Source organism: Cervus canadensis, chromosome 11 (genome assembly GCF_019320065.1).
Source record: "Cervus canadensis isolate Bull #8, Minnesota chromosome 11, ASM1932006v1, whole genome shotgun sequence".
NCBI classification, from domain to species: domain Eukaryota; kingdom Metazoa; phylum Chordata; class Mammalia; order Artiodactyla; family Cervidae; genus Cervus; species Cervus canadensis.
Window position 1 is genome coordinate 42,500,708 of NC_057396.1, and position 124,596 is coordinate 42,625,303.

General features: G+C 39.0%; 2 protein-coding genes across 2 annotated transcripts in view; both read left to right on the forward strand.

Annotated features, from left to right (window-relative positions):
- LOC122449250 (interferon-induced very large GTPase 1-like) overlaps positions 1-18,847 on the forward strand; it is a 393,510-nt gene extending 374,663 nt beyond the window's left edge. The window contains exons 3-5 of the mRNA XM_043480799.1: positions 12,239-12,539; positions 15,887-15,987; positions 16,958-18,847. Coding sequence (XP_043336734.1) covers positions 12,254-12,539; positions 15,887-15,987; positions 16,958-18,847 — 2,277 coding nt within the window. The 5' untranslated portion in view covers positions 12,239-12,253. The remainder of the gene's footprint in view (positions 1-12,238; positions 12,540-15,886; positions 15,988-16,957) is intronic.
- Positions 18,848-52,639: 33,792 nt separating this feature from the next.
- On the forward strand, positions 52,640-99,290 carry LOC122449829 (interferon-induced very large GTPase 1-like). The gene is made up of 4 exons (XM_043481872.1): positions 52,640-52,699; positions 54,334-54,461; positions 66,397-66,466; positions 91,747-99,290. Exon 4 carries the CDS (start codon positions 92,092-92,094, stop codon positions 99,031-99,033), a length of 6,942 nt encoding a protein of 2,313 aa, XP_043337807.1. The 5' UTR covers positions 52,640-52,699; positions 54,334-54,461; positions 66,397-66,466; positions 91,747-92,091; the 3' UTR covers positions 99,034-99,290.
- The last annotated feature ends 25,306 nt before the right edge of the window (positions 99,291-124,596 follow it).

Genomic DNA, 124,596 nt, shown 5'->3' on the forward strand with positions numbered 1-124,596 from the left:
TTAGTAAATGAGGCTCCTTCTCTTTTGTTCTAAATGTTTTTCCAACTGGTGTTTTTGTGTATGTGTTGAGTTATAGAATAAGTGAATCCAAGTCTTTTAAGAGAGAGCTCTTCACCTCCTGCAGTTCCAGGGCTTTCCTGGACATAGTCCCCATTAGTTTTCAGGGCCAGACATTCAGGGGGCTTGTCTCTTCTGTGTGGGATCTAAGGGCTAGGGACGCCTTGGCAGGACAGCTGGAGCCACAGTGAGCATAGGCCTGGGGCATGATGTGCCATTGTTGTAGCTATGTGTTCCGGCAAACAAACTCACTCAGAAGGAAAATGCAGAGAGTGGAGTGCAGTTTTTTACACCTGAGGGCCCAAGGCAGAGTCTCCTCTTAGCCAAGGACCCCAACCAGTTTTTGTGAAAACCTTATACACCTTAAGTGTACGTGCTCAAACCCACCTCCCCAAATTCCTTGAAACTAGTCTGGACAAGGTAAAAGAGAGATACAATCAAAGTTAACCCATGATTCATGAGTCATAAGCCTAGATAGTTAAATAGTAGACATTTATCAATAGGCCTGTGGTCATACCCCCATAAGCATAATGGGATTTATGACTCTGTTCTGTTACAGAGATAATTAGCATATTCTTTTAGGCGCTGGAGAGTCTAGGTACAAGTCCTGAGGCTCCTTCATCCAGGGGGTCTGGGTTTCCACTGGTATGTCGTTTCCATAGACACTGGGCACATAGCTCAAAATCCACAGTCCGGCCCAAGATGGAGTCCTACTTTCAACATGGAGTCTATTCTGTTTCCCCCTTCACCATGGTTGTTCTGGTGGGCATGGGTTTAGTGGTCCCAGGGCACAGTTTCTCAGGGTCTCTTTGGGGGGACAGCTGGTATGGGCCAGGAGCCTGGAGTGTCCTGGGGAAGCCTTAGAGGGTTGGTTAGAATGCCTGTGCCATTCTCGCATCCACACTATCAAGGTGGAGGAGGAACGCAAAAATGGTGATTTTTAGCGCCTCTGAGAGAGAGGCACTCTCCGAGAGAATTTCAGCAATTTTACAGATGTTTGCACATGCACATGGGTTAATATATGAATTTCTTTCACATGTAGTTTAGATGTCCTTTAAACTGCTGGGGTTTTTCTTTCCTGTGCCCCAGGGAAGTCTGTTCACAGTTCCTTCATTGATATCCCTCCCTATTACAGGTCAGCATGCCAGGGGTGGGATTCCCATCAGTACTGTGTCTCTATCTCTCCTATCTATCTCTATGTAGTCTTTCTATCATTTGACGTGCAGAGGCTGTTCAATCAGCTCTCAGTTCTTCTTCAGGAGAAACCGTTCTATAGGTAGGTGTAGGTTCAGTGTACACATGGGGGGCGGTAAGGTCAAGGTCTTCCTATGTCACCATCTTGGAGCAGAATGCTCGAATCAATTTTATTTCAGTTCAGTTCAGTTCAGTTCAGTCACCCAGTCGTGTCCGACTCTTTGAGACCCCATGAACTGCAGCACACCAGGTTTCCCTGTCCATCACCAACTCCCGGAATTTACTCAAATTCGTGTCCATTGAGTCAGTGATGCCATCCAACCATCTCATCCTCTGTTGTCCCCTTCTCCTCCCTTCCTCAATCTTTCCCAGCATCAGGGTCTTTTCAAATGAGTCAACTCTTTGCATGAGGTGACCAAAGTATTGGAGTTTCAGCTTTAGCATCAGTCCTTTCAATGAATATTCAGGACTGATTTCCTTTAGGAGGGACTGGTTGGATCTCCTTACAGTCCAAGGGACTCTCAAGAGTTTTCTCCAACATCACAGTTCAAAAGCATCAATTCTTCAGCGCTCAGCTTTCTTTATGGTCCAACTCTCACATCCATACATGACTACTGGAATTTTTAATTAATTTTCATTGGAGTATAGTTGCTTTACAATGTTGTGTTAGTTTCTACTGCACAGCAAGGTGAATCAGCTACACGTATCTACATACATATGTCCCTGCTTCTTTGGATTCCCTCCCCATTTAGGTCACCACAGAGCACTGAGAAGGATTCCCTGAGCTATACAGTAGGTTCTCATTAGTTATCTACAATATACATAGTATCAATAGTGTGTATGTGTCAATCCCAATTTCTCAATTCATCCCACCCCCGCATGAATCAATTTTAAACTTACTCTGATGATTGATGTTTCAAAAAACTCCTGGTGATTATTTCCTTATTTTATTTTGGAACAAATTAAGTTAGCGCTTCCTAGTCATGCACCAATATTTTCCACTCTCGACAGCATAAAAGGCCATCCCTGCAAAGCTCCTCCTATTCCTTTTCAGGAATCTCTGCTGCCCTAATCTTCTCAGCCCCAGTTTTAATGCCTTTAATGTCCCCTGTTATCTAATGCTACCAAAACATTTCACTTACCTGAAAAGGAACTGACATTAATGGTCACACATATCCGCACCCACTCCAATGACGTAAGGAACTGGTCCCTGAGAAATCCATCAGGCCAAACAGTGTTACTGTTAGCACTAACCACAGAAACTGATCGGTATATAGGTGTATTACTTCATTTTCCTGGACACTCGACCAGCAGTATTGAAGTTTAAGATCAAATGAAGCTGGGATGGAGAAGTTGGGTAATGGTATGAGGGCAATCATTTTGAGAAATATGTGTGTGTGTGTGTGTGTGTGTGTGTGTATATATATGTATATATATATATATATATATATATATATATATATATATGGAGTAAATCAATACATTGTACATTTGAAACTTACAGAATATTATATGTCAATTATACCTCAATAAAGCCGGAAGAAGTCAAATGAGTCCTACTCAACAGGACCATCTGACTTTTGCTCATATGGAGCTAGTTTTGGACTGAAATTTTAGGGTATTTAAAAATTATTATTATTATTAATTAATATTAAGTCAGGTCTTTTAATATACTGCAATATATTTCAGTAAAGATTTATTCAAGAAAGCAGTTAAGAACAGGGTCCATTTTACCCTGAAGCTCAGGCTGAGAACTTGCAGTATTTTGACTGTTATTTCTCTTGGGGCATGATGCAAAGAAAATAACTGGAGGTGATTGTAAATGAGAAATAGCAAGCCCTCTCTGAATTTTTAAAGTGCCAGAAGTTCTGAGTTTTAATTATCAAAAAGTGAGCATATCTCCAAGCCTTGATTCCCTAGCAAGTTTTGACAAGCTTAAAGAAGCTTTCCCTGGAAATTCCCCAGGCCAAGGACAGCTGCAACTTGCATGAATATGGGCTAAGCTGAGACAACTCAAACACACACACACACACACACACACACACACACACACACACACACACACAACACACAACACACAGCTGCTGGGAAAGGAGTAAAAGAAGTAGAATTGGGGTTGAAAGAAGTGCATAGAAGCCTGTAGGTGCACAACTCATTCATTCAGAACTACATCTTCCTTTTTTTAGCTTATTTATAAAAATCCCTACTTTTCCTGCCTCAGAGAAAGAAGCATAATGCAGAAGGAGAAGCTATAGAAATAAGAGAGACTCTCCTTTGTGACTTTTCAAAATTAGCAATAGTTGAGGAAGCAGAGGGGCAAAATATTAAATCTGATCATAATAGTAAATGCTTCCAAGATCATTAATCTGGTCAGACAGAGATCTGTACTAAACCAATGGGGACAGAATGAATTAAATTGTTAATCCCACTAGGGGATTGTAAGTAGAAAGATATGGGTGGTGGTGGCGGTTTAGTCGCTAAGTTGTGTCTGACTCTGGCGGCCCCATGGACAGTAGCCTTCCAGGCTCCTCTATCCATGGGATTCTCCAGGCAAGAATACTGGAGTGAAAGATATGGGAGACCCCCTAAGTTAATGATTACTCAAGAAAGCAGGTTTGCTTAGCCACAAAACCAAGCAGGCTTTGCTTAGCAACAAAACCATACAACAGAAGCATGGAACATGCCCCCAAACAATAAAACAATGGTGGCATGAGACCCACACTCTGCCCAGTGAGCTCATGAAGTTAATGATCCTTAAGACCTACCCGCCACACACATAAAAAACAATTTGTGGATCTAGCTTGACAATGTACGGACAAGAAAACTTCCCTGCTCAACCTGAAGGAGGAACTAACAAAGGAAACATGACATCTACTCAAGAAAGACAAAGAAGGTCTTCTCCCCCTCCCTACTTTTCCTTTGATTATAAAACTGTAGCCCACTAAGTTCTCCGGGTGTGGCATTTCTCACCCACCAGCTTGTAAGCCTCACAAGCGTCCTATTCTAATAAATCACTTCTTATCTACCACTTCACTCTTGCTGAATTCTACTCTGTACTGAGACATAAAGGAATATGGTATCATAACTCTTTGGAGTGCCCCCCCCCCCAAATGATACCAATCATGTCAAACAAGATAGGTGTTATATCCCAGGGGCTAAATCTCAAGTTTACAGCCTTTTAGACTTATCAAATGTTCTGGTCAAAGAAACAATGCTCTTGGAAGCCTTGTATAAAGGAAACACTCCATCTACTCTTCCCAATACTATGAAACAAATCAGCTAACGATTCATACTCAATGCAAGACAGCACCTCAAAGCTCACCCCTGCATCAGCCATGAGACTGTCATTATTTGCTACACAATTAACAAACTGGTCCTAGTCCTACAATAGTCATGATTCTCCTGAGTGGTTTTAAAATTTTCAAAGACAATAAGCTGTAGAACTGTAGGTCCTTCTCACTTTTTTTTACTAGAAAAATTAGTAATCAAGAACGTGAGCTCAGAAGCCAAACTGCCTGAGTGTGAGTTCCAGTTCTGTCATGCCCTGGCCTTTGGAATTTAGGTAAATTAATCCAATTTCCTATGCCTTAGTTTCCTAGGGGAGCAAAATTCGCCACCCCAAAGAGTGATTCTTTGGCATGACAATTAATTTATGCTATTTAATTTTAAGAAACCAAAGACACAGGAAGTCTTTCTTTTTACCTAACATTTAGCTGTCTAAAATGTTTAGATAAAGGACCTGCTACCAGAATAGAGCTACTACCAGAGACAGCTGCAAAGAGTATGAGAGCTAGGTATGATGGGTGAAACCCAGCAGAGCTTAAGGATCAAGAGTCTGCTGTCTGCCCCATTGTCTCTGCATGACCCAGTAAGCATGTGTTTACCAAACATTTGCTTTTCCTCTCCATTTCAACTGCCTTCTTCCTCTTTTTGAAGTTCCAAGCCAGTACCCCTAATACATTATTTTGCCTTTAGCTGAAGATGGTATTTAAGATGAGGGGTTGGTTTCTGCCATTTTAGCAAGTTCGTTTTCTTGGGTCCCTTTCACAAGTATAAAAGTTATAAAATTTTTGCTTGGTTTTCTTTGGTTTATCTGTCTCAGGGTCCCCCACTAGAAGAAAAATAGTAGTTGACTTTTATTGAATATTAAGTAAGGGCCAAACACTATGCTACAAGATTTACATGATTATTTACTTTTCAAAGCAACTCTTGGATATAAGTGCTGTTTTTATTCCCATTTCATAATTAGAAGATAGAGAGACTGTGGAAAGCTAAGTAGTGTCAGCCACGAACTGGTGCTGACCGTCTGCTTCTGCAGGGATTAAACCATGTGCTGCTGCAGGTGCTGCTTTTCAACACCTCTGAAAGGAGTTCAGAGCGGAGATAGAAATGAGGCACTCTCTGCTGGCCGCACAGGTCTTCAGACAGTTAAGACATTTTCAAGAACTGATTTTATGAGCCTAATTCTTGTATCTCCTCATACCTATAAAAGAACTAAAGTCCTTCATGGTGATGACTGTTCCTTGTGACTAGCAGAAATCTTCTGGAAAAAATATGTACTTGATTGCATGTATTCCCCCTTCACCAAAATGACACATATACTGACCTTCCGCCTGCCTCTTCGGAGCAGTTTCTCAGAGCTATCTGAGGAGCTGTCTCCTGGGCTGCAGTCTTCATTTTTACCTCAAATAAAATTTAACTCACAGCTCTCACATTGTGTACTTTTTGGAGTCAACAGTAACTTGCCCTAATTCAACTAGCAAGTAATCACACAGGGACTTAAGGGCAGATCAGTCTGAATACAATTCAATCCATTCTCTTATTTACTAGCTAGATGGATCTTAAATCCCTAAATTGAACTTTATTCAACAGATAATGAGATGCAATTGACAAAGTTTTAAATCAGGGGTAAGATAACACTTCTAGTTTTGCCCTGGTCCTCCCACCCTGTCCTCTCAGCAGCAGGTGAGTAGGTGTTGGCTGGCAGTGATTTACATTACTACACCCCACATTATTCAGACACAGGTGAAAAAAAAAATCAAGCTAGCTGCTTGGCTCACAAAAGACAGCCACATTTCTAACCTGCCAGAGCAGTCTCCCATCCCAAGGTCTGACTGAACTGGAAGGAGACCTAGGATTCACACTGGTGAGTCTCCTCTTGCCCAGGGGCCCGTGATGGGGTTAGCTTTCCCTTTACCCATGGGGAGGACGGGAGCACAGCTGACTAAGAAAGGTCTGCAGTGTGTGTGAAAGTCTTCTTGTTCCTGGTCTTTGCTTTCCTTCTTGATCTGACTCTGTCTCTGTCTATCTCTCTGTCTTTCTCTTGTATATATGTGTGTGTGGGTCGCTTTCCTCATCATTCTCTATTGCTCTATTATGATCGCTCTCTGACTTGCTCGTGTCACTCTCTCTGTCTTTGTCTTCTTTGACTTACAGTTTGTTAAGGTCCTGCTTTAAACACATTTCAGAGTTCTTTGCTCAAATCTAGGAACCCTGGGAAAGAGTCCTCATTGAGGACTCCAGGTCTGAGCTGTCTCTGAAAATGTGAACAGTCTACAGAGGACACACAAAGACCAAAGTACATGTACAAAGACTGTGTAAGAACTCTTCTACCTTTAAATTCACAGAAGCCTGGGTCCATTTTTTGGCTATCATTGTCAATGGAACTGAGCAATATGGGCTTCTGCTCCCATTATGTTCTACTATGTCCTCTACCGTATCTATTTTTGTCTTAAAACACACAGGTAAATCAGATCTGTGTCCATGTCTTCCACCAGACACTGAGCACTTGAGGAATGGGATTTTATCTTATTAGTGAAAGAAAGTGAAGTCACTTAGCCATGTCCAGCTCTTTGCGACCCCATGGACTATAACCTATCAGGCTCCTCTGACCATGGGATTCTCCAGGCAATAATACTGGAGTGGGTTGCCATTTCCTTCTCCAGGGGATCTTTCCAACCCAGAGATCGAACTCAGGTCTCCTACATTGCAGGCAGATGCTTTACCATCTGAGCCACCAGGGAAGCCCCTTTATCTTATTAGTCTTGCTTAAAAATAGCTTTTTATCTAAGTAAAATGAATGAATTGAATAAATAAATGACAATAATTGCTGTATTCTCTGGGCTCCTATACCACACTATAAAATAATTGCATTCAAGCTTAATCACATTCATGCCATGGTTATATGTGTCATTTTTCATAAATCTCTTGAGGACAGGAAAGATATCCCACTTCTCCTTTATTCCCCATTATCTGCCACAGCTCCACAGAATGTATTGAATAAATACTTATTTTTAAATGAAATAGTGACTATTTCTCCTGGCAGGGCCCACCCAGTGCTCCTTAGATCCTGGGAAACCAGGGTGGTGGTGGGGTATATAGGCTAGAGAAGAATCTAGTAGTCACCCATATGTATGTAAATATTTAATCGTTGATAAGGTTACCCCACAGCCTAACAGTTGTATATCAGCCCTGTATAAATAGGGCCTGCTAATCCTTTCTCTGAGGATATTTTCCCTGACTGATTGCATCTATTTTTTATTAATTTGACTGTTATCTATGCTGATGATTCCTTAATCTAAATCTTCAGCCCAGACAGGTTTCTGGTATGCAGGACCGTGTTACCAGCCTAATAGCAGGCATCTTCACTTAGATGTTGATGTGGTAGCTAAGGGCATTTATTCTAGAGCCAGGCTTTCATAGAGCCTTGAACAACTTACATCTCTGAATAATCACCCATAAAATAAAGATATAATAATCCTTACCTTAAGACGTAAGTTTGTTGTCAGTATTAAATTAAACAATATAGGGACTTTCCTTGTGGTCCAGTGGTTAAGACTCTGTGTTTCCACTGCAGGGGGCATGGGTTCAATCCCTGGTCAGAAACTAAGATCCCACATGCTGTGTGTCATGGCAAAAAAAAATTAAAATAAAAACAAAATAACAAAAAACAATACATGTAAAGTATGTAGAAGAATGTTTGGAAAATATAAAGAGTATATGTTAACCATTATGTTAATCTCAAACTCAATCTGTTAAAATTAAATGAGTCATCTTCCTTCAGCCTCAGATCTGCTCCATACCTTGTAGTCTCCTACAAGGCATGGGGCATTTCAATAAAATGCCCAATTAAGGATAAACCTAGGAATCACCTGCAAGACATTCATTTGCACAAACAATAAAAAAAGTTCTGCTATTCATTTAAAACTCTTAAATATGTTTTGATTCTATATCTTTTTCTCTGTCCTTCCTAACACAGTTCTACTTGTTGTTCTAATCATTCTCTCTCAGGTGCACATTTTTCTTACATATCTGATAGGCTAAATAGCAGTCCTCCCCCCTCCCAAAATATCCATGTTCTAATTCCTGGAACCTGTAAACTTTGTATGGCAAAAGGGACTTGCAGAGGTGGTTAAATTAAGAATATTGGGACAATATCCTGAATTATCCAAGAAAGCCCTAAATGCAGTCACCTAAGAGAAAAGGCAGATGGAATTTTTACTACAGAAAGGGAGAAAGCAATGTAACCACAGAAGCAGAAACTGGAATAATGAGGTCACAAGTCAAGGAGTGTCAGTGGAAGCCAGAAAAGGTAAGGAATGGATTCTCCCCTGGAGCTGGTTTCCGAAAAATCTATATGTCCTACCATACCTTGATTTTAGTCCCATAAGACAGACTCAATATAGAATTCTGGACCCAGAGCTATGAGACAAAAAATTTTTTTGCTGTTTTAAGCCACTAATTTTAGGGTAATTTTTTAATAGCAATAATGCGAAATTAATACAATCTCCTTCATCAAAAATTTCTCCCTCCCTATAGGATCATTCCTACCAAGTGCTTTGCTAAATCCGACACCTAAAATAAATTTTCTTAACCACATGACCCATTCCTGTAATAGCCCTTTACTCTGCTTATACTGAGAGCAAAAAATATTGGAAGACTTAGCTGATCATCTCATCTCTAATTTTCTCTTCATGCACTTCCATTAAGCTTTTCCCCCCACCAATAGAAATGGCTTTTATCAAGGTCATCAATAAATTTCTTCTTAAAGGACACAATGACTAATTCACTATCTTTATCCTCCTGATGCCTCAGAAGCAGTTAATAAGGTTGACCACATCTTTCTTTTAGAAACACTTCCTTCTCCAGGATTCAGTGAGTTCATATATGCCTCATTCCCCGCCTCCTCTGCTTCCTTCTAGTCTCCTCTTACCTCTCATCTAAGTGCTGGAATGCTGCTCACCTTCAGGGCCCTTCTTTCTTCTCTATCTATACTTTTTTCCTAACCAAGCTTACTAGTCCCATGCCTTTAAATACGAAATATGGGCAACTCTCTGGTCTGTATCTCCAAATTGGACCCACTCCTTTAAAGGTATGCCCACTTTAGTCTACTTACCACCTCCACCAGTCTATCTAATTGATTCTCTAAATAAAATATGATGTCCAATCTGTTTATATAATAAACTGACCATCTCAGGGCATGACACCAGAATCAATCTATTATACTCAGGTCAGAATCTTAGAAATCATCTGTGTTGGTTTTTAATCTCTGCACAACAAATTAGCAAAAAATCAGTAGCTTAAAACAACACCAATTTATTATTTTACAGTTTCCATGGGTTAGGGATCCATGTAAGAGTTAGATAAGTCTTTTGGGCAAGATTGGAAAAGGCAGCAATTAAAGTGTTTTCCATGCTCCTTATCTCATCAGGGTCTTCTTCAAACTTCATTTAGGTTATTAGAAAAATTGAGCTTCCTTCAGATTATGACTTAAGTTCTCATTTTCTTGCTGGCTATCAGCCCAGAATCACTCTCAGACCCTAGGAATATTACCCAAACAGGCAGTTCAATACACGCTCTCTCCCAGATCAGCAGGAGCATACCTACTGCTGCTTCTTGCCGCTTTCAAGCGCTTACCTGGGAAATTCCATGGACAAAGGAGCCTGGTGGGCTACAGTCCATGGGGTAACAAAAGAGTCAGACACAATTTAGGGACTGAACAGCAACAACGTTGCATCTTCAGAGTAGTCTTTCCTAAGCATCCCCTATCCCCTGGCCCCTAGTAGTGTTTCACCACACCATATTCAATCATCTTTATAGCAGAAAAATCACATTAAGATTTTTATGTTCTTGATATTGTCTTTCTCATGCATATCCCAATATCCTACCTTGCCCTGGAAGGAAATTTCTTTGTGGAAAGGTATTCTGTCTTGCTCATAACTGAATATCCAGCACATGGATCATTGTATGGTGTATGGTGAGTGCTACACAGTTATTTGATGTACTTTTTGGCACTGAAAGTAAGAAAGAAATAAGTAAATTTATAGGGGACATTTTTCAGAAATATGGGGCAAAAGAAGCAAAAGTTAGGGGGGGTTTGACAGTTATTACTATTTTAAAAATCATTCTGATGTGTCTTGAAGTATACACAATAAGTAACACATTATCCATTGGAAATACTGGAAGAATCATGGTTTTGGGATTTGAAAGACTTGTGTTTGACTTTTCATTCTTCCCTCAAAAAAAAAAAAAAAAAAAACATGTAAACTTGGGAATCTTACTCTGTCTCATTCTTGACTTTCTTACCTATAAAATGAGATAATATCTAATTTTTTATTAAAAATAAATGCAATACAGGCTTCCCTGGTGGTGCAGTGGCTAAGACTACATGCTCCCAATGCAGAAGGCAAGGTTCAATCCCTGGTCAGGGAACTAGATTCCACATGCCACAACTAAGACCCAGCACATTCAAATAAATAAATAAATAATAAATATTTTAAAAAATAAATAAATGCAATAAATTTTGCAAAGGATTCGCTAAAGTTTTCAGAATGTAAATGATGCTCAATACATAACAGTTTAATTAATAGTGTTTAATTAATAGCCTATTTAATTTTAGTGTTCTCTATTTAATAGAGGAAAATAATTGAAGTACATAGATAGCTATAGTAACAAGGCAAAACAGAAGGATAATAAGGATTGTGAAAGTTGAGAGCTAGGTAGTGTCTCAGAGAGGGAGGTTTCCTCCTCTATTCCTCTTAAATTCTTGTGGATGGAATAATAATAAAATTGACACAAAACAGATTAACAGGAGAAAAAGAAACAAGTTCAAAAAAAAAAAAAGAAACAAGTTCATTTGTGTATATGAAGGTTTCGTGGAAATGGGATCTAAGAAGTGGCCAAAGCAGGTAGCTTTTACACTTTTTAAACAAAGAAAGTTTAAATTTGTGAGAAATTGACAAAAAAAAGAAAATTAGGTTTTGGGTGTTCAGTTAGCAAAGAACCTAAACAGATTTGGGGCAGTAAATTAAAAAAGTAACATGGTTTGTTTACACAAACTTTTCAGCCCAAATTCCCCATCTCTGGCAATATCTTGAGATGCAGGGAATGTACCTTTCACATGAGAGATTTATTTCCTGCTTTCAGGGGGATGGGGAAAGGAGGGTCTCACTTGCACTGGTAGTTTCGTAAGTAACTTTAATTCAAAACAATCCATATGCCATTGTTAAATATTTTGGGGTAGTCTGCCCTGAGCTCCAACAGTAGCATCACACCTTCTGAGGAAAATCAAAAGAGCTATATTCTTTGGGACCCCAGGGGTTGTAGCCCACCAGGCTCCTCTGTTCATGGGATTTTCCTGGCAGGAATACCAAAGTGTGTTGCCATGCGCTCCTCCAGGGCATCTTCCTGATACGAGGGATCAAATCCAGGTCTCCTGTGTCTCCTGCACTGAAGGCAGATTCTTTACCGCTGAGCCACCAGGGAAGCCTGGAATGCAGGTTAAGTAGCCCCACAGCTCTGAGAAACATCCTTTATGTAAGGACTATGTATCACAGGCACACAGTTGGGGGCCCAAGCATTTTGTCTTTGTTTTTAAGCATGGCAGTCTCTGATCTCCACTTCTTTCACTCACTTCTCTCAAACCATCTGCCTCATATGTGTTTTTCCATCATTCCTGTGATCATCCATAATTCTCTGTCCATTTCAGGTCATCATTTCCCAGATGCACAGAATGGAAAGCACACTGAAGGCATGCCTTCTTCACATCCTTGAGGACCTTTTAGAGGAGGAGTTGGTTAAATTCAAATTTCAACTCACAAACATAACTCTAGCTGAGGGTTACAACCATATACCTCGGGGCACTATCCAGCAAGCAATCCCAGTGAGACTTGCTGAACTACTGATCCAGTATTATGGGGAAGAATACTCCAAGACTGTGACTCAGGAGGTCCTGAAAGCCATAAACCAGCGCAACCTAGCAGAGTCGCTCTGCCAGGCAACGGAAAAATGTGAGTCTAGACCAAACCTACTCCTGTCTGCAGACATGGCTCAAGACTTTTCCTGAAATCTCTACATCTTAATTAGTTCAACACACACATTGAGAGCATAAAATATAAAAAGAGTTGTATGTCGTGATGCTTTTAAAAATTATTTTTGAGATAAAGTTCACATCTTTCCAACATCTTAGCCATACCTGAGTTTGATTCTGACGCCTATTCTGTCTTTTCAAACTGTGGGGGTTTTGGTTTGTTTGTTTTTTAGCATGCCTTGTAACTTTTTGTTGAAACTCAAAAGAAACTGAGGTAGATAAGCCTTTAGAGTAAAGTTCTTTATTTATCTGGCTAAGAGTTAGGCTGTGCTATTTACTCTAGTATCAAAGACTAAAACTTCCTCTAATGTCCTTGTTTTTTATCCTTGTTGTATTTGAGTTTTCACAGAAACTTCTTAAATTAAGTTGGAGATATCCAGTCTTCTGAAGTATATTCCCCTATTATTATAGGAATATTATTATTATTCAGGAAATTTACTAATGATGGTAAGGTAGGGAGGAAGAAGATGTATTCTATGGTCCAATGATTAGCTCTCAGTCTTTTAGTGAGCCCATGCCACTTGGCTATGATCATCATAGTGATTAAGACTATGATCATCATAGTCTTAATTCCTACCATTATTCAAGCTCCAACTGAAATGCTACCTCTGTAACCATTCCTGTTTCTACCTCAACTGAAAGTACTAGCCTTTTCACCTAAATTCACTGTGTGTTTTCTCCTCAGTTCTTATTGATCATATTGTTGTTTCCTTTTTTAACTATAATGATAATTTGTGCTCAATAAACACTGAGAATTTGAAGAAAGAAAAAACATCAGTAATATCCCCACCCAAAGACTAACGCAACAAACAATGTGTCGTATGCTATCTTCACTGAGATTAATTTTTTTCACCTAGATTATATTCTATACACAGTTCTATAACATTAGAAATTTTGGGGGTCTTAAAACATATAACAAGCTTTTCCCAAAGCAATAAACATCAACTCTTAAGTACTATTTTAAGCTATTTTATTATCCCATCCTGTTGGTGCTCTGTAAATAATTTTGCCAAAATGCCATTTAAGATATTGTTTCCAAAATATGAACATTATGAATAATGTGAAAATCATCTTAGTGATAGATTTTGGTGTTCATTTTATTTCAGTCCCTTAAATTCCTAAAATTGAAATAATGAGTCAAAGAATATGAATATAAATATGCATTTATATTCATACAATTATTTCCAAATAATTTTCTAGAACTACTATATTGACTTGGTCACTTAGAGTGTATAAGCATACCCCTCTTACTGCATTCTCAACAGCATGAGGTAATTTTTAAATTTTAATTTGTAAGGGAGAGTGTTAACACTTTAAAAATATTTAAATATATATTAAATAAAATTTCAATTTATTGAAATAAATTTTCAACTTATTTAATAAAATAATTCATGAATACAGTAAAAATTAAAGCATACAGAACATTACCTTGACCCTTCTCTCACAAAATAACCCCTTGGAATTCAATGTTTCTTTTGGTGGCTACTGACATGTCTCTGAATATCATGCTTTTACCACTCTTCCATAAGTTTATCAATATTAGGTCTACTAGTTCAATCATTTTATCATTATCAACATCACTATCAATATTATTCATTGTTATCCTACCATTAGGAGGTAAGCTTTTTGCTCAGTTATGCCACCTCTTGCTTCCCCACCTACTCTCTCCCCAATAGCACTATTTTTTAGTTTATATACAGGCTACATTTAAATTTTATTTTTTAAACTTTTCATTTTGTTCCATTATGAGAGGCACTACCTTGAAATTCCCTAAAATACTTTTACATGGTCAAAGCTGAAAATTTTTTATTTCTTGTTTGAATCATAATAAAAAAATCTTGCAGTTTTTATTTATAGCTTGTTTCCAAAAGTTGAATGTCAACAATTTATACTATCATACATATGTAAATTTTATTCATAAAAGAATCAAATGAGTTCAGTTTTTGTTGTTTTGTTTTTTGCTTCATGGAAACTTCTCTTAGTCATATTTTTTTGCATGTGCATCTTGATCACATCCTTATATTCTTCCAACATCTCCAATGTCCTACCAAGTGAAGGAAGTCCTCTATTCTTCCATTTATTTCTTAGATAATTTCCCCTGGAGCCCACCTAATAAAGGGTATGTGGACAGCAAACTTTCTAGGTTGTTAGTTTTTCGAAAATAACTTTATTCACAGACTTGAAGAGTAATTGGAATGGAGTTAAGGTTGTAAGTTAAAAATCCTTTAGTGTCATTGTTTGGAAAGGATGATTTAATTGTCTTTGTTACTTACTGATGGTGAGTCTGAAGCCAACCTGATTATCATTCTTTTGTCGGTGGTCTGTTCAGCACCCCATCCCTGTCCCAGATGATTTTAAGGTTGGTGTTCTAAAATTTATCATGAAGTAGAAATTTCTTTCCCCATTTCTTGTGCTAGAAACTGTAAAGGCTTTTTAGATATGAATACCAGTGTCCTTTAGTTCCACAATGGTGAAGGTGAAGTTTCACAGTCTTGGCTACAGGCTGATTTCCTACTTAGCTATAAGTAAGTCATTAGCTAGATATTAACCTTATTCTCAACCAAACCTTAATTTGAATCAGCCTGAATCTCATTTTTTTCCAAGGACTGATTATCACATGGACCATCATTAGAGGTGAGCTAGGAGAATCAGGAATAATCAGTGAGAAGCCTAGAAATATGAGGTGCTAATAAATCGCATGTTCTATATTTTGGCAATAATATAGGAGAAACATTTGCTTAAAAGCATCATTTCTAACAAAAAAGAAAAAAAATGATATCCTTAGGGTAGTCTCTTTAACAACTTTACTTCGATTTCCTTTCTCAGTAAACTTAAAAGTATGGGAGGAAGAGATATAATTATTAAGAGCCATCACAAGACTCTCCGACACTCAGCATACCCCCAAATCAATGTGCTATGGCTGAGATTTCCATATAAATAACACTCTATTTGTCAGCAATAGCCGTTACTTTGACACATCCTCCTTGTTTGACCACTATTTTTTCTGTGTCATTTTTATACCCAAGTCCTCTCAGTCTATGAGATGGTTATTCTTATTTCCTAATCATTCCCATCACATAAAATACCTATATCTTTTCTTGGGTCATTCCTGGGAAACAGATGCTAATGTTGAACTTATTGATATTAAGCTGCTGGCACCAAACTAGTGATTGTAAGTGGGGAAGGCGCTAAGTTTCAGCAACACTGCAATTCTGACTCCATGTTTTACGAATGGTGAGAATAATGAACACTATTTTCCCTCCAAAGGTGGATCTTCCACAGAAAAAGTTGCAAAAAAGACAAATAAGAGGAAGCAGGAGGATAAAGCAGGACTGAATGAAGATAAATGGCAGCTAACGATGTCAAAGGTTGGTAATTTGTCCTGGGGAAGAGATTTTTGCCCTGAAATTGAGTGGAGTGTCTGGACCAAAGGCTGCTCAGAATCTCAGAGGTTTGCTGGTTTCCAGATCCTACAGCATGGCATAGTTGTTCCGTGTCAGCACCAAATGTCTCCAAGGTGTTTTGCAGAAAAGAAAGATCCCGGAGAAATCTGGCTGTGACTCCTGTCTCTGTTGCTCATTCTCAAGCACGTTGCTTAATTTTTATGAGTTACTCTTCTCCAAAATGGGAATAATGATAATAGGGGCATTATTAAAATTGATGGTCACTAAACAAAAACCAATTCATTTTCTTTTCAGTTTCTCTCACTGATCTCATTTTCTGCTTCTGTCCATATATACTAGATTACTTTCTATTTCCTAAGCATATCCAACTTTTACAATATTTGCTTTGGCTTTTCTGTTCTCTTTTTTAGAATGCCCCCACCCACTTACTCCTTTGTGTGATAAAATCACATTCAATCAGTAATACATTAATAGCTTGCAAAACAGTCAACACAATACCTACCTTGTGGTAGGTTCCCTTCTATTTATTTTTAAATTTTACTTTCCACCTACATTCTTTTCATGATTATATGTTACATCAGTTTGGTAAAGCTTTTCCTCATTTTGCATCTCAAGAAAATTTAATCACTTCTTCAAACATGTTGCCAGTATACTTTGAACTTTATACCATTTACAGCCTCAGACTTGTATTGTGGGGCCATACAATTAACTACTTACTTATTCATCTCTCTCAAACTTTATTGGTAAGTTTTAAGCCCTCCAAGGCATGACCCTGTTTTATACTTCATTCCTTGATCATCCTATTGCCTCACACATAAATTGACTCAATTTATTTTTGGAAAGAATATATGCATGTATTCATAAATGATAAGCAATGTAACCCCTTTGATATAGAAAAATAACAGCCATTATCATTGTCTTTTTTTCTTTCTAGAGATTTAAAAATATCTTTCAAACAAAGTCAAAGAAAACACCCAATGAAACTGCTTCTCACAGAGACACTCAACCAGTCAATAATAAGGAAGAATCAATCCAAAATGAACACTTTCCTGATTTGATCAAGCGGCTTAATCTGGAAAGTTATTATCCCAAAAAGATGACCAAAGTAAATTCTCTTTTGATAAATAAGACCTTCCTCCATGGCACTCAACCAAGCACTGAGGAGGAGCTGCCTTTTTGTTTTCTAGAGAAACTTTTGGTATTAGATTGTCATTTGCGATATCAAGTTTACAGAGGTAATAGAGACAGAACCCCTACTGTGTCCCAGACACTGAGAACCACAGAACTAGAAAAATCATTTGAGGACTTTTTTATTGTCAAGGAAACACAATCAACTACAGTACCAACTTGCATCCACCCAATGGACATACAGATGGCAATTTTTCACTGTGCAGATGACTTTACAAGACAGTATATTTTGACCAAGCTTTCCATTTGTCAATTTGCTCTCCCACTTTTGGTGCCAAATCCTTGCAATTTCCAAATTGAATTCCCTCTTTGGTCTCTGAGGCAAATCAGGAGAAGCTGGAGAGAGGTAGAAAAAATAGGATGGGAAAAAAAAATTAGGAGTTATAACAACCAGCTGATCAGTTGGCAACCTATACACACTGTATCTTTTATAAGAATTGGAAATTATGCCTCTACTTCCAAATCACAGATTTTGAATTCAGTCCTGAGTAAAAGCAAACATGACCATTTTTTCCTCCATCATTCTAGGGAAGACAATAATAGATGTCTATTGGTAGATGGTATGGTGGAAATCTGCTGGTTCTGTCCAGGTGGGAGAGCTAAGGACAGATTTGAAAATTGTATTGCCTTCACCAATCTCCATGGAAATGCTGAAATACATGAGAGGCAGGTAAGGTTCCTGCAGGAAGTCTCCTGGGTCACTGTTATCCTCCTGGCAACTTCTGATTTTGACATAATGAATAGCTCCCTTCTACTTGAATTTTGGAATTCACCCAAACCTCTCATCTGTTTGTTTGAAAATGCAGAAAATATTATGGATAAGAATTATGTTCACAAAGTGAGAATTGGAATTAAGAATCTAAATAAGATAGAATTAGCTGATAAAATTACAGTCACATTAGCACAGATGCTGAAGAAATCTGGATCTCCTTATAGTCTGAGTAACTGGGCCAACATGGCAAGAAAGTATGAGTTTATTATTGATGAGGACCAAAGAGATTGCCAAGAAGCAGGGAAAAAAGCAGACATCCTTATGGACATCTTGAGAAAAGTAAAATTATCTGAGATAAAGGGGAAGTTACTACCTCTTCAAGGAGGTCTATGGCATGACTGGTGTAAGAAGGATAAAGAACTCCATCAGCTGCAAGAAAAAGGAAACAAGAGCATTGAACAATATAAGAATGGAATTGAGAAGGAAAAGCTGAAGATACGCTGTGAACAGTATCACAAAGTCATTAACCTTAACGACCTGATGAAGGCCCTGCTGGAAAGCCTTCAGTCCCACCTGGAGACCCACACAGAGCTCTACTTTCTGCAGGCGCTGAGTATGTCAATGGACCAACTGACCACAACAGAGTTAGAGAAGCTCCACCAGAGGCACAGTTCTTTGTTGGCTCAAGTACGAACAGAAAAGCAGAAGCAGTCAAAGAGAGATTCCCTCAGATGCTGGGAGGCTGAGCTAGAAGCTGTTTCCAAAGAAATCAGTGATTCCACCCTGGGAATTGAGCACCTCTTGAGAGAGCTGGGTCAGATCTATGAAGCTTTGGAAGAAGCTTCCTCCCAAACAAATACACTGTTTCTTTCTCTTCCCCAAATGGCTGCTGACCTGATGATATCCAGGCTCCCATTGAACTGATGGATGGGGATGCTTCATACGTGCCCCTGAGGTGGGTGGCAGCTGTTTTTGACAAGGTCTCTGAAAAACTTGGAGACAAACATGTGTTTGTTCTCTCTGTCCTTGGCTTGCAGAACTCAGGAAAGTCTACTTTGCTGAATGCAATGTTTGGGCTGCAGTTGAACCTTAGTGCTGGAAGACATACTCGAGGTGCCTACATGCAGCTTTTGAAAGTGGACGAGATGCTCAGAGAACAGCTGGGCTTTGATTTTATGCTTGTTGTGGACACAGAAGGACTGCAAGTCTCAGAGCTCAGGAGCAAAGCACAAAATGAGGAAAATGAGTTGGCAACCTTTGTTATTGGACTTGGAAACTTAACTCTAATCAATATTTTGGGAAAGGATCTTTCAGAAATACAAGATATTCTGCAAATAGCTGTCCATGCCTTTCTCAGGATGAAACAACTGACTATCTCACCAAGATGCCTATTTGTTCATCAGAACGTAGAAGAAATTATAGATAGAGATCAAAGTATGGAAAAGCAGGGGTGGCTGCAAGAGACATTGGATGAAATGACATTCGCGGCAGCCAAACATGAACAGTGCTCCGAGATGCGTCACTTCAGTGATGTCATTAAGTTTGATGTCAAGAACCACGTCTATTACTTTGCTCACCTCTGGGAAGGGTCTCCCCCAATGGCCCCTCCTAATCCCTGCTGTAGCCACAATGTTCAGGAGCTGAGAAGCAGGATTCTTAAGCATGCCAAAGAAGAATCCAGAGGAAGTATTTTGAAGATATCAGAACTTAAAGTCAGGGTACGGGATTTATGGGAGGCCTTAGTGAAAGAGAACTTCATTTTCAGGTTCAAGAACACTCGGGAGGTCATGGCTATGAATAAACTGGAGACTGTGTACAGGAGCTGGACCTGGGAGCTGAGAAGTCATATGCTGGACTTGCAGAATCAGCTGACGAGCCAGATTCAGAACGGAGAAGTTAAAGAGATCAAGAGAAGCTCTATTGAGAATCAAGTTGTGGAAAAACATGAAGCCATTAAGCAAGAACTTGAAAGATATTTTCGAGAAGATAGAGATAGAGATATCTTGTCTCAGAGGAAAGGAATATTTAAAGATGATTTGAAGAATCTTAAAGAGGATCTTATAGTAGAAACTATGAGAAAATGTGAGGATCTAATTAATGGAAAGAAAATACAAGACCTTTTCAAGGAGCAAAGAGTAAAACTGGAACATAAGTTATTAGAAAAAATCAGAGGGATGGCTAAGTCCCCCTGTAGGAAAGAATTACATGATAAGGAACTGAGAGAGATATTCAACAAGATCTGGTCAGAGAACATCTCCATTCTGTTGCCTCCCACACTTGCATCTGCCGAGGGGCCTGATATTGAGTTAGAGAATGTTCTCCTGGAGCATTTTAAACAGCACCCCAATATTGTGAACAAAATTCAGTATCGCGGTACAAAGAAAACATTTTCTATCAATTATTCTAAACATGTTATCACCCCTCAAGAGTTCCCAGTATATGGACCCTCTGAAGAAGAGTTTGAAAAAGATATCACAAAGAAGACAACAGCTCAAATTGTGAAACTGGTTCAAGACATCATACACAACAGAGAATAACAGAATGAGGGTTACAGTTCTAGTTACTTCCATGAACTTCTGCAAGTGATCCATACTGAAGCTGAGGCTGCATCTCAAGGAGTCAGATTTATGCTGACAAACAGATTTAAACTAGAACTTGCTCTAGAGCTACTGAAAGAGGCAGCAAACAATTTTAAAAAGATGTGCATTGCATTCAAGACAGCCAACAACCCTGTTCTATATTTAGAAAGTAAAAAAGAAGAATTTTTTACTAATTTTAAGTTGGCCTACAAAAACTTCCAAAGCACTGACTGATGTCCTTTGGGGTAAAGAATTTCTGCTACTTTATGAACTGGGATAAACACCTGAGGAGCTTATCTATTCTTCACCTAGCTTTTTTACTCCAATACGAAATGAAAATATATATATATATATATATATAAAATATGTTATGCTACAAAAATAAAATAAAAATACACACAAGCTGTGAAAAAATCATGCTATTAGTGTTATCAAAAAACCCAAAAAGTCCTTAGAGTCAGTCCACTAAAGAAAATTATGAAACTTTACTGACACACATAAACATCAAAATAATAGGAACCAACCACATTTGTGGAAGAGAAGTTGCAGTAACAGAAAATGGTCATTTTCCCCAAAATAAATTTCTAAACTCAATGAAAATATAGCCAAAAACCTGACAAAGTTTCCATGAAACTTTAAAAGAGTACAGGAGATGGGAGGGAGGTTCAAAAAGGAGGGGACATTTGGGACATAGAACTGCCATATGACCCAGCAATACCACTCCTGGGCATACACACTGAGGAAACCAGATCTGAAAGAGACACGTGCACCCCAATGTTCATTGCAGCACTGTTTATAATAGCCAGGACATGGAAGCAACCTAGATGCCCATCAGCAGACGAATGGATAAGGAAGCTGTGGTACATATACACCATGGAATATTACTCAGCCGTCAAAAAGAATTCATTTGAATCAGTCCTAATGAGATGGATGAAACTGGAGCCCATTATACAGAGTGAAGTAAGCCAGAAAGATAAAGAACATTACAGCATACTAACACATATATATGGAATTTAGAAAGATGGTAACGATAACCCTATATGCAAAACAAAAAAAGAGACACAGAAATACAGAACAGACTTTTGAACTCTGTGGGAGAAGGCGAGGGTGGGATGTTTCAAAAGAACAGCATGTATACTATCTATGGTGAAACAGATCACCAGCCCAGGTGGGATGCATGAGACAAGTGCTCGGGCCTGGTGCACTGGGAAGACCCAGAGGAATTGGGTGGAGAGGGAGGTGGGAGAGGGGATCGGGATGGGAAATAAGTGTAAATCTATGGCTGATTCATATCAATGTATGACAAAACCCACTGAAATGTTGTGAAGTGATTGGCCTCCAACTAATAAAAAAAATTTAAAAAAATAAATAAATAAAGGAGGGGACATTTGGGACATATGGGTGAGAGGGAGGTTCAAGAGGGAGGGGAATGCCTATGACTGATTCATGTTCATATATGGCAGAAATAAACACAACATTCTAATTGTCCTCCAATTAAAATGTAAATTTTAAAAGATTACATTAAAATAATTATACATTTCTAACGAAAGAACCTAATATAATCAACACTGCAGGAAAAAGAAAAAAGATACCCAACCACATAACCAAGTCTCTTAAAAATCCATACTATTTGGAATAATCTAACAAAGACAGAAAGAAGACAAATATAGCAAAGCCACAGAACAGTAGTTTAGGAGAAAAAATCTTGCATGTATACAAATTTGCATACACAGAGGTTGTATTACAAATCAGAAGAGGAACATGATTATTAAATATATTAGGATGGAAAAAAATCAACAATGTGGAAAAATTAACTTAGGTGTCTACTCATATTAATGAATTTAATGACTTCTTATGACAAAGCAATTACATCCCTATGCATACATCTTTTAGAAATATACAAATATTTCAAATATTCAAATAGAAATATGCAAAATCATTGCACAATCACTGAAATAGCAAAAAGAGAATTAAGAATCTATCTAATCAACTCCCAATGGGACGGAACACTGGATAAATATGGTATGATATGTTCATATAATGAAATTTAGACACTGTGTTTTCATACAGAGAAAATGCGTAAATTAGATCTGTGTATATAAACACAGAAAAATCTCAATAATGTAATGTTCCAAAGGCAAGCTGCAGAAGTATGGATATCGTGTGTCAATTTTAAAACATAAAAGTGATGCAACTAAGTATGTAGGAAAATTATATAAACTTGGACAGAAAAGACACATATAAAATTCATAACAAAGGGTATTAAGGAAAGATGAAGGGATCGCTGATGTTATACAAAAGGATTATTATAGTATCTGTAATGTTTAGTTCTATAAAAATCCATAAAGGAAACATAGCAAATTGTTAAATTTCTTAAATATATGTAGTGCACATTTTATTATAGTATTTTTAAAAATATGTGAAATATTTCACCATTTCTAAATTATCTTACAATATGCTAAGAAATGGTATGGGTTCTGGGTAGTCCATCCCACCCCACCACCCATCGCTGTATCTCTAGCACAAAGAATAATTTAACACATATTATTGATACTGAAAAATATTTGCTGAATGGATTAATAAATGGGAGATTATATAGGCTGCCAGAGTAGATAAAGGAGCAACTAACCAACTAACTCTGCTTGGGGCAAATCTTCAAGACTACATTTGGTGAGGCTCTTCTTAGTCACCATCCAAATGTCCTTCTTCCCTTCCTCCTCCCCCATAACTTTCTTCCTCTCCTCTTCCTCCTCCCCCCTCCTTCATCTTTTCCTCCTCTTCCTTTTTTTCTCCCATCCTCCCTCTCTGTCCCACTCTCCCTCCTTCCATCTCCTCATCTCTGATCTTCCTTACACCTTCAATTTTCCTGTCTTAACTGCTATGTTCTACAGGGTTCTGTGTCAGCATCTCATTGCACTTTGAGACTTTAAACTCCTAGAGCATGGAATCTAACTATTTTATTTGGTCCTGGTTCTTAGAACACCACTGGGCATGGTGAAAAAAGGTGAAGAAATAAGAGTGCAAAATAATGGGTTGAACCCATGCTAGGCTTTAACATCTCTGGCGGTTCTACTCTGCTGTCTCCAGAGGAGACCATTTTGTCAAACCTCTACCACCTGTTCCAGTCCCAGGTAAGAGCACTGGAAATAACATAGCTCAAAAGGTACCTCATGTCATCACTCAGTTAAGGTTTCCAGAGAGAAGTTGAAGTCATGGAATGACTGACAGAGACAGATTAACAAAGAAGTAATTATCATTTAAGGTAATCAGAGCCCTACTGGGGAGAAGTTCAGAGGCCTATCAGCACACAAATTAGGACCAGCTAATTGACATTTTAGAGAATCAGGAGTCTTTTTGGAAAAGATGTCATCTAAACTTGCAAATAAATAGTAGTGAAAAGTTAGAAGAAGAATTAAAACAGAGAATCAGACAGAATGAACAGGTAAAACTTTCAAAGGTAAAAGAACATGGCAAACATAAAGGTCATTATGTATGGCTGCTGTTTAGAGGAGAAAGTGGGAAGCCAAAAAGAGGTAAGCCTGTAGAAACAGAGATAATGATAATGCAGGGTGTCAGGAACAGAAGGAGGAATAGGCTTGGACTGGAGTCTGGTTTTGGATGTGTTGCATTTCAGGTATTTGAGAGACATCCAAGTGTAGCTGTTTAGTAGCTATGGGTATGGAGGTCTAGTAGGTAGCTCAGTGAATATCACCTAGTCTGGTGGAGTCCTGACTCCTTCCCCTTTTTCATCCCATCCCAACATCCAAACATTATCAAGTCTGATTATTTTCCCTCCTAAATATCCTTTAATATATCCATTGTTCTCATTTCCATTTCTCATGCCCTAGTCCAAAGACCATTTAGCCCCAAAACCATGTAAATGATTCCTCTATTTTGACTCATGCATTCCACCCAATATATTACCAACTGCTTTTTTAAAATTTATCTTTTTATTGAAGTATAATTGATTTACAATGTTGTATTGGTTTCAGGTGTGTAGCAAAGTGATTTAGATATATATATATACACATATATGTATATTCTTTTTATATTGTTTTCCTTTTTGCATTTTTAAAATTTATATTTTATATTGGAGCATAGTTGATTAGCAATTTTGTGTTCATTTCAGGTACACAGCAAAGTGATTCATTTATACATACACATGTACCTATTCTTTTCAAATTATTTTTCCATTTAGGTTATTATAGAATATTCAGCAGAGTTCCCTGTGGTATACAGTAGGTCCTTGTCCGCTAACTATTTTGAAAATAGTAGTGTGTACATGTCAGTATCAAACTCCCAATCTATCCCTTCCCTCCACCATTTTCTTTAAATCTGTGAGGCTGTTTCTGTTTTGTAAATAAGTTAATTAGTATCATTTTTTTTAGGTTTCACATATAAATGGTATCATATGATATTTGTTTTTTTCTGTCTAACTTACTACACTTCACATGATAATCTCAGGTGCATCTATGATGCTAGAAATGATGTTATTTCATTCTTTTTAATGGCTGAGTAATATTCCATTGTGTATATGGCTCATTATAAGATAATGAATATGGTTCCCTGTGCTATGCAGTAAAGTCTCTTTGTTTATCTATTCTATATATTAATAGCTTGCACCTGCTAATCCCAAACTCCCAACCATTCCCCTCACTTTGTCAACCACAAATCTCTTCCCTGTCTGTGAGTCTGTTTCTGTGTTGTAGGTAGGTTCTTTTGTGTCATATTTTAGACTGCACATATAAGTGATATATGGTATTCATCTTTCTCTTTTTTACTAACTTCACTTATGATAATCTCTAGGTCCATCCATGTTGCTGTAAATGGCATTATTTCACTCTATTTTATGGTTAAGAATTATTCCATTGTGTATACATACACGTCTTCTTTATCCACTCATCTGCTGATGGACATTTACGTGGCTTCCAAGATTTGGCTATTGTAAATAGTGCTGCTATGAACAATGAGATACATGTATCTCCTCAAATTAGCATTTTCTCTAGATATATGTCAGTGAGTAGAATTGCTGGATCATATGGTAACTCTATTTATACTTTTTTAAAGGAACCTTCATACTGTTTTCCATAGTGGCTGCACCAATTTACATTTGCACCAACAGTGTAGGAGAGTTCCTTTTCCCCCACATCCTTTCCTGCATTTACTAATTGTATTTCTCTAATAATTAGTAATGTTGAACATTTTTGCCTGTGCCTTTTGGTATCATTTTTGGAGAAATGTCTATTTAGGTTTCTGCCCATATTTTGATTGGATTATTTGTTCTTTAGATATTATGTTGTCTGAGCTATTTCTATAACTTGGAAATTAATCCCTTACCAGTTGCATTGTTCACAAATATTTTATTCCATGCTGTAGGTTGTCTTTTTGTTTTGTTTATGGTTTCCTTTTCTGTACAAAAGCTTTTAAATTTAATTAGGTCCCACTTGTTTCTTCTTATTTCCATAACACTAGGAGATGGAGCCAAAAAATACTGCTGCAATTTATGTTAGAGAGTGTTCTGCCTATCTTTTACTCTAGGAGTTTTCAGTATACATTCTTACATTTAGTTCTTTAACTCACTGTGAGTTTATTTTTTAGTATGGTGTTAGAGAATGTTCTAATGTCATTCTTTTACATGTAGTCGTCCAGTTTTCCCAGCACTGCTTATTGAAAAGACTGTCTTTTCTCCATTGTCTTCCCTCCTTTGTAATAGACTAATTGACCATAAGTGTATGGGTTTATTTCTGGGCTTTCCATTCTGTATCATTGATCTGTGTCTGTTTTTGTGCCAATATCATACTGTTTTGATTACTATCAGATTTATAGTATAGTCTGAAATCAAAGAGTCCAATTCTTCCAGCTCCATTTCTTTCTCAAGATTATTTTGGCTATTCAGAATCTTTTGTGTTTCCATACCAAATTTTTTTTTAAAATTTTGTTCTAATTCTATTTTTTAAAAAATGCCATTGGTAATTTGATAGGTATTGCATTGAATCTGTAGACTGTCTTGGGTAGTATAGTCATTTAGACAATATTTATTCTTCCAATCTAAGAACACAGTATATCCTTCCATCTGTTCATGTCAACCTTGATTTCTTTCATCAGAACCTTATAGTTTTTGGAGTACAGGTCTTTTTCCTTCTTAGGTAGGTTTGTGTGTGTGTTAGTTGCTCACTCATGTCTGACTCTTTGTGACCCCATGGACTATAGCCGGCCAGGCTCCTCTGTATATTAATTTTGTATCCTGCAAATTTACAGAAATCATTGATGAGCTCTAGTAGCTTTCTACTAGCATCTTTAGGATTTTCTATGTACAGTATCATGTCATTTGCAAACAGGGAATTCTTTTTTTCCAATTTGGATTCCTTTTCTTTTTCTTCTCTGTCATGACTAGGTCTTAACAAAAAAAATGTTGAGTAAAAATGGTGAGAGTTGGCATCCTTATTTTGTTTCAGATCTTAGAGGAAATGCTTTCAGCTTTTCACCATTGAATATGATGCTAGCGTTTGTCATAGATGGCCTTTTTTATGTCAAAATATGTGCCCTCTATGCCCACTTTCTGGAGAGTTTCTATATAAATGGATCTTGAATTTTATCAAAAGCTTTTTCTGCATCTACTGAGATGATCATATGATTTGTACTCTTCAATTTGTTAATGTGGTATATCACACTGATTGATTTGTGGATATTGAAAGCCCTAGGATAAATCCCACTTGATCATGGTGTGTCATCCTTTTAATGGATTGCTAGAATTGGTTTGCTAGCATTTTGCTGAGGATTTTTGCACCTATGGTCAGCAGTGATATTGGTCTGTAATTTTATTCTTTTGTAGTACTTTTGTCTAGTTTCGGTATAGGGTGATGGTAGCCTCATAGAATGGGTTCAAAAGTATTCATTCCTCTGCAATTTTTTGGAGTAGTTTCAAAAAGATAGGTATTAACTAGTCTCTAAATGTTTAATAGAATTCGCCTGTGAAGTCACATGGACCTGGACTTTTGTGTGTTGGGAGGTATTAGATTACTGATTCAACTTTAATACTGATAATCAGTGAGTTCCTATTTTTTAAATTTCTTTCTGACTCAGTCTTGGGAGATTGTATCTTTCAAAGAATATGCCCATTGCTTCTAGGTTGTACTTTTTATTGGCATACAGTTGCTCGTAGTAGTCCCCTCTAGTCCTTTGTATTTCTGTGGTGTTGGTTGTAATGTCTACTTTTCTTTTGTGATTTGATTCATTTGGGGTCTCTTACTTTTTTTTCTTGATGAATCTGGCTAAAGGTATATCAAGTTTTCTTTAGCAGCATATTGGAGCCTCCGTGTGTGTGTGTGTGTGTGTGTGTGTGTGTGTGTTTTGCAGTTTTTTCCATTAGAGTAATCTTCATAAAAGCAGAAAGAAGTCTGTTTTGTTCATAAATTTATCTTTGTATCTGATACACAATAAGAGTTCAATAATTCTTTTTAAAAAATACATAGTCTTTTCACTCCTATGTTTCTGATAAACATACACTTAAAACCCATTTGGAATCTTTCTTTCTCCTCCCCAAATATGTGTCTAATGACTAAGCAACTGCACTTTACCCACCTTTATTGCTCTGCCAGCAGTACTGTCAATTGCTGAAATTCACTATTTCTATAGCCTCTAGGCATTTCATTCTCTTCTAAAACAAAACTCCCTCAGCCTCACCACTTTGGGATGTAGTGTCTCCATTTTTCAGCATTGGCACTTGGTAGAGTAGATGATATCAGGTTTTTAAAAGAAGTAAGAATAAAAATCACCAATGCCCTCAAACTCCACAAGTAATATTGAGAGCTTCTCTAAATCTGGCTCTCTCACAACAAATCCTGATCACCAGCACCTAATCTGAAACGCTTTCCTACAATGGGACTTACTCTTTGTTGATTAATTTCTTAGTCATTTTTTATCATCCTTTCTATGTTCTTTTACCTATAAAATACATTCTGAAGCCTTTCTCTCTCCCCATATTTAGTATTAAGGACCAATGTCCATTTTATAGTTCTTATAAATCTCTAGACATTGACAAATAGATGCTACCATACTATATAAGCTGATTTTATGATGTATAATTGAGATTTTAATAACCTATGACTAAATTTATAATTTTGACCTTCACTCATCATTACAGTAAAAGAAACTTCTACTTTAGGTTTTACTTTGTGATCCTAGTCTTTCGCTATCTATCCTAGACTTATGACATCTACCAAATATATTAATATCCTATTTTATTATATTTACATATAAGTAGAAACAGTATGGTGGAGAAGGAAATGGCAATCCACTCCAGTATTCTTGCCTAGAGAATCCCGTGGACAGAGGAGCCTGGTGGGCTGCTGTCCATAGGGCTGCACAGAGTTGGACACGACTGAAGTGACTTAGCAGCAGCAGCGGAAACAGTATGGAGGGTGATATCAAGGACAAAACAATATGGTAAGTAATAAAATATCTGCATCCAAATCAACATCTGTCCATCAGGCAATAATAATTGCTTTCATCTACCAGCTACCTTCTAGCCAACCATCATGAATACCACATTTCTACCACCTCCCACTAAACATAACAGAAGAGAGTCAATTTTTTGATTAAAACAAGTTATTTGTCTCTACATATCCATTTTCACTTATCTGATCTAAATATATCAGGAAAACAAAAGGTATGAAATCATTTTGTAAGCACTATTTTCTAGAAAATTCTTTCTAATACCAGAAATCATTATTTATCTAAAAAAATAATAAATAGAAACCTCAATTAAATAGACCAGAAGGGGACACTCTTATGACTTAAGATGATAACAGAGTTCAACAAGGTAACAATTCTCATTTTTGTCAAAGACTTGGACAATGAAAAGTCATGGGCTCCGTTTACTGTAGCACTCCCAGCTTCTTTCTTCCCTCTGTGAAAGCATTCTCCTTCCGTTGCTGTGTGGGGACATGCACATGGCTTGCCATGGTTGCAGATCTCAAATTGCAATTCTCAACTTACCGTGAATAAGCCCACCCTTGCTGGAGAAACATCTGGCAGTCAATTTATTTTAGATCAACATTTTGGTGACCCGTATAAGAACTAGAGAAGACTGCCTGAAGGCTGTGGGGATAGTGAGTAAACAGGTGCCATAACCACACTTGAGCCCATATGCTCACTGCTTTTCTCACTAATCCTGGAGTTTAAAGGTATTTCTTTCTCCTGTGTATTAGCTCATGCCCTCTTTGCACTTGAAGCTCTCTTTGCATTTGGGATTTATGTTAAGGTTTAACCTTTCTGGTTAAAGCTTCATTCACTATACAAGTACTCATTTGATACTGTGTTCTGATTTGAGATTAGACAGTTTCAACTGAAGCTGACCGAAAAGCCACGGGCCCATTTCTTCAGAAACAGGGGCTGCTTCACTAAAGCTGTGCCTGTTTGTCAGACATTGCCCTGGATTAGGGGCTGTTCTCTGGAAACTGGCTGAAAAGTCTTTGGCTCCACCCCTCCAGGACCAAACTGCTTCCTTAAAACTGGCTGGAATTATCTTGCAGGCTGTATTGCAAGCTGTTTGATTAAGCTCTTTGAACTATAAGCCCTTTGAATTGTTTGAAAATTGCTTTTTTTTCTAGAGAAAAACCTCTGAGGAATAGGATCCATTTATCTAAATATTTTCTATGTGTTCCCCTATAGGGACTCCAACTGATTTTATGTTAAAAGTCCTACTTCATGTGTATTTCTAGCTAAATGGACCAAGCTGACCAAAGACAATTTAGAATATCTATGCCATCATAGCGAACTTTTGAAATCTCAAATTTTTTTCTTAAAGCTTAACTAGATTACAATAGCTTTAAAATTTCCAGAACTGAAAGGAATGCCTATTTTGATTTTCCCAAATGAGGTTTCCAAATGTTATCAGGTTTTAAGGTTAACTGAGGCCAACAAGTGAATAAAGGAACATAAAATAGTTCTTGAATCCTCAGGCTCTTTCTCTTTGGCTTCTTTGTCTCAGGCTCTGCCTCCAGCACCATTTGTATCTCTTCCGTGGCTCCTCCTGGTCAGACTCTGCCTCTTGTGCCATCTTCCTCTGTCCCTTCTATTCTGCCTACGTATCCTCTATACCCTGTCTTCCCCCATTCTAATTCTCCTAGCAACTTCCTTTTTTCTCTGAAATTCTTCCACTTCCTTTTCCTCTGAACTTGTCTGATCCTTTAAAATTAAACATTCTGGGTATCCAGAGGCTAAACCGTTAACGTCTTGTATTCTTGGACTAAAGCTGAACTACATGCCATAGTTCAGTTTAGTCGCTCAGTCATGTCCGACTCTTTGAGACCCCACGGACTGTAGCCTACCAGGCTCCTCTGTCCATGGGATTTTCCAGGCAAGAGTACTGGAGTGGGTTGCCATCTCCTTCTCCAGAGGATCATCCTGTTCCAGGGATCAAACCCAGGTCTTCCACACTTTAGGCAGGCGCTTTACCGTCTGAGCCACCAGTGAAGTCCAGATAGTCAAAGATTTTCTCAAAGTAACCAAAGATTCTCACTTATTTGCATTGACCAAATGAGTTTTATATAGTCATTCAAATATATCAACTTATACCAGCAGGCTCATATGCTTGTCAGTAAGACCAGACCCAGTATTGGGTGAAAACCACTAACTGGGAAAATCCTGAAATATCTCTAGAATTACAACCTGGAAACCAGTCCTCCAACTGATTATATGATCAGGCTTGGGTAATCACTAGGTAACTTCATCAAGCAATTCCTAGGGCTTTTCCAAAACCTATAAATTGGAACAAAACTCAGGCTTACAAACAAATCTGATTAACCTGTTCATGACTACTTTAATCGACTTCAGGCTACTTTTAAAGAAAATTCTGATTTTTCTTCAGATGTTAAATCCACCTGGGTAACTTTTATTAATAACTCTGTGCTTTTAATGGGCTAAACCAAGACCTTTCACTTCTAATGAAAACAAACAAAACAAACAGAATGGAATGGAGTTGAAAACTATGTATAGTCCAGATTTAGCTAATCTGGCAAACAAGCCTCCTGCACTGTGGCTGAATCACCTAAAAAGATCACCAAAATTCTTAATCTTCAACTCTAGCAAATGAATCCTCCTAAAGGAAACCAGAAACTTTCTGGTTTCTACTATTGCAAAGAGCCAAGACACTGGAAAAGAGTTACAAATTTAAGCACTTTAGGCACCTTTAGCCCTCTAACTAGTATTTCCAGTTCAGTTCAGTTCAGTCACTCAGTTGTGTCTGACTCTTTGCGACCCCTTGAGCTGCAGCACGTTGGGCCTTCCTGTCCAACACCAACTCCCGGAGCCTACCCAAACTCATATCCATTGAGTCGGTGATGCCATCCAACCATCTTATCCTCTGTCAACCCCTTCTCCTCCTGCCCTAAATCTTTCCCAGCATCAAGCTCTTTTCAAATGAGTCAGTTCTTCGCATCAGGTGGCCAAAGTATTGGAGTTTCAGCTTCAACATCAGACCTGCCAATGAACACTCAGGACTGATCTCCTCTAGGATGGACTGGTTGGATCTCCTTGCAGTCCAAGGGACTCTCAAGAGTCTTCTCCAACACCACAGTTCAAAAGCATCAATTCTTTGGTGCTCAGCTTTCTTTATAGTCCAACTCTCACATCCATACATGACTACTCGAAAAACCATAGCCTTGACTAGATGGACCTTTGCTGGCAAAGTAATGTATCTGCTTTCTAACATGCTGTCTAGGTTGGTCACAACTTTCCTTCCAAGGGGTAAGTGTCTTTTAATTTCTTGGCTGCAATCACCCTCTGCTTTAATTTTGGACCCCCCAAAAATAAAGTCTCTCACTGTTTCCACTGTTTCCCCATCTATTTCCCTTGAAGTGATGGGGCCAGATGCCATGATCTTAGTTTTCTGAATGTTGAGCTTTAAGCCAACTTTTTAACTCTCCTCTTCACTTTCATCAAGCGGCTCCTTAGTTCTTCTTCACTTTCAGCCATAAGGGTGGTGTCATATGCGTATCTGAGGTTATTGATATTTCCCCAAGCAATCTTGATTCCAGGTTGTGCTTCATCCAGCCCAGCATTTCTCATGATGTACTCTGCATATAAGTTAAATAAGCAGGGTGACAATATACAGCCTTGACATATTCCTTTTCCTATTTGGAACCAGTCTGTTGCTCCATGTTCAGTTCTAACTGTTGTTTCCTGACCGGCATATAGGTTTCTCAAGAGGCAGGTCAGGTGGTCTGGTATTCCCATTTCTTGAAGAATTTTCCACAGTTTATTGTGATCCACACAGTCATAGTCAATAAAGAAGAAATAGATGTTTTTCCAACATCCACCCAATTCTCAATGACAGGGAATCAAGGACTCCTCCCAATACTCTCTCTTAATCGGCTTGGAGAAACATTTCTCCAAACTGGGGATGAATGTTTTCCAGTTCTAACTGATACTGGAGCAATATCTCCATGCTCAGTCCCGCTACTGTAAAGCACTCCCTGCCTTGGAGTACTAACAGTTCAAATAATGAGATCTCTAATTAACTTCAAGAGGTTCCTTCCTATCCCTAAGCCTGTTTTCTTGTGTTTAGGCCCTTCAAGAAATACACCACACCCTTTTCCTCTTAGTTCCTCTTGTTGCAGAAAATAAAATGGGGCACAAGAGGATAGTCACGTCCCAGGACTCAGACAATTTCCTGGCACAGCTGCTAAGTATTTGTTCCTGGCTTTACACTGGAAGGAATTCAAGAGTGAGCCGTGGTAAAGTGAAAGAAGGCTTATTCAGGGAGATAAACATACTGCATAAACAGATACTGGGCCAACTCAAGAAGGCAAGAGGCCATGGGAAAAACACACTCCATAGGTAGAGTGGGGCCATCCCAGAAGATGAGAGGCCCCAAAACATAGGTTTGGTAATTTAATAAGCTAATGAGTGGGATGATTATTCCAACTATTTTGGGGAAAAGCCTGGGATTTTCAGGAGTTGGACCACTGCCTACTTTTTGACCTTTTCCAGTTGGCCTCAGAATGGTCATAGCTCTGGCACGTGTGTCATTTAGCACACTGATAAACTACAATGAATGCATAACAAGGTTCAAGGTCTAGTGGAAGTCGATTCATCCTAGCTGGTTCTAACTAGTAAATGTTGTGTCTTGAAGGGCTATATCGTTCTTTTAAAGGTTGTACCTCTGTCTCCTGCCTGTCTCATTCTACTCTTCATGCATCACTAACATCCATCCCCACCAGAAGCATATTCTTCACTGTAACTGATTTATATAGTGCATTCTTTAATAATACAGTTGATTAAGCTAGCCAATACCTTTGGGCCTTCACTCGGAAAAAATAGAATTCAGCTTGACAGTACTGCCTCAATGTTATATACTTGGAGTATGTATATAAGTCCTTCTTATTTCTCACAAATTCTGAAGACTGATTTAGATGATATAAAGTTCCTTAAAGGTTCCATTTTGTTGCAATAAGTGGATGATTTGCTACTTCTCTGCCCTCCTTCTGATGCCTCCTCACAAAAAGACAGCTTTTACCTGCTACAGCTTTTAGCTTAGAAGGGACATAAGGTCACCAATGAAAAATTATAGTTCTCCCAAACACAAGTTCTACATCTAGGGCCTCCCATATCAGAACAAGGGCCATACCTAGATAAACTTCATAATATCCTAAAGTTTCCCCAGACCCCACAGTAAACACTGTCTGTGAGGTTTTCTCAGGCTAGTTGGCTATTGACAAAATAGTATTTCAAATTTCTTTCTTCTGGCCAAATCTTTGTATGTTTTACTCAACAGTAACAATTCTGACCCAACTTTATGGGAAAAATCAGATGACACATATTTTAAGACCTTGCAGGAGAGTTTGATAAACCCACCTGTCCATGAGCATTCTAATTATCAGATTCCTTTTTCTCTTTTTGTGCATGAAAAGGATGGAATGCTCTTGAGATACTCACCCAAAACATGGGGATCACCACTGACCCATAGAATATAGTCAACAGTTGGACCCTGTGGCATGGGAATAACCCTTTTGCCTTAGAGTCATTACTATTTCTACTTGTTTGGTTGAGGCCACCAAGAAAATTATTGTGGAAATCTCTTCAATTACTGTACCTCATGCAGTGGAAACTCTCCTGAATTCTCACTGAACTCAGCATTTCTGCTAGCAGTCTCACTTCTTGCAAAGTCCTTTTGTTAACTGCTCCTCACATAACATTTTTTACTTTTTAATAACCTTAATCCTGCTGTTCTTCTCCCCTATATCACCAAAAACAACAACAACAACAACAACAAAAAACCCCTCACAATGGCTTAAGGCTAATGGATCATCTCTTAACTCCTTGTGATGATCTACTGGAAATTCCTCTGGGTAACCATGACAACTTATTGTTCACTGATGGTTGTTAATTATGCTGGATATGCTGTTGCATACGTTTTGATATTGCTGAGGTAGAATTTTTATCTGTGCTCTTTCAGCCCAAAAGGCTAAATTATATGCTTTTACATGGGCTTATCCTTTAGCCAAGGAGAAGTCTGCCAACATTTATACTTATAGTAGACATATCTTTGGAATATTGTGGAAGCAAAGTGGTATCCTTACTCCTGGCAGAAATGAGATTTAAAGTGGTCACAATGGTCTGGAATTCTTGGGTGTAATACCTTTACTGGCTATTTTACATTTTATTAATATTGAGTCATTCTAAACTTAACTCTCTGGAAGCTAAGAGAAATCATCTTGCTAATATTTCCACAAAGAATGCTGTCTTTAAAGGGAAAAATAACAGCTAAATCTATGTCATGGTCCAAAGGGATATTTCTCTAAATGATAATTTAGAGAAACTGGCTAAAGAAGCCCAGCAATTGGTCTCAGAAAAGGAAAAAGAAGATTGGAAATTCAACAACTGTTGACTAGATAACTAGAGGAAGTTCCACTTAGGACTAAATGGTAAATTAGTGTAACTGAGCAGGAGCCTGCCATGACCTCTGCCTCTTGTTTATAGAAAAATTTTAGCCTCCTAGGCCTCGCCCAAGTTCAAAAGAGCAAATTTAATCAAAGAAGTGAGAAAATACAGAAACAAAGGGAAACAGTTAAGTAAGACAAAATAATAATAGTTTAGTCATACAACAAATTCAAGGACTTCAGTTCCTCTCAAAGGCTATGTCTAATATTCTGAGCCATATCCTTGAGCTATCTTGCAGATATTGAAAGCCCCATCAGATAGAAGAAGTTAACTGCATGCTGACTGCAAGCACACAGACCCCAGAACTATTGGCACTAAGGTTGATAATACTGACTCTCAATTATATACCTCACCACCACCTAATCAGAATGCCCACAAATTGATCAGGCACCCTACAACCCTCTCACTCATATGAGAAACTGTCTTTAAAAACACTTCCGTCAAATCCACCAGGGAGTTCTGTTCTTTTCAGCATTAGTTGCTTGACCTTGCAATAAATGCTGCGCTTCTCTTCACCACTGTTATAGGTCAGCATATTGACTTTACTGTGAATGAAGAAGCAGACCCAAGTTTATCTCAGTATCACCAGTCCTGGAGACTCTAAATTCCCATGCCTCAACACTGTTAGAGACACTGTTGGTCCGCTGACACAAAGATAGCCTTAATGAATTAATATTGGTGGGAAAGCATTAACAAGGTTGCAAAGAGCACTTACCTCACTTGTTCCACTTGTCCAAAGCAAAACAGAAACAAGCCTATTTGTACTGTTTCTTAACAATTTAAACTGGTCATTGGAATCTGGCCAATATATTTCATAAAATTTCATCTGTCTAATAAATATAAATATATTTTAATCATGATCTGTATGTTTTCACACTGAACTGAAGCCTCCCCTTGCAAAAGTCCTGTTCTACGGCCAAAGTCCTTCTGGAAAAGATAATCTATGTCTAGAAAACTCCTCTCAACCTCAATAATGATCAAGAAATCCATTTTACCGGCCAGATACTTCAACAACTATGCTGGTTTTATAATACACTCACTGTGTTTACCACCCTCAATCCTCTGATTTAGTTAGACATACTAACGGGATACTTAAGATTTAATTTGAAAACTTGTACAGGCTCTCCAAACACATTGGCAAATATCATTGCCATTAGTCCTTCTGTATCTTGGATCCACCTTTTTTGGAACTTATAAACTCTCACCTTTTGAGATAGTGACAGGATGCCCAATGCACTTGGGTCCTGCTTCTTGTGAGTCAAAACTGATAAAAGGAGAGATATTGTAATACTGCAAAGACCTACTTATTTCTGTTAAAAGTAACCATGTTTTTGGTAGATCAATCATTTCACGGTGCACTTTCAAGAGATGAAGACCTTAAGCATGACAGCTTGCAACCTGGAGATTTCATCTACTGGAAAAGATACCTCCAGAAGAGGTCTCCTCAACCTAGGTGGAAAGGCCTGTTTCAGGCACTGCTAACCAACACTTACGCCACCAAACTCCAAGGAATAGACAGACTCTGGATTCACATAACATACCTAAAGAAAGCACCAAATCCTGACTGGACTGCACATCATCTGGTGACCTGAATGTAAAGATTTCTCAGAACTGAAGCAGGAGACATTGGATGAGACAGTTTTCCCAAAATATGCAGATTAAGTTTGTTGGGAGTTTGTCACATAAAGTTTTGTTACATAAAGCTTTGATGATGATATAAAGCTTCAGATGACCCCCAATGTCCATGATCTTGATAATATATGGACTTCAGATAAAAAGTGCCTGAATATTCTCTGTCCTGCCCCTCATTACTCAAATGTGACTCCAACAGGTTTCCAATCTGCACCTTGCCTCCAAAGTGAGATACTATGTTCACGCTACACTTACAGGAGGAAAGGTCCTTCTTGGCACTGATGGACAAAAAAGCCACTGAAATCAGAAATCCTAACTCTTGATCAGCAATGTTTTCAAAGAAAAATCCTGATAATAAGGTGGGGGGAATGTAAAAAACATAATAAATAGAAACTTTAATTAAATAGAGTCAGCAGACCAGAGAGAAAGCTCACACACACTCTGGGAGAAGAACAGAGTCCAACAGGAAGAAGAAATACTCCTCCTGTTCCTGTCAAGGATTCAGATATGAAAAGCCATGGGTTCCTTTTTTCACTATGACCTTTGCAATTTCCTTCCTCTTTCTATAAAAGCATTCTCCTTCCCTTGCTGTGTGGGTGGGGACTTGCATGTGGCTTGCCAAGATGGCAGCCCCCAGGTTGTAGTCCTCTGCTGATCATGAGTAAACCCATGCTTGCTAGAGAAATGTCTTGCTGTCTATTTGTTTCAGCACCATTTAATAACCCATTTCAGTTATTATTAGGTGTTCATATCAATTTTATACCTTATTGAATTTTCCTTCCAAGCAGAATAAATAAATTATATTTCATAGTGAAATCATATTTTATGGTGAAAAGTATAAGGCAAAAAACACATCAGGGATGAAAAGGTAAGGGATTAAGAAATACAAACTACTATGATAAAATAAATAAACAAAATGGATATACCATACAGCAGAGGGGGAAATGGCTATTATTTTATAATAAGTTTAAATAACCTATAAAGATATTGAATCACTACATTGCACACCTGAAACTAATATGATATTGTAAATCAGCTATACTTAAAAAAACATATCAGGGAAGGGTAGTAGAAAAGGGAATAGCAAACATAGGATGTCAACTTCACATAAAGTGCTTAGAAAGGCCTTTCCATGGCTTCCCTGGTGGCTTAGTGATAGATAAAGAATGCCAATGCAGGACACATGGGAAGATTCCTCATGCCTAGAGCAGCTAAGCCCATGCACCACAACTACTGAGTCAGTGCTGTAGAGCCCAGGAGCCACAACTACTGAAGCGCAAGTGCCCCAGAGCCAGTGCTCTGCAACAAGAGAAGCCTGTGCACTGCAGCTAGGGAGTAGCCCTTGCTCACTGCAGCTAGAAAAAACACTCACACAGCAACAAAGACCCAGCAGAGCCAAAAACAAATAAATAAACAAAACTATTTTTAAAAAAAATAAAAGCCTTTCTAAGAAAGTTATTGTGAATTAAAGGCCTAAAGGAATTGAAAGAGGGAATAATTTAGTTATCTGAGGAACGAGCATTCTGGACAAAGCTAACAGCAAGTTTAAAATTCCTTAGAAGGAAATGCAGCAGATGTGTTTGTGATGTTAGTACAGGAAGCTTTGACTTTTCAGGAAAGCCTGGTTTCATTTTGCTGTCTGACCCCATGTTCCACTGGACACAAGAAAAGAATTTGAAGGGCATAAGATATAGTTAAATGAAGGCTGTTTAAACTGCATGAAAATTACCATGCAGAGGTATGTGCTGCACTGTATGTCACGGGTTTTTTGTAACAAGAACAAATAAAGATAAAGGGTGTAAGGATATACTGTGTACATTAGTTGCCTAGGGTTTCATTAAGAAAGTACCACAGACCGGTTGGCTTAAAATAACAGAAATTCATTGCCTCATGTTCCTGGAGGCTAGAAGTTCAAAATTAATGTGTTAGCAGAGCCATCCTTCATCAGAAACCTGTAGGGAAGAATCTTCATTTGTCTCTTCAATTTTTTTTTAGTGATCTGCTGACAAATTTTGGCATTCCTGAACTTGCAGTTACGGCAACTCAATCTCTGCCTCCGTCATCACGTGGTATTCCCCCTGTGGGTCTCTTTCTCCTCTTCTTACAAGGATACTGGTTATATTCGATTAAGGGCCACCCTGCTCAAATATGACCACATCTCACCTAATTACATCTGGAATCACCCTATTTCCAAATAAGGTCACATTCTGAGCAACAGGGAGTGAAAATTTATTAACATATCTTTTAGGGGACACAATTCAACCCATTAAACTGGGTCTAACCATTAAGGCTCAAGGCAGATAGTGACAGCAAAGTTGTGAGTTTGGGGATATACTGGGAAGTAAAGGGATCTTGCCAAGATAAACAGAGTTCTGGGGCTCCTTCTCCACCTACACAGGTAAAAGCATTGAAGGCAGGAGGATGAAAGTTTTTCTTGATGTATTTGGTAAGCCTGATCTCCCAGATCACCTGACCACTCCTAGTCTTCATGATCTAGTTTGCAGGAACACTGTTTCTAATAAATATTTATCATATTTATCATTTCGATAATGTATACTTCCCAAGGTAGCTAGAAATTATATTTATAACAATTTAAAGTGGCTATTTCTCAACACCATTCAAAGACATGACTTCCTCTTATTTTAAACATGTCTCTGAATCATACTGTTGAATAGGTTGCTATTTGGATATTTTCCTGATTGTGTTGATTCCATGCATAGGATACAGATTCAACTGTTTTCTACTTCAGACCACGGCTCAACTTACATTAGTCTGTTCCTGTCCTGGCTTCCTGTTCTTCTTATTTTTTTTTCTCCAAGTCTCTGTGTATACATATTTCTTAAATAATCAGTATAAACATAAAGCAATCATTTGAGATAAACTTTTTAGCATTCAGCTATGAATCTTTGCTTTCCTATGTGACTTTTAATTCCAGTTTAAATTTCTTTTATTTGCCTGAGAATGATGAAATATCATCAAAGAGAACTTCTTGAAGAGAGAAGACAACCTTGTTTAATGAAGGAAAGATCCACTGAACTCAGGAATTTCTAATCATCCCTCTCTGTTATGAATAGTCATTTAGAGTTGGATGCTCCCCTGAGATCAACAATTAAAAACTTTCAAATGTGAATTTTAAAAAAGTTAGGCTTTTAGTAACCAAATGAATTGATGTAGTTTGGGAGAAATATCAACAACCTCAGATATACAATGATATCACCCTAATGGCAGAAAGTGAAGAAGAACTAAAAAGTCTCTTGATGAAGTTTAAAAAGGAGAGTGAAAAAGCTGGCCTAAAATTCAACATTCAAAAAACTAGGATCATAGCATTCAGTCCCATCACTTCATGGCAAATAGATGGGGAAAAAATGGAAACAGCGACAGACTTTATTTTGTTGGGCTCCAAAATCACTGCAGATGGTGACTGCAGCCATCAAATTAAAAGATGCTTGCTCCTTGGAAGAAAAGCTATGGCAAACCTAGACAGTATATTCAAAAGCAGTGACATACTTGCCAACAAATGTCCATATAATAAAAGCTATGGTTTTTCCAGTAGTCATGTATGGATGTGAGAGTTGGACCATAAAGAAGGCTGAGCACCAAAGAACTAATGCTTTCACATCATGGTGTGGGAGAAGACCCTTGAGAGTCCCTTGGACTGCAAGGAGATCAAACCAGTCAATCCTAAAGGAAATCAATTCTGAATATTCATTGGAAGGACTGATGTTGAAACTGAAGCTCCAATACTTTGGCAACCTGATGCAAAGAGCCGACTCATTGGAAAAGACCCTGATGCTGGAAAAGACTGAAGGTAGGAGGAGAAGGGCATGACAGAGAATGAGATGATTAGATAGCATCACTGACTCAGTGGACATGAGTTTGAGCAAGCTCTGGGAGATGATGAAGGACAGGGAAGCCTGGCATGCTGTAGCCCATGGGGTTGCAAGGAGTCAGACATGACTTAGTGACTGAACAACAACAAGATAAACTCCAGAAATTATGGTAGATTAGTATAGTAGATAGCTCCCAATTAAGTAGATACACTAAGGCCATTAGTAGATACACTAAGCCCATATACTGATTTAAAGAAAAAGAAGCCAGCTTTTTGTTTTGTTTTGTTGTTTTTAATTTTTGGCTGTGCTGGGTCTTAAATACTATGTAAGGGCTTTCTCTAGCTTTCTCTAGTTGTGGCGAGTGGGAGCTACTCTTCCTTTTGATGCCTGGGCTTCTCATTGCAGTGGTTTCTCTTGTTGCAGAGCATAACCTCTAGACACATGATCTTTAGTAGCTGCAGCATGTGGGCTCAGTTGTAGCTTATGGGTGTAGTTGTCCTGAGGCAAGTGGCATCTTTCCAGATCAGGGATAGAATCCATGTCCCCTGCACCAGCATGCAGATTCTTAACCACTGGACCACCAGGGAAATCCTGAAGCCAAAGTTTAAAACTCACTTAAACTGAGAAGATTCCATGGAAGAAAAAAGTAAAGGGAAAATAGGAAAACAATATATTTAGAGCTCATTATTATAGAGACCTGGAGGAGGGCATGGCAACCCACTCTAGTATTCTTGCCTGGAGGATCCCCATGGTTAGAGGAGCCTGGCAAGTTACCATCCACAGGGTCACAAAGAATCGGACATGAATGAATGACTAAGAACATGCACACATTATAGAGACCACCGTGGCAGAAGACTGTAAAGGCCAGGGAAGAAATTTTGGTTGCCACAGGAATGTGTATCTTTAATACAATTTAGCATGATGCTAAGAATAAACTTGACTAGCATCAGAAACTGAACTTGGAGGAAATACTATAAGAGATCCAGTCTAAAGTAGACAATTTGCAGATTTAGAGTATATGTTCTAAATAGATGGCCTGGATTGCTTGCTGTGAGGATTTTAGCATTTGCCCCGTCATCTTTCACTCTTTAAAGTGCCCCATTTTAAAAGCAAAGTATGTGATCACCATAGTTTTATGGGGCTGAAAATCAAGACTGTAGTGGAGCTATCCTGTGTCTACTTAGTTAAATTGAAGCTGCATTCTCTAGAACTTCCTTCCTTGTGTTATTAATAGTTCAGTTCAGTTCAGTTCAGTCACTCAGTCATGTCCAATTCTCTGAGACCCCATGGACTGCTGCATGCCAGGCTGTCCATCACCAACTCCTGGAGTTTACTCAAACTCATGTCCATTGAGTTGGTGATGCCATCCAGCCATCTCATCCTCTGTCATCCCCTTCTCCTTCTGCCTTCAATCTTTCCCAGCATCAAGGTCTTTTCAAATGAGTCAGTTCTTTGCATCAGGTGGCCAAAGTATTGGAGTTTCAGCTTCATCATCAGTCCTTCCAATGAATATTCAGGACTGATTTCCTTTAGAATGGACTGGTTGGATCTCCTTGCAGTCCAAGGGACTGTTAAGAGTTTTCTCCAACACCACAGTTCAAAAGCATCTATTCTTTGGCAATCAGCTTTCTTTATAGTCCAACTCTCACATCCATACATGACTACTGGAAAAACCATAGCTTTGACTAGATGGACCTTTGTTGGCATAGTAATGTCTCTGCTTTTTAATAAGCTGTCTAGGTTGGTCATAGCTTTTCTTCCAATGAGCAAGCACCTTTTAATTTCATGGCTGCAGTCAACATCTTCATTAATAGTTAAAGGTTAGTGTAAACCACAGAGATATTTTGTGTGAGATTTAGAAGGCAGAACTGAAGCAGTAGGTATATTCTTTGTATCCTTCTTCCATGTAGGAAGTTAGTTAGGGACACTATCTCAACTCACAGATGTTGTCACTGACTCACCTTGTAGATGTGGAGCAGTGGTTCAGTTGACAACTCCATCAGTTCCCATTCAGCTCCCCTGCTTCATCTTCACTGACTCATGAGCCAGGTAGAAGTTTAATATTGTGACCAAGGGCACCAGCTTCTTTTGTAGATTACCTGAATTATCAAAGTCAGGTAACTGGATGATTGGAGGCTGTAAAAGACCAAAACAGTCTGCAGCTCATCCTCATGGATTCCAGTTTATCATTATCCTCCCCCATGTCATATTTATCTTTCCTCCCCAACTGCCTGTCCCCATGACTTAAGCCCACCACTAATCACAGAGGCAATAGTCATACTGCTTCATGAAATCACACCCCTATAATAAATCCCATATTCCAAATTATTCAAAGTAATAGTTTACTTTTACATAGAACTCTGATACAGTGCTTGATAGACAAAACAATAATTTACATATAAATTGACCACTGAAGCCAAGGGGTCATTTAGAGTGAGAGAACAAAGTAGATGAGGAAGGTTGTACAACAATGCCATAATGAGTTACAGTATGCATGTCTGTATAAGGTTTGATGAGCTTGCAAAGCCAACAGAGAAGTGCATCCAGGTATGCAAGGGAGGGAAACTAGAAAAGTGCTCTGTCATGAATGTCAAGAAGCAGGAACATTGTCACAGGCTCTATTAAAAACAAGACAATAGGGCCCAAATTGAGTCATTCATGCTAATCCTACACAGCAAACTGAGACAACTATAGTTTTGGCTTTCCCAAAAGTTAGTCTAATACCAGTCAATCAGGAATTGCCTGATTAGCATGGGTCAGGCAAGCTGCCTTATAAATTCTACCCATTCCTTATAAGGAAACTAACCTTTTATTAACTGATCTGCTTTTTCACCTGGTTCAGCTTTCTTGTTCCTTTCCCCCTGTGTCTATGAAATGGCTTCACTGTATAGCTCTTCAAAGACCTTTCTGTCTACTAGATTGGACTCTGACTGGTATATGATTCATTGAATAAAGCCGAAGAGTTTTTTAAAATTTACTCAGTTGAATTTTGTTTTTAACACTCCTAAGGCTAGTGTATTCCCATCTCTTTCAGAATTTTCCACAGTTTATTGTGATCCACACAGTCAAAGGCTTTGGCATAGTCAATACAGCAGAAATAGATGTTTTTCTGGAACTCTCTTGCTTTTTCAATGATCCAGCGGATGTTGGCAATTTGATCTCTGGTTCCTCTGCCTTTTCTAAAACCAGCTTGAACATCTGGAAGTTCACGGTTCATGTATTGCTGAAGCCTGGCTTGGAGAAAGTGAAGAGGAACGAAAAAGCCTTTTGATGAAAGTGAAAGAGGAGAGTGAAAAAGTTGACTTAAAGCTCAACATTCAGAAAACTAACATCATGGCATCTGGTCCCATCACTTCATGGGAAATAGACAGGGAAACAGTGGAAACAGTGTCAGACTTTATAAAATCACTGCAGGTGGCGATTGCAGCCATGAAATTAAATGACGCTTACTCCTTGGAAGGAAAGTTATGACCAACCTAGATAGCATATTAAAAAGCAGAGACATTACTTTGCCAACAAAGGTCCATCTAGTCAAGGCTATGGTTTTTCCAGTGGTCATGTATGGATGTGAGAGTTGGACTATGAAGAAAGCTGAGCACCGAAGAATTGATGCTTTAGAACTGTGGTGTTGGAGAAGACTCTTGAGAGTCCCTTGGACTGCAAGGAGATCCAATCAGTCCATCCTAAAGGAGATCAGTCCTGGGTGTTCATTGGAAGGACTGATGCTGAAGCTGAAACTTCAATACTTTGGCCACATCATGTGAAGAGTTGACTCATTGGAAAAGACCCTGATGCTGGGAGGGATCGGGGGCAGGAGAAGGGGACGACAGAGGATGAGATGGCTGGATGGCATCACCGACTCGATGGACATGAGTTTGAGTAAACTCCAGGAGTTGGTGATGGACAGAAAGGCCTGGTGTGCTGCGATTCATGGGGTCGCAAAGAGTCAGACACGACTGAGCGACTTAACTGAACTGAAGCAGAAAAACAGTCTATCTCTTCAATAGGATTTAATAAGAAATTAAGAAAAATGAGAAAATTCCTTGTACATCTATATAGAAAAATTTGAACACACATTAAACAGACAAAGCAAGGTATAAATAACTGTCTTTAATATGATCCAATTTGGGTAAACTAAAGAAACTATTACTATTACATATGTTCAATAATCATTGAGGTACATTCTGTGTTCTAGCTACTATTATAAAAGTTGGTGACTCAAGTGTTAAAGAAAGAGATAAAGTCCTTATTTTTATAAACTTTCTAGTGGAAAGAGACAATAAATAAACAGGGTTATAAATAGTATGTTCAATTCAGTTCAGCTGTCCAGTCATGTTCGACTCTTTGTAATCCCATGGACTGCAGCATGCCAGGCTTCCCAGTCCATCCATCACCAATTCCCAGAACTTGCTCAAACTCATGTCCATCAAGTTGGTGATGACATCCAATTGTCTCATCCTCTGTCGTCCCCTTCTCCTCGCATCTTCAGTCTTTCCCTGCATCAGAGTCTTTTCCAATGAATCAGTTCTTTGCATCAGGTAGCCAAAGTACTGGAGCTTCAGCTTCAGCATCAGTCCTTCCAATGAATATTCAGGACTGATGTCCTTTAGGATTGACTGGTTTGATCTCCCTGAAGTTCAAGGGACTCTCACGAGTCTTCTCCAACACCACAGTTCAAAAGCATCAATTCTTTGGTGCTCAGCTTTCTTGAGCTGAGCTTGAGTCCAACTCTCACATCCATACATGACTACTGGAAAAACCATAGCTTTGACTAGATGGACCTTTGTTGGCAAAGTAATGTCTCTTCATTTTAATGTGCTGTATGGGTTGGTCATAGGTTTTCTTTCAAGGAGCAAGTGTCTTTTAATTTCATGGCTGCAGTCACCACCTGCAGTGATTTTGGAGCCCAAGAAAATACAGTCTGTCACTGTTTCCATTTTTACCCATCTTTGTCCATGAAGTGATGGGACCAGATGCTATGATCTTAGTTTTTTGAATGTTGAGTTTTAAACCAGCTTTTTCACTCACCTCTTTCATTTTCATCAAGAGGCTCTTTAGTTCCTCTTTGCTTTCTGCCATAAGGGTGGTGTCATCTGAATATCTGAGGCTATTGATATTTCTCCCGACAATCTTGATTCCAGCTTGTGCTTCATTCAGCCCGGCATTTCGAATGACGTACTCTGCACATAAGTTAAATAAGCAGGGTTACAATATACAGCCTTGACATACTCCTTTCCCAATTTGGAACCAGTTTGTTGTTCCATGTCTGGTTCTAGCTGTTGCTTTTGACCTGCATACAGATTTCACAGGAGGCAGGTAAGGTAGTCTGGTATTCCTATCTTTTAAAGAATTTTCCACAGTATGTAGTGATCTACATAGTCAAAGGTTTTGGCGTAATCAATAAAGCAGAAGTAGATGTTTTTTTGGAATTCACTTGCTTTTTCTTTGATTCAGTGGATGTTGGCAATTTGATCTCTGGCTCCTCTGCCTTTTCTAAATCCAGGTGAACATCTGGAAGGTCTCGGTTCATATACTGTTGTAGCCTAGCTTGGAGAATTTTGAGCATTACTTTGCTAGCGTGTGAGATGAGTGCAATTGTAGTTTGTACATTCTTTGGAATTGCCTTTCTTTGGGATTGGAATGAAAACTGACCTTTTCCAGTCCTGTGGCCACTGGTGAGTTTTCCAAATTTGCTGGCACATTGAGTGCAGCACTTTAATATCATCGTCTTTTAGGATTTGAAATAGTTTACTTGGAATTTCATCACCTCCACTAGTTGTGTTCATAGTGATGCTTCCTAAGGCCTACTTGACCACACTCCAAGATGTCTGGCTCTAGGTGAGTGATCACAACATCATGGTTATCTGGGTCATGAAGATCTTTTTTGTATAGTTCTTCTGTGTATTCTTGTCACCTGTTCTCAATATCTTCAGCTTCTGTTAGGTCCATTCCGTTTCTTTCCTTTATTGTGCCTATCTTTGCATGAAATGTTCCCTTGGTATCACTAATTTTCTTGAAGAGATCTCTAGTCTTTCCCATTCTATTGTTTTCCTCTATTTGTTTTCCCTGATCACTTAGGAAGGATTTCTGATCTCTCCTTGTTGTTCTTTGGAAATCTGAATTCAAATGGGTCTATCTTTCCTTTTCTCCTTTGCCTTTGGCTTCTCTTCTTTTCTCAGCTATTTCTAAGGCCTCCTCAGACAACCGTTTTGCCTTTTTGCATTTTTTTTCCCTTGGGGATGGTCTTCATCACTGCCTTCTGTACAGTGTCACAAATCTCTGTCCATAGTTCTCAGGCACTCTATCAGATATAATCCTTTGAATTTATTTGTCACTTCCACTGTATAATTGTAAGGGATTTGATTTAGGTCATAAATGGTGTGTTAGATGACGGCAAATGTTAAGAAGAAAAAATATAGGAAAATAAAGAAGGTAATGAGCGCTGGGCATACAGGACTGCTATTTAATATAGTGTCATCACGAAATACATTCCCAAGTAAAGTGAAATATGAGCAGAATTCTGAAGAAAGGGATGGAAACAAAAATTTTTTTTTCAGACAGAGCAAGAGCAAAGACTGCAAGTTGGAAGCAGGTGAGGTCTAACAAAGAAGCCGGTATAGTTGTAACACAAAACAACGGGCATTTTTTTGTGCTCGTCAGAGAGGAAACTGATATAAGGGATTGTGGCACGTTGTAGGACTTGTTACTTTTGCTAAGAGAGAGATGGGAAGCTCTTGGGGATTTCTAAGCAAAGGAATGCCATCTTACTTTAGATTTAAAAGGGTCATTCTCATTAAAATGTTCATACTGTGTGAATAGACAGAGAAAATGAGGTACAGCACAATGACAATGACAATTCAGGGGAATAAGTTAGAAGACTGTTGCAACAATTCAGGAAAGAGATGATAGCAGCTTGTATTAGGATAGCGCTTAGTGCTACACATGGTCTGTGGCCTAATCCAGGATATATTTTAACAGTAGAACCAATAAGATTTGCTTAAATTGAATTAAAGTCCCAGAGATCCCAACATGTCTGGGATAATTAGTTTGAGGGTTCAAAAATAGTCCCCTAATGGTATCCCAAATTACATCAACTCCGAGTCTTTATTTGACCAAATTAGCAAAAATCCTGGATCTGCTTCCCCCTCATATCTGACCTCAAGCCCGAGGGATACCTTTAGTAGTTAGTAATTTCTTCTAAAGTTTTCAATATTCATGAGTAGTACAAGAATGCAACTGAATCCCTTTCAGAGCCAGCAAAATCCATTACTGCTTCCATATTACTGGGAGCTCTTCCCGAAGTCCATTCTTACCACATCCATGGTGGCCACTCTGAATTAAGCTTCTGACTTAATTTCCCTTTGCATTCTTTCCGGTTATTCTGAAAATCCCTCAGATTCTTTTGAAATGGGGGCCACCCTATATCCCCAAACACTATAAATTTTCTACATATGCTCTTCTAGATTCATATTGACGAAATTTACCCAAGATTCTAAAGTATTCAATACCATCAATTATAAAGACTATCATAATGTCTAGAAAGGCATAGTAAGTTCTCCCCTTGGCTTGGTGATGAAAGATTCCTTGAATTCCATCTTCTGCTTTGCACAGTGTGAAAGTAAAAGTTAGTCGTTCAGTCATGTCCAACTCTTTGCGACCCACGGACGATAGCCTGCCAGGCTCCTCTGTCCATGGAATTCTCCAGGCAAAAATACTGGAGTAGGTAGGCATTCCCTTCTCCAGGGAGCTTCCTGACCCAGGGATAGAACCCAGGACTCCTGCACTGCAAGTGGATTCTTTACTGTCTGAGACACCTTCAGTTTTACATAATCAGTCTCAGTATCTCCGTCTGAGACTGAGATGGAGTTTATACTGGAGATTCCTTTAAGCAGAACTTGAAAGGGAAGAAGAGATGTAAAAAATTAATATTTTGAGCCCCTACCTCAGGATAAAGCCCTGGAATTCTCATTTCATCAACACAATGAAAAGTAGCAAGAAGAAATGTTACTGAACATTTATAAACTTGAGTCCATTAGCACACGTAAAGCCAAACTACAGACACCAAGTTTTGGTGAAGGAAAGTGAAAGTGAAAGTCATTTAGTCCTATCCTACTCTTTGTGGAATATACCCATACAGTCCATGGAATTCTCTAGGCTAGAATACTGGAGTGGGTAGGTGTTCACTTCTCCAGGGGATCTTCCCAACCCAGGGATTGAACCCAGGTCTCCCTCATTGCAGGCTGAATCTTTACTCGCTGAGCCACCAAGGAAGCCCAAGAATACTGGAGTGGGTAGACTATCCCTTCTCCAGGAGATCTTCCTGACCCAGGAATCGAACCGGGGTCTCCTACATCACAGGCAGATTCTTCACCAGCTGAACTACAGAACATGCTGCATTTATTACAGGGCCATACAAAGAGTCATATGGGCTCAAAAAGTCCAGATTCCCAAGTAGATTTCAGAAAAGACTTTCTTTCTTTTTTTTTTTAAGGCAAAGTGAGAGAGAGAGTCACAGGTGTGTGAACTGCTTGTGTATAATTCTCTGATTGGTTGATGGTGATATAACAAGTTGGTGTCATGGGGTTAATACCATCAATTCTCAGACTCCAATCAGTTTGGGGACCATGTTCTCACAGTTCATGCAGTTAACTTCTTACATCTGATGGAGGTTTTCTAGTATTTGCAAAACAACTCAGGAAGTTGTATCAGACACCATTATCCATGTACTTCAGGGAGGAACTAAAGATCCTGTAACTTTGCTATATAGCTGATCAATTGTTTAAATTGTTACCAGTTCTCCTGGCCCAGCTGCTATTTTTTGTTACTACAAATTCAGTCTTTAAATTAAGCCTTGAGCCAGCTGTGACTCAGGGGAGACCTGGGAGACTAAAGCTTTTCTACAGAGGCAGATGGAGCACATGGGAGGGTGGGCCATTTGGTTTTGGGAAAGCCCTACAGGGTCCACCTCAGTTACTGAAAAAGGGAGAAAGATTAAAAGAGTGCCCGAAGTCTGCATGGTTAGAAAGCAACAACAATGGAGTGTGGGTCCACTCTCCATGTAAATACATACCTTTAAGTACTGATAGCCATTCCTAAACTTGACAAATCAGCCCAAATTTTTATATCCTTGTCATCTGCAAGGATAATGCCACCTAAATATTTGCTTAGAAATTCATGTTTTCTAAAGGGAGTAGACTGGAAGTAGGATCAGACAGCAGAAACAGGAAACTCTCAGGGTTCACAGAAGAGGACACTCTTCCTTTCTACCTCTACCTAGGGCTAGCAAAGCCCTGCTGGCTGCAGCTGGGCACTGCCCTGAGAGGTAGGCGGAGAAGCCCACTGAAGGCAGGATCCAATGCCTCTGTGCCTTTCCCTGTGTTATTTTGTTATTTATAATAAGAAATATATAGTTGATATTTGTCCCAGTTCATAAAACAGGGTTCTTGAAATGCTTATAAATTCCAAAGTAGTAAAAATGGTAGAAGTACTTTTGTTCTAATGAGGCAAGTCTGGGTGGGCCCCTGGATGGGAAATGGCCACCAGAAAGAAAAAAAACATGATTAGAAGTTTCATATTTTCAGGTCTCCACTTCCCATTCTCCAGAGAGGGGCTGGAAATTAACTTAATAGTAGATAAATCCTATGTGAGAAAGCCTACATTAAATCCCAATAGCATGGGGTTTGGAGAGCTTTCCGTTTGGTGAACACATCCACATATACCAAGAGAGGGATAGACCCCTACGGGGACAGAACCGACCAGACCTCAATCTATGTATCTCTTCATCTGTCTGTTCATCTTTATCCTTTATCACATTCTTTACTCAACTAGTAAACATAAGTCTTCCCCGAGTTTTAGAAGTTGCTCTAGCAAGTACATCAAACCTGAAGAGGCAGCTTTTGGGAACTTCTGATTTATAGCCAAGGCATACAGAAGTTGAGGGTAATCTGGGGATCTACTGCCTGAAATTGACAGGTGAAGCCAGTGGCAGTCTCCTGGGACTGAGCCCTTAAACTGTGGGACCTGACAGTACATTCAGAAAGATACATAGTGTCAGAATCAAGTTAAATTGTAAGACACCAGGCTAGTGCTGCAGAATTGCTTGTTGTGGGGAAAGCCCCACACACACCTGGTGTTGAAACAAAGGAAAACTGTTTTTTTTTGTTTTTTTTAAACACCTAGGTTGTCTGATTTTTTCTTCTTCTTCTTCCTTTCTTTGATGGGACACAGTGCAGGTGACCCAACATGTGCCACTTCGGGGTGTAGATTATTTCAACCTGAAGGTAAGGAAGTTCCAAAAGACTCAGAAAGAAACTTTGAATCTCTACCTAACTGCCTAAGAGAACAGAATATAGAGCCTGTTCCAGGAGGGAGATACCACTATAGATAACCATACAACACTGTATACAACTATAGCATACTATGAACTAGGTGTGCTAAACAGGGAGAAACTTAGCAAGGCCAGTTTGATGGAAGTCCTCTCTATTCTCTCTAGATTGACCAGTGAACATTTCTTTAACAAACATAAAATCTCTACGTTTACCTGTGAATTACTTTACTTCCCTTTGAAGTCACAGACTCCGACCTCTTTCTCCTTAGTCTAGTATGATATAGAAGTGTACCTCACCTTGCCTTAGTATCTTTCAAATTTCTCATGCCTCCATTAATTCTCCAGACATATGTATTAAACTTATTTTCTACTGTGAATGTCTTATGTCATTTTAATTATTTGACTAGCCAAAAGAAATAAAAGGGGAAAAGAAAAATACCACACCCCTTTTTTGTTGGCAAGTATCACCCACCTGATTTCAGAAGAAGTCAACAGAGTCCCTTAACAGAGATAGTCTCTTAGTCAAAGAAGAGCCAATTAGAAGGAAAGAATCAGGAGGAAATATCAGACAACAGAGACCCAGTGATCTCAGCTGCCCTGTTCTCTGCAATCAATGGGTTAGAGATGGATTGGTTGATGCCAGAATTTTTAGCTGAAGCTAAAAGAAGGGCTGAAATTCAGGTGAAGCAAGTGAGGCACCCAGACTACGAAATTCAAATCTCTCTCACTCGCAAGTTCCCTTGTACCCTAAACTCTTCTCTTGCCTCACCCTAGTTCCAGCCCTGGATGCTGGGCTCTCTCTGTTATCACTGTGGAGGACTGGGTGATTTCCTTTTTTCTCAGTTTATTCAGAATAAGGCTATAATTTTTCAAAGAGAACTTAAGTTAAAAACTGGCAATAAAAAAAACAAACAAAAAAGCCCGGAGAAAACATCTTTCAAAAAACAGTCACTAGTCATTTAACCGAAGTTCATGTTAAAAACAAACATTTCCTGGAATTGAGAGAAAAGTGAAAAAGAAAGCAAAAGACTGTTTCCTGTATTGGGCATTGACATAGAGCAATGGGAGGTAAATGTGTGGTGAAATAAACTTGTTTTCAAATCTGATTTTATTCTAAGGGATTGCTTTTACTCCTTTGTTAATTTATACATTTACTGAAATCTTACCATATACAGAAAAGTTACTCACTCCGTGAGAGAATCTAAGGTACATCAGACAGACTCTGATCTCTAGACCGAAAGCATAGCAATAGAGGACACGGGCATTGACGCAAAGCCCAGCACAAGAACGCAAAAACATGCAGGTAACAGAAATACTCAGAGGTGCAGGTTGAACAGTGGAGGGAACTCCGCCACTAAAGTTACGTCCCTTGATACTTCTTGTTCTGACAGATTTGATCATCAAACCAATTGTGTGCTGAGGAAAAGAATTCATACGTGAATGTCCACCTCAGGCCAAGCACTGGGTGAGATTAACCTCCCTCATTTTATCCTCATTAATATTCTGCGAGTGGATGGTGCTACTGACGCAAATTCATTCCACTGCTCGACGGCTCCTCATTACTTAGGTCACCCTCTCCACACTCATAAGCAAATATAGCTAGGAACTGCTGGATCCTGGACTCCAACTAATGGCTGACATTGAAACTCCGGCCTACTAGAAAACACTTTCATTCCTATTCTAAAAGTAGGAAAAGGGAAGTCTTATTGGAAGGATACCATTCCAGCCCTTCTTATCCCTTCCTTGTGTCTCATGTCACTCACTGAAATAGCTGTTAATATTCTCACATATAACTGGAGACACAGGCTCAAACAGACCAATCATTTTCTTGTTCAATCATGACATTTTGTTCATCTATATGGTTCACGCACTACGTGTGGGATACAAAGATGAATAAGACAGATCCCCCACACCTGGGAGGAACACAGGGAGGGGGCAGGTCTGCGGTTGGGGAGACATGAGTGGACAAGCACAGTGAGAGAGCAGCGCACTGACAGGAGCGTCGGCAGTGGGGTCAGCGCTCTGGGCGCACACCCGGCCAGCTCAGTGAGGTCCCGGCAGGGGAGACGCACAGGTGCCCTGGGGGTGGAAGGGGAAACATGAGATGACGTGGGGAGACTTTCTAGAGGTCCTGGGAAAATGAGTATGAGATTCCCCTCCAAGAAGACATGTGCAGACATATACAGCTTGAAACAGAGGAATAATGAAGCAAGCAGTACTGTTTACAAGCAAAATCATGATGAATTAAATCATGGGGTAAGATAATAATGAAACAAAATGCTTCACATGAGATGTGTAAGGGAAAACAGATTTTTAGCATTACTCAAAATCTCTGCTTCCCTTGTAGCTCAGTCAACAAATCCGTCTGCAATGCAGGAGACCTGAGTTCAATTCCTTGGTTGGAAAGATCTCCTGGAGAAGGAAATGGCAACCCCCTCCAGTATTCTTGCCTGGAGAACCCCATGGACAGAGGAGCCTGGCAGGCTACAGTCCATGGGGTTGCAAAAGTCGAACACGACTTAGCAACTAAACTACTACAAAAGCTCTAATATAAAATTAGAGAACAGTAAAATTCTCTGTCTCACTATAAACACACAGTATGCTTTTAAGAATTTAGCTCATGGTAGTGTTGAATCATCCACATCAGCTAATACAATTTTGAAACTTTGTTAATTTTCAAATCAATCACACAGCGAGAACAGTAAAGCAGTTAAAGCAAGTTCCTGGAGGAAGACATTCTAATGCGCCCTTGTCTCTTTTCTGAAATTCTTTCCCTATCCTGTTTCTCCCATGTTGTTTATCTGGTGCTCACCCCAGGCCAGCATAAATACATACACACACACTGCTCCCCTCCAACATTAGTCTTCCATTTGCAATAACCTTATCACCCAGTAATCACAATGTAAACACAATTATAAATCACAATTATCTAATCATAATTACATAAATATAAATCACAATTATAAATGAATGAATGAATGAACAAATAAATAAATAAATGAGTAGGATTCCTTAAAATCAGCTGATCTTTTAAAAGAGGGGAAAAAAAAACCTAAAGTGAAACCAGTTTTTCACTTCCTGCTTGCCCTTTTACCACAGAAGGAGCTGAAGTCTAGGCTGCAGATTTCAATAAGCAAACTGCCAGACTTGGGGAAGGAACCTGCTCTGCTTTCTCCCTCATCTCTCTGGAGCAAACTGAAGACAGGAGCTTGGCCTCAAGGAGACAGGTAAGTGAAGGAAAAGGAGAGAAATGGGTAGACAGAGAGATACAACAACATACTCAGAGACTAAAATAAAAATACAAATGGATGGAGATGGGAATAGGAACACTCAGAGATCAAGGCAGATTAAGGCATGATGAGAACACAAATATGAATCTAACATTCTCATTGTTCCAATAAACAGCTCCAAATCTGAGGGAAAGGGAAGACATTATCAAAAGAGACAAACAGTTTGGTAACTTCTATCATCAAATAAAAATAAATCTACACTTACATAAAAAGAGACTTCATTTGAAAGGGAAAGAGACTACTGTAATAGAGAAAACAATTTAAACAGAACTGCAAGCATCTCAAAGGACAGGCAGAAAGGAATTTTCTTTTGTAGGGAAGGGTCAACAGGCTAGAAAGAACACAGAATAGAGGGTGTGCATAAAAGGAAATATTTTTATTCTTAGGAGAGTTCATTAAGGAGGGGTTGTATGCTGGATCAGAACGAGGATAGGTCAACCTTAAGGGGGCTAAAAAGGAGAGAAGTTTAATTAATGTTTAATTTCAAACACTCCAATTGATCAGGGGGACAAACAGCTCAGTGAAAATTTCATGAGGCAAAGAATGGAATTTAAATGGTCTTTGTCTGATGGTATATTTCAAATACCAAGAAAGATCGACTATATAGCAATAAAGAAAGAGAGAAAGAAAAGCAGTTAATTTTTGAAAAGGGGGTCTGTATCTTGCCTCCTTATAAGTAATAGGGGAACACAAAAATGAGTCGTACCTAAGTCATATGCAAAAAGGTGGCTCTTTGCAGTAAGTTAATTCTCAGAACACAAAAGGTTGCATGGATTTCTTTTAACCATCACTGCTTTCCAAGAGCAAAGGACTCATGAAAAGTTGAACTTTATTATGACTCATGTAAGTAAGAGGTGCTATGGTAAATACAGAGAAGAAGGGAACTAACTGGACCTGGAAGAATAAAGGAAGGCTTCACAAATAAGGAGAATTAGGTTAGGAGTATAGTGTCCTGGGAAGTGCTCATCTAATATATTATTTTGGTGATCTAATATTTGAATTGATATAAAACAGATTAGCAGGACAAAGTTAAGTTTAATTACATACTTACAGAATCCCCACCAAGACTCAAAGACGGTCTGGTAATTGAGGCATATATACCATCCCAAGCTAAGGAGAAGGCAGTAGGGGTCTGGGGCTTCAAAGAGGAGGGAGACAATTAAGAAGACGGGAAGAGCAAAAGATTGGTAAGCAAATGTTTGAGATGCCGTGCAAATATGTCTTTCTGATAAAAAAAAGCTGTCTCTGGTAATAGCTCTGTCTGGTACAGTGTTAATCACTCAGTCCCTCCAACTCTTTGCTACCCCACGGACTGTAGCCCACCAGGCTCCTCTGTCCATGCAGTTCTCCAGGCAAGAATGGGTTGCCATTTCCTTCTCTGAGACTTCCTGCTACAGGCCCTCTATATACTTCTGTTAGGCAGTTCAAGGAGAAGTAAAAAAGCTTTTCCTGAGTCTGCTGGGTCTTAATTGCCTTCTGCTTGAACAATCGACATGTCAAAGTGGCAGATTTGGAGGTGGCATATTCTGCTCCACCTAACATACAGGGTTAAAAAAACTATGAGACTGAGGAAAGATGACAGAGTACAGCTTTTAAGGGAAGAAAGTGAATTAGAAGTTTGGAAAAGGAAAAAGAGTGGTTGTAAAAAGAATTGGGTTGGTACATCCCTGGCAGTCCAGTGGTTAAGACTTCGCTTTTTGAGTTTTGATCCCCAGTAGGGGAGCTAAGATGCCACCTGCCTTGCAGCCAGGAAACCAAACCATAAAACAGAAGTAATATTATAACAGAAGGCTCAGACGGTAAAGTGTCTGCCTACAACGCTGGAGACCCGGGTTCAATCCCTGGGTCAAGAAAATCCTCTGGAGAAGGAAATGGCAACCCACTCCAGTACTCTTGCCTGGATAATCCCATGGACAGAGAAGCCTGGTAGACTACAGTCCATGGGGTCACAGAGTCAGACACAACTGAGTGACTTCACTTCATTTCACTTCAAAGAAGAAAAGGGGGGACTGGGTTGATTTTTGCCAGATTGTGAGGGGGATTGAATGCTACGGCCAAGTAATTTGATCATATCATAAACCAATGAGGACTTTTCGAGTTTTGTAAAGAAGTAAATGACTTACCTATGAGTTTCAGGCTGCACTGTGAAAGGTGGAACATACAAGGATAGAGATACAGATTGAAGAGCTCCTTATACAGAGCAATCGAATAGCGCAAACTAATGCCCGGCATTTAGTAGGTAACTAACAGGGACATAGTTTAGGTGAAGAAGTAGGAAAAAATGGCTTCCAAGAAATAAAAGGTGCCCACATCACCATTTGCCCATCAAAATGGAATAATACCCCCAAAGGGCCAGAGTTAGGAATTCAAAATCAGTTTCTAACTGGATAAGCCATTCAACACCGTAAATTCAAGTCCAAAGAGAAGCTACAGAAATAGTAAAATCTACAATAGCAGGTAGAGATTAAGAGGCAAGCTAACATTTTGTTATGTTTTTCTTTTCTATTGAGATATAATTCACATATAATATTAAACTATGCAACATGATTCCATATGTGTATATATTGCAAAATGATAACACACAGCAAGCCTAGTAAACATCCATAACCACACAGTTATAGTTTACTTTTCCTTATGATGAAAAATTTTAAGGTCTTCATGGCAACTTTCAAGTCACAATACTGTATTATCAACTATAGTCATCATGCTGCACGTAACATTCCCAGGACTCATTCTTTTTATAACTGGAAATTTCAGCATTTATACCTCCTTCACCCATTTTCTGTCCTTCTCTCCCAAACTCTAGCTACCACCAACCTGTTCTCTGTATCATTTAGCTTGTTTTTGGTTATGTTATGTATTGTTTTAGCTTCCATATGTAAGTGAGATCATATGGTATTTATCTTTGTCTGACATTTTACTTAACATAATGCCCTCAAGGTCAAACCATGTTGTCAAAAATGGAAGGATTTCTCTCTCTCTCTCATTTTTATTTTTTGCTGAATAATATTCCATTAGAAATATACCACACTTTCTTTATCCATCCATCCATCAATGGACATTTCTGTTGCTTTCAACCTTCGTTATTGTAAATAATGCTAGAATGAACCTGGTCAGGGATGGGGAGGATCTTTTCAAATTAGTATTTTCTTTTCCTGTAAATAAATACCCAGTGGTGTCACTGGTGGATCACAATATTTGATAGAAACTGGAAAAGGCTAGACACTGCATAAAGAGCCTAAAGCAGCTCACGATTAGCAGCAGAGTCTTTGAACACATATTCTCTAACTACATGATCAAAAGCAGTCTCAGGTTACTCTCCATCCAATTATCTGATTGTTTCTTTGCTAACATCTAACCTGAAATTATTTTCCTTCTCCAAATATTTTGAAGTTTATGGTCTGCTTCCCTCAGGTAGAGGTAAACACTGTAAAGGCAGGGATCTAACCTGCCTTATTCATTAATCAACACACAGTACCTAAGACATTTCCCAGCATGCTGAAAGCCCTCAATAAATGTGTGTTAAATAAATGCCAACACTTTAAAAATATTTACCAAACTTCCAATCAGCAGTACTTGTATGATCTCATTCACTCCAAGGCACATTATCATCATGGGTACAAGAGAGGAGAGATGGTCAACAAAGAGCAACTCCCAGATTTAACAGGATAGAAAGCTGGAAAGGCTCCCTGGACTGGATAATTAGAATGTGAATATCAGGCTTCTAGAGAACTTTTTCTAGAAAAAGGTGAGGGCAGAAGTGAAACTAAATAATAATAAGTGGATAGGATGCATTCAGCAATTTATTTCATCAACAAACATTTACTGAGCCAGAAGTGCTAAATTTGAAATTCCTTTTTGAGAAATCTGGCAATAAAAGAAATACAAAGAAAAGGTTATAGAGGAGGCAAGATCCACTCTATATTTAAACAAAATGGGAAGATGTATTTTTTTTTTTTACCCAAAGTGAAGCAACCACAAAATTAAAATACCCAAGATATTTTAGACCTAAGATTAAAAAAAAAGGTGAGTAGCAGCAGGATTTAGAGGACAGAGTTAGTATTGCAAAGAGGTTAGTGATGCCTCTTCCTTAGGGACCAGAGGGAAGAACACAAGAATGGATCATAGAGTGTTAATTTGAAGGTGACAATCTTTGAAGATTACAATCTTTGACCATATAGCTTCTACACAAAGGGAGGACAACAAATGTGAGAGGAGCCTCAACTGACGCTCTCTTTGATGTAATCTTTCCTGCATTCATAGACCCCTCTCAATGCTTCTGGACTATCATTTCAAAGAAACTTCTCAGCCTTTTTCTTATTTATCTCTCTAACCCCATTTGTCTTGAAAAGTGCCTGGCACTTAGGAGTAGACCAGTAAGTGCAAATTATATGTAAAATTATGAAGATGAGTTGTTTGATTGTGGGAAGTGAAGAAGAGAATGAAGAAGAATCAAACTAGACTTTTTGGAGGCCTGAGACACTGGAAAGATGGCAATAGAATGGATGCATTGAGAAAACAAAAGGCAGAAAGAGGTTTAAACAAGTTACCAGGTGCAAGCTGGGATGCACTTCTAGTCCACCTCAAGGGTCTCACCTGCTGGTAAGAAGTACAACTCTGTCCTAGGCTGTTCCCATGCTGCTTTCACATTCCCTTGGGCCGCCAGGGATTCAAATTGTTTCTTCAGTCTCCTCAGTTATCCAAAAACATCCTCTACACACTTGGCTGCTCCTGGTTCAAGTCCCAGTTCAGTTTCTTTCTGTCCTCAAGACAATGCCTCATGTTTTAACTATAGCTAAGGCATTTGCTACTAATAGCTAGGTACATGAAGACAAAAATGTAAAAACCAAGGAAAGGGAAAAGATATTCTCTTGCTATGTGGCTTTAGAATGCTCCCAGAAGCCTCACTAGTCTAAAAGCAAATTAGAATATGGGAATAAAATGGTCTCAAAGGAAGTCATGTCTAAGTGTAAGCGTACACTCCCACCTATACGGACCCTATGTTCTCGCACTTGAAAGGTCCCACAGAAGATGGAATCATGTGACTTCCTCTATCCTAGTTTAAAATTATTTTCTTATTTTTATGTCAACTTTATTGAGAAAAAACCTAGCACCAAAAAATGCATCCATTTAAGGTATAGATTTGATGAATTTTGCTAAGTTGAAACTACTAAACCCTTGAAACTATTCCCACAATCAAGACATAAAATATTTCCATGATCCCCAAAATTTACAGTGCCCCTTTGCAGTCTTTGCCCCTCCCTCTGCTCCTGTCCCGGGCAACCACTGATATGCTTACTATAAATTAGTTTGTGTTTTATATAAATGGAATAGTATATTAAGTATTCTTTCATTGATGGCTTCTTTCACACAGCATAATAAATTTTAAATTCAACCACGCTGTTGCTTGCATGAGTAGTTATACATTTCTATTACTAACCAGTATTTTATTGTATAGCATATTTTGTTTAGCTATTGGATTGGCCAGAAAGTTCATTCAGGGCATGTTACACAAACACCCAAAAGAACTTTTTTGCCAACCCGGTATCTACCTCTTTATGGACATTTTGAGTATTTCCAGTTTTTAGCTATTACGCAAAAATCTCCTATGAACTTCTATACACGAATCATCCTGTGGACAAGAATTTTTCATTCTCTTGGATAGATACCTAGAAGTGAAATGTCTGAGTCATATGGTGTGTGCATGTTTCACAAGTGCCTAACAAGTTTCTGGAATGGTTACTACCAACAGTGAGGCACGTTCTAGCTGCTCTATGTCCTCTCTGACAATTGATATTCTCGATCTTCTTAATTTTAGCCTTTCTAATGAGTTTGTTCTCTCATTGCAGTTTTAATTTGAATTTCCCCAATGACTAATAATGTTGACCATCTTTTCATGCACTTACTGACCACTCAATATCTTCTTTTATGAAATCAGCTATTCAAACACTTTGCTCTGTTCTTACTGCATTCTCTTACATGTTATTGAACTGTATGAGTCTTTATATAATTTGGATACCAGTTTTTTGTCAGATATATTCATTGAAAATATTTTCTTCCATTCTTGAGTTCAACCTTTAACTGTATTAATGTAATTTTCAGAGAGCCAAATTTTTCATTCTGATTGTCTAACTGATCAGTTTTTTTATGGCTTATGATTTTAGTGTCCTAAGAAAGTTTTGCCCACTGCAAGGCCATGAATATTAATATTTTTCACTCTTCTTTCATCCAGAAGTTTAATAGGTTAATTTTTACATTTAAGTTTTCATCTATTTTGAGTTATTTTGGGTGTGGTGTGATGAGCTATTTTGGGTGTGGTATAAAGCAGGGTCAATGATCAGGTTTTTTCCACATGAATATCCAATTGTCCCAGCACCATTTGTTGAATAGACTTTCCATTCCTCTTTGCAAATCGGTGTAGCATATATGTACGAGTATATTTCTAGATCCTCTGTACTCTTCCATTTCCATTGACCTATATCTATCTTCATTAATACCATCTTGTTCTTGATAGCTGTATGTAAGCCTTAAAATGAGACAATGTAATGACCTCTTTCTTTTTTATATACACACCCAAACCACATATACATGTGCAATTTACTTAGGACAAAAAAGTCACAAAAATTCCTATTTCTGAGAGAAGACATCTTGAGTTTGAATAGCTCAAAGCTTCTTAGAATCTCAGCAAATTGGAATTAATAGTATTTGTGAACTTTAACAAGCTAGAGATCAATATAGATTAGAAAAATGAACAAATATCTGAACTTTTATAACATCTATGTCATCAACTATATCCCTTCTGCTGAATTTCTGCTAAATAAAGGAAACTTTGAGTTAGGAGATGTGAGAGAATAAATCTGAATACAAGTTACCTGACATTATTTTTCTGTCACAGAGTTCCTGTTGTTATTTTTTCTGATCTTTCTGTTCCTGATGTTATTTTTCTGGTGTTATTTTCTATTTAGATGTCCACACAAATTTATCTGTGTTTTTCTTAGACAAAAGGAAATTAAACAAAGAATTATGCTCTCCTTTTTCACAGGGGACAAGTCATTTAAATATAAGCCTAAGTTTACCTGCTCGTCTCTGAAAATCTCCGTTTCCCAGTGGCCTGACCCTTACCCTAAAGAACTACAAGTCTTTCTCTAGTCCTGTCCAACTATAGCCTCAAATCTGTCTCAGACTGACCACATTCAGGCTTTTTAGCTCAAGAAAAAAGAAACAGGTTCTCAGGGGTTTTTCCATATAAGGTCTGAGATTTTCTGCTTTCTTTTTATGTGACGATGGAAGATTTGAGCCCAATAACCATAAAACATGTGCCTGTGACTTTACCCTGATTAGGAACAACACAGATTAACTTGACAGTCCTCCTGGGATGGAACAAAGACTGCTTTGGTCTTTTCTCCTGGTCTCTTTGATCCTTTCTCCACTGACCAATGACTGCAAACCATAGAGAAGATCATGCCATGAGAGTCTACCAAAATTACAGTTTAATGAAATATCACAAATTGACCACATAAGCATGCTCAGATGGAGTATTAGAACACTGCCCATATTCCAGAACAATTTCTGATACACTTAGCTACTTCTTATCATTAATCTCTCTACTTCCTAACAGTTTACCCTAGTAATTACTCAGACTTGTGATAATATAAATGCATTATGGCAGGTATTTATCTTTCTTTATATGGAATCATATTATATGTATTCTTTTGTATTTGGCTCATTTCAAAACTTAAAATTGTGAGATTTGCCCATATTGTTGTGTATCACCATGATATTGTTTTTATAATTGTATGAATATGTCACTTTTTTTTTTTACCATGTGACTGTGAAAGGACATCAGGACTGTTTCCAATTTTTTACTTTGATGAATAGTGGTGCTATGAACATTCTGGTGGATATGTCTTGATGTATGTTTACACACAGTTCTACTGGCATATACATAAGGATGAAAAACTTGACTTATTCCTGTCACCCATCATTTCTTCTTTAGAATTTTTTCTTATCTACTTTTGTGATACCACCTGAGATTTCTTTATTTCATTATTTCATTAGTTAAGATGATGGACAGAGAAGCCTGGAGGACTACATTCCATGTGGTCACAAAAAGTTGGACATGACTGAGCATGCACACACACACAGAGAAAGAAATCACCCTTTTATGTCATTACTAACTTTCATTCTTATCTGTCACATTCAAAAATAAATTTTTACCACCTTGGTACATTTTCACTCTCATTATCACTAAACACACACACACACATACACACAGAGTATCCTCACCTATTCCACATCATCCTGTATTGAGCTAACTGGAATTTTTAAAGTTTTTATTGACGTATAGTTGCTTTATAATATTGTGTTAGTTGCTACTGTACAGCAAAGTGAATCAGCTATACAAATACATACATCCTCTCTTTTCTGGACTTCCTTCCCATTTAGGTTACCACAGAGCACCGAGTACAGTTTCCTGTGCTATACAGTAGGCTCTCATTTGTTATCTATTTTATACACAGTATGCATATGTCAGTGCCAACCTCCCAATTCATCCCATCCTCCCTTCCCCCTTGATACCTATGTATTTGTTCTCTACATCTGTGTCACTATTTCTGCTTTATAAATAAGATCATCTATACCAATTCTTTCAAATTCCACATATATACATTAATATATGATATTTGTTTTTCTTTTTTTTATTTAATTTGCTCTGTATAAAAGATCTCTACAAATAACCCATTTCATTCATTTTTATGACTGAGTAATATTCCATTGTGTGTATGTACCACTTCTTCTTTATCCATTTCTCTGCTGATGGACATTTAGGTTCTTTCCACATCCTGGTTATCGTAAATGGTGCTGCAATGAACATAGGGGTGCATGTGTCATTTTGACATATGGTTTTCTTTGAGTAACTGCCCAGTAGTGTGATTGCTGGATCACATTTTAGTTCTATTTTTAGTTTTTTAAGGAATATTTATACCGTTCTCCTTAATGGCTGTATTAATTCACATTCCCACCAATGGCGCAAGGGGTTTCCCTTTTCTCCATACCCTCTTAAGCATTCATTGCTTGTATGAAATAGCAAGAATTTTCATTATAACTGTTTTTAATTTTTACCTTATACAATAAAAATCATTTACACTAATAGCTTTACTTTTTCCTTTACTAATTGGATTGACAGATAATCTTAGGATCCAAATCATATTCCTTAAGAATATTAAAAATAGTGTTATTTTTAATATTGAAAAATTATGCAGCAATACCATGCTGCTACTGGGAACTCTGACATCTGTCTGCTTTTATTAATAATGTATCTGTAAATAACCAAGATTGTTCATTTGTTTAATATTCAAACTCCTTACTATCTATTCTAGGAATAGGAGAGCATTTCCAGGATCTATTAAACAGAGTTGTTTCTGTTGTTTTTGTTAACTTAATCCAACATTGGATCTAAATTTTCATTATGGACAATCAGACCTACTACAGCTTTGGGAAATATTCTATTTTTTTCTTTGATAATTTCTGAAATTATCAGAAATTTCAGGTAATTTTTCTGACCATATTAGACTCAGTCATATGTCAGCAGCACGTCTGGATCTAGCCTACCTGTCTACTTAAAAAGCTTTATAGCTCTGCACAGGCCTTTCCATTTCTTTATCCTTTGAAGTTAAAGTCTTAAAAAATTTAACTCAGTTGAACATTCCAGCACAGTAGTTGAATTTTCATGTGTATTCATTCAAATACTGAGACAGAAAGAGTACCTCAACTGGAAACTAAGAAGTAAAGACAGTCAAATGATACATCATCATGTTCAGGCCAACAGAAATGGCAAATTTATTTTTTATACTCCCACCTTCTCTCCACTAAAAAAATGTTTTCTTAGAATAGAGTTTTTTCCAAAATGTGATTTACCACTTGGCAGCATTTGTAAAATGGAAGTTGAGGTGTTTATAAAAACCATAGTCCCTGAGCAATTAGCTAGACCTTCCATGTCAGATTCTCTGTGAGTGGGGCTGGGAATCCGCATTTTTAAGATTTCCTCAGGTAATCATTATGCAATATAAAGTCTGAGGGCAACTACTTTGAAAGATTAACTCATGTTTTTAACTTTAAATGGGTTTAAAACCAAGTCAAGTTCCATCAGTCAGAAGAGTAAGGACATTACAATCCTTAACACATGCATTAATTTGCTGCAATTTCTGCCTTTTTTGAATAGATTCCTGCTTCTTTAAATCTATCTCTAAAACGTGGCACTCAAGTAGACCAAACTATATACTTCCCTGATGATGCAAATGGTAAAGAAACTGCCTGAAATGCAGGAGACCTAGGTTTGATCCCTGGGTTTGGAAGACTTCTTGGAGAAGGGAATAGCAACCCACTCCACTATTTTTGCCAGGAGAATTCCATGGACAGAGGAACCTGGTGGGCTACAGTCCATGGGGTCACTAAGAGTCAGACACGACTAAGAGACTAACATTTTCACTTCATTTTCATATGATAAGCAAGGTAGAGAAATCATTGATAAAATCTTTCTAGCACCACGAAGAATGGGTAAATAATCTACATCTAGCCCAAAAGTCCTTGACTGTAGGCAACAGCAAAGTAGACAAGAACTAAAAGAATCTTTTCTTCTCCTCATCCTTCTTCCTACTACACATAGCTCTACTTCTCTTTCTTTGACACAACACCAGTACTAGCTCTGAGGCACACAAAGCTACAAAGAATGACTCACTGACATTGGAAACTATCAGAACAAGTGCCTTATATACAAGTGCTCAGATATACAAACTGTTTTATATGTATTTTTCTTAGAGAATAAGTCAGTGAAAGACAAAACAGGATCTTCAACAATGATATAGTTCTATGACTATGACTAGATCCTTGCTGGAGCTGACAAAGTTGATTTTTATGTGACTTCAAAGGAAGTCTTCCCAGACACTCTAGTTGGAGGTGGAAAGGAGGGATCCTGGTATACAACTTAATTGTAAAACTGATTTACTCTTGAGGAAAATACTAGGTGTTCTGGACCTACATACACCTAGTAAAGGCCTCGGCATTCATCTTCAGCAGAGATCATTTTGTTAGGTTACAACAGATACCAAGGATTCAGTCTTTAGCAAGAATGAAATATATGGATTGATTTCCACATGATACTTTCTGTAGTCAATATAAAATCTTACTTATACCATGCTGCTTGGTGATCAAAGGTTGTGTCCATTGGGGTAAAAACCAATGCTCTCAAATCACAGGCAGATCATCTCCTAAAGTGGGGCTATATCCATAGTGTGCCAGTTCCCTTCAGGGAAGGTAATCTTGAAAAATTCTGACACATTCAACTCCTACCCAACACTCAGCACAGTTACTCATGCAGAATGAAGAATTACAGGAGCCTGACAGTATAACAGGACAGACAGACTCCCCAAATTTCCAGTGTCACAACAATATCTGTCCAAATCTGAACAGTGGAGACAATCATTGAGAAGTCTACCCTCCCTCCATGTTTCTTTGTGCCCTCGAACTGACAGCTCTGAGAATTCTAGGTCAGTAGGCTTAGTCTTAACATCTTAGAAGGAAAAAGCAGCTACAGCTAATGTCCTACATTTTTTGTTCCTTCCTAACCTATATAAAGGTCAGTGACTATGGGATTTCAAATGCTGAAGAGGCCTTCTTTGGGTTACAATCTCTCACATCTCCTAAAGGAAAGCATCTCCCCATTTTGAAACAACAAGAAAATAAGAGAATTGCTAAAACATTAGCAGAAAAGACACACAGCATCACCATTAACTATCAGTCTATACCAAAATGTTGAAAGTTATTTTCCATGTTGCAGCAATTTCCATAACTAATATTTCCTATTACCTCATGGCAGAAGCTTCAGGAGATGGGAAGTCACTTCTGAAAGAAAACCTACAGGATCAGCGTTCCTGACTGCAGTTGTGGTATGTAGTTTCTAGTTAAAGTAAAAATCAAACAAACAAAAAAATCCTTGGTCTTAATTTAGACCCTTAAGTCCTGATCTTTCCTTTCATTCTCGAATGTATGTAAGCTTGTCAATCTTTATTGGACTTGACATGTTATCATTAAACCCTATATTTAGTCTCCCTGGAGTGGTGGGTCTGACATTCTACTTTCAGTCTTCATGGTTTCCTAAAGACTGGAACCTGCTTCTACCTTGGGGAGCTTCTCTTTTTCCTACATTTCCATTCTTGGTCCCATAGGATCCTCTAGTCCTTGGAATTTATTCATCCCATTCAAACAGCCTTTTTTCTTTTCTTGATGTTTTCCCTGATACACTTGCCACTTTTCAGGTTACTTTAGTTCATAGGCCAATCTTAACTGAATACCACCTCTTAAAATTTGCCTCTACCACCTGGAATAGGTATAGGCACCAAATGTATTCCATGTACAGAACTACTCAGTTATAATCCTAAGCTACCTAAACTCCAAGTTCCTTTGGTCAACTAAAAGGATATCTTGAAGGTTATGTGTATCTCCATATAACAGCCATCTTACTTGTTTGGATGGCATACACTCCCTGGGCTATGCTTCTCTCTTAATTCCTTTCTATACTCTACCCTGATGCACTGAAAAATTCCCTGAAACCTAATCTGCATATGTATTCCCTCCAAGTTCTCTGGTTTAGGTCTTCAAGTCTCCACTAACAGTTCCTCTCTCCAGATTTTCCTAAACTGTGAAGCATGCTCTCATAAGTAAAAGAATCCGATTCTCCTTTGACTAGGTGGTGGCAAACTCCTTTAGATCCTCCTCCCTTTCAGTGGGATTTACCTCATTGAGTCCCACATCCCTCTGGGCACTGATACTGTGGTTCCAACAGAGACTTTAGAAAATCAAAACATAGGAGGTGTTAACATTTATTGAGCTCTTAGTCTATGTCAAACACTGGACTGAGGACTTTATATACTTTACCACTTGGCACGCAGATGAGGGCAGCTCCATGATTCAAGGTCTACCTAATGACCTCCGTTGGCTGCTAAACAATACAATGTAACACAGATGAAGGAATTTTCAGATAAAATTAAGGTCCCAGATCAGTTGATTTTGCTTTAACCAAAAGGAAGATTATCCTGGATAGGTTCAACTTAATCAGGCAAAAGGCCTTAAATACAGACTCAGTCCTTCTTTAGAGATAATGTTCCCTCCTGCTGACTTACAGAAGTAAGCTATCATAATGAAGGAAGGCCTATGGAAAAGATAATGTGGCTAGGAACTGTGAACAGTCCTAAAATCACAAGAAAATTAATTCTGTCAATACATATAAGCTAAAAGCAGCTTTTCTAGTTGAAACTCTAGATGAAAATACAGCTCAGTCAACACCTGGAGTGCTGCCTTATAAAACTTAGAGTACAGCACCCAGCTAAGTCATGCCAGACTCCTGACAGAAACTGGGATATATCTGTGTTTTGAGATACTAAGTTTGTGGTAATCCATTATAAAACAATATAAAAATAATACAATTTGATGTCTAGAAGTGTACCTAAAAACTTGGAAATAGCTTTGAAATCAGTCAAGTGAGCAGAAACTAGAAGAACTTTGAGAGAAAGCCTATATGTTTTCAACAGACTGTTGGTAGAAATCTAATCTTTAAGTATGCCACAGTGAGAGTTCATAAGAAATTGAGGAACATGTTATTAGAAACAGAAGGAGAAAGATTCTTGTTACAAAGTGACAGAAAGATTAGCAAAATTATATCCTGGAGTTATGTTCAAGAAAATACTTAAAAGCTGGTTTTATACTTAGGAAGACTTCCAAGTAATGTGTTAAAAGTGACTCTTGAATTCTTTTTTCTATTTATGATAATATGTGAGAGGAGAATGATAAATTGAGGAAAGAACTGTTAAACTAGATAAAACAAGACCTTACGATTTTGAAATTTCTCACCATCTGTAAGAATTAAAGAGATTCACGTCTTAATCTCTGTTTAGTATGATTGTACAACTTTTCCCTAAAACTTCAGAAAGATTAAAAGGTGATGGAATCAGGCACAAAAACAGGCCTTCCTATCATTTTAAGGATAAAGTTTCCTTATAAAACTAGAAATAAAACTACCATGTGACCCAACAATCCTACTACTGGGCTATATATACCCTGAGAAAACTAGTTGAAATAGACACCCATACCCCAATGTTCAATGCACCACTATTTATAATAGCTAGGATATGGAATCAAACTGGATGTCTATTGACAGATGAATGGATAGAGAAGCAGTGGTATATATATATATATACAACAGAATATTACTCAGTCATAAAAAGGAATGCATTTGAGCCAGTTTTAATGAGGTGGATGAAATTAGAGCCTATTATACAGAGTGAAGTAAGTCGGAAAGATAAAAACAAATATGGTATAATACATATATATGGAATCTAGAAAGACAATATTGATGAACCTATTTAAAAGGCAGCAATGGAAACAATCCTAAAAGATGATGCTGTGAAACTGCTGCACTCAATATGTCAGCAAATTTGGAAAACTCAGCAGTGGCCACAGGACTGGAAAAGGTCAGTTTTCATTCCAATCCCAAAGAAAGGTAGTGCCAGAGAATGCTGAAACTACCTCACAATTGCACTCATCTGACACAATAGCAAAGTAATGCTGAAAATTCTAGAAGCTAGGCTTCAACAGTACATGAAGCGCGAACTTCCAGATGTTCAATCTGGTTTAGTAAAGGCAGAGAAACCAGAGATCAAATTGCCAACATCCACTAGATCATCAAAAAAGCAAAAGAGTTCCAGAAAGACATTTACATCTGCTTTATTGACTATGCCAAAGCCTTTGACTGTGTGGATGACAACAAACTGTGGAAAATTCTGAAAGAGAAGGGAATACTAGACCACTTGACCTGCCTCTGGAGAAATCTGTACGCAGGTCAAGAAGCAACAGTTAGAACTGAACATTGACAATGGACAGGTTCAAAATTGGCAAAGGAGTACGTCAAAGCTGTATATTGTCACCCTGCTTATTTAACTTATATGCAGAGTACATCATGCTAAACGCCAGGCTATATGAAGCACAAGCTGGAACCAAGGTTGCAGGGAGAAATATCAATAACCTCAGATATGCAGATGACACCACCCTTACGGCATAAAGCGAAGAAGACCTAGAGAGCCTCTTGATGAAAGTGAAAGAGGAGAGTGAAAAAGCTGGCTTAAAACTCAACACTCAGAAAGCTAACATCATGGCATCTGGTCCCATCACTTCATGACAAATGCATGGGGAAACAGAGGAAACAGTGACAGACTTCATTTTGGGGGGCTCCAAAATCACTGCAGATGGTGACTGCAGCCATGAAATTAAAAGACGCTCACTCCTTGGAAGAAAAGTTATGACCAACTAAGACAGCATATTAAAAACAGAGACATTACTTTGCCAACAAAAGTCCATCGAGTCAAAGCTATGGTTTTTCCAGTAGTCATGTATGGATGTGAGAGTTGGATTAGCAAGAAAGCAGAGCGTGGAAGAATTGATGTTTTAAACTGTGGTGTTGGAGAAGACTCTTGAGAGTCCCCTGGACTGCAAGGAGATCCAACCAGTCCATCCTAAAGGAAAACAGTCCTGAATATTCATTGGAAGGACTAATGCTAAAGCTGAAACTCCAATACTTTGGCCACCTGATGCGAAGAACTGATTCATTGGAAGAGACCCTGATGCTGGGAAAGATTGAAGGTGGGAGGAGAAGGCGACGAAAAATGATGTGATGGTTGGATGGCATCACCGACTCAATGGACATGAATTTGAGTAAGCTCTGGGAGCTGGTGATGGACAGGGAGGCCTAGCATGTTGCAGTCCGTGGGGTCTCAAAGAGTTGGACACGACTGAGCAACTGAACTGAACTGAATGGAAACACAGACATAGAGAACAGATTTGTGGACACGGTAGGGGAAGGAGAGGTTGAGTTGAATTCAGAGAGTAGCATGGAAAAATACATTACCATCTGTAAAATAGATAGCCAGTGGGAATTTGCTATATGATGCAGGGAGCTCAACCCAGTGCTCTGTGACTACTTAGAGGGATGGGATGGTAGGTTGGAGGGAGGTCCAAGAGGGAGGAGACATATGTATACTTGGCTGATTCATGTTGATGTATGGCAGAAACCAACACAATACTGTAAATAAATTATCCTCCAATTTAAAATAATAAAGAAATAAAATTCATTTTAACCACACCCTCCCCAAAATAGAGGATAAGGGTTTGCCTCAGAGATATCAACCAAACTAGAGGTCCTCTAGGAAGCTTAAGGGTACTGTTTCCTACTATTTCAGCAGGAGGGCAAGGCTTAAGGGTTTATCTGGAAAAGATCTGTAAATGTGACTTTTGCCTAGAGGAGTGAACTGCACTGACATTTACAGAAGATCCACAATATTCTTGAGAAAATCTGTTCAGCAGAAACACTACTAAGCTGATGTTGGAGAGAGTGTCTGTTTGTGTCTGTCAGGTATAGCTGGTTTAGAGTATTATTCAACTCCCCCATTTGCTGCTGCTGCTGCTGCTGCTGTCACTTCAATCGTGTCTGACCCCATAGGCGGCAGCCCACCAGGCTCCCCCATCCCTGGTATTCTCCAGGCAAGAACACTGGAGTGGGGTGCATTGCCTTCTCTGCCTCTATTTGTTACTGACCTTCTAATTGTTTATCCATATGAAAACTACAGCATTGAAATCTCCAACTATTATTTTAGAACTGTATATTTCTGCTTTCACTTCTCAATTTTTGCTTCCTATGTTTTAGAGTCCTGTTGTTAGGTTCCTAGGTTTCTATCTTCCTGATGGGGTTCACAATTTAATCAATATTAAGTGTTCCTCCTTGCCTCTTGCAAGAATTTTTGACTGAGTCTATTTTATCTGATCTTAGCACTGATACCTCAGTCTCTTTTAGTAACTACCTGGAATGCCCTTTTCCATTCTTTTACTTTTGACCTATTTGTCTTAAATATAAAATGAGTCTTTTCTAGACAGCATATAATAGCATTTTGCTTTTTAATCGATTTTGAGAATATTTACCTTCTAATAGCAGAGTTTAATCCATTTATAATTACTGATAATGAAACATTTATTTCTGTAATTTTGCTTTGTCTTTCGTATGTTTCATACCTTGTTTGTTCTTCAGTGTCACCATTAACTGCCTTCTTTTGTGCTTGGTATTTTGATTTTGATTCCTTTCTAATTATTTTTCTGTATATTTAAAAGTTATTTTAGCATTGGTTGTGCTGGAGCTTACAATTAACCTCACAAACATGTAAAAATCTATTTTGAATTAATATCACATTAACTTCCGTAGATATGTAAAAATTCTGATCCTACATTTCTCTATCCCTCCCCCTTTTGTTACTGTGTCACTAATTACATCTTTCTACTTTGTGTGCCCATTTAACATAGGCTTATCATTATCATTTTATGATTTGTCTTTTTGATCAAGCTGGGAAAGAGAAAGGAGTCACAAATGAAAAATACACTAATACTGGCTTATATATTTCTTTACCTGTGTTATTTCTTCACATGGCTTCAAGTGTCTGTCTTGTGTCTGTCTAGTGTCTGTCTTGTGTCCTTTCATTTCCACCTGAAGGACTCTTTTTAGCATTTCCTATAGGACACAACTAGCATCACCAACTCAATAAACATGAATTTGAGCAAATTCCAGGAAATAGTGAAGGACATGGAAGCCTGACATGCCACAGTCCACAGGGTCACAAAGAGTTGGACACAACTCAGCGACTGAACAAATAGGACACATCTACTAGTGATGGATTCCCTCAGCATTTGTTAATCTGGGAATGTCTTAACGTCTCCTTTATTTTTGAATGATAGTTTTGCCAGGTATAGAGTTATGGGCTTTCTCTCTCTTTAGGTACTTTAAATACATCATCTCACTGCCTTCTGGCCTCCATGGTTTCTGCTAAGATGTCCAGTCTTTTTCTTAATGAGTCTCCCTTATAGAGGACAGTCATTTCTCTTTTGCTGCTTTCAAGCTTCTTCGTTTGTCTCTGCCTTTAAAAGTTTTATTATAACATGTCTCAGTGTGGATATCTTGTGTTTTTCCTTTCTAAAGTTCATTGAGCTTCTTGAATGTATAGATTCATGCATTTAATCAAAGTATGACTTGTTGGTCATAGTTTCTTCAAAATTCTTTTACATCCCTTTCTCTCTATTCTCTTCTTATGAAACTTCCATTATTTGTATGTTCTATTATTGACAGTGTCTCACAGATCTCATAAGCTCTCTTCATTTTTGTTCATTCCCTTGTCTTTATGTTTCTCAGACTGGATAATTTTTAATGACTTGTTTTCAAGTTATCTGATTTTCAACTCTGACTGCGCAAATCTGCAGTTGAAATTCTTAGTGAATTCATTTCCGATATTGTAATTTTTAACCTAGAATTAGTTTGATCCCTTTTTATAATCTGCATCTCTTTAGACATGTACACTGTTTAAGGAATATCATTCCCCTGGAGTTAAACAATTTTTGTCCATGATTTCCTTTAGTATTTTGAGCATATTTAAGCCAGCTGAATTAAAGGCCTTGCTGAATAACTTCTATGACTTGATCCCTCATAGACAGTTTCTATTAATTTTTCTGTGAATGGGTCATATTTTCTAGTTTCTTTGCAAGTTTTTTAAAATTTTTGTGGAAAACTAGAATTTTGAAACTTATAATAATATAACTCTTGAAATCATATACTGTGCTCAGGGCTTGTTTTGCTTGGTTCCTGTGGGTTTTGGTTATATGTCTAGCACTTTTCTACCTTTTTCTGTAAAAATATTAGTGGTATATGCTCTCAGAAACATGTCCTTTATCTTACGGTAAGTTTATGCATTGTTTGAGTTTTTTTGCCTGGAGACAAAACAAAAACATACTCAACAAAACAAAAACATACCCTTGTTTAACAGCAAGAAAAAAAAAAACAAAAAACCTCTCTCTGCATACTGGCTCAGTGTTCAGCATGCCCTCAATGCTTTGTTGTTCAGTCACTCAGTCATGTCCAACTCTTTGCGACCCCATGGACTGCAGCTTGCCAGGCTTTCCTGTCCATCACATCTCCCAGAGCTTGCTCAAACTCATGTCCACTGAGTCGGTGATGCCATCCAACCATCTCATCCTCTGTCATCCCCATCTCCTCCTGCCTTCAATTCTTCCCAAAATCAGGGTCTTTGCTAATGAGTTGTCTCTTTGCATCAGGTGGCCCAAGTATTGGAGTTTCAGCTTCAGCATCAGTTCTTCCATTGTATATTCAGGACTGATTTCCTTTAGGATGGACTGGTTGGATCTCCTTGCAGTCCAAGGGACTCTCAAGAGTCTTCTCCAACACCACAGTTCAAAAGGAATAATTCTTTGGAGTTCATCCTTCTTTATGGTCCAACTCTCACACCCATTCTTTGACATTACCTTTTTTTGGGACTGGAAAGAAAACTGACCTTTTCCAGTCCTGTGGCCGCTGCTGAGTTTTCCAAATTTGCTGGCATACTGAGTGCAGCACTTTCACAGTATCATCTTTTAAGATTTGAAATAGCTTAACTGGAATTCCATCACCTCCACTAGCTTTCTTCGTAGTGGTGCTTCCTAAGGCCCACTTGACTTTGCATTCCAGGATGTCTGGCTCTATTTGAGAGATCACACCATCGTGATTATCTGGGTCATGAAGATCTTTTTTGTACAGTTCTTCTGTGTATTCTTGCCACCTCTTCTTAATATCTTCTGCTTCTGTTAGATCCATACCACTTCTGTCCTTTATTGTGCCCATCTTAACTCCAGCTTGTGCTTCATCCAGCCCGGCATTTCACATGGTGTATTCTGCATATAAGTTAAATAAGCAAGGTGACAATATACAGCCTTGACATACTCTTTTCCCAGTTTGGAACTAGTCCATTGTTCCATGACCGGTTCTAACTGTTGCTTCTTGACCTGCATAGAAGTTTCTCAGGAGACAGGTAAGATCGGCTGGTATTCCCATCTCTTTAAGAGTTTTCCACAGTTTGTTGCAATTCACACAAAGGCTTTGGTGTAGTCAGTGAAGCAGAGGGAGCTATTTTTCTGGAATTCTCTTGGTTTTTCTATGATCCAACAGATCTTGGCAATTTGATCTCTGCTTCCTGTGCCTTTCTAAATCCTTCAGTGCTTAACCAGGCCCTTTATACTTCTGTCTTAGCCTTTAGTTTCTGCTTCTCTTGAACCTAAAGATCATTTAGAGGTATAAAGCCTACACACAGGGAACTTCTTGCCTTTTCACTTCCCCAAAAAATGTCTCTTCTCAGTCTTTCTTACCAAGTTTTCAACATGTCCATTGTTTAACTCAACCTTAACATCTTCCCCCAGATAGAAGGGATTGTCTATTTGCCTTTTTGTTTGCAAGGAATGCCCTGCACTAGGCTCCATTCTGATGGAGCTGTGTGCGGCACAAAACAAAAACCAAACTGCCATTCCAGTCTTTCAGATAATTCCCAGAGGGCTCCAAGTAGGCAAACACAATCTTTGAGGTCAGGGTCTGTTCCTTTCCATTTGAAAGCAGCGACAAAGTTCTCACAGTGGAAATGTGGCCTATATCTTCATGACTCTCTCAAGCAGGGGAGGAAGGTGGCCCAAAGGCAAGTAAAAGTGCCACAACATTTCCCTCTCATTTTTAAGTTGACTTTTTCTTGATCAGCACACATAAACCTTTGGCTGTCTTCCAGATTTTCAACAAAGTAGATTCTGATGTCTTTTCCTCATTTATTGTTTTGGTAGAAGGATGGACCCCTGGAGTTCCTTATCCCTTAGTATTTGCAGATGTGCTCCCATGTAATTTACTTTTCATAATGGTTGTGCTTAATAACTGTCTTACAAAATCCTGAACATTTACCAATTTTCTCATGAGATAGTATAGGCTGGTTCCATGACACCATGAAATATGGTCACTTAAGGCATAACAGGTGTTTACAGAGGTTTCTGAGAAGGCACTAAGAGGGAATCTATAAGAAAAGTTTCCCAAATCAGTCAAGAACTGAAGGACTATGACTGAGACTCTATTCCTCCCTGAAAATGCTCCTGTATGCTTTTCTAACCATTATATCACTTATTCTTGTCCCCTACACATACCCCACTTTTAATCTCAATGAGTGTTTCTCACAACATAGACCCTTATCCACTCTAGCTCTTAGTCTTCAGAACTGCTGAAGATTTCAGGCTCCTTTCAAGAGGCAAAGTAATAAAATACTGCAGTATCATAAGATAAATGTCAGATAATATTCTAAATCAAGGCTTTGTAGAAGAAAATGTATGAACCAAAATTTCATAGGCTGTGTTATTATTTTAAACATTATAGTTATAACTAGGGTCATAGGATATAAAAACAGTACTGAAACATTTATTTCTAAACTAAACTTCTGTTGCAAGAATGAAGTTGAGACAGAATCTATAGTACATGACAATATTTCCTTATGTGGAAAAGTTTTCTATCCTTGCCACAGCACTGCTGAATTAAAAAAAAAAAGAAAAAAGAAAAACTATTGTTTCTGAAAAATGAGAGAAAGAGAAATAAAACTGAAAGCATTTCCACAGTAGTGGGTAAAAGCAAAGGAGGAGCTCACCTTGACAGCTGGGTGATGAATAGGCCTTATATGTGTGATGTTCCACCCAGGGCACTCACACACATACACACACAAGATAACCCACCTTATAATCAGTAGTCCTCTACTTATAATAATATTATATTTATTATAACATTGTATAATATTATAATTAATATTATATTGTTATTGTTTATTGTATCATATCAATTTATGTATGAATTATCTGTCTCCTAACCGTGGGTAAGCAAGGACATATCTGTCTTCTTCAGTGAGCAGCCTATAGAAGCTAGAACATTACTGGCTGCTGCTGATGCTTCTAAGTCACTTCAGTCATGTCCGACTCTGTTCGACCCCATAAACGCCAGCCCACCAGGCTCCCCCATCCCTGGGATTCTCCAGGCAAGAACACTGGAGTGGGTTGCCATTTCCTTCTCCAGTGCATGAAAGTGAAAAGTGAAAGTGAAGTCGCTCAGTCGTGTTCGACTCTTTGTAACCCCATGGACTGCAGCCTACCAGGCTCCTCCATCCATGGGAGTTTCCAGGCAAGAGTACTGGAGTAGGGTGCCATTGCCTTCTCCGACATTACTGGACGAGTACTGGTAAACACTGAAATAAATGTGGGGCATCCTTGGTTTGGGCTTCCCTGCTGGTTCAGACAGTAAAGAATCTGTCTGCAATGTGGGAGACCTGGGTTCAATCCCTGGGTTGGGAAGATCCCCTGGATGAGGGCAGGGCAACCCACTCCAGTATTCTTTGCCTGGAGAATTCCCATGGACAAAGGAGCCTGACAGACCATGGGGTCACAAAGAGTTGGACACGACTGAGTGACTAAGCACAACACAGCACAACCTTGGTTTATTTTTGCTCACTCTGGTCTATAATATTTACTGTATTAAACTAGCTTAGATAAACATAAGAAAGAAGAAAAGGATTTCATTAGTCTTAACAATCAGTAAGATGAAGACAGAGCACAAAAGTATGTTATTTAACTTAGCAACCAGAGACTGAAGGACAGGATTGTGTTTTTAAAGTCATATGGCACAACCTAAACTTATGAAATAATAGTAAAGTGAATGTTAATTAGCTCATTTAGCCATCATATATTCATATTTGAAAGCTTCCCTGGTGGCTCAGATGGTAAAGAATCCACCTGCAGTGTGGGAGACGTGGGTTCGATCCCTGGGTTGGGAAGATGCTCTGGAGGAGGGCATGGCAACTCTCCTCCAGTATTCTTGCCGAGAGAATCCCCATGGACAAAGGAGCCTGGTGGGCTACAGTCCATGGGGTCACAAAGCATCGGGAGCGACTAAGTCCATTTATATTTGATGACTCAGAGAGTAAAGAATCCGCCTGCAGTGTAGGAAACCCAGATTCGACCCCTGGGTTGTGAAGATCCCCTGGAGAAGGAAATGACTACCCACTGGAGAACTGCCTGGAGAATTCCATGGACAGAGGACCCTGGGGTACTATAGTCCATGGGGTCGCAAAGAGTCAGACACGACTGAATGACTAAGCACAGCACAGCACACAGTCACACTTACTAAGATAATGTTTCAAGTTTTTGGAAATATTATAGTGAAAGGAATAAAGAGGTTGAGAACTTAAAGAGGAGACAAACTCCAACCTGTATTTATTTAGAATAGGAATGCCTGAGCATATCTGGGGGCTAATGTGAAACAATCAGGGGAACAAGACAGATGCAAAGTAAGAAATAAATGATAAGTGAGAGGGCAAGGCTCAAAGAAGGTGGATGAATCTTATGCATTCTCTGGAGAAGGGAATGGCAAACCACTTCAGTATTCTTGCTTTGAGAATCCCATGAACAGTATAAAATATATGACACTGAAAGATGAACTCCCCAGGTCGGTAGTTGCCCAATAGGCTACTGGAGAAGAATGAAGAAATAACTACAGAAAGAGTGAAGAGATGGAGCCAAAGTGAGAACAACACCCAGCTGTGGATGTGACTGGTAACAGAAGTAAACACCAATGCTGTAAAGAGCAATACTGCATAGGAACCTGGAATGTTGGGTCCATGAATCAAGGTAAATTAGAAGTGGTTAAGCAGGAGATGGCAAGAGTGAACATCAACATTTTAGGAATCAGTGAACTAAAATGGACTGGAATGTGCGAATTTAATTCATATGACTATTCTATATACTACTGTGGGCAAAAACCCCTTAAAAAGAATGGAGTAGGTCTCATAGTCAACAAGAGTCCGAAATGCAGCACTTGGGGGAAATCTCAAAATGACAGAATGATCTCTGTTCGTTTCCAAAGCAAACCATTCATATCACAGTTCAGTTCAGTCACGCAGCCATGTCCAACTCTTCACAACCTCATGAACCGCAGCATGGCAGGCCTTCCTGTCCATCACCAACTCCCAGAGTTTACCAAAACTCATGTCCACTGAGTCAGAGATGCCATCTAACCATCTTATCCTCTATTGTACCCTTCTCCTCCTGCCTTCAATCTATCCAAACATGAGGGTCTTTTCCAATGAGTCAGCTCTTCGCATCAGGTGGCCAAATTATTGGAGTTTCAGGTTCAACATCAGTCCTTCCAATGAACACCCATGACTGATTTCCTTTAGGATGGACTGGTTGGATCTCCTTGCAGTCCAAGGGACTCTCAAGAGTCTTCTCCAACACCACAGTTCAAAAGCATCAATTCTTCGGTGCTCAGCTTTCTTCATAGTCCAACTCTCACATCCATACATAACCAATGGAAAAACCATAGCCTTGACTAGACGGACCTTTGCTGACAAAGTAATGTCTCTGCTTTTTAATATGCTGTCTAGGTTGGTCATAACTTTCCTTCCAAGGACTAAGCATCTTTTAATTTCATGGCTGCAGTCACCATCTGCAGTGATTTTGGAGCCCCAAAAATAAAGTCAGCCACTGTTTCCACTGTTTCCCCATCTATCTGCCATGAAGTGATGGGACCAGATATCATGTTCTTAGTTTTCTGAATGTTGAGCGTTAAGCCAACTTTTTCACTCTCCTCTTTCACTTTCATCAAGAGGCTCTTTAGTTCTTCTTCACTGTCTGCCATAAGGGTGGTGTCATCTGCATATCTGAGGTTATTGATATTCTCCCGGCAATCTTAATTCCAGCTTGTGCTTCATCAAATCCAGTGTTTCTCATGATGGACTCTGCATATAAGTTAAATAAGCAGGGTGACAATATACAGCCTCGAGGTACTCCTTTTCCTATTTGGAACCAGTCTGTTGTTCCATGTCCAGTTCTTTCTTTTTTTTATTTATTTATTTTTTCAGTGTCCATGTCCAGTTCTAACTGTTGCTTCCTGACCTGCATACAGGTTTCTCAAGAGGCAGGTCAGGTGGTCTGATATTCCCATCTCTTGAAGAATTTTCCACAGTTTATTGTGATCCACACAGTCAAAGGCTGTGGCATAGTCAATAAAGCAGAATTAGGTGCTTTTCTGGAACTCTCTTGCATTTTCAATAATCCAGCAGATGTTGACAATTTGATCTCTGGTTCCTCTGCTTTTTCTAAAACCAGCTTGAACATCTTGAAGTTCATGGTTCGTGTATTGCTGAAGCCTGGCTTGGAGAATTTTGAGCATTACTTTACTAGCATGTGAGATGAATGCAATTGTGTGGTAGTTTAAGCATTCTGTGGCATTGCCTTTGGGATTGGAATGAAAACTGACCTTTTCCAGTCCTGTAGCCACTGCTGAGTTTTCCAAATTTGCTGACATATTGAGTGCAGCAGTTTCACAGCATCATCTTTTAGGATTTGAAATAGCTCAACTGGAATTCCATCACCTCCACTGGCTTTGTTCATAGTGATGCTTTCTAAGGCCTACTTGACTTCACATCCAGGATGTCTGGCTCTAGGTGAGTGATCACACCACTGTGATTATCTGGGTCATGAAGATCTTTTTTCTGTAGTTCTGTGTATTCTTGCTATCTCTTCTTAATATCTTCTGCTTCTGTTAGGTCCATACCATTTCTGTCCTTTTTGAGCCCATCTTGGCATGAAATGTTCCCTTGGTATCTCTAATTTTCTTGAAGAGATCTCTAATCTTTCCCATTTTATTGTTTTCCTCTATTTATTTGCATTGATCTCTGAGAAAGGCTTTCTTATCTCTCCTTGCTATTCTTTGGGACTCTGCATTCAAATCAGTATATCTTTCCTTTTCTCCTTTACTCTTCTCTTCTTTTCACAGCTATTTGTAAGGCCTCCTCAGACAGCCCTTTTGCTTTTTTACATTTCTTTTTCTTGGGAATGGTCTTGATTCCTGTCTCCTGTACAATGTCACGAACCTCTATCCAAAGTTTATCAGGCACTCTGTCTATCAGATCTAGTCCCTTAAATCTATTTCTCACTTCCATTGTATATCATAAGGGATTTGATTTAGGTCATACCTGAATGGTCTAGTTGTTTTCCCCACTTTCTTCAATTTAAGTTGAGCTATTTCAAATCCTAAAAGATGATGCTGTTAAAGTGCTGCATTCATTATGCCAGCAAATTTGGAAAACTCAGCAGTGGCCACAGGACTGGAAAAGGTGAGTTTTCACTCAAATCCCAAAAAATGGCAATGCCAAAGAATGTTCAAACTACCACACAATTGCACTCCACTCACACATAGCTAAGTAATGCTCAAAAGTCTCCAAGCCAGGCTTGTATAGTGCATGAACCGTGAACTTTCAGATGTTCAAGTTAGATTCAGGAAAGGCAGAGGAACCAGAGATCAAATTGCCAAGATCTGTTGGATCATAGAAAAAGCAAGAGAATTCCCGAAAAATAGCTCCTTCTGCTTCACTGACTACACTAAAGCCTTTGTGTGAATTGCAACAAACTTTGGAAAACTCTTAAAGAGATGGGAATACCAGACCACCTTATCTGCCACCTGAGAAATCTGTATGCAGGTCAAGAAGCAACAGTTAGAACCAAACATGGAACAACAGAATGGTTCCAAACCAGGAAGGAAGTATGTCAAGGCTGTATACTGTCACCCTGCTTATTCAACTTATATGCAGAGTACATCATGCGAAATGCCAGGCTGGATGAAGCACAAGCTGGAATCAAGATTGCTTGGAGAAACATCAATAATCTCAGACATGCAGATGACACTCTTAAGGCAGAAAGTGAAGAGGAACTGAAGAGCCCTTTGGTGAAAGTGAAATAGGCCAGTGAAAAAGATGGTTTAAAACTCAACTTTCAAAAAACAAAGATCATGACATTCGGTCCCATAACTTCATGGCAAACAGATGGGGAAACAATGAAAACAGTGAGAGACTTTAGTTTCTTGGCCTCTAAAATCACTGCAGATGGTGGCTGCAGCCATTAAGATACTTGTTTTTTGAAAGAAATGTTATGACTAATCTAGACAGCATATTAAAAAGCAGAGACATTACTTTACCAACAAAGATCCATCTAGTCAGAGCTATGGTTTTTCCAGTAGTCATGTATAGATGTGAGAGTTGGACTATAAAGAAAACTGAGAGCCAAAGAATTGATGCTTTTAAACTGTGGTGTTGGAGAAGACTCTTGAAGAGTCCCTTGGACTGCAAAGAGATCCAACCAGTCAATCCTAAAGGAAATCAGTCCTGAATATTCATTAGAAGGACTAAAATTGAAGCTGAAACTCCAATACTTTGGCCACCTAATGAGAAGAAATGACTCATTGGAAAAGACCCTGATGCTGGGAAAGACTGAAGGTGGGAGGAGAATGGGACGACAGAGGTTGGTTGACATCACCAATTCAGTGGACATTAGTTTGAGCAAGTTCCGGGAAATGGTGATGGACAAGGAAGCCTGGCATGCTGCAGTCCACAGGGCCGCAAAGATCTGGACATGACTGAGCGACTGAACTGAGAAAGCAAGGCTCAAAGAAGGTGGATGAACCTCATGCATTCTCTAGAGAATCAAGAACTAAAATTAGTCTAGAGAGGATAAGAAGAGCTCCAGTTAAAGCTGTTTCTCCCTCCTCCTAGACTACTCATGATTTTCATTCTTCCTAGACTGCTGCAGAACCTTCTCTGAACATGTCTTATTCATACCTATAACCCCATTTTCAACCTGATATATAGTCTATGATATATACATGGGTTTGAACAGGATGGAAAAATGTGAGAATATGATGTCTGATTGTGGTGAGTTAAAGAGACACACAAGTCAAAGGAACGTATTTGAAACCTGAGACACTGGAAAAATTAGAGAAGTATGAATGTGATGGGAAAACAAAAGGAGGAAGGGGTCTGGAAATCTGGTGATAAGTGCAAATTGGGACATCCTTTTTTGATCCACCTTCATGGGGAGTCCTGTCTGCTGAAGGCCACAGCTCTGTCTTAGGCAGATCTCTAGATGGGCTCTCCAAATACATATCTCCATGCCCTCACCCCAGGTATTCAACTTTCTTCTCTCCTTTCAACTGTCCACAAACAATACCCAAATACGTGTCTGTCCTCTGTCCAGATGAGCAGTTTGTTTGTGCTGAGCCTAGAAGTTTCCCACAAGTCATTAGAGGCACAATGCAAACATGTTGTGAGCAGTTTTAAATGAGGACATTAGGTTGAGTTGTTAATCATATTCTTTGAGTGCTCTTTGTATTTATTGATTTTTTTCTTTGTTTTTTCAGGCACAAAATATACGGTAATACTAAATCTTTCCTAAAGTAGTTGTATATTCAATTTCACCAACTCTGTAAACTTTGCTATATTTTTATTGAATTTATTTTTTAGAGCAGTTTCAGGTTTACACAAAAACGAGCGGAAGTTACAGAGATTCCCCATATACCTCTTGGTCCCACAAATGCGTGATCTCCTGCGTTATCAATATCCCCCAACAAAGTGGTACATTTGTTACAGTGATGAACCCACACTAAAATGTAAATATCACCACGAGCACATAGTTTATATACATCTTGCATATTCTACGGGTTTTGAAAAATGTCTAATGAAGTGTAACAAACTTTTAAATATACAGAATAGGTTCATTGACCTAAAAATCCCCTGTGCTCCTCCTTCTCATCCTTTCCTTGTAACCACTCGTCTTTATGCTTTCACTACAATTTTGTTTTCTCTAGAATATAGGACAATTGGAATCACAATATATAGCCTTTTTGTTCTCGCTTTATACATTTAGCATAATACATTTACATTTCCTCCATGTCATCTCATTTTGTTTCATTTAATTCTTTTCATTTTTTTAGAACTGAATAATATCCCATTGTCTACAAGTATCACAGCTTATTTAACTCACCTACTGAAGGATGTCTTGGTTGTCTCCAAGTTTTTGAAATTATAAATAAAGTTGCTATAGATATCTTTGTACTAGTTTTTGTGAGTATAATTTAGGCATAAATACCAAGGAGCATGATTGCTAGTCATATGGAAAAAGAATACGTAGCTTTGTAAGAATGAAACAAACTGTCTTTTAAAGTAGCTATTCCATGTGCATTCCCAGAAGCAATGAATAAGAGTTGCTTTCACACCACACTCTCGCCAGCAATCAGTGTTGTTAGTGATCTGAAATTTAGCCATTCTAATATGTATACCAATCCCAAAGAAGGCTCAAACTACCACACAATTGCACTCATCTCACACGCTAGTAAAGTAATGCTCAAAATTCTCCAAGCCAGGCGTCAGCAATACACGAACCATGAACTTCAAGATGTTCAAGCTGGTTTTAGAAAAAGCAGAGGAACCAGAGATCAAATTGTCAACATCTGCTGGATCATTGAAAATGCAAGAGAGTTCCAGAAAAACACCTAATTCTGCTTTACTGACTATGCCACAGCCTTTGACTGTGTGGATCACAATAAACTGTGGAAAATTCTTCAAGAGGTGGGAATATCAGACCACCTGACCTGCCTCTTGAGAAACCTGTATGCAGGTCAGGAAGCAACAGTTAGAACTGGACATGGGACAACAGACTGTTTCCAAATAGGAAAAGGAGTACCTCAAGGCTGTATATTGTCACCCTGCTTATTTAACTTATATGCAGAGTCCATCATGAGAAATGCTGGGCTGGATGAAGGACAAGCTGGAATCAAGATTTCTGGGAGAAGTATCAATAACCTCAGAAAAGGAGATGACACCACCCTGATGGCAGAATGCGAAGAAGAACTAAAGAACCTCTTGATGAATGTGAAAGAGGAGAGTGAAAAAGTTGGCTTAACGCTCAACATTCAGAAAACTAAGATCGTGGCATCTGGTCCATCACTTCATGGCAAATAGATGGGGAAAGAGTGGTAGATTATTTTTTGGGGATCCAAAATCACCACAGATGGTGATTGCATCCATGAAATTAAAAGATGCTTACTCCTTGAGAGGAAAGTTATGACCAACCTAGACAGCATATTAAAAAGCAGAGACATTACTTTGCCAACAAAAGTCCATCTAGTCAAAGCTTTGGATTTCCAGTAGTCATGTATGAATGTGAGAGTTGGACTATAAAGAAAGCTGAGCACAGAAGAATTGATGCTTTTGAACTGTGGTGTTGGAGAAGACTCTTGGGAGTCCCTTGGACTGCAAGGAGATCCAACCAGTACATCCTAAAGGAGATCAGTCCTGAGTGTTCATTGGAAGGACTGATGTTGAACCTGAAACTCCAATACTTTGGCCATCTGATGTGAAGAACTGACTCATTGGAAAAGACCCTGATGCTGGGAAAGATTGAAGGCGGGAGGAGAAGGGGATGACAGAGGATGAGATGACTGCATGGCATCACTGACTCAATGGACATAAGTTTGGGTAAACTCCAGGAATTGGTCATGGACAGGGAGGACTGGTGTGCTGCAGTCCACGGGGTCACAAAGAGTTGGACACGACTGAGCGACTGAACTGAACTGAATAGGTATACAGGCATATCTCATTTTATTGTGTTTTGTGATATTGTGTTTTTATAAACTGAAGTTTTGTGGCAACCCTGCATTAAGAAGTCTATTGGCACCAATTTTTTTCTCTCCACAACCACTGGCAACCACTGATCTTTTTTACAGTCTCCATAGTTTTGACTTCTACTATTTCATATAGTTGGAATCATAAAGTATGTAGCATTATCAGCCTGTTCTCTTTCATATGGCAGTGTGATTTAAGATTCTTCTGTGTCTTTCATAGCTTTATAGCTCAATTTTTCTTTCTTTTTTTTTTTTTGCTAAACAGTAATAATAACATAGACAGCATATTAAAAAGCAGAGACATCACTTTGTCAACACAGTTCCATATTGTCAAAGCTATAGATTTTCTAACCATTATGTACAGATGGGAAAGTTGAACCATAAAGAAAGCTGAATACTGAAGAACTGATGCTTTCAAATTGTGGTGCTGAAGAAGACACAGTCTCTATAAATTAAGTTGGGAAGAACTGATGCTTTAACAATATTAAACATAAATATCTCTCCATTTATATAGATATTCCTTGATTTCTTTCATCAGAGTTTTGTAGTTTCCCTTATATACATCTTGCACATATTTTATCAGGTTTTTATCTAAGTATTTATTTTGCAAGGGTGCTAGTTTAAATGGTATTGTGTTTTTAATCTCAAATTCCAATTGCTTATTGCTAGCATATTAAGACACAATAGTTTTTGTATGCTAACCCTTATTTTCTACAACCTTGTTGTATTCACTTATCAGTTCCAGGAGATTTTTTGTTAATTCTTTGGCATTTTTAACATAGTGTCATCTACAAACATGTACAAACATCTACAAACATTTATTTCTTCCCAGTCAGTATATTTTTATTTCCTTATATTATTAACTAACTCTTCCAATAGAATGTGTGATAGGAGTGATGAGAGGGGATATCCTTAACCTATTTTTCCTTAAGAGGAAAGTTGCTAGGTTCTTACCATTAAGTGTAATGTTAATAGTGGGGCTTTTGTTAATGTCTTTTATCAAGTTCAGTAAGTTCCCCTCTATTCTTAGCTTGCTGGAAGTTTTAATAATGAGTAAGTATTGGATTTTGTCAAATGGGTTCTCTCCATGTGGTTTTTCTTCTTAGTTCATTGTAGTATATTACATGAATTGAATCTGAGTGTTGAAGCTACTCTGCTTACCTGAGGTAAATTCCACATGGTTGTGGTATATAACTCCTTTTTACATTATTAGATTTGTTCATTTTTTTTTTCATCAGAGATATAGGTTTTTAGTTTTCTTTCTTGTAATGTCCCTAACTGGTTTTGGTATTATGGTAACGCTGACCTCATGAACTAAATTAGGAAGTATTCCTACTGCTTCTGTCCTCTGAAAGAGATTGTAGATATTTGGTACAGTTTCTTCCTTAAATGTTTGGTAGAATTCACCAGTGAATCCCACTGGGACTGTAGCTCTCTGTTCTGGGTGGTTGTTAAATATTGATTCCATTTTTTTTAACAGACACAGGCCTATTCAGATTATTTATTTCCTCTCATGTAAGCTTAATAGTTTATTGTCTTCCAAGGAATTGATAATTTTATCTAAGCTATCAAGTGTGAGAGCAAACAGTTTTTCATAGTACACTTTTTTTCATCCTCAATGTCTATAGAATTCATATCCATAACACCCATTTTATTTCTGATATTAGTAATTTGTATCTTCCCTCTTTTCACAGTCTGAATTATTAGTATTGTTGCTATTTCCAAAGAATCATGTTATGCTTTTACTTATTTTTTTCTATTGATATCCTGTTTTCAATTTTATTGGCTTTTTAGTTCTTATTTCTTTTCTCTTGCTTACTTGGATTTAATTTTCTCTTCATTTCCTCTGATGGAAACTTAGATTATTGTTTTCATATAATTATTCTTTTGTTATGTATACATTCAATGTAAATTTCCCTCTAAGCATGGCTTTCACTGTAGCCCACAAGTTCTGATAAATTGTATAATCAAATGTTTCTTATTTTCCTGTGTGAGTTTCACAGTTATATATTCTTGACTCTTACATTTCAGATTGTACTAGAAATTGCAACATATATTCTACAAAATCAATAGAATCTTTGATCTTCCTCTCAAATACCTTAAAGAACTGAGGGTCCTTTAAGTCCATTTGGCTGCACACTCCAGCCTAAATGCAATTGCCATCATGTATTTTAAACCCCACTGTTTTATACATTTATTTATATTTTCCCATATATTTATTCGTTTGTTGCTCACCATCTTCTCCTGCATCTCTGACTATTCATTGGTGATGTTTTCCTTCTCCTGAAAAAACATGCCTTCGTAGTTCCTTCAATGTGCATTTCCAGGTAACAAATTCTGTTACTGTGCTGTTTTCAATTATGTTTTTCTTCCACCATAATTCTTCAAGGATATTTTTAACTCTGTATAGGATCCTACTTTATCAGCTATTTTCTTTCAGTAGGTTTAACACTCCATCCTACTGCCTTCTGGCTTCCATCAGTGCTGTTGAGGTCATCACTCTCTCTAATTATTATTTGAAGATAAAATCTGCTTTTCTCAGACAGTCCTCAGAATGGGAGAAAGTAATAGCAAGCAAAAGAACTGACAAAGAATTAGTCTCCAGAATATACAAGCAGCTCATGTAGCTCAATACCAGAAAAATGAACAATCCAATCAAAAAGTGGGCAAAAGACGTAAAAACACATTTCTCCAAAGAAGACATTCACATGGCTAATAAATACATGAAAAGATGTTCAACATCACTGATTATTAGATAAATGCAAATCAAAACCACAGTTAGGTATCATCTCACATCAGTCAGAATGGCCATCATAAAAATCTATAACAATAAATGCTGGAGAGGGTGTGGAGAAGAGGGAATGCTCTTACACTGTTGGTAGGGATGCAAACTTGTACAGCCTCTATGGAGAACAGTGTGGAGATTCCTTAAAAAACTGGGAATACAACTCCCATATCACCCAGTAATCCCACTGCTAGGCATACACTCCAAAGAAACCAGAATTAAGAGACACATGTACCCCAGTGTTCAGTGTAGCATTATTTACAATAGCTGGGACATGGAAGCAACCTAGATGTCCACTGACAGATGAATGGATAAGGGAGTTGTGGTACATATACACAATGGTACATATACACAATGAAATATTTCTCAGCTCTTAAAAAGAGTGCATTTGAGTCCGTTTTAACGAGGTGGATGAGCCTGGAGCCTATCATACAGAGTGAAGTAAGTCAGAAAGAGAAAGACAAATACTGTATAATAACACATATATATAGAATTTAGAAAGATGGTACCAACAATCCTACATGCAGGCCAGCAAGGGAGACATAAATATAAAAAAACAGACTTTCGAACTCAGTAGAAGAAGGTAAGGGTGGGATGACTTTGAGAGAATACCACTGAAACATATACATTACCATATGTAAAACAGATGACCAGTGCAAGTTCGATGCATGAAGCAGAGCATCTAGAGTAGGTTCTCTGGGACAACCCAGGATAGGGTGGGGAGGAAGGTGAGAAGAGGGGTTCAGAATTGTGGGGGACACCTATATATCTGTGGCTGATTCATGTTGATGTACGGCAAACCATCACAATTTTGTAAAGTAATCATTCTCCAGTTAAAATACATTAATTTTTAAAAATCTGCTTTACTCCAAATGCTTTGTTTTTCCTATTGTATTTTCTGCAGTTTCACTATGATATGTCTGATTGGGAATTTCTTTTATTTGTCTTCCGAGGTGTATGCCAAGGTATCCTAAATGTTGTCTTTAATTTGTAATGGAAGTGTTTCACTTGCTTCAAATTTATTTACCTCTTCCATCAGATATTATTTCACTATCTATTAAATTCCTTGAGACGTCAAAGAATTTGTCTTAAAAATTTATCTAGATATTTTAGATAACTCAGTTGGAAAGGTTGTTCTCTTTTTCAATGAATTTATGTTTTGGCTGCGCTGGGTCCTTACTGCTGTGCGCAGGCTTTCTCTAGCTGCAGTAAGTGGGGGCTACTTTAGTTGCAGTGTGCACATGCACACTGCGTGTATCTCATCCATATCCAGTCTTCACTTCCTTTGCATAAATACCCAGGGCTTCTCATTGTGGTGGCTTCTATTACTGTGGAGCACAGCCTCCAGGGCACACGGGTTTTAGTGGTGGCAGCACATGGGCTCAGTAGCTGTGGTTTGTGGGCTCTAAGCACAGGTGCAGATGTTGTGGTGCACAGGCTTAGCTGCTCCGTGGCATGCGGAATCTTCCTGGACCAGGGATCAAACCAGTGTTCCCTGCATTGCAAGGTGGATTCCTAACCACTGTCCACCAGAGAAGCCCAGAAAAGCTGTTTTTTGAATTACTGAGTCTGCCATTAAATTTAGATTCAAATTTTAGTGACACTTGGGGATGATGGAAAGCACATAATCAAAATGACTGTAAGATGAGATGACAATTATATGATTCAATAAAGACAAAATGAAGGAAAAATCTAAGGGAGAGCTGGTAGGGGATTAAAAAAGAATTGAGTTTTAGGAAAGATTGAAAAGGATAATTTGAAAGGACATGAAACTACATTCACAATTAGGAGGAAGAAGGATGTGTAGGATTATAATAGTGACATTCAGTAGGACAGGAAATACAAGAAGAGAGGAAACCTGAATTACGTGTGAAGTTGGAATGTGTGAAATCTCATCTCGTATAACATGTCTCAAAGACAGTGGGGTTAAAAACAACATTGAGAAAACACTGAATGCAAGAGTATTTCATTCTACATACACACATTAAGATGGCATCAGTAGATAAAGAGAATTTGATTATACATATATAGTTTATAGTATAAAATAGATGTATATAATATAGTGATATTAACTAGTGTCAGAGGAAGTGTGCGAAGTGGGTGACAAGTATAAATCAGCTAAGAAGTGCATTTTATTTATTGAGATAAATTAACATACAACCTTGCATAAGTCTAAGGTATACAATGTGCTGATATGATACATTTTTATGTTGTCATATGACCAAGATACAGTTAGCTAATACCCCTATCACATCACTGTATCCTTTCTTTATTGTGGTAAGAACAATTAAGATAAAGTCTCTTGGCAACTTTGAAGTTTATAATACAGTATATTGTTTATAATCACTATGTGTGCTATGTGCAATGCTTAATCACTCAGTCATGTCCAACTGTTTGTGACCCCATGGGCTGTAGCCCGCCAGGCTCCTGTGTCCATGAGGATTCTCCAGGCAAAAATACTGGAGTGGGCTGCCATGCCCTCTTCCAGGGGATCTTTGCAACCTAGGGATCAAGCCAGGTCTCCTGTATTGCAGGCGGATTCTTTACCATCTGAGCCACCAGGGAAGCCTAGATATCTAGGACTTATTTACCTACGGATGGCACATTGTACCTTTAAACAGTATCTCCCTCATTCCTACACCTTCCAACCCCTGGTAACCACCATACTACTCTGTTTTAACAAGTTTGGCTTTTTTAGATTCCACATGTGATATTATACAGATTTTCTCTTTCTTGGTTTGACTTATCTCACTTAGCATAATGCACTCAAGGTCCATCCATGTTGTCACACACAAATGGCAGGATTGCCCTCTTTCTCGTGACTATATAATATCCCATTGTGTGTCTGTGTCTGTGTGCACACTTGTGCATGCTGTGTCACATATCCTTTATCCATTGACCCATGGACTGACACTTAGGCTCTTTTCATATCTTGGCTATTGTGAATAATGATGCAGTAAACATGGGGGTGCATATAGCTCTTCAATATCCTGTCTTCACTTCCTTTGCATATATACCCAGGAGTGGAATTGCTGGGTAATATTGTGACCCTATTTTTCATTTTTGAGGAAACTCTATAATCCTTTCCATAGTGGCTGAACCAACTTAAATTCTCAGCAACAAGGTTTCCTTTTTTCCACACCCTCTCTAGCATTTATTATTTGTAGACTATATGATGATGGCCATTATGATTGACTTGAGATGATACCTCATTATGGTTTTGACTAGCATTTCCCTAACAATTAACAATATTGAGTGACTGTTCATGTGCCTGTTGGTCATCTGTTTGTCTTCTTTGGAGAAATATCTATTTATTCTTTGCCTATTTTTTCCCTAATATTCTTTTAATGTAGCTATCCAATTTTCCCAGCACCACTTATTGGAATTATCTTTTTTCCATTGTTTTCTCACCTCTATTGTCATAGGTTATTGACCATAAGTGTGTTCCATTGAACTATGTGTTTGCTTTTATGCCAATGTCATGCTGTTTTGATTAATGTAGATTTGTAGTATACTCTGAATAGGGAACCTGATACATCCAGCTATTTTTTTTCTCCAGTCAGCCTTAGCAATTGAGTCTTCTGTGGTTCCAAAAAATTTTTAGAATCATTTCATCCTACTTTTGTGAAAGTGTCCTGGGTATTTTGATAGTGACTGCATGAAGTCTATAGGTTGCTTTGGATAATATGGCCATTTTTAACAACATTAATCCTTCTAATCAAGGAACACAGGATATCTTTCCATTCCTTTTTATCATTTTCAAATTCCTTCATCAGTGTTTATAGTTTTCAGAATATAGGTCTTTCACCTTCTTGGTTAGGTTTATTCCTTAGTATTTTATTCTTTTTAGTGTGATCATAAATGGGATTGTTCCTTGAATTTTTTTTTCTGATAGTTCACTATTCAGTTCATTATTAGTGTATACAAAAGAAACAGATTTCTGCAAATTAATCACAGAATCCTGCATATTAACATGCCGCAGGCTAACTGAGTGTCTTTTCCTCCCACAGCCATGGACACAGCAGAGTCTATGCCCAAAGAACCCCCGTTTAGAGGCAAAAACAGGCAAGGTCTCCAAGAGATGCTCAGAAAAGGACTGGCGGTTGAGTACTAGTTGTCAAAGCTGCAGGAACTCCTGAGTGTGACGTCTGGCCATGCCTTACAACACCTAGAAGATACAGACCTCCAGAAACTGAAATGCCAGGTGCAACATTCCTGGGAGAAAAGGGCCCTGGGGAAACTGCTTAAGCTGTCACACTCAAATACTCTTTCAGAGTTATAGGAGTCTTGGGTGGAATCATTAAAGAAAAGGCCTCTTTCTAGAGGCAGAACAGGCACTGCAGGAACAAAGAGAAATGCTGTCAGAAGGGAAGCAACAACAGGAAGAGGCAGTGAGGAAAAAGGAAGCAGTGCTGAGGCAAACAATGGAGATCCCAAAAGAGTTCAAGGCATCTCCTGAAAAGCCCCAAGGAGAACTCGTGGAAGATATGCAGAGACAACTCAACCTCATGGAAGGGGCATTTTCTCATAGGAAAAATCTTCCAGATAGAGAACTGGTGAGACATGTATCTGGAGGACTAGCCCTACAGGGAATTTACAAAACCAGGGACCTAAGGTGTCTTATAGAGAAGAAAGAGGAGCTACTCTCTGTCCCTAAGGAGTTTGTACTCCATGACCCTAATCAGGGTACATGGATGGAAATGAATGAATTTACATCTTCTCAAGAAGAATCCATGTTCACTCAGACTGTAGAGAAGCTGGGCTTCAGTATAACTGTGTTATCAAAGGGTGGAGATTGGGGAATTAGCCTGGAAGCTGGTATGGATCAGATCATGCATTCAGAATCCAAGAAAATACAACAGTCATATTCTAAACACTCTTATTTCTGCTCAACCAAGTTCATCTATATCCCACTGGCCACCTGCATCTTTCCCATTGACCAGCTCCAACTTTCCAATGCTGCTCTCCAGGATTTAAAACACACTGAAGACCTTTTGAGTCAGTCAGAAGACCCAGCCAAACTACTCTTGCTGAGGCATAGGGTTGAAGCCTTCTTCCAGAGGTTTGGGTCTCATGCTAACCAGGGCCCTCTGCACCTGGGAGGAATCTACTGGTGGAAAGCCATTTCAGAGGGTTTCCAAAAAGAGCAGCTGGCAGAAGTGAAACAGAAAGCTGCAGAGGCCTTGGATACTTACATAAGGGGCAGTTACGGTGGCTTTGGAGTGAACATTGATACAGATCTGGATATGTCAGACTCTCACTCAAAAAAAGCCTCTCAGAGAACAACCTTCCAAAATCTCCAAACTGAAGTACAATTATCCGTGGCCCAGACAGGTGGCCCACCAGAAGCAAATGACTTTTTGGACTGGAAAGCTGGTCTAGTTGCCAATAATCAAACCTGGTGTGTCATTGACCGTGGAACTCAACTGGTACCTGTTTGGGACATTGTCCTCTCTAGCCACAGAGATGATTTTAAGGATCCTCTTAAAGTAGCTAACTGCCTGAGAGACAACTATACTGATCTGACTGAACTCACTGCCCAGATCCAGGAAGGAGAAGAATTACTTAGTATTGAGAAGGAGGCTAGGATTTTCCTAGAGGATGTGAAATCCTGGAAAGTTTTTGATCCTGAAAAACAGCTTAAAAGGCTGATACATTTCATGCAAAGGTTGAGTCAAAAAATTAAAAGTTATACCACTTGGATTAATACATGCTTCAAAGACTGGGGTCTGCTGAATTTTCTGGTAAACACTGTCAACTTTTGCAAAAAATCTTACATTTGTGGAACTAAATTTATGAAATCTCAGTTGAGCAGTCTTTTGGATCCTCACATCTATACAGTAACAAACTTTCCCCAGGCTCATTCTATTATGCAGTGGATATTCCAGTCAGAACCAATGGAAGACAATGTCCATATTACCCGATTTTCTGAGTTAACTGAAATATTTAAAAAAACACAGAATGACCTTAGGGAAGTAAAGGCCAACTCCGAATCCACAGAGTTGGTGGAGGAAGCTCAAAGAAAGCTGACTTATGATGTCAGCGTGTCTCTTGGCTGCTTCTTGAAATACCTCCGTGAAACGGGGAAGCCAGACACACACATCTTGTTACTTTTTATTGCAGCTGGTGCAGGATATCATGTGGTTGACAATACGTTTCAGTATCTCCTGGGGCATGATGAGTTAGACTTCCTATTGGATAAAATGCAAACTGCGCAAAACAAATACCAAGAGCTCAAAAATATTTGCAACTACAGGGCTCAGGCATTCCTTGTTCTCACGGGCCTGACAGCAACAGCAGGCATCAAAGCTGTTTCTCCAGAGGAGAAAACACAACGCTTGGCATTGATAAAACATCACATGGGACAATGTTTCACTAAAGAAGTTGTATATGTCCTCACCAAGCCTGAAGATCATGATTGGGAAAACCTAGAAAAAGACTTGAGACTGCTCATTGATGGGAATTATGAGGCCATTGTCTCTTCCTTGCAAGTGGAGGAAGTGGGAAAACAAGTGCAAAGTGTCTTCCATGAAAAGAAAGAGCCCTATGAACCGCACAATGATGAAAATAAAAAGGAGGAAGTCATAGAAAATGGAGCCTTGCAAGACTTACTCCAGCGTCTAGGCCTAGAACATTACTACCCTAGAAAAATGAGCAGAGCTAACTTCCAACTGATCCACAAGACTTCTGTGTACAACACCCAGCCCTGCTCTGAAAGAGAACTTCCCTTCTATTTCCTACAGAAGCTCTTGATGCTCGATTATGGGCTGAGATACCTGATCATCAAACATGAAGAATACACAGAGAACCAAGTCTATTCAAGTACCTCAAATCAAGAAAAGGAGGATTTTGATCCATATGAAGATCTATATGAAGAAAGTGTTAGTCTTACTAACCCTTCAGCAGACACTAATGTCAGACCCTATGTTCACCCTATGGATATTCAGATGGCAATTCTTCACTGTGCAGATGATTTTGCCAGACAATATATTTTGGACAAACTTTCCATTTGTCAGTTTGCACTCCCCCTTCTCATAACTAATCCTTGCAGTGCTCAAATTGAATTCTCTCTCTGGTCTCTCAGTCAAATTCGAAGGAGCTGGAAGCAAGTAGGGAAATCAACAAAAGGGGAGAAGGACAATTACATAAATCAACAGATGTGTCATGTCTCTGCCCCCATGGTGTCCTTTGTTAGAGTTGGAACTGGCTTCTCTGCCTCCAAGTCTCAGATCATGAACTGTCTTCTCAGTGAACGCAAACATGATGTCTTTTTTCACCGACATTGCAAAGGCAGCAGCAGAGACTGTCTCTTGATGGGAGGAGTGGTGGAAGTCGCCTGGTTCTGTCCTGGGGGGGAAGAGCAGGACAGATTTGACAACTGCTTGACCTTTACCAATCTTCATGGAGATGCAAAGGAACATGAGAAGCAGCTCGCCTTTTTGCAGGAAGTCTCTTCCATAATTGTGGTCCTCATGTCAACTTCTGATGACAATAAAGAAAACCGAAAAACAGTCCGTGACATGTGTCAGTCAACAAAACCTTTAATCTTATTGCTTGATGATAAAGGAAAAGTCACAGTCAATAAATCTGGCTCAAGAGTGAGTATTGGGATCAGGAACAGAAATGAGGCAGAATTAATAGGGGAGCTCACAACTACAATCAGACATTTGCTGGAGCTCTCTAACACTGCACTCAGCTTGGAGAACTGTGCCCAAGTTGCTCGCAAGCAAGGAATGCTCATTGATGAAGACCAGAGAGATTGCAAGGAAGCCAAAGAAAAGGCAGAGAATCTAATGACCCTACTGGGAGAAATGGAAATACATCAGGTCAAGGAAAACTTACTACCTCTTCAGGGAAAACTGTGGCAACGTTGGTGTGAAAAGGATAGAGAACTCTATCATCTGAGAGAAAAGGGGAATCGCAGCATTGAACAACACAAAAGTGAGACTGAGACAGAGAAACAAATGATAAGAAAGGAACAGTTGAGAAAAGCCTTTCCTGTCAAAGCTTTAATGTGTTCTGTCCTTGAAATTCTCCAAAATCATTCAGAAACTCACACCAAACTCTACTTCCTCCAATGGCTGAATGTAGCTTTGGACAACCTGACTGCACAACACTTGGAAAATCTAAATGAGAAGAAAAAGGCATTGGTTCTAAAAGAAAAGCAAGAGGCCACAAACAGTAGCTCTCTGAAAGACTGGCAACATGAGATAGAAGCTATTTCCAGAGAGATTAATGACTGTACCTTGGGAATTGAGCACATTCTCAGAGAAACTGGCCAGATCTATGAAGCTCTGGAAGAAACTTCACCCATGAAAGATACCCTATTTCTCTCCCTTCCCCACATAGCTGCAGATCTGATGATATCTGGTGTTCCCATTGAGCTGATGGATGGGGATGTTTCATATGTGCCCCTGAGGTGGGTGGCAGCTGTTTTTGACAAGCTCTCTGAGAAACTTGGAAACAAGCGGCTCTTTGTTCTCTCTGTCCTTGGCCTGCAGAGTTCAGGGAAGTCCACCCTGCTGAATGCCCTTTTTGGGCTGCAGTTCACTGTCAGTGCTGGGAGGTGTACCCGGGGGGCCTACATGCAGCTTCTGAAAGTGGAGGAGACATTCACAGCTGAACTTGGCTTTGACTTTATGCTTGTTGTGGACACAGAGGGACTTCGAGCCCCAGAGCTCAGCAACAAGTCCCAGAATCATGACAATGAATTGGCAACCTTTGTCATCGGACTTGGAAACTTGACTCTGATCAATATTATGGGGGAAAATCCATCAGAAATGCAAGATATTCTACAAATAGTTGTCCAAGCTTTTCTGAGGATGAAACAAGTAAAAATCTCTCCCAGTTGCCTCTTTGTCCATCAGAATGTGGGGGAAGTTACAGCTAAAGACAAAATTATGGACGGAAGAAGGCGGCTAGAGCAGAGATTGGATAAAACGGCAGCAACAGCAGCTGAAGAAGAGCAGTGCTCTGATGTAACCTGCTTTAGTGATGTCATTAAGTTTGATGCCAATAACCACGTCTACTACTTCGCTCACCTCTGGGATGGCAATCCCCCAATGGCTCCTCCCAATCCTCGCTACAGCCACAATGTTCAGGAACTAAAAAGCAGAATTCTTGTGACTGCCCAACAGGAATCTAGGGGAAGCATCATGAAGATATCAGATGTAAAATTACGAGTTCAAGATTTGTGGAGAGCCCTACTGAATGAGAACTTTATTTTCAGCTTCAGGAACACTCAAGAAGTCATGGCCATGAGCAAACTGGAAACCATGTATAACTCCTGGACATGGGAGCTGAGGAGTCACGTGCGGAGCTTACAGGAGCAGCTGATCAACCAGATTCAGAATGGAAAAATCCAGACACTTGAAGCATATACCCTGGAGGCTCCAGTTACCAAGATATATAATGCCATCAAGCAAGAACTTGAAAAATATTTTAATGAAGACCCAGATAGTGAAGTGCTGGTTCAGTGGAAAGGAAATTTTGAAAATAAACTAATAATCCTTAAAGAGACCCTAATTTTAGATGGCCAAAGAAAAGCCAAAGAACTTATTAGTTTCAAAAAAAATCAAGAAAAACTGGATAACAAAAAGTCAGGTTATGAAAAGGAATTACTGGAAAGAAGCCGGAATTTGGCTTTATTGCTAAATGGCACTGAATTGAGCGAGGAAGAGCTCCATGAGAAATTCAACCCACTTTGGGAAAAATGGGTCTATGATGTGTCCTCAAATCTCCCTCCAGCCACAGACCCTGACATTGAACTGGATTCTGAAAACATCCTTTTGGATTATTTCAAAAAGGAAAAAGACATGGTAAGCACACTGGAGAACTATTCTGGAGAAAAGTTTGAAATCAACTATGAAAAACATGTTAAGATGAACAAGGGTCTTTTGGGACTCTATAAAAAGACAATGGATGCCCAGGATATACACTCCATAAATAGGACTACTGACTGCATTATTTCAAAAGTTAATGAAACTGTTAACAAAATATGTCAGCAAAAGCATGATTACAATCCAACTTATTTCCATGAAATCCTGAGAATAATAGAAGAGGAGGTGAAGTCTGCACACACTCAGAAAAGATACACATTTACAAGAAGATATGAAATAGACTTATCATTGTGTTTATTCCAAAGAGCATCAGTGAAGTTTAAGGAGATGCACAAGGCATTCAAGAGGGCAAATGATCCTGTAAACTATCTGCAAAGCAAGAAAGATGATTTCTTCATGAGCTTTAAGATCTCTTGTCAAGGAGCAACTTCAATTAAAACATTTGTTGATTTTCTGTGGAACAAACTCACACCTGCTGTCTCCAGCACCATAAGGAAAAACATGGCCCTCAAAATTGCTGGGGACATTCGAACCACCTGCCGTGCATTCAATGAAAACAGAGCTAACCTGGAGAAACACATTCTCATTTCTCTGGCAGAAGAGGAAAATTTTGATAACTACTGGCAGTACCTTCATCATCCAGAATCATTTTTTAAGGATTACATTGAAAACCATGTTAAAAGATATTTTTCTGACACAGGAAGTAAAAAAATAAAGACTTTTCTACAAATCAGTTTAGATGACATCAAGAATGCCATCCTCTCAGCTATAAAAGCATCTACAGAAATAGCCAAAGATAAAAGCAGCACAGTGTCTGGGTGGTTAGATTTGTTCTGTGATCACCTGGGGAGTAATTTGATCCTTCCACGAAAAGACTTGATAAGCATTGAACACCAGGAGATAAAAGATATCGAGTTTATCAAAGAGGCCATGAGTAATGCTTTAGATCCTGAAATGAAGAAGGTAGAACAGAACTGTTTGTCTAGATTTGTAGAAATGATTCCTGAAATCCAGAAAATGCTCTCTGAACATCTCTGTGGCTGCTGGAAACAGTGTCCCTTCTGTAAAGCAATTTGTACGAACACAATCCCTACCCATGAAGGAGACCACAGTGTTCCCTTTCACCGTCCACAGGCTCTCGGTGGATGGTGGTGGTATCAAACAGACAATTTTTCCATTGACTACTGTACTAGTTTAGTAGCAAGTGATTGCATTTTTATTTTGGACGATGGCAGGAGATTCCCATATAAGACCTATCGACAAGCAGGAGGGGAGTATGCCACATGGAGCATCACCCCAGACACATCCACCCAGCCATACTGGAAATGGTTTGTCTGTCACTTCAGATCAAAGCTAGAAGAAAAATATCACAAAAGATTTACCAATAAAGGTGAAATTCCTGATGCCTGGAAGAAAATCACAAAGCAGGAGGTGCTTGATGACTTGAAAACAAAATAATACTCAATGACCAGATAAGAGTTCCAGTATCTAAACAAAGAAGGCACATTACCAGAACAGGCCTAAAATACCACCCACTCAGAATGAAAACCTTCCTTGTATCAATCTTTCTCAAATGAAACATCTAAAACTAAATCAATCATAGCAAGAGTTGAAGATTTCTTGAGTAAGAACCTTATTTTTCTTTGTCTCAATTCATTCTTCTTTAAAAACAGATAACTAATATACATGAGTACATAAAATCCAATAAAGTCCATTTAATATACCGACTGCATATTTTATATTATTATTTTGAATGTTTTTATTTTTAAATATGTAATGTTATATAAAGCTTCAAGAAAGTCATTTTCATAGAGGGAGATTAAAATCATTGCAGGCTGCTACAAAATCTATAGAATAACTATGCAAATATTTTTATCAATATACAGTTATTGACTGGAAGTTACTAATACTTTTCATTTCTAAGTGTATTTTTTTCACTCTCTTAAATTGTGAGGAAGAGTTACTAATGCATGAATGCAAAAACATTCATAGGAAATTCACGATTTTCAATTCCCAAATATAATGCCAGTTAAAGCTATTCTATTATAGGAGTAAAAAAAAAAGAAAAAAGAAAAAAAAATCAGAAACTTGGCCAGGATAGAGCCTGTATCAATTTGGGAAACAATATTAAACAAATATGACATATATAAGTTAAATAATTTTTTCTAATTTAACCACTTTTCTCTTCTTCCTTGGCACTTTGGCACTGGCCTGTGCATGTTTTTTTTAAAAGGTTAAGAAAAAATTCACAAGAGTTTAGGTATTCATGGCCTAGAGCTCTGTACAGGTCTGAGAAGGACCCGTTTATAGAAAAAGATTTAGGACCAGGGAAAAAGGGCCATTTTAATCAAGGCTGTGGACCAGGTCGGGGCTTCCCTCGTAGCTCAGTCGGTAAAGAGTCTACCTGCAATGCAGGAGACCCGGGTTCGAGTCCAGGGTCGGGAAGATTCCCTGGAGAAGGAAATAGCAACCCACTCCAGTATTCTTGCCTGGAGAATCCCATGGGCAGAGGAGCCTGGCTAGCTACAGTCCATGAGGTCACAAGAGTCAGACACATCTTAGTGACTAAATCATAGTGATAATTCGATAAGAAATGTTTCTGTATATTAAAATGTAAGAAAATGCTTATCTCCAAATCAAGCACCTTTGTGACTTTTCACACTGTTTGAGCCATAGAGTCATGATCAGAAATAAAAAAGGAAAACACACTGAAGCCAACCAAGGACCTGAGAGGGGAGGAAATCTCCACTCTGCAAACCTATACCTTCTGAAACAATGACTTATGCTAGGTTCTCAAAGCTGATGATCTGGAGGAATCCTGATGCAAAGAAAAAAGTTACTCATGTCTGACATAGGGCCATTCATTGGCTTCCATTTAAGGGTACACTCTCTACCCCTCCACAGCCTGTATGAAAACATACAGTACAAAGAAGAACAATCAAAGAACTTGGATCTGCAGAGCTGGGAGACAGGAGTGCTCACTCTGCTATCTTTGTGCCCCAAGCATACTCTTCAGTTTCAGGTCAAATGACCATGTCTCCAGAAGAAATCATGAAACAGAAAAACTAAACAGAAAGCAGATGTTCTTGAATAGATGGATTTTCCTTTTGTTCTTTAAAAATAGTCTCACTGAGAGTCGGAGGAGCCTCTGAATAGGATAAAGTTAAAATAGTGACAAAAACAGAACCCATGCACAATATAGCCCCTGTCTCTGACATCACTGCATCCTTGATAACTGTGCAATGTTAACATTTGTTCAATGCTTTTCATATTTGTTCAATAAGCCCATTAAAACTTCTAACTAAGAAGCATCATGATTATCTTTGATTATCAGATAAAATTCTTGTGTATAAACAAATAATTTTTTATCAATTCCTCAGGCATTTAAGGAGAGTGATTACTAAATGCAATTCAGAGACGGTGTCAAGAGTTCCCTACAAAATGGCTAGACATAAGTTGGGAATGAAGGTAGATGGAAACATATGAAAGTGGTTTTCTATGATAGTAGTGGAGAGTAAAGTGCCATCAAGGTGGGGTCAGGATCAAAGTGTCAATGGGTTGAGGTCAGTGAGGGAGATCTTAGGAACACTGGAGTAGGGTGATAGGGGTGAGAATCATATAGTCATCAAAAGTGGGAGATGCTGGGCCCAGGGTAGGTCACAGGGATTAGAGATGGCCAGCGTTGTAAGGTCACTGGAGGTAAGGTTCACACAATCAGTAGAAAGAGTCTCTCAGAGTCTCTGAAAATGTGGGTCATGGAAACAAAGGAATTGGGGGTCATCACATCAATAGACGTAGGGAATTTCCAGAGTGATTTAAGCTAGAGAGGACAAATCCTGCAGGAATGGGGCTAGGAGAGTGATGGATTCTAGGACAAGATAAAGAACACAAATAAGATGTGAGTTGCTTCTCAGGTGGCACCAATGGTGAAGAACTCACTTGCTGATGCAGGAGATAAAAGAGACGGCGAAGTTCAATCCCTGGGTTGAGAAGATCCCCTGGAGAAGGAAACGGCAACCCACTCCAGTATTCTTGCCTGGAAAATTCCACAGACAGAGGAGCCTGATGGGCCACCATCCATGAGGCCGCAAAGAGTTGGACATGACAGAGCACCAGCACATGCTTTTTAAAAATAGGGAAATTTTCACTAAGAAGATTTTCACTTAGGTCTCAAAGTGAATGAAGTGTATTATGGACTATTACGGACTAATTATTACTGTCATGCCTAAGTCCATAGGGATTTAAGACAGACTTATATGTCTTCTAATTTGGAGGAGACATCAAGATTGAAGGCAAAAGAAGAGGGCAGCAGAGGATCAGAAGGTTAGATAGCATCACTGAGTTTGAACAAACTCCGGGAAACAGCAATAATGGTAGTTAACATGGAGGCTGGGACTACCTTCTAATGATCACTAGTGTCCTGTATTCCTGAACAAGATGCTGAATTTCTCCAAGGTCCATGGGATACAGATTGGATCCTCTGCCCAACAGAGTTTCCTCACCCCTCCCACGCCCCACCCCACGCACCCCTCCATGCCCCACTGCTCCCACCACCCACTTCAGCAGAGACAACTGGAAATATACTGCCAGAAGCAGGAATGAGGGGAAAGTCAAAGAAATTACCCTGGGATGTCAGCAAAACAGGTCAGCAAACAGTACACTGTCAGCTCATTAAGTGTATGGGGGCATTCTGAAGACTCCACAAAAGCACAACCACAAGAAGCAGCTATTGTATATTCAACAACTAAAAGAAAAATCACAAATAGCACCAGCTACCCTTCAGCTCTCATCCCTCAAACCAAATAATGAGAGTAGGAGGAGGAAAGGAAGAAACGAGAAAAAGAAAACAGGCCAGGACACACTTCAGTTCAGTTTACTCTCTCCTAGTCTATGAAATTGTAAATCAGGCCTGAACTTGATGGAGGTGGTGAAAGGTGGTCAAAGAGCCAGCTTAGGATTTAATGAGAGATGGAAGTTTTGATAGTAGATAGGACTAAACCTTTCAATGCCTAAGACTTTAGATATTCTAATACCAAAAGTGACTAGAAAAGTCACTTTCCCAAGAATATTATCAGGAATGGGGGTGGGGAGAACCAAAATAACATGGTGGCAAGCAAGGGTAGAGATAAATAAAGGAATATTCCAATCATACACCATTGAGTCCAGCTCATTCAATGAACAGGTTACACACAGATGAAGAAAAATGAGGAAGAGGGGCAAGAGGAGGAATAAACTGGCAACACAGATGAGTCTCTTCTGACAAAGGAAGGGGCTGCTTCCAGGAGATGTTTTCAATTACTTCTCATTATTAACTAGTACAATATTGTGATATAATAACAAAGATATATCCAGTCTTTGTCCAGGTTTCTGGAGCAGAGCTCCTAGAATTCTTGGAACTTCATGAGTTACAGGGATGAGAGGAGCCTCTTTTGTGACTCCTAAAAAGTCCCTGTCGAGAATACTTGAGTTTATGTTAATGCAGTGACTCTGTAAGAGCCCCCTAGACGATGGAGTTTGCTTGCCAAAGAAACGATGTGATTAGAGGGTTGGACCTTTCAGCTCCAAATAGCCTGGAGGTGTCCAGGAGGGAAACAAGATAGAGACTGAGTTAATCCAGAGTTGCCAGTGATTTAATCATGCTTATGTCATGGAACCTCTGTAAAACCATAAAGGAAAGGGTTTGGAGAGCTTCTAGGGTGGTAAACACCCCCACATGCAGAAAGGTGGTGTACCCCAACATTTACAGTCACAGAAGCTCTTGTATTCAGGACACCTCCATACCTCATATTATTTGCCTCGTAATCAGGTTCTTCATTTATATATTTTCTAACATCCTTTATAAGGATACGTAACTATATATCCTATATATACTTAGCTGTAAATAAGAAAAGCCCCTGATTTCCGTGTGTTGTCATAGCAAATTATCAAACTAGAAGAGAGAGTCATGGGAATCCCAAATTTTAAGACAAGTCAGATAAATTGTGGGTAACTAGGGACCCAATATTTGCAATTGCTATCTGAAGTGGGAGAGCAGTCTTGTGGGGCTGAGCCCTTAACCAGTGAGGTCTGAACTAACTCCAGGTAGTTAGTGTCAGAACTGAATTAAATTGTAGGACACCCAGCTGGTATCTGCACAGAGTTAGAGAACTGTTTGGTAGAGAAAACCCACACTTTTAGTGTCAGAAGTGTTCTATAGTTGGGAATGAATCTTAGTAATTATAACTAGACTTACATTGAAGAAAGTAGGGGAAACCACTAAGCAATTCAAGTAAGACCTAAATCAAATCCCTTATGATTATACACTAGAAGTGACAAATAGATTCAAGGGATTAGATCTTATAGATAGAGTGCCTGAAGAACTATGGGTGGAGGTTTGTAACATTGTACAAGAGGCAGTGATCAAGACCAGCCCCAAGAAAAAGAAATGCAAAAAAGCCAAATGGTTGTCTGAGGAGGGCTTTCAAATAGGTGAGAAAAGAAAAGCAGCTAAAGTCAAAGGAGATAATATACATGTTTCAATGCTATTCTCTCAGATCATCCCACCCTCGCCTTCTTCAATTGTGAAACAGATCTCCAGTCCAGGTTTTATGCATGAGACAAGTGCTCAGGGCTGGTGCACTAGGATGACCCAGAGGGACGGGATGGGGAGGGAGGTGGGAGGGGGGTTCAGGATGGGGAACACATGTAAATCCATGACTAATTCATATCAATATATGGCAAAACCCACTACAATACTGTAAAGTAATTAACCTCCAACTAATATAAATAAATGAAAAACAAAAAGAAAAAAAATAAAGTTGATTAAACTTTAAACTTACAACTTTGGTTATTCAAAATAAAAAAAATAGAAAAATAAAAAAATAAAGTAAATGGAGAAAAGGAAAGCTACATCCCTCTGAATGTAGAGTTCCAAGGAATAGCAAGGAGAGAAAGACTTCCTGCGTGATCAGTGCAAAGAAATAGAGGAAAACAATAGAATGGGAAAGACTAGAGATTTCTTTAAGAAAATTAGAGACACCAAGGGAACATTTCATGCAAAGATGGGCACAACAAAGGACAGAAATGGTATAGACCTAACAGAAGCAGTGAAAGAGGAGAGTGAAAAAGTTGCCTTAACGCTCAACATTTAGAAAACTAACATCATGGCATCTGGTCCCATCACTTCATGGGAAATAGATGGGGAAACAGGGGAAACAGTGTCAGACTTTATTTTGGGAGGGTCCAAAATCACTGCAGATGGTGACTGCAGCCATGAAATTAAAAGACACTTATTTCTTGGAAGGAAAGCTATGACCAACCTAGACAGCATATTAAAAAGCAGAGACATTACAACAAAGGTCTGTCTAGTCAAGGCTATGGTTTTTCCATTGGTCATGTATGGATGTGAGAGTTGGACTATGAAGAAAGCTGAGTGCCGGAGAACTGATGCTTTTGAACTGTGGTGTTGGAGAAGACTCTTGAGAGTCCCTTGGACTGCAAGGAGATCCAACCAGTCCATCCTAAAGGAAATCAGTCATGGGTGTTCATTGGAAGGACTGATGCTGAAGATGAAACTCCAATACTTTGGCCACCTCATGTGAAGAGCTAACTCATTGGAAAAGACCCTGATGCTGGGAGGGATTGGGGGCAGGAGGAGAAGGGGACGACAGAGGATGAGATGGTGGGATGGCATCACCGACTCGATGGACATGAGTTTGAGTAAACTCCAGGAGTTGGTGATGGACAGGTTGGCCTGGTGTGGTACAATTCATGGGGTCGCAGAGTCGGACACGACTGAGCGACTGAACTGAACTGAACAGAAGCAGAAGATATTGAGAAGAGGTGGCAAGAATACACAAAAGTGCTAGACATAAAAGATCTTAATGACCCAGATAACCACGATGGTGTGATCACGCACCTAGAACCAGACATCCTGGAGTGCTAAGTCAAGCAGACCTTAGAACAAAGCTAGTGGAAGTGACAGAATTTCAGCTGAGCTCTTTCAAACCATAAAGAATGATGCTGTTAAAGTGCTGCACTCAGTGTGCCAGCAGATGTGGAAAACTCAGCAGTGGCCACAGGACTGGAAAAGATCAGTTTTCATTCCAATCCCAAAGAAAGGCAATGCCAAAGAATGCTCAAACTACGACACAATAGGACTCATCTCACTCCCTAGCAAAGAAATGCACAAAATTCTCCAAGCTAGGCCTCAGCATGCCTAGTTGTTCAACATGAACCAACAACTTCCAGATGTTCAAGATGGATTTAGAAAAGACAGAGGAACCGAAGATCAAATGCCAACATCTGCTGGATCATAGAAAAAGCAAGGGAATTCTAGAAAAACATCTACTTCTGCTTCATTGATTATGCTAAAACCTTTAACTCTGTTGATAAAAACAAACTGTGGAAAATTCTTAAAGAGATGGGAAAACCAAACCACCTTACCTGCCTTCTGCGAAACCTGTGTGCTGGTCAGGAAGCAACAGTTAGAACCGGACATGGAGTAACGGACTGGTTCAAAATTGGGAAAGGAGTATGAAAAGGATATATACTGTCACCCTGCTTATTTAACTTATATGCAGGGTACATCATGTGAAATGCAGGGCTGTATGAAGCACAGGTTGGAATCAAGATTGCTGGGAGCAATACCAATAACCTCAGAAAAGCAGATGACACCACCCTCATGGCAAAAAGTGAAGAGGAACTAAAGAGTCTCTTGATAAAAGTGAAAGAGGAGAGTGAACAAGTTGCCTTAAAACTCAACATTCAAAAAAGGAAGATCATAGCATTCTGCCCCAGCACTTCATGGCAAATAGATGGGGAAACAATGGAAATGGTGACAGACTTTATTTTCTTGGGCTCCAAAATGACTGTGGATGGTGAGTGCAGCCATGAAATTAAAAGATGCTGGCTCCTTGGAAGAAAAGCTATGACAAACCTAAACAGCATAATAAAAAGCAGAGATACTACTTTGCCAACAAAGGTCCTATAGTCAAAGCTATGGTTTTTCCACTAGTCATGTATGGATGTGAGAGCTGGACCATAAAGAAGGCTGAGCGCCAAAGAATTGATGCTTTTGAACTGTGGTGTTGGAGAAGACTCTTGAGCGTCCCTTGGACTGCAAGGAGATCAAACCAGTCAATCCTAAAGGAAATCAATCCTCAATATTCATTGGAAGGACTGATGCTGAAGCTCCAATTGTTTGGCCACCTGTTGCGAAGAACAGACTCATTGGAAAAGACCATGATGCTGGGTAAGATTGATGGCAGGAGGAGAAGAGGACAACAGATGACAAGATGGTTGGATGGCATCATCAACTCAAGGGATATGAGTTTGAGCATGCTCTGGGAGATGGTGAAGGACAGGGAAGTCTGGTGTGCTGCAGTCCATGGGATTGCAAAGAGTCGGACACAACTGAGTGGTTGAATTACAACAATAAAATCCATTTGGGATGTCAAGAGCATTAATACCTCCATCTTATTTCTTTGCACATTTCTTTTGTAAAATATTCTAATCTCCCTCTTGACAACAAATGCCTTTCACAGACTAAGGGAAAGTTCTAGTCATGCCATCTTCATCCGCATCCTCATCTCCAGTTTTGTTGTGCCTGATAACTGCAAACCCTGTGCTCTTTTCCTTCATCTCCAGACCCTAAGCCTTTCACATTTAAGGAAGGTTGAAGATTAGAGGGAAAGAGACTAGTAGAAACTGCCTGGTCACATGACATCATACTGGTCTTGAATTCTCAACATCCTTATTTATTTCAAAAATCCCCTTACTGTATGAGGAATGACACTTTGGAAGCTTGATCATACATTCTGCACAATTTATAGAGCACCTATTATGGACAGTGTACTGTGACAGATACAATGTCAGAGGACACTGCCCATGAACTACAACTATCAGTTTCCTATTGCTACTGTAACAAATTGCCACAGATTTGGTGACTTAAAACAACAGATTCATTCTCTTATAGTTATAGAGGTGATATGTCCAAAATTGGGTCTATAAGACTAAACACAAACTATTGGCAAAGCTGCATTCCTTTTGGAGGCTCTAAAGGAAAGTCTGTTTTCTTGCCTTTTCCAGCTTCTAGAGGCTGCCCTCCTTCCTAAGCTCACAATCTCCTTCCATCGTCAAAGCTGTCAGTGACCAGTCAAATTGTCCCCAGGCAACATCACTCTACCTCTGACCCCCACATCTCCTTCTCATAAGGACCTTCTGATTACATTCCTCACAACCGGATAGCCCATAATAATCTCCCAATCTCAATATCTTAGTCACATCTGAAAAATTCTTTTTGCCATGTAAAGCCATATATTCACAGGTTCTGGGGATTAGAAAATGGATATCTGTTTTGGGGGGTCCTTTATTCATCATATCACACCTACTCATAGAATGAAAGAGAAACAACTCTTGGAGAGTCAGGAGGCTATAAAAGATGTGATTTTTTAAACCTATTTTTAATGGAAATACAAGAGTTATACTACCAAAACAACAACAACACAAATTACACGTGTACAGCTCATGGAATTATTCCATAACAAACACATCAATTTAACCACCATGGAGGAAAAGTTACAGGACATACCAACCTCCTAGAATCACCTCCTTTACAACATGTCCTCTTCTAATAACTCTACCCTCTCTATTCCAGAGGTTCAACACCATAGATGAGTTCTGTTTTTGAACAGGCAAATTGAATGATTCAGTTTAATTGTTTTGTGTCTGGCTTCCATTCACTCAACAATGTTCGGGAAATTTATCTGTTACTCAATGGAGCTACAGTTGGGTTTTTCATCCCTGCATAATATTCCAATATATATCACGATTCATTTATCCTTTAAACTACTGCAAACATTTGAATTTTCTTCAGCTTGTGTTTATTTAAATACTGCTGCTCTAAGAATTCTTGCACATGTCTTTTGTTGCATTTACTCACACATTTCCATTAGGTATATACCCGGAGAATAATTTTTGGGTCATAGTTTATCTACATATCTAGATATCTCTTCAACTTTAGGAGAGAATACCAGCCAATTTTTAAAGTAGCTGTACAAATTTATAACATTATTAGCAATATATGAGTGTTTCCGTTGCTTCTCGTGTTATTAACACTATTATCACTGTTTTTAATTTTAGTCACTCTGGACTATGTAGTAGTAATAACTCACTATAGTTTGCATTTCCCTGATTACTGCTGAGACTGGACTTCCTTCATTCCTTGTGACTATTTGAATATTCACTTATATAAACTGCCTGCTCAAGTCTTTCATCCATATTCATTTTGTGGTGATTTCATAGTTCTTTCCATATTCTGCATGTAGGCACTTTATAAGATATATGTGTTGCATAATGACCTCTCTACCAAAAATAGTACATAAAATTGAAATTTGAATGTCCATTGATTTCTTATGGATCCAGCTATTATTTCCAAACTTGTAACTATCAAGTCACCCAATACAGGTGCCCCCTAAGCACATAAAGCAAATGTTAACAGGCATAAAGGGAGAAATGAACAGTAATACAATAAAAGTACAGGCATTTAAAAGCCCACTTACATCCCTGGACAGATGATCCAGGCACAAAATCAATAAAGAAATATGGGCCTTAAACAATGCATTTGATTAGGTTGACTTATTAGATACAGAAAATATATTTCATTCAAATGAAACAGAATACATATTCTTTTCAAGTGCCCAAGGAACATTCTCAACAATAAATCATATGCAACTCCACAAACAAGTCTTTGTAGAAACTAGAATTATATCAACTATCTTGTCTGAGCACAACAGGATAAAACAAGAATGTACCAAAAAACCCCAGAAAAATCATAAACTTGTGGTCTAAACAACATGCTACTAAACAACAAACGGTTCCTTGAAGAAATCAAAGATAAAATTTAAAAAACAATCTCAAGACAACTGAAAATGAAAACAAAATGCTCCAAAACCTATGAGGCAGAACAAAAGAAGCTCTAACAGGCAGTGTATAGTAATATAGGCCTACCTAAAGAAAACAAACAAAAAAGCATTCTCAAGTAAACAAACTAACCTTATCCCTAGAGGAATGAGAATAAAAAGTACAAACAAAACCTGAAGTTCATAAAAGAAAAATAATAAGCTTGGAGAAGAAATAATTGAAATAGTGACTGAAAAAAACAAGTGAAAAGATCAATGAAACGAAGCTAGTTCTTTGATGAGATAAAATTGATAAACCTCTAGTGAAACACATCAAGGAAGAAAAAGAGAGACAAAATAAATGAAATTGGTAAAGAGAAGCTATTAATAATTGTGGTTTTACATTGCTCAACTTTGCTATTTTAGATATTAAAATACATTTGTAAATAAATGTGGTTATATTGCACATCATTTTATTTTATTTTTCTATTCAGAAAGTGTATTTATTTTTTAGTACTACTAATTTATGCTTTAATTTCCCATAGGTTTTTTTTCCTTATTGTTATTATTTTTTTAATTTATTTATTTATTTTACTTTACAACATTGTATTGGTTTTGCCATACATTGACTTGAGCCTGCCATGGGTGTACATATGTTCCCCATCCTGAACCACTCTCCTAACTCCCTCCCAATTCCATCCCTCTGGGTCATCCCAGTACACCAGCCCTGAGCATCCTGTATCATGCATCGAACCTCGACTGGGGATTCATTTCACATATGATAATTTACATGTTTCAGTGCCATTCTCCCATATCATCCCGCCCTCTCCCTCTCCCACAGAGTCCAAAAGACTGTTCAATACATCTGTGCCTCTCTTGCTGTCTCGCATACAGGGTCTTCATTACTATCTTTCTAAATTCCATATATATGCGTTAGTAAACTGTATTGGTGTTTATCTTTCTGGCTTACTTCACTCTGTATAATGGGCTCCAGTTTCATCCACCTCATTAGAACTGGTTCAAATGAATTCTTTTTAATGGCTGAGTAATATTCCATGGTGTATATGTACCACAGCTTTCTTATCCATTCATCTGCTGATGGGCATCCAGGTTGCTTCCATGTCCTGGCTATTATAAACAGTGCTGCAATGAACATTGGGGTGCATGTGTCTCTTTCAATTCCGGTTTCCTCAGTGTGTATGCCCAGCAGCGGGATTGCTGGGTCATATGACAGTTCTATTTCCAGTTTTTTAAGAAATCTCCACACTGTTCTCTTCTCCATAGCGGCTGTACTAGTTTGCATTCCCACCAACAGTGTAAGAGGGTTCCCTTTTCTCCACACCCTCTCCAGCATTTATTGCTTGTAGACTTTTGGATAGCAGCCATCCTGACTGGCGTGTAATGGTACCTCATTGTGGTTTTGATTTGCATTTCTCTGATAATGAGTGATGTTGAGCATCTTTTCATGTGTTTGTTAGCCATCTGTATGTCTTCTTTGGAGAAATGTCTGTTTAGTTCTTTGGCCCACCTTTTGACTGGGTCATTTATTTTTCTGGAATTGAGCTGCAGGAGTTGCTTGTATATTTTTGAGATTAATCCTTTGTCTGTTTCTTCATTTGCTATTATTTTCTCCCATTCTGAAGGCTGTCTTTTCACCTTGCTTATAGTTTCCTTTGTTGTGCAGAAGCTTTTAAGTTTAATTAGGTCCCATTTGTTTATTTTTGCTTTTATTTCCAATATTCTGGGAGGTGGGTCATAGAGGATTCTGCTGTGATTTATGTCGGAGAGTGTTTTGTCTATGTTTTCCTCTAGGAATTTTATAGTTTCTAGTTTTACGTTTAGATCTTTAATTCATTTTGAGTTTATTTTTGTGTATGGTGTTAGAAAGTGTTCTAGTTTCATTCTTTTACAAGTGGTTGACCACTTTTCCCAGCACCACTTGTTAAAGAGATTGTCTTTTCTCCATTGTATATTCTTGCCTCTTTTGTCAAAGATAAGGTGTCCATGGGTGCGTGGATTGATCTCTGGGCTTTCTATTTTGTTCCATTGATCTATATTTCTGTCTTTTTGGCACATCATTTTAAAGTGCATTTCTCACTTTATGTTATTTTGCAAATGACATTACTTTCTGTGTATTTTATATTTATTTTAGACTATGAAAATTATATTAGACAAAAAGCAAATTCTAGCAATTTTCTTATATGAATTCAAATGGGTTGTAAAGCAGTGGAGACAACTTGCAACATCAACGTATTTGGCCCAGGAACTGCTAACAAATGCACAGTGCAGCAGTATTTCAAGAAGTTTTGCAAAGGAGACAAGAGCTTTGAAGTTGAGGAGAGTAGTGGGTGGCCACTGGAAGTTGGCAATGACCAATTGAGGACCATCATCAAAGCTGATCCTCTTACAACTACGCAGGAAGTTGCTAAAGAACTTAATATCGACCATTCTATAGTTGACTGGCATTTGAAGCAAATTAGAAAGGTGAAAAAGCTTGATAAATGGGTGCCCCATAAGCTGACCAAAATCTTAAAAAATCATTGTTGTGAAGTGTCATCTTCTCTTATTCTACACAATAACAACAAACCATTTCTCAATCAGATTGTGGTGTGCAATGAAAAGTGGATTTTATACAACAACCAATGATGACCAGCTCAGTGGTCAGACTGAGAAGAAGGTCCAAAGCACTTCCCAAAGCCAAACCTGCACCAGAAAAAGGTCATGGTCACTGTTTGGTGGTCTGCTGCTGGTCTGATCCATGACAGGTTTCTGAATCCTAGTGAAACCATTAGTAAATCTGAGAAGCATGCTCAGTAAATTGATGAGATACACCGAAAAACTGAAAACCTCAATGTCTGCAGCCAACATTGGCCAATAGAAAGGGCCCAATTCTTCTCCAAGACAATGCCCAACTGCATGTCACACAGCCAGCACTTCAAATGTTGAATGAATTGGACTACAAAGTTTTGCCTCATCCTCCATATTCACCTGTGTGTGCTCAGTCGTATCCAACTCTTTGTGACCCCATGGACTGTAGCCCAGCAGTGGGCTATCCATATGATTTTCCATGCAAAAATACTGAAGTGAGTTGCCATTTCCTATTCCAGGGGATCTTCCCAACCCAGGAATCAAACCTGTATCTCTTGCGTTGGCAGGCAGATTCTTTACCACTGCGCCACCTGGGAAGCCCAATATTCACCTGAATTCTTCCCAACTGACTACCACTTCTCCAAGCATCTCAACAACTTGTTGCAGAGAAAAGACTTCCACAACCAGCAGAGATGGAACAATCTTTCGAACAGTTTGTCAAAACTCAAAGCATGCATTTTTATGCCACAGGAACAAATAAACTTATTTTTCATTGGCAAAAACGTGTTGATTGTAATGGTTCCTATTTTGGTTAATAAAGATGTGTTTGAGCCTAGTTACAATGGTTTAAAATTCACAATCTGAAACCACAATTATGTTGCACCAACCTAATAATATTGGAGAGTTTCCTAAAAGACTATTTATATTCCCTAATAATTTATTTTACATATATATTTTTTCCTGTGGCTCCCACCCACATCCTCTCTATTGCAGACAAATCTTTTACTATCTGAGCCACCATGGAAACCCATAATATTGGGGAGTTTCCTAAAGTTATTTATATTCCCTAAAAATTTATCTTAAAATATATATATATATTTTAAGATAAATATATTCCCTTGTGGAAATATGTCCACAATGGATAACTGGTAAGTATAATGCCTTTTGAAGAATTTCCAGGTTTTGTTATGACAGATTTTACTTTTTCCTGAGAATAAGGCCAGACATTTTGCTTTGGCCTTTGATAGCACTGAATTTGTAAAATTCATTTTGTCATCTCATCACATCCCACCCCTCTATGTCATCAGAGAGCACTGGGTTGAGCCTCCTGTGTTACACAGCCGCTTCTATTTTACACTTGGTGATGTACGTATATCCGTGCTACTCTCTTAATTCATCTCTCTCTCTCCTTCCCCGCATGTGTCCACAAGTCCATTCTCTACATCTGCATCTTTATTTCTATCTTGCAAACAGGTTCAACAGGACAGTGTTTCTCAATTACTCATATATGTGTTGCTATATTTGCTTTTCTCTTTCGGACTTACATCAGAAGGAGTGGTACCCATATAAAATGGAATACTACTTGGCCAATTTTTTGCTTTTTAATCTGTGTACCTGCTTGTTGAAGTGATCTTCAGTCCTTACTGTACAGTTGTCTTTCCTGTAGGGATTTTTCTTTTCCTTTGACTCTTACTTCTTTTCCGTTGAGAGAAGACCCTTCAGCATTTGTTTCAGGGTAGGTCTATTATTGTGGAATTATTTTAATTTTGCTTGTCTAAGGTCTTTATCTCTCCTTCTATTCTAAATGACAGTCTTACTGGATAGAGTACCCTGGGTTGCAGGGTTTTCCCTTACACCACTTTGAATACATCATGCCATTTGCTTCTGGCCTGCAAAGTTTCTGCAGAGAAATCAGATGGTAGCTTTAGAGAGGTTCCCTTGTATATAACTTTTTCTCTTGCTGCCTTTAGAATTCTCTTTAATTACTGCCAGTATAATTATGATATATTTTGGTGTGGGTCTGTTTGGGTTTATCTTGTTTGGGACCCTCTGTGCTTTCTATACCTGCATATCTGTTTTCTTCTTCAGGTTTGGGTTGTTTTCAGGCATAATTTCTTCAAATACACTTTCCATTTTCTTCTCTCTCTTCTTCTTCTGCAACATCTATAATGTGAATGTTGGCACATTTAATGGTTTCCCAGAGATTTCTTAGACTCCTTATATTTTTTAAAATTTGAATTTTGTTTTTTTTTTTTTTTAATTTTTTTATTAGTTGGAGGCTAATTACTTCACAACATTTCAGTGGGTTTTGTCATACATTGATATGAATCAGCCATAGATTTACACTTATTCCCCATCCCGATCCCCCCTCCCATCTCCCTCTCCACCCGATTCCTCTGGGTCTTCCCAGTGCACCAGGCCGGAGCACTTGTCTCATGCATCCCACCTGGGCTGGTGATCTGTTTCACCATAGATAGTATACATGCTGTTCTTTCGAAACATCCCACCCTCACCTTTTCCCACAGAGTTCAAAAGTCTGTTCTGTATTTCTGTGTCTCTTTTTCCGTTTTGCATATAGGGTTATCGTTACCATCTTTCTAAATTCCATATATATGTGTTAGTATGCTGTAATGTTCTTTATCTTTCTGGGTTACTTCACTCTGTATAAGGGGCTCCAGTTTCATCCATCTCTTTAGGACTGGTTCAAATGAATTCTTTTTGACGGCTGAGTAAAATTCCATGGTGTATATGTACCACAGCTTCCTTATCCATTCATCTGCTGATGGGCATCTAGGTTGCTTCCATGTCCTGGCTATTATAAACAGTGCTGCGATGAACACTGGGGTGCATGTGTTGAATTTTGTTCTGCTGTTCTGATTAGATGATTTCCATTACTCTACCTTCCAGACAATTTATGTGTTCTTCTGAACCACTTAATCTGCTATTCATTCCTTTAGTGTTTTTTTTTAATCTCAGATATCGAATTATCTCTTTTTGATTGGGTCTTTTAATATAATTTTATTCCTTATTGAAATGATCAATATTTAAATCAATCATCTTCCCTTATTCAGTTAACATTTTTAGTACCAATTTCTGAAATCTTTATCTGGCAAATTGTTTGTTCATTTTGTTGTTTTTGTTGTTGTTGTTTTCCTGGAGTTGTCTCTTCCTCTTTCATTTGAGAGTAGTTCTTCTGCTTTCTTATTTTTGCTTAATATTCTCTGCCTCTGTCAGTCTAGGTGAAACAGTTACTATGGTCCTGAAGGGGTATTCTTTTGTGGAAGAACTTCTATACATATTAAATGTGTCCAGTGCCTTTGGTGAGGAGCTGAATTTGACACGGACATCAGCTGCCTTTCCTCAGCGTGCACTGGCAGCTATCACCTTGGTAGAGGAGGGACTAGATATGGTGGAGCTACAGTCTGCAGTCTTTCTGCAGGCTATAAGAACTCCTCTCTGCCTGTGGGACTTCTCTCTACTCAGTGCCATTCCACCCTTTCAAGGGTGGGGTCTGATTCCAAGTTGCTGATGTGGAAGTCTTTAGGGCCGGTCTTGTGTTTGCTCTGTTCCCTTAAAGTTATGTTTTCTGTCTCCCTGTTCCAGAACCTTTGCCACAAAGGAAGGGAATGAGGAAGTAAGTGGGGTTTCTGCACCTACTGAGGTCCTATGCTCTGCCTTTGGAGGCATCAGTGTATCCATGCAGATACAGCCCATGGTTACCTTTTCCCCTGTCCTAGCTACCCCAGATCTAATGCCATGTGTAAAGTGTGGAGTAAGTGGATGGAGCGTTTGCTTGGAACAGGGGTGCACAATGAGACAGTCATGAGAATCCTGGCAGCTGCACTGCAATCGGAAGTCTGGGCTGCTTGTGGGGCACTCCCTGAGTAAGGGCCAGCAATGGCTGATACCTACCCACTGGCGCTCTTCCCTGGGAATGGGTGGCCTCTGCATTCCACGGTGGAGTATTTTCCCTGGTCCTGGAAGCCCTAGGTTTGTGCCACTCTGTGAAGTAAAATGCACAGGGCCAGGGTGTTCACTCCAATTGGGACTGAGGAGTATGGTGAGGCAGCTGCTAGGGCAGATGTCTCTCCACCCTGAGAGAGGAATTGTTCATGAGTGGAACTGAGGTTTCTGTAGCCTTTTTATCTGTTCTTCAAAGTTCTCCAATCAGCCAATGGGGCTTGTCCCCTATGCATAAGGACCTCGAGACTAGGATGGCAAGTCTGTGACTCAATCTCCTCATGAGCCAGAGAGGATGCCCACCTGTGGGCTCTCCCTTTTCCACTGAGTTCCATTCTAAGGGCACAGGTCCCAACACAATCACTTCTCTTCCCAACCTACCTGATAACATGAGATCTTTCTAAGAGCCTTGATTGTACAAGATTCTTTCAGCCAGTTTAACGCTACATTTTAGTGAGAATTATTCCACATGTAGATGAATTTCTGATGTGTTCATTGCTAACAGTGAGCTCCACATCCTCCTACTCTGCCATCTTGATCTCTCCCAGAATACATTTCATGGTAGACCAAATAATTGCTTGAATTGCATATGTAAACAATAAACCAGGTTCAAAAATTATCCCCTAAAATTGTATCTCATATTACATCAAATCCAAATCTCTATTTGACTAAACTAACAAAATCTTGGATCTGTTTCTCCCTCAAATATGATCCCAAGGCCCAGGAGTACCTTTAATGATTGACAATCTCTTCTAATGCTCTCAATATTCACTGGTGTTACCAGAATGTAAGTGAATCCCCTGCAGAGTCAGCAAAGTCCACAGTGGCTGCCATATTACTGGAAGCGCTTCCCTAAGTCCATCCCTACCACTACCCTGGTGTCTACTCTTTGAGTTAGTCTCCTGACTCAATTGCCCTTTGTCCTTTACCCAGCCATTCTGAAAATTCCTCAGGATCCTCTACTATGGGGGCCATCCTAAATCCCCATTCACTGAAAGTTCTCTACATTGACACTTCCAGATCCTTATTGGTGAATACTGATCCTGGATCCTAGAGTGCTCAATACATCTATTATAGGAAATTATAGGCTTCCCTGGTGGCTCAGACGGTGAAGAATCCACCTGCAATGTGGGAGAGCTGGGTTCGATCCCTGGGTTGGGAATATCCCTTGGAGAAGGAAATGGCAACCCACTCCGGTATTCTTGCTTCGAGAACCCCCATGGACAGAGGAGCCTGATGGGCTACAGTTCACGGGGTCGCAAAGAGTTGGACACAACTTAGCACAGCACAGCACGATGTCTGTGAGGTTTTAGAAATGTCTAAGAGGTTTTCCCCTTTGCTTGGTGGAGGAAGCTTCCTTGAATTCCATCTTCTGTTTTACATCCCCACAGGAGGCTGAGATGGAATTTACACTGGAGGGTCCTTTAATCAAGATTTAAATGGGAAGAAGTGATGGAAAGAATTAAATTTTTGAGTCCCTACTGCAGGTAAAGCACTGAAATTATCTCACTTGATCAACCCAATTTAAAGTGGTAAGAGGAAAGAAAAACTGAAAGATGAAGTCCAAGATCACACAGTTAGAAAGTAGTGAGAAAAGAGTGGGGACTAATGATAATAGCTATCTCTTAACTGGACAAATCAGCCCAAATTTTCAGATCCCTGTCATCGGCAAGCATAATGCCACCTGATAATTTCCTCAGAACTCCATGTTCTCTGAAGTGAGTAGGATGGAGGTATGATCAGACAGCAGAAATAGGAGAAATTCAGGGTTCACAGGAGAAGAAGAGGATGCTCTTCCTTTCTACCTCCTCCGGCAAGCAAAGCCCAACTGTTTGCAGCTGGGCACTGCCGTGAGAGGGAGAGAAGGCCACTGAAGGTGGGATCTGATACCTCTGTGTCTTTCCCTGGTGTGATATTGTGATTAATAATAAGAAATGTATATTTGATCTTCATTCTCCTTCCTAACACAGGGCTCCTCAAATCCTTTACTAATCACTTAACAACATTTATGTTAAAAACATTTCTGGAATTTGACATCAGACTGAGAAATGAAACCAAAAGTCTGTTCTCACACTGGGAGTGGCCTGAGTAACAAGCAGCAGCTAGGTGGTGAAATAAACTTGTTTGTAAATTTGATTTTGAGTTCATGGGATTGCTTTACCCCCTAGTTAATTTATCATTTCCTGAAATCTTATCACATATAGAAAATGTGCTCACGTTGTGAGAATCTAAGGTACATCAGACACAGACTCTGTGATCTCTCCACAGCACAGCAATAGAGACGACACAGGCTGATACAAGACCCTGAGTGCAAAAAGAAAAAAGAAAACTCCACTCATACAGAAATACTCAGGTTCAAAGTAAACACTGAAGGAACACTGCAGCTGAAGACACTATATTTGATATCTTTTGTTTGGACACATTTCATCTTCAAACAAATCATGTGCTGGGGGAGAAAAGAATTCATATTTGAATACCTGCGTCAGGTCAAGCACTGGGTGGGACTGACCTATCTCATTTATCCTCATTAATGTTATGTGAGGTAGCTAGTGCTACTGGAAAATCATTCCACCACTGGACTATTTCTTGCTTAGGTAGCCCCACACACCTAAATATAGTTAGTAATTACCAGATCCTGGACCAACTGAAGCAGCACATGTTTTAGGACTCAATAAAGCATATATTCTAACATGTCTGTGATAATCACATTGAGGGTTCAAAAATATTCCCCTAAAATGGTATCTCAAATTACACCAACTCCAAGTCTCTATTTGACCAAACTGGCAAAAATCCTGGATCTGCTTCCCCCTCCTATCTGACCCCAAACCCAAGGGATACCTTTAGTAATTAGTAATCTCTTCTAAAGTTTTCAATATTCATGAGTGGTACCAAAATGCAACTGAATCCCTTTCAGAGCCAGCAAAATCCACGACTGCTCCCACATTACTGGGAGCTCTTCCCTAAATTCATTCTTACCACTTCCATGGTGGACACTCTAAATTAAGCTTCTGACTTAATTTCCCTTTGCATGTTTCCTGGCTATTCTGAAAATCCTTCAGGTTCTTCTGAAATGGGAGCCACTCTATATCCCCAACCACTGTAAATTTTCTACATTTGCTCTTCTAGATTCATATTGATGGATATTTACCCTGGATTCTAAAGTATTTCAATATCATCAATTATAAAACCTATCATAATATCTAGAAAGGCATAGTAAGTTCTCCACTTGGCTTGGTGATGGAAGATTCCTTGAATTCCATCTTCTGTTTCACACAGTGTGAAAGTGAAAGTTAGTTGCTCACTCATGTCCAACTCTTTGCAACCCCATGGACTGTAGACTGCCAGGCTCCTTTGTCCATGGAATTCTTCAGGCAAGAATACTGGAGTAGGTAGCCATTCCCTTCTCCAGGGATCTTCCTGACCCAGGGATCGAACCCAGGACTCCTGCACTACAAATGGATTCTTTACTGTCTGAGACCCCTTCAGTTTTGCATAATCAGTTTCAGTACCTCTGTCTGAGACTGAGATGGAGTTTACACTGGAGATTCCTTTAAGCAGAACTTAAATGGGAAAACGAGATGGAAAAAACTAATATTTTGAGCCCCTACCTCGGGTTAAGCCCCGGAATTCTCATTTCATCAACATAATGAAAAGTCGCAAGAGAAATGTTACTGAACTTTTACAAACTTGAGTACATTAGCACATGTAAAGCCAATCTACTGACACCAAGTTTTGGTGAAGGAAAGTGAAAGTGAAAGTCACTCAGTCCTATCCAACTCTTTGCAGACTATACCCAGGGACTATACAGTCCATGGAATTCTTTAGGCCAGAATACTGGAGTGGATAGCTGTTCACTTCTCCAGGGGATCTTCCCAACCCAGGGATGGAACCCAGGTCTCCCACATTGCAGGCTGATTCTTTACTAGATGAGCCACCAGAGAAGCCCAAGAATACTGGAGTGGGTCGCCTATCCCTTCTCCTGGGGATCTTCCCTACCCAGGAATCGAACCGGGGTCTCCCACACTGCAGGCAGATTCTTCACCAGCTGAACTGAGAAACATGCTGCATTTATTACAGAGCCATACAAGGAGTCATATGGGCTCAAAAGGTCCAGATTCCCCAGTAGATTTCAGAAAAGCCTTTTTTTTTTTTTTTTTTAAAGGCAAAGTGAGGGAGAGAATCACAGGTGTGTGATCAGCTTGTGCATAATTCTCTGATTAGCTGATGGTGATATAATAAGTTGGTGTCATAGGGGTTAACAGCATCAATCCTCAGACTCCAATCAGTCTGGGGGCCACGTTCTCATAGTCATAAGGCAGTTAACTTCTTAGATCTGGTGGAGGTTTTCTAGTATTTGCAAAACAACCCAGGAAGTTGTATCAGACACCATTATCTACGTACCTCAGGAAGGAACTAAAGGTCCTGTGACTGCTATATGGCTGATCTGTTGTTTAAATTGTTACCAGTTCTCCTGGCCCAGCTGCTATTTTTTGTTACTACAAATTCACAGTCTTTAAATCAAATCTTGAGCCAGCCTTTTGGGACTCAGGAGAGACCTGGGAGACTAAAGCTTTTCTACAAAGAGGCAGATGGAGCACATGGGAGGGCAGGCGGCTGGTTTTGGGAAAGCCCTACAGGGTCCACCTTAGTTACTGAAAAATGGAGAAAGAATAAATGAGTGACCAAAGTCTGCATAATTAGAAAGTAACAACAATGGAGTTCAGGTCCACTCTCCATGTAAATATATACCTTTAAGGAGACCAGTACTGATAGCCATCCCTAAACTTGACAAATCAGCCCAAATTTTTATATCCCTGTCATCTGCAAGGATAATGCCACCTAAATATTCACTTAGAAATTCATGTTTTCTAAAGGGAGTAGACTGGAAGTAGGATCAGACAGCAGAAGCAGGAAAATCTCAGGGTTCATAGAAGAGGACGCTCTTCCTTTCTACCTCTACCTAGGGCTAGCAAAGCCCTGCTGGTTGCAGCTGGGCACTGCCCTGAGAGGTAGGCGGAGAAGCCCACTGAAGGCAGGATCCAATGCCTCTGTGCCTTTCCCTGTGTTATTTTGTTATTTATAATAAGAAATATATAGTTGATATTTGTCCCAATTGATAAAATAGGGTTCTTGAAATGCTTATAAATTCCTAAGTAGTAAAAATGATAGAAGTACTTTTGTTTTGATGAGGCAACTCTGGTTGTGCCCCTGGATGGGAGATGGTCACCAGAAAGACAAAGCCATGATTAGACGTTTCATATGTTCAGTCCTTCACTTTCCATTCTCCAGAGAGCAGCTGGAAATTAACTTTAAAATAGAGGAATCCTATGTGAGAAAGCCTACATTAAATCCCAATAGCATGGGGTTTGAAGGGCTTTCAGTTTGGTGAACAAATTCATATATACCAAGAGAGGGATGGACCCCTACTCCAAAGGGACAGAACCCACCCAGACCTCAACCTGTGTATCTCTTCATCTGTCTGTCCATCTGTATCCTTTATCACATTCTTTACTCAACTAGTAAACATAAGTCTTCCCTGAGTTTTAGAAGTTGCTCTATCAAGTACAGCAAAACCTGAAGAGGCAGGCAGCTTTTGGGAACTTCTGATTTATAGCCAAGGCATACAGAAGTTGAGGGTAATCTGGGGATCTACTGCCTGAAATTGACATGTGAAGCCAGTGGCGTCTCCTGGGACTGAGACCTCAAACTGTGGGACCTGACAGTATATTGAGAAAGATACATAGTATCAGAATCAAGTTAAATTGTAAGACACCAGGCTAGTGCTGCAGAATTGCTTGTTGTGGAGAAAGCCCCACACACATGGTGTTGAAACAAAGGAAAACTGTTTTGTTTTCTCTAAAACACCTAGGTTGTCTGATTTTTTCTTCTTCTTCCTCTCTTTGATGGGACACAGTGCAGGTGACCCAACATGTGCCACTTCGGGGTGTAGATTATTTCAACCTGAAGGTAAGGAAGTTCCAAAAGACTCAGAAAGAAACTTTGAACTTCTACCTAACTGCCTAAGAGAACAGAATATAGAGCCTGTTCCAGGAGGGAGATACCACTATAGATAACCATACAACACTGTATACAGCTATAGTATACTATGAACTAGGTGTGCAAAACAGGGAGGAACTTAGCAAGGCCAGTTTGATGGAAGTCCTCTCTGTGTCCTATTCTCTCTAGATTGACCAGCAAACATTTGTTTAACAAACATTAAATCTCTACATTTTCCTGTGAATTAATTACTTTACTTCCCTTTGAAGTCCCAGACTCCGACCTCTTTCTCCTTAGTCCAGTATGATTTATAAATGTACCTCACCTTGCCTTAGTATCTTTCAAATTTCTCATGCCTCTGTTAATTCTCCAGACATAGGTATTAAACTTATTTTCTACTGTGAATGTCTTATATCATTTAAATTATTTGACTAGCCAAAAGAAATGAAAGGGGAAAAAGAAAAATACCACAACCCCTTTTTTGTTGGCAAGTATCACCCACCTGATTTCAAAAGAGGCCAACAGAGTGTCTTAAAGGACATATTCTCTTAGTCAAAGAAAAGTCAATTAGAAGGAAAGAATCAGGGGAAGATGTCAGGCAAGAGAGACCCAGTGATGTCAGCTGCCGTTTTCTCTGTAATCAGTGGGTTAGAGATGGACTGGTTCATGCCAGGATTTTTAGCTGAAGCTAAAAGAAGGGCTGAAATTAGGGTGAAACAAGTGAGGCACCCATACTACAAAATTCAAATCTCTCTCATCGCAAGTTCCCTTGTACCCTAAACTCTTCTCTTGCCTCACCCTAGTTCCAGCCCTGGGGGCTTGGCTCTCTCTGTTATCACTGTGGAGGACTGGGTGATTTCCTTTTTGCTGTTTATTCAGAATAAGGCTATAACTTTTCAAAGAGAACTTAAGTTAAAAACTGGCAATAAAAAAAGAAAAAAAAAGCCCTGGAGAAGACATCTTTCAAAAAACAGTCACTAGTCATTTAACCGATCTTAAAAACAAACATTTCCTGGAATTGAGAGAAAAGTGACAAAGAAAGCAAAAGTCTGTTTTCTGTATTGGGCATTGACACAGAGTATGGGAGGTAAATGTGTGATTAAATAAACTTGTTTTCAAATCTGATTTTATTCTAAGGGATTGCTTTTACTCCTTCATTAATTTATACATTTACTGAAATCTTACCAGGTACAGAAAATCTGCTCACTCTGTGACAGAATCTGAGGTACAACAGACAGACTCTGTGATCTCTAGACCCAAAGCATAGCAATAGAGAAGATGGGCACTGACGCAAAGCCCAAAACAAGAATCACAAAAACACACAGGTAACAGAAATACTCAGAGATGCAGGATAAACAATGAGGGAACTCCGCCGCTACAGACACGTCCCTTGATATTTCTTGTTCTGACAGATTTGATCATCAAACCAATTGTGTGCTGGGGACAACAATTCATACGTGAACGTCCACTTCGGGCCAAGCACTGGGTGAGATTAACCTCCCTCATTTTATCCTCATTAATATTCTGCGAGTGGATGGTGCTACTGACGCAAATTCATTCCACTGCTCGACGGCTCCTCATTACTTAGGTCACCCTCTCCACACTCATAAGCAAATATAGCTAGGAACTGCTGGATCCTGGACTCCAACTAATGGCTGACATTGAAACTCCGGCCTACGAAAACACTTTCATTCCTATTCTAAAAGTAGGAAAAGGGAAGTCTTATTGGAAGGGTACCATTCCAGCCCTTCTTATCCCTTCCTTGTGTCTCATGTCACTCACTGAAATAGCTGTTAATATTCTCACATATAACTGGAGACACAGGCTCAAACAGACCAATCATTTTCTTGTTCAATCATGACATTTTGTTCATCTATAAGATTCACGCACTACATGTGGGATACAAAGACGAATAAGCCAGATACCCCACAACTGGGAGGAACACAGGGAGGGGGCAGGTCTGCGGTTGGGGAGACATGAGTGGACAAGCACAGTGAGAGAGCAGCGCACTGACAGGAGCGTCGGCAGTGGGGTCAGTGCTCTGGGCGCACACCCGGCCAGCTCAGTGAGGTCCCGGCAGGGGAGACGCACAGGTGCCCTGGGGGTGGAAGGGGAAACATGAGATGACGTGGGGAGACTTTCTAGAGGTCCTGGGAAAATGAGTATGAGGTTCCCCTCCAAGAAGACATGTGCAGACATATACAGCTTGAAACAGAGGAACAATGAAGCAAGCAGTACTGTTTACAAGCAAAATCATGATGAATTAAATCATGGGGTAAGATAATAATGAAACAAAATGCTTTACATGAGATGTGTAAGGGAAAACAGATTTTTAGCATTACTCAAAATCTCTGCTTCCCTTGTAGCTCAGTCAACAAATCCGTCTGCAATGCAGGAGACCTGGGTTCAATTCCTTGGTTGGGAAGATATCCTGGAGAAGGAAATGGCAACCCCCTGCAGTATTCTTGCCTGGAGAACCTCATGGACAGAGGAGCCTGGCAGGCTACAGTCCATGGGGTTGCAAAAGTCGAACACGACTTAGCAACTAAACTACTACAAAAGCTCTAATATAAAATTAGAGAACAGTAAAATTCTC

Excerpts from the sequence above, each read along its gene's own strand:
- LOC122449829 (XM_043481872.1), top strand. The coding sequence starts at position 92,092 with ATGCTGTCAGAAGGGAAGCAACAACAGGAAGAGGCAGTGAGGAAAAAG.